The 106,533-nt window shown below is 44.9% G+C and overlaps 3 protein-coding genes across 7 annotated transcripts; 1 reads left to right on the top strand and 2 right to left on the bottom strand.

Moving 5' to 3' along the window:
- Positions 1-3,927: 3,927 nt before the first annotated feature.
- NAA50 (N(alpha)-acetyltransferase 50, NatE catalytic subunit) lies at positions 3,928-24,847 on the bottom strand. Of its 2 annotated transcripts, none has more exons than XM_030534708.1 (5): positions 24,707-24,847; positions 12,708-12,841; positions 11,738-11,857; positions 10,210-10,276; positions 3,928-7,756 (listed from the first exon to the last, which is right to left on the bottom strand). In XM_030534708.1, exons 1-5 carry the CDS (start codon positions 24,712-24,714, stop codon positions 7,576-7,578), a joined length of 510 nt encoding a protein of 169 aa, XP_030390568.1. In that variant the 5' UTR covers positions 24,715-24,847; the 3' UTR covers positions 3,928-7,575. The 2 variants fall into 2 exon arrangements, with proteins under 2 accessions (XP_030390568.1, XP_030390559.1); XM_030534699.1 differs by having other exon boundaries at positions 12,708-12,844; positions 24,707-24,846.
- A 256-nt stretch (positions 24,848-25,103) lies between these two features.
- ATP6V1A (ATPase H+ transporting V1 subunit A) lies at positions 25,104-67,386 on the top strand. Of its 4 annotated transcripts, none has more exons than XM_030534735.1 (16): positions 25,104-25,221; positions 36,595-36,660; positions 43,280-43,374; positions 44,914-45,042; positions 47,022-47,236; positions 48,046-48,183; positions 49,946-50,097; positions 50,931-51,093; positions 52,636-52,744; positions 53,664-53,786; positions 53,879-53,993; positions 56,031-56,094; positions 56,975-57,178; positions 60,694-60,788; positions 63,634-63,805; positions 65,222-67,386. In XM_030534735.1, the coding sequence occupies exons 3-16, from the start codon at positions 43,293-43,295 to the stop codon at positions 65,312-65,314; spliced, it is 1,854 nt and encodes a 617-aa protein (XP_030390595.1). In that variant the 5' UTR covers positions 25,104-25,221; positions 36,595-36,660; positions 43,280-43,292; the 3' UTR covers positions 65,315-67,386. The 4 variants fall into 4 exon arrangements, 3 of the variants coding, with proteins under 3 accessions (XP_030390595.1, XP_030390577.1, XP_030390587.1); XR_003996656.1 differs by lacking the exon at positions 36,595-36,660 and having other exon boundaries at positions 25,105-25,221; positions 65,222-65,443; positions 67,209-67,386; XM_030534717.1 differs by lacking the exon at positions 36,595-36,660 and having other exon boundaries at positions 25,105-25,221.
- A 6,066-nt stretch (positions 67,387-73,452) lies between these two features.
- On the bottom strand, positions 73,453-79,529 carry DUSP12 (dual specificity phosphatase 12). The gene is given in 7 exon segments (XM_030534754.1): positions 73,453-73,979; positions 75,563-75,749; positions 77,757-77,853; positions 78,418-78,536; positions 78,642-78,718; positions 78,720-78,756; positions 79,273-79,529. Coding segments are annotated over 7 exon segments (921 nt in total). The 5' UTR covers positions 79,515-79,529; the 3' UTR covers positions 73,453-73,817.
- Between the last annotated feature and the right edge of the window lie 27,004 nt (positions 79,530-106,533).

A 106,533-nucleotide genomic window follows, 5' to 3' on the forward strand; every position in this document is an offset into this window, starting at 1 on the left:
AAGGGGGACGTGATGGATGAAGAAGCAGTTGCCTGCAGCCCATAGCCCATGAGGCTGCTTCCCCACCATCCAGATCCTCATAGGCTATAAGCTGCAGCCAGCTGCTTCCCCGCCTTTGAAATCCTATATAGAAGGGATGGTCAAACTTACTGATCCTCTGAGCCATGTACAATAATCTTCAGAAGTTCAAGAGCTGGGAGCACCACCTGGATCTCAGGAGTTCTGCCCTATGGCAAGGTAGTGAGGGGCTTGGGACTTTAAACCTGCAGGGAAGGGGATCTCTGGGCTTCAGCCCCACTCCTGCTAAAATCCCAAGCCCCAGCACCCTGCTGCAGGGGCAGAAGCCCTGAGCTTCCCCCCACCTACCTCCTCCCAGTCTGGTAGGTGGAGAATGGAGGGAGAGCGCACTTCAACTAAAAGCACGTGGCTCAGGAGCTGTGGTTTGGCCACCCCTCCTATATGCAGTACATGCACACACACAAGCCACTCCTCCTGAGAGGCACTGTGAGATAGCATGCTGCTGTGGGTGTAGTGCAGGTAGATAAAAACCTGAGTGCAGATCACAGGTCAGATACAAGTTGATTCTTGCAGATGCGGATCCACATTTTTGTATCCGCACAAGGTTCTAGGTAAATGGACCTGGTCAGCAATAAGGGGTATGAAGTGCAGCTACATAAACAGTAATCAGTAGACAAGACCATAATTCACATTCTCCATGTTCTCCTAATTCCCATGGTTATGTCCATCTCATAGATTGCAGGCTAGTTCAAGAGTGACATTTACAGCAAAATCATGTAGACTTCAGATGCCTGTTTCCCTTCTCTTCATTTCTATTAGGAATTATTGATGCCTGTCTAAGCAAGACACATATCCCTCAACTGTGCTTTGTTTTGGGTGACAGTGAGCAGCAAAGACACACCTACAAGGCAAATTGGATGAGATGTGCTAGATGGACTTTGATAATGGAGTGGAGGGTGGGGGCTGTAATACTACAAGGAGCAGAGATTGCAGTCCTCAGCTGATGACTCTCAGCAGAAGTGAAGAGAGCAGTCCAGGGGCAAGCAGACATGCTCCACAGCAGCCTCTGCTGCCACCCCCCATCTCCCTGTTGTCTTTCTGGTGCTGGGATATCACAACTTAGGAGCTTGAGATGATGGCAGCTGCAGCACTGTGGAGCACAATTTGCCAGCTTCTGCAGCTGCTGGTGGGACCAGAGCTCTAAGTTCCACTTCTGATACAGCTTTAGCACCAGCTGTGCCCTTCAGGTTCCCCAGTAAGTCAAGCGACAGCTAGTATCCGCAGCTCCGGCAGGAGTGCAGCTAGCAGCTCAGCCACAGCATTCTATCCAGGCTCACAACAGCCAGGCACACCACATTGCAGACCCAGTAACTTCAACTACTGCTTTTGGGAGCAGGTTTTTTTGTGACAAGACAATGGCTGCGAGCAGGGCAAGTCCCATGATTTAAGTTATGTGGGTACTGCCCATACCATTGTCCAGCTTTGCTCAAAAAGCTAAACTGGAAATTTTAAAAGCAGGTAATTTTAATGAAGGAGTTTATAACTTGGGAATCCCTTGATCGAGTGATCACATCTGCTTGCACAGCAGTTTTCAGGCCATTTTGACTATACACATACATTTTATAGCACTATGAAAAATTACTGTTATAAAGAAACTGCATCAGAAGCTTAAGTATGGGGCAGTTTCTGGTGCCTCATATTTAGCATTTTGGGATAAAGTTGACCTACAAAGTAATTTTTCTGGGATGTATTAAGGAAACAGATGCTGCAATTACCATATATACTTGTTCATAAGCCGAATATTTGTGGTAAAAAAAAAAGTGATGCATCAAAGAATGGGGGTTGGCTTATAAATGGGTCTACACCAAAATTTGATGGATTTCAAACTCTGTGGAATCATTAAATTGAATATCTAATACATTGTCATTTTGTTTACCTGGAGCATCTGCAGACACAGAGCCTCTCAGCTCCCAGTGTCTGTGGTTTGCCATTCCCAGCCAATGGGAGCTGTGGGAAGTGGTGCCACTTCCCGCAGCTCCCATTGGCTGGGAATGGCAAACCACAGACACTGGGAGCTGAGGGGTTCCATGCCTGTGAACACTCCAGGTAAACAAAACGTCCAGCCCCTCTAGTGGCTTACCCTAATGGGCCCGGAGCCAAAGTTTGCCAACCACTGAAATATAGAGTCTGCTTATGAAAGGGTTCTATAGTTTTTGCTGTTTTTACCTAACCATATTGAGGGGTCGGCTTATAAAGGAACGGGCTAATGAAAGAGTATATACGGTACTTTAAATTGGTCATTTCTTTTGTTTGCAGTGCTTAAGAGTCTCTTACAGCCTTCTGAGTTAATGGGAGTTTTTTAAAAAGAAAAAAAAAATAGGCAAGTTTTGCCCCTTCCTAGACAGTGCCTGGAGCTACTACTGACAGATTGTCCATGCCTCTTTTAGAGAGGACACTATCAACAATCCTAAAGAAACCTCTTAATACTACCGAATCTCACTCAATCATTGTCTAACTTTCACTTCCCAGAGTAAGATTACAGTGATTGACCAAGTCCAGCAACATGTTTGCCTCCTGCAGCATCTTAGATGATTATCCCTTCCATTGTGGTTTAAGATCAGAATATAGCCTAACTTTAAAAAAGAAAAGTTCAGGGCATTTCCAGCTGCTTTTGGGAGGCAAGGGAACTAAGTGTAGCCAAAATCCTTGTCATACACTCCTCCAGATTATAATTGATATTGCACTTGGCAATTTGCATGCAGGGTTATATATTTATAATATAAAAATATGCTTTTGTGGGTAGCTGTGGGGGTTGAAGTAAAGGAGAGCAATAGTGGGAAAGAACTGGGAATGGAAATTGCAAGTGAAAAAGGGCAAGAAGTAGGTCTGAGCAGGAAACATCTTTCCCATCCTGCAAGATTTTTTTTTTTTTTTAAATCTCAAAAAGTTCCCATCCCGCATCAGGATGAAAAGAGTCAACTTAGAAGTTTTTACAAACCAATAAATGGAAAAAGTTGGTTCAGGTCAATCAGAACATTTCATTTTGATAATTTCAAAGCTTTGTTTCAATTTTTTCACTTTTATCTTTAGCTTTTTTAAATAATTTTTTTTTATAAATTTCTAAACAAGAAGTTTCAAATCAAAACTTGAAATTTTTCATTTAGAAAATCTTGAAACAAGATCTTTTGATATTATCAAAACCTTTTCAACATTTTTCAAGTTTGGAAATTAATTTTGTACTAACTGTTTTGGTTTTGTTGAATTGGCATTTTTCAGCAAAAAGTGTTTTATCAAAACCTTCGTGACCAGCTCTAGCAAGTAACGCTATGAACGAGATGAGGCTGGGTAGCAGTTGCAGCAGCGGGAACAGGATGAATAGTGACATTTTCTTTGATCCAAAACAGTTTCACAGTGCTCTCTGCAACTTAAGACCACTTACTTCTACAGGTATAGACTACAGCTGCTTACTTTTATAGTATTTCTCACAGGAAACATACTATTTGTTCTTCATGATCTGCAATGGCTATCAATTATTTTCCAGAGACAGTTTAGTGTTTTTTAACCTACAAAGCCTAACATGTTTTGTGTTGATGCCCCTTTCCTTGTGCAATACCACAAAAGTAGATCAGCTAAGTGTCCACAATCACTCTGGTTCCACGTAAGGCAGGGGATTTCAGTGAGTGGCCCTTGATGTTGGAGAAGTCACTCCCCCGATAGTTACACACACCAATCACCACACTACCAGATCCATACCACAGTTCATGATGATCTTCAACAAGTTGAGCACAAGGACAGGAAAGCTGCATGGCCTGTGAAGAACCTCAGTAAAACTCCACCCCTGATTTCAGACAGACCAAGGATTGATGGAAAACAAAGCTAAGTTGCAAGAAATGCACAAGACAAATCATGGATGACATAACTCCAATAGTGCACGTTTATTCTGAACAGTATTTTTAAAAGTTTTACTTTCAAGAGTTTGAGAAAAACAAAACATGCTCCTGATGTACAAGGGCAATGATCTAGATTAAAAATGGACCATATATTTGTAAAGAATTTGATTACCCCTGCAATTTAAAAGTCATAACATTGAGGATGCATCTGTAAGCTGCACAGTGCACCGGCACATTCAGACAAGTCCTAATCAAAAGCAGGGCAATTCTAGCCATATTCAGTACGAGGCAGTAGCAGATTTCGAAAAAACATCCAAGTCAGCACACACATTACAAAACAGACTCTGTGCATAGCTGCTGACCCTGGATCACAGCACAGGGGAGGAGAATGTAACAGTGGGGGGTTTTTGGTTCAAATTTACTAGACATCACAGGGCACCATCAAGAATTAATACAATATCACTTATTTTTTTTAGCTGTAACAGCATGTCATGTTCAATCGGCAGGCTTAACTATTAACTGCACCATATAAACCCAGCCCATTTGTGTATACAAAAAAACCCAAAACACTCCATCCCCCCAAATGAGGGACATAGTTCTGGATGCTTCTTTTCCCTTGCCCCTATATTATAGTTTCCTGGTAGTGAATGTTTCTTTATGGAGGACATTATTTTCATGGTTCAACTGATGGATGACGTAAACTATTGTAGAGAGGTTTCAAAGCAACTTGCATGTACACAGCCTAAATTTTGCATGAAGCTCTTAATCCAGAACAGAAGTGCTGGTGATTATTTCATAGACACTCCTAACTTTTTAAATTGTTGTGCATATGCTGTTATTTTCAAGCTAATGGGAGGTCCTGCTGCAGTAACATTTGAAGTAATAGAAATTTACTGCAGACAAACTCATACTCAACACTGTTCCAGTGTCTCCTGCTGACAGCACCGAGGTAAGTTCTCCTCCCATACCCAACAGTCTGGGTACACTAATATTAACACAACCGTTTGGTAGCCAGAACCATTGCTCTTCTTCCCAGGTATGGGGTGCAGCTTTTGAAGAGGTTTTAGATTAAACCTATTATGTGTGTGCTTAAGCGTACAAAAAACCGTTTTCCAAGACTAATAGTCTGAGAAAAGGAGCCTTGATTTCTGGTTTCTCTCCCTTCCACTTCCTATAAATATTTAGTTAGAAGTTAGGTGAGACTAGTTTACTGTGGAATGGGAGTTAAGAGATTTTTTGAGGGATACATTCATAGAATGATGGCAGCCCAAAGCAAAAACGGACAGAGACAAACCAAGCTAGTCCAGACACCAGACTCGTTTATGCTTTTGAAACCTGCAGGAAAACTGCCTGCAAACCACAGATTTATGGAAGCCTACAACAGCAGCAAGTCCTAAAAAGCTCACCCCTATACTCCCCTCCCCAACCCAAACACTTACCACTTAATTCTAGAAGAATCAAGATCGCTTGGCACAAAAAACAGCTATGGTCTGAACTATAGCTGTGCTGCATGAACATCCTCCAATGCATATTCTCTCCCCTCCATTAACACCTTTTAGACCTGTCTACAACTAGTCAAGAAAACCACATTAGCATCTGAGGAACTAATTGTGCTTCAACACTATTCTTCCTAGAAAGGTGCTGGAACTGCCTCCATAATCAGTGTAGGCAGGGTCTAACTATGCTATAAAACTTTTAAAAAACTAGGTAATCTGTGGCCAAGGAAACACTGTCAGCACTTTTCTAGCTAGAGCCACCAAAGGGTGATATGAACACAGTTCCCCTGGCCACTATAGCTGGGCTTTTACAAAGCCAACGGGGAGTTCTACCACCAACCCTTAACTAGCATAAACCCAGAAACTGAAGTCAATGAGCAGTTATCCAGTTCAGGCTCATCAATGTATTCAAAAAGCTACACTTCAGTAACCTCTGTGCACCTCATGAGTAGGGACAGTTTTGGGGTTGCCTCTTTTTGATACCAGGGAAATAGACTGCATAATATGAGGTGAAAGATTTTTTTCCTGCCTTATTCTCACCCCCCTAACATCAAAATCCTTGGTTCCCACGTCAGCCTCAGAGCAACAGCACCTGCTCACAAGATGTATACTGCTATGTGCACCATGGATTGGAGGCTTTTGAAGCAGACAGGCTCAACAGGCTGAATTAAAAAAAAAGTAAACCCACTAATGGCAAAGGAATGCAGTTTAATCTCAATCTAAGTGACGAGGAAGGAGGATCAGTTTCAATTCAGTGCATTTCCCAGATGCTTTGAAGAGTCTTAGGTCAAGCTGGTATGTAACTGCTGGCAACAATGTGTACAAGGTAGCACTGAAATTCATGCAAATGAAGCATGAAAGGATGCAAAGCAGAGCTCAGTAAAAAGTTTACTATAGTTTTTATGTTACAGTACTAGGAAGAAGCCAGTCAGCCAGCCTGTTTTCCAAATTCCCTAAGATGTGCCAGTCTGAGCCGCTTTCTCTGGTGCTCCATGAAACACCCTTTCCAAGAGGAGAACTGCATCACTGGCAGATGGAAGAAAAGTCTTCAGAGGAGTTCAAAGAACAGTTCGTAATCCCTTCATACCCACAGAGCATATAAACTCAGCAGAGCCCAGGCCATTTCTGAGATCCCCTGCAAAGCTATTTGATTAGGGTCAAGACTCTGGTTTCCCTTCTCAGTCTCACTGCCTGGTTCCTCCACCCTTGCTCCATTCTCAGGTTTCTTTGTTACCACAGGTTTGACATCCTTAGCACCAAACTAACACTTGGACACAGGCACTTGCCTTAGAACTGAAGTGGACATGATGCTTACAGTCCCTTCTCCCATTCCAGTAGTCTGGATAAAAAGAGCTGCCCCTTATGGACAGCTGAGTCCTGGAGAATTTCACTTGTTCTTGAAACAAGCACATCACCTCAGGATACATGTTTTTGCAAAGCTCTTCTTGCTGACATTAGATTCAGCTCTTACCCTGGCAAGAGTCTGGTGGGAATGGGGTAGGATGAATGGTGATGGTAGCTGAAAAGGAAGAAACTAAAACTCACTCTGAATCCTTTTTCGGGTCAATCAAGGAATGTAGCACCAGCTGGGGTGATAACTTTCAGCCTAGGCACAATAAATGTGCTAGTAAACCAGCCTGCTCTTCTCAGCAAGAGATGGAGAAAAAGTCAAACAAAAATATTTGGAAAGATTAAACATTTTGGGGGGCCTGGGGAAGGAGAGAGAAGAGGGACAAGAGAATTGCTAAAACAAAGTTCACACATATTTCAGGGGGCTGAAAAAAACAAACTGGTATTACAGAACTCAAAAGGACAAGATATTGCTTTTTCTTTCAGTACACAGATTTTTTTTTTTTAGGCCCTACTTTTCAGTGTGAAAGCACAAGATAAATCACTCTCTGAAGGAAACTGACTTCAGGAAAGCCTACCCAAGCCCTCCACACCTCAAACTTAAAGAGATCTGTACACCTCTTCCCATCCTGGTGAACAAAAAGGAGAGCTAAAAAACCCAAACATGATTGGACAATCCTTGGGAAAAGCATTACATTTTGCTGGAGAGAGGGCAAGAAAACAAAGTAAGATGAAGGGAAGGGGAGAAAAAAAAATCAACAGGCCTCTCTTTCCTTATTTGGCGACAAGCAAGTGCAAGAAAGTGTTCATTGGGGTTTTGTTCAGTTGTCGGTCTTTTGCACATCTGCGTTCTGGCCAAGACAAGGGGTTTTGAGGTTTTTCTGCAGGACATGAGCATCTGCTGGCTCTATCCTCTTGTAATAGTTTTTCTTCGTCTCAATGATCTCAAAGCCAAACTTTCTGTAGAAGTCGATTGCTGACTCATTGCTGATCTGGACATGCCTAGAGCACATAGGAAGATAGAGAAAAAGACATCAGCATTTTCTGTAGTATAAAACATAGCCTACACACTCAGGAATTGTATATCCAGGGGGAGAGAGAGAGAGTAAGGGCTTGTCTACATTGGCACTTTACAGCGCTGCAACTTTCTTGCTCAGGGGTGTGAAAAAACAGAGCTGTAAAGTGCCAAGTGTAGACAGTGCACCAGCACTGGCAGCTACGCCTCTTGTGGAGGTGGGTTTTTTAGAGCGCTGGGAGAGCTCTCTCTTAGTTCTGCGCCGCACCCACACAAGGCACCTTAAAAACATTGCCAGTGTAGACTAGCCCTATGATTGAGGTGAGGGGGTGATGCTCTAGAGTTAGGTGTCATGATCTAATAGAGCACAGAATTGAGAATTAGGAACTTGTGACATCTAATCCTGTGCTAATAGAGATTTCCTTTGCGACTTTTAGCTAATCACCTAACTTCTCTGCCTCTATTTCCCCATCTGTAAAATAAACTTAACGCCTCTCTTGAGAGAACTGTTGTGGGGACCAACTAGATAGCATATAAAGTGCTTTGATAATATGAAGTGTGAAGTGTTAAGTATTAACAGTATCAGCTCAGTAGCTTCAACCTGTCTTGAAATGGAAGTGGCAGATAGGGTGACCAGACAGCAAGTGCGAAAAATCAGGACAGGGGGTGGGGGGATAACAAGAGCCTATATAAGAAAAAGACCCAAAAGTCAGGACATCTGGTCACCCTAGTGGCAGGTGTTTTGTGAAATATAACAATATTACCTAGTTTCACTGGAGCCACTACTGCAGTATGATTGTGTAACTTCCCTCAGTAACACACTCTAAACACTACAGTAAAATAAAGCTCATCAATGACAATCATGTTGTGGTAGAATCCATGATACAAGAGTACTCCTATGGTATTAACACATGCCTTGGCCCAATACACACAGGCAAGACCCAACTGCTCAGATGTGGTTGGGGCTTTGTGTTACAGATACAACAGTTTTTGTAGCACAGACAGATTCTGTGAGGTTTGGGAAACATTTCTCCTTCTTCTTTAGAGTTTTACAAAGCTTGGGAGAACAGAAACTCTTGGGGAGGTGGTGGATAATCCCCCTAAACCAGTGGTTCTCAATGTTTTGTACGGGTGACTCCTTTCAAAACAGCAAGCCTCTGAGTGTGACCCCCCCCCCCCATAAATTAAAAACACTTAAAATATATTTATTATAAATGCTGGATGCAAAGCGGGTTTTAGGGTGAAGGCTGACAGCTCGCGACTCCCGTGTAATAACCTCACAACCTGCTGAGGGGTCCTGACCTCCATTTGAGAACCCCTGCCCTAAACAGCCTTTAGTTTTCTATGCTAAACTGCTAGGAGACTTAATTGCTGTCATAGGTCTTATTAAAAAAGATCTGTTTCTTTTTCTTTGCATTTTGTCAAATTTGCAGTGAAAGTGTTCTTAAAATGAACATGTGCTGGGTCATCATCAGAGACTGCTATAACATAAAATATATGGCAGAATGAGGCTAAAAGAGATGAGAAGACATACATTCTCCCCCAAGGAGTTGAGTCACAAATTTAATTAATGCATTTTTAAAAACAAAAAACAAGTGTCATCAGCATGGAAGTATGTGCTCTGGAATGGCGGTTGAAGTATCAAGGGACATATGAATCTTTAGCACATCTGGCATGTAAATATCTTGTGACGCCAGCTACAATAGTGCCATGCAAAAGCTTGTTCTCAGTTTCAGGTGACATTGTAATTAAGAAGTGGGCAGCAATATCTTCCATAAATGTAAACAAACTTGTTTGTCTGAGCGATTGGCTGAACAAGAAGTAGGACTGAGTGGACTTGTAGACGCTATTTTGTTGTTGAGTGCAGTTATATAAACAGAAAACCCCTAAATTTTAAGTTGCACTTTCATGATAGAGATTGTACTACAGAATTGAAAAATACGGTTTCTTTTATTTAATCATTTTTACAGTGCAAATATTTGTAATAAAAAAATAAAGAGAGCAGTGTACTCTTTGTATTCTGTGTTGTAATGGAAATCAATATATTTGAAAATGTAGAAAAATATCCAAAAATATTTAATACATTTCAATTGGTATTCCATTGTTTAACACTGCAATTAATCATGATTAAATTTTAACTATGACTAACTCAAGCAATTAACTCAAAAAAATTAAACTGTGATTAATCAACAGCCCTACTTTAAAATTCAGCACTACTTTTGAAGGAAACCTTCCAAAATTAGGGAAGCTTCTGCTACTAGGCAGTGCCTGGAACAAACCCAGAACTTAAACGCTGACTGGCTGGGCAGTACTTGTAAGATGGGACCACATTTGACCCATCATTCCACAGCAATTGAAACTGAAATGATATTGCACCCTCCTCACTCCCCTATGGAGCCTCTCCCAAGTCCAGGAGAATAAAAGAGTGTCATTTACTTACAGATAGATGTTGTCAAAAGTGCCATCTTTCTCACAGATGTTTAAGACGTGATTCAACATTTTAGTTCCTGCCAAGGAATAAAGAAACTTAATCACCCCACAAATGTGCAACCAAATCAGTTTAATGTTTGCAGTCAGCACTGTAACTGTTTAATTCCTTAAGCAGGGACATACTGCTCTTAGTGAGTTCATATGACATACTCCTAGAGCATGTGCTGAGAGCATTGTTATGATACTCTGAAATTAGCATACTATACTGCAGTTCATGTTTTAAGTGTTATTTGAGGCTGTTAGGAACATTAAAATGTATACACTGGGTATTTTAAACAGTAACTTAAAATTAAATTGCCCAAATCCAAAGGCCTCAGGGAGGCTTAAAAATATCAATCACAAGGACGACTTCCTGCGAAAGAACACATTAAAAAGAAGAGAAACCTCATGTCAGAAGACCAGGAAACATACTTCGAACAGAAAAGATTACTGAACAGAATAGTTTGCTCTTTTGTAACACCTGTCATGAAAGATTTCAAATCACCTTACAGATTTATGAATTAAAGCTTCCCAACACCGTGTGATGTATTTTCCCCACAGGTGAACAGATGGAGAGTTTAAGCAAATTAAATTAAGGTTAATAGGCCTATCTTTCCTCCTTTAACTGTTCGCAAAATCTGATTCTTTATCATTTCTTTTAAGAAAATGCTTTAATGCTTTTCAAGCTAACAGAAAAAGCTTAAAGCCTAGCAATGCTCATAAGCAACTCTATGTGGTACCAATGATTTGATTAGAGAACCTTCTTCAAAAGCAAGCTTCCAAGGCCTTAAAGTGAGCAAAGAATACAATTAAATTTAAGTAATAGCAGTGGCAGTATTATTAACATTACCTGACAAGCAGGTAACAAATAATTTAAATTAATAAAACTTCGTTTTTGACTTCAGTTTGTCCCAATGAAACATTTTAATGAAATAAAAGGCCTGGATTAATGTGAGAAGCCCATAGATCTGGCTGAAAAAACCCCAAGCTATACACGGTGATGTAGAGAGAAAATAGCAGCTCCCCTCAAACGAGGAGAGTTAACTTATTGTGATGGAAAAAACTAACATACATGGTGAACGGAAGCAGCATTATCCAGTAGGAAGAGCAGGTTATATTTCTACGTGTGCCACTAACTGGCTGTGAGACCCTAAGGCATGTCATTTCACCTCACTTTGCTTCAGTACTTTTTATCTGTAAAATAGAATACCTACATCACAGGGAGGGTCTTAGGCTTGATATAAAAGAGCCCTTTGAAATCTTGAGTTAGAAAGCACTATAGAAGTGCAGTCTCACTTCCACAGGACAGGGAAAGCAGAGTTCACTATAAACTAAGTTCTTCTTTCCTACAGTTCCCTTCCTAAGACAGGAATCATCCTCTAATAAAGCATTAAGTTCTGCTGTGTCAAAGGAACTGAAAACTTTGGAAAAGCATTCAGAAGGCTGGCCCAGAACTCATGTTTCTTTGAAGACACAGATCAAAATGCAGATAGCCTTACCTATTCCTAGCCTTCGGTAGGGTGCCAGGCATCCAAGTGTCATGATGTAAAGTCTCTTCTGGTTCTGAGAGTGATCCACTCTGCAGCACACCGCACCCACTGCAATATCATTGAAATATGCTGCCAGGGAGGGAAACAGTCAAGTTTTGGTCATTTAGAAATCTCAAGTCTTATAAATATCCTATCCTTCATTTGTCTTCCTTCACTTCTTTCCCCACAACCACTTTTTCCGGGGAACACGGATAATTATATTCCTCCCTAAAATACAATAAAATTTAAGTCAGATAAGTCATATGGAGATATGTCCAATTAACTCCTTCCACATTGCTCCAAGACACCTTCAGGTAAATGTTAAATCTTGGCTAACATTTTCTGGGCGATGTTTACACTATGGTGCTCATGTCAAAGGATTTGATTAATCAGAAGTCCAGGCAATGAACCACTTGGGGAAAAGGGGTGAGATTCCATGTACATCTTCCTGTGCTTCCACTGGTAATGGACAGAACACCTACTCCCAATAAAGAGAAACCCTATTTAGACTACAAGTTCTTTAGGGTAGGGCAGGGGTCCCCAACGCGGTGCCCGTGGGCACCATGGTGCCTGCAGGGCCATCTTAATGCGCCCACATCCTAGCCCCCGGGAGAGCACCCTCCAAAATGCCGCAGTGGCATTTTGGCAGGGACGCCTCTCGATGACGTCGCTTGTCGACGGCAAGTGATGTCATTGAGAGCCGCCGCAATGCTGCCGTTTTCGGCAGGTGCTCCACCGCCACAATGGTCCTTCAGCTGGTGCCCGCCAGCCAAAAAGGTTGAGGACCACTGGGGTAGGGACTGTGGCTTCTTCTGTGTCTCATACAGAGCTACACATATTTTCACTGCTTAACGGAACAGGAGGAGCTAGTATCACAAATACCAAGAACAGAGGAGGGTAATACTTCCACCCACCCCCAAACTACTGACAAAAACTGTACCTAATTTGGCTAGTTCGCCAACCTCCAGCACGTCCTTGTAGAACTTGTCATTGTAGCTGACAGGAAAAATGACCTGATTTAACCTCTTCAGCTGCTTAATGTTGTGTGGCGTCACATCTCCCAGCTCGATCCGGCTACTGGAACAAATCAAAACATGCTTAACACCTCTACAAACCCACAATTTATAAGTATATCAAATATTTAAAACCAAGCATTTTATTTATACATAGAGGGCTAGTTAGCTGAACAACCAATTGAATAGCTACCTGAATCATTGGTGTGGGGTCAACACGCACACACAGCTCCTACTCCCTCTTTTGCGGACAGCTGCTTTAATACCAAGAAAAAGTCCCAATCAGTACCATAAATTCAGAAGATGCTAAAGGTCTTGAAATGGTTACACAAGGCTGGCACTCCACAAAATATTGTGTGTGGGGCGGGGATTGTGGGAGCTTTGGAGAAAGAGAGCAAAAGGAGAACATGACAAGAGAATGTCAGAATCTCCCCATGAGCCAAGTGGCACTAGGTTTCAAACCTTCCCCTTAAATTTTTACCATAGATTCACTAAGATTGTCTCTGTGCCAGCCTCATGCTTGCCTCTGTCCATCTGTTCAATGTACAGAATAAGCTCCTTAGCCAAGTCCAACTACTAACAAGATAGTCCTGAATTTGTGCTTATTTTCAACAAAAGTCCTTAGTGGAGAAACCTAAGAGAAGTCAAATTAACACACAAAAGGCAGATCCTCCCTAAACCTCCTTCCCAGAGAGTCCTGGAGACTGCACAAAATATTGCCACTAGCACTTAGCTAGATCTGTTTTAATATAGTGGTGAACTACTACCTGGGGGGGGCGAAGGTCACAGATTACAGTCAAAGTCACCGTTGCTGTTAAATATGACAGGAACAGAACTGAAATACCATTATGATGAACAATACTGAGGAGAAATAACATGCCCTTTCATAAACCCAGAATACAGACTCCTGGTAGGAACATGATGCATCCAGGACAACGAGTGAGGATATCAACTGTACCCCCCATCCCTGCTAATTTCTCCCCAAGCTATGGAGGGGGACGTAAAAGAATGCTTCCACAGCTTTAGCAAGAACTAGCATAATGGAAAAAAAAAAAACTGTTCCAAGTGGACATCACTATATATAGGGAGCTGCCAGCCCATTGTGATGACTGAGGAGCAAGCATGGATGATTCCAGAGTAGTCTACAGCCTCACTTTTATTGAGTGATGTATAGACAACTAGAATTTTCTTCTGCCCAAGTGACACCATTAGCTTTTTTTTTTTTTTTTTTTAAACTCTAACACAATTCTGTTTTCAGGAAGACCGTTTTACAAAGGCTGGCAAGGATCGACATAAGTACACGTCTCTAGAATTTTGATTTCCTGCGCTTTTTCTTTCCAAACAGCTAGAGCTGTTCACATGGGTTAGTGTCTTTGGAAGAAAGAAAAAAAAAAAAAGTATAGGTGACATATGCAGAATAGAGTAAAACCAGTACGACCTCTGCTGAACTAGGCACCCTCCTGTCTTCAAGTACCTTGCCCCAAACATGTGCGATACATGTTTTATTAAGAGATCAACTTCTTTTAGCAAACAATTTTTTAGTCTCTTGATTAGCTATTGACAAGTTCAACTGTATTTAAATGCTTTAGGCACAATATCCATCTTAACTAACTAACTATCAAGTCAACTACCACCAGCAACGAAGGAATTTAGGTTTTTGTTTTCTAAGCATAGTGTTATGGTCTGCAAGAGCTACTACAGATCTAAGGGACACAGGAATAGAACCCCCAATATATACTTTAAACAGTGTACGCAGCCCAAACACAAAGTGTCCATTATTTCTGTACAGCTACTGTAGCATTCACAAGGTCTGCAAGGCTGCTTTTCATTCATAGATTCTGATTTAGATGACAACAATGATCCTTCTGAGTCTGATCTCCTGCATAACAAAAGCCATAGTTTTCTCCTAGTGATTCCTGCATTGAGCCCAAAAACGTGTGGCTAAGCTACTAGAGCATATCTTATCTTTTTAAATCAAGACTGCATGGCTTTTTAAGACTCAAGCGATAGAGAATTTACTGCATCCCTTGGCAATATGTTCCAATGGTTAATTACTCTCACTGTTAAAAAAAACCACTGCATCTTATTTCCAATTTGAACTTTGCTGACTTCAACTTTCAGCCACTAAATCTTGTCATATATTTGCCTGTTAGATTAAAGAGCTCTCAAGTATCAGGTTTCCTCTCCCTCTGTAGATAATTATAGACTGATCCAGCCCCCTCTTAACCTTTCCTTTGCTAAACTAAATAAATTAACCTTGGTTAGTCTCATTGTAAGGTGTGTTTTCCAGACCATTAATCATACTTGTAGCTTGTTTCTGAACCCTCTCCAGTTTTTCAATTTCCCTTTTAGAGTATGACACCAACACTGCACGCAATATTCCAGTAATGACATCACCAATACCATGTACACAGCTAATATCACCCTACTTCTACTTTATAGCTTATTTTAAGACATCTGAGCGTATTAAAACACAGGAATGGCTGGGAACCAAGTGGCCTTGTTGAGCTACTCCACAAAGTACCCATTTTTCCTGCCTCCCTCCCAATCGTTGCCATTCCCTCTGTGTCATTGCTATCTCTTTTGCCTTAGGCTACTCTGAGCATGTCTACGTTAAGGATTTTGGCACTAGTGCATCAGCATCAGTGCAACCTCTCTCTCCTTTTCCTCAGCGTCATTGCACTGCACACGTGTAAAGGAAGGCTTGAACCAAAGTGACTTACTCTGGAGCAAGCGGTGATGTTGCAAGCCCCTATTTTCACTGCTGCAAGAATACCTAACATGCCATTAGTGCAGGGTCTCATCTAAACATTCACTCAGTGCTCTAGATATGGTTCTTCTAAAATCCACAAGCTTGCAAATACTCCTTTAAAATGCATCAAACCCAGTTCGTGATAGCAGTTGTAACTAGATTTCATCTAGAAAGTCAGTGCCAGCAAGAACAGAGGACCAGGTACAATGCCACAGAGGAATCTTTTGTTGAAAGCATATTTTCAGTGTATATCACTACATGATTAAGTCATCACATAAATTACACCCCCAAAACCTTCATGAACTGCAGGAGATCTTGGCCCTCCATTTCTCAACACACAGGCCTCCCTCTCCAAATGCCCCTCCAATTTGCACAGGACTTCAAAGCTCAACCTGGCCCAACACTGCTCTTCAGAGCACCTGCATGGACAATATACAACTTCCATAACAGGCCTTAAAAATCTGAAAATCACATATACTGCACTAGCTGCGAAGAATTGTGGACAAAGAAAAATAAATTCATTTTGTCTAGGGAGAGATAGGACAGCATGAGTGCGTGGAGAACAGAGACTGTTCAGCACATACATGCTGAAGATCACCATCTGCAAAACTCAGTATGCACAGAAAGTTTTGTGTCTTCAAATCTAAGGACTTGTAAAGTTGCCCTAGACTAAACAGATCTCTGACAAAGCATCTGTGACAATAGAAATATTATTTGGAAATGCTTTTCTCTTAATTTGCATCAGTGACAACACAGGCCACTCCTGCATCCCACCTCCTGCCACAGGCTCAACCCAGAGCTCCCTCTCACACTCTGAACCCCTTGGCCCCAGCCTCCGCCCCATGAAAGTGAGTGAGGGTGGGGGAGAGTAAGCAATGGGGCGGGGGGTGGAGTGAGCAGGGCAGGGGCTCGGAGAAGGGACAGGGTAGATCCTGGGTTGCACTTATTCAAAAAGTGATCTTGTGTGTACAAAGGCTGGAGACCACTGCTCTAGGGTAACAGATGCAGTCATATATACTAGAGTCTTCAGACAGCCTGAAACAATCAATGAGATGAAATGTCCCTATCTTAATGGAGTGTTAACACTGAAACCTACATTTCACTAATAATTTTAGCAGAAACAAACATCCATGTAACGTCCTCATCTCATAATCTCAAACTACTCTATCACCTATACAGATGTCAGGAGTCCCATTTGTCCCCTACCCAGATGCCATAATGTCTTGCTCTGACACCCTACTACCAAAATTTCTACCTCACAGTTGGTGTTTTAAATATAAAATTCTGCAGCCCATTAAACTTGTCAACATAAAATAGAATTTAACAACAAATTAAAGCAAAGGGTCAGGACTGTACTGTTTCTTACTAAAGTAGATAATAGACTCTTCACTGACGATCTAAATTAAGCTGACAAAGAATTTCCAGTGTGTAGTGTGATATTGTGATGAAATTCAAGGGGCCTCACTATAGAGTTTAGGGCAAGTGTGTCACAGAGTACATGAAACTTCAAGTCTGGTGGACTGTGGGTCCATTGGACAAAAATACTACACCATTCCTCTTCATCGACACTTGTGATTTTTTTTTAAAAAAACCCTCAAACTGAAAAAAAGTGTTTGTTTAATTTAAGGTCTAAAAAAGTCTACTTCATGTTTTCAAAAAGTCAAGCTCGACTTCCAGAGTTAAGTTACAAGGATGTCTGAGAAACCTGGCCTTACGATTAGAAGTCTAGCTGCAAGCTAAACTCCAAAGAAACTTTGATCTTTCCATACTATGGCACTTCTCATCACACAAACATTATGTAAAGGAATCACTTCACTATTGAAGGGCACCCACCACTTCTGGGGTCTAATGCAGCTGCTGACAATGCACAGAAACACAACACACATTTAAGAAAGAAAGTAAAGAAGGATTCTAGATCAAACTGAAATGGAAGTGGGAATTTAGTGAGGTGCTATATAGTTACTGAAACTGGAAGCCTGCCCAGAACACTGGCATTAACACTTCCACTCTCAGGATCACTCCCTATATTCTTTCAAGTGCTTGCCAAACAGAAGCCTGCTTTCCCCTGAGATCTAATTACAACTCATTGTGGCATAGGTTGAAAACCATACATAGGTGAGTGCAGAATTGGTGTTACTGTGCAAACTAGAGATTTGAAGTTGGTAGGTAAATAACCGATTTGGCCCTGGTGGAACTGATGAGTCCCCCTCACTTCACTGGCAGCTGCTTACACCAAGGCTGAATGTGTCCTCTTGATAGCGTATTCAAAGGAAGCAATGCTATACCAGTTTACAGTTCAAAAGGAATTCAAATCATTTCCCAGAAACATGAATCATGAAGAGAAACTTCAGTGACAGTCAATATTCAGAGTTCTGAAAACCAGTTAGAACCCAATATGAAGAAGGGAAGGGGAAATTCCAAGTTTCTTAATGTTACAAGAATCTCAGCCCCATTCAACCATAAGGCTATGTCTACACTACAGCCAGGATTGACGTTCCGAGATCAATCCCTCGGTGGTCTATTTAACAGGGTCTAGTGAAGATAGGCTAGAGACAGACCTAGACAAATTAGAGGATTGGGCCAAAAGAAATCTGATGAGGTTCAACAAGGACAAGTGCAGAGTCCTGCACTTAGGACAAAAGAATCCCATTCACTGTTACAGACTAGAGACCGAATGGCTAGGCAGCAGTTCTGCAGAAAAGGACCTAAGGGCTACAATGGATAAGAAGCTGGATATGAGTTAACTGTGTGTCCTCGTTGCCAAGAAGGCTAATGGCATTTTGGGCTGTGTAAGTAGGGGCACTGCCAGCAGATTGAGGGACGTGATCATTCCCCTCTACTTGACATTGGTGAGGCCTCCTCTGGAGTACTGCGTCCACTTTTGGGCCCCACACTATAAGGAGGATGTGGAAAATTTGAAAGAGTCCAGTGGAGGGCAACAAAAATGATTAGGGGACAGGAGCACATGACTCATGAGGAAAAGGCTGAGGGAACTGGGATTGTTTAGTCTGCAGAAAAGAATGAGGGGGGATTTGATAGCTGTTTTCAACTACCTGAAAGGGGGTTCCAAAGAGGATGGATCTAGACTGTTCTCAGTGATACCAGACGACAGAACAAGGAATAATGGTCTCAAGTTGCAGTGGGGGAGGTTTAGGTTGGATATTAGGAAATACTATTTCACTAGGAGGGTGGTGAAGCACTGGAATGGGTTACCTAGGGAGGTGGTAGAATCTCCTTCCTTAAAGGTTAAGGTCAGGCTTGACAAAGCTCTGGCTGGGATGATGTAGTTGGGGATTGGTCCTGCTTTGAGCAGGGGGTTGGACTAGATGATCTCCTGAGGTCCCTTCCAACCCTGATATTCTACGATATTCTATGATAAGACCCACCAAATCGACAGTGGATTGTTCTCCCGTCGACCCCTGTACTCTATCCCCGACAAGAAGAGTAAGGTAAGTCAACGGGTTCTCCCATCGACCCCCCCACGATAACTCAACCCAATATATGTTGACTTCAGCTAGGTTATTTACATAGCTGGAGTTGCACAGTGTAGGTTGACTTAGGCTATGTCTACACTACCACGGTAAGTAATGCAAGTCCCTTCCTAAAGGAATGTACCTGACAAACAGATTTCTGTGTAACTGATAGCAGAGCTCAGATTTATCTAAAGCAGCTGGTGTTCTAAATATAGGAGAACAGAATCTCCAACTCACATATTTTACTAGAGGTATCAAGGAACAGTCAAAGTGGGCTGGGGGAGAAAAAATTTTGAACAAATTGAGCACTTTGGAGAGGGCTTGTTGCCCAGTATGCAGCAAGTTAACTTTATTGCTTCTGTTTTGGCTTGCAAGTTAAAACAGAAGTGCAGACATATCACACTCCCATAAAATAAAACAAACAGAGCTATGAAAGATCTGCAAAGTATAGCTTTGCTTAGAATCTCCTTTAGAGCCAGAAGAGCCTCTAGTTTTCTTAAACAGATTAGCTTTCTTGCTAGGCACACAGGTTACTCAGGAGAATGTTAGTTTGTTTCAACTATCCCTAGAAGATCTGTGGGTTGCACACCTACTCCTCTTCCCCACAGCATTTTTCAAATGCAGCCAACTGTGGGCTTTTCTTGAGGCCACAACCTCTTGCGGGAAATTGAGGGGTGCAAAACAGGAGCCCCTCCTCCCATGGCTGCCAACAGGGGTTGGGCCATGCCCTCCTCTGGAGCCAAAAATGCAGGAGATGCAGGCAGCCAGTGAGAGTTTCCCCACTGTCCTGGGGCGGGTGGGGTTTGGGCTTCAGCCTGGGGTGGCAGACTCATTGTGGGGCTTGGGCTCTGGCCATGGGACTTCAGGAGCCGATTCCAGGCTCAATCTTCGTTGTCATTCCGCGCCCCCCCCCCCGGCTCCTCGCTGCCTCCTACAACAGTGGGGCCCTGGCTGTTTGGCAGCAAGTGCCAGACCCAGTACCCCATTCATCCCATCACCCCTGCTACCTGCCATCCATACTCCCATGCCCACACTGTCTCCCTACCCACCTCCCCATATAGGGCTTCAATTTGTTCCCCAGCTTGCCAGGGCTAAGTAAATGTGTGTTTCTCATGTTGCTTCTGATGCATCCTGCAGGGTGCTGTATCAAATGCAGCTGTTGTGTGATGGTCACATTCTACCCAAGGTAGATGAAAGCACAGGATTACCAGACCTAGGGTCTCAGTTCAGGACTCACTTTCCTAGCCAACTAAAGAATGAGAACATTCCTGTATTACTGTGGCAGACTACCTGTACAGGTACAGCAAGGAGTCCAGTGTGAGCACAAGGCTTCACAAACTTGATCTGCAGTTTGATATCCTCAGGCATTAGGGCTTTAAAAGTTTCCTCAATACCTACTCATCTGAAGAGTAAGCCTAGCCATAGCTATTCATCATGTGCTCTTCAGGGGTTTCATGCACATTACCACCACTTCTCTGCCTATATTCAATGTTCCCAACTGTAGTCTCACCTCCATAAGCCCATAGCTGTCTCTGAAAGAGTTCATCTGCAAGGCTTCCGAGTTTCAAAGCTTTTTTGGGAGATGAGGGGCAGCAAAGACTGTCGCTTACTATGCATGTGCGTAGTATCTAGCATAGTAGGGTCCTGATTTCAGTTGGGTCCCGTGGCCCAGTGTTTCTCAACCTTTTTTGATCCCAGGGACCAGTTTGCTGCCTTCCTAAACTGTGTCAAGGAGATCTCAGGAACCAGCGCTGGTCCATGAACCAGTCATTGAGAAACACCATCCTGGACAATACCATAACATCTGAATCAACCTATTGTGTCATCCTTAAGGCCACAGATGAGCGCTTTCTCAAACGCTCTTCTGTTTTTCATTCCTCTTTGAAGTCTGCCTTTTGGCTACTCTCCTTCTGCCTCAGCAAGTGGTATACATTCATTTTCTGACACATTACAAATCCCACAGAAATGTTAATCAGCAAGTTGTAATTTGAGCTCTTGCAAGTCAGTGAGAACTTCCCTTTCTACAGTCTGCTTGGAGGCAGCAATGTAACAACTTTAACAAAACAGTGTAACGGAGTGTGATATAGAGAAAGGGATGCTATTCGCATCTGCTTTGCATGCAAACAGTGAGGTAAATGGGGGCAGAGTTGAAGTTCCTCAAGTTTTCCCCTACTAATCAGAGCCAATATTTTTAATTAAAAAAAATGAAAACTAGGTTTATGGCAAAAATAAGTGAAACAAAATTAGATCTCCATGGACCATCAATTTCACAAGCTGCAAAGTGAACAAACATGAAAAAGTTTTGCAGATAACCTTTACATTGGATAAACTTAGGCCTGGTCTACACTACAGGATTAAGTCAACATAAACTGCCTTGCATTGACCTAGCTCTGGAAGTGTCTTCACGTAAATTTGGCTCCTGCTGATGTAAGTGCCTCTCCAAGTCGATTTAGTAACACCACCTCCCAAAGCAGCACAGAGTCATGATCGACATAATTAGGTCAACACAGTGTCAGCGCAGAAATGTGTGCTGCTTACATCAACTGTTATTGGCTTTCAGGAGCCACCTCACAATGACAGTACAATCAGTACAAGCACTAACGGAGAGAATGTGCACCGCTGATACAAGGAGCCAAGTGTGCGCGCACATAAGCGATTTAATAACTGCGGTGGCTGTATGCTGACATTAAGTTAGGCTGACGTAATTATGTAGTGTAGACATGGCTTAAGTCATGAAAAAATGGAGAGAGTATAGAAGATGAGAAAAACAAATATGATCATGATCTTCAGAAAAACAAATGAGATCCTGATAATTACCATTCCAAAACTCTAATGTTTAACCTCTTGTAAAACACAACAAATCAAAGAAAACACTTTTTCACAGCTAGATGATTTCACATCTTCCTTGAAAGAAACCATAGCTCTTCTCCAGAGGAGGCCATCTTATGCAATATCCCTCAGCAACAGAGATTTTTCCTGCTATAACTTCCAGCACTGGAAAGTCCAATGGACAGGAGTTTTAAAATGGAAAGAGGCTCCCTCCAGTAGCATAGGTCTCCTTAGAAGAGAATCATGGGAACTTCTGCGAGCACCAGCAGTGGAAGACTTGTTCAGAAACTGACAGTTGGGCTCACACACTGGAATCCAAGGAGCCACAACAGCTGCCAGCAGAGGCCCCTTTACTTCTCATTGATTTTTCCTTGCGCTCAGCAGAGGGGGTTCTGGGCCTGTGCTGATGATATGGCCACACTGAATGATATGGTAGACTCCACATAGTACGTGAAGCAACTGCACAGGCAGCTTCACCGCTGCATGTTCTTTCAAATTCAGAGTGATTGGGGACAAGAGCCACAAACCACATACACTGTGCCACTGCCTCCTTAGATCTGAAGGGTCACAGAACATTAGGGAACTGTGAATGGCTTCTTCCTGAATTGACCTGAATGGAGCAGGATTAGGGACATAAAATTCAGAATTAAATCACTATGAGGGGGTGGTGGTGCGGTGTTTTACTTGTATGGGAGCCCCAAACTCAGAAGTCACTGAAAGCCAAGAGTACAGAGAACTCGACAGAGCTGCACTAGAGGGATAGTGCAGCTCTCAGGCACACTTATGAGTACTGCCTATAACTATATCCTGACAAGAGACCCCATTCTGGTCTGCCCTGACGTACACAGACATACACATAGCGTATCCAGGCCCAAATAGCTCCTCTGCCTGATTCACAATTAAGATGGAGTCAGAGAAGAGCCAAGCCATAGAAATCTGTGGGATAGGTTACAAAGAAAAGAAAAAAGACAAAATTCTAGTTCCAGCAAGAAAGTAGCTGACCTACCTTAATAACTATGCCAACTGCTGGCTCACCTTTGCTGATCAATTCTATTGCCCTTCCTATATACTTGCCTATGCCAAATAAGGTAACTCTGACTAGCTCCAAGGGAGTGGGAAGAGAGACAGGAATCCATCACTCTTGTTGGGCAATCTTTTATTCGTATGCATTTCTATGGAGTCATAACACATTGTCACCTGATGTCCAAGTTTTGGAGCCTTTTTTTTTTTCCCATCTCTCAGCTTCACTGACTCAGTCCCCCAAAACCATTTAAAGTGTTTGAAACTAGTCATGAAAATGAGAGAGAACCAAGTTTTTATCATCAAGCAGCCTTGGTATGTGACCTCATCCCAACTGCTAACAAGTTAATAACAAATGGTAAGGGGTTTAAAAACCTAAGTACTTCACCTGTTATTCACCTTGCCTTAAGCTGCCAAACCAGAACAGTAATATCTGACAATTCTACAACACTTTTCAAAAACAGTAATTATTTGCAACACCATCTCTGGAAGACAGCTTAGGAACACCCTTATTTCATAGAAAAAGAAATTGAGACACTGGTGAAATGACTTGCCCAAAGTCACATAAACAGGCCAACAGAGCTGGGAACAGAACCCAGATCTCAGGACTTCCAGTCCTGAGTTCAAAGCACTAGACCACATTGCCTCTGTTTAGCAGTGGAATCAGGGTTTTATTTACCACATTTGAAATCCCTATACTACACTTTCACAAGACAACCAGAAAGGGAGGGAGATTGTGAACAGATTGCACTGCAGAAATCATTGTTAGCTATAAAACATAGAACCTTCTCATTCACCCATGTCCTGCAACCTCAACGAGAAGTGAATGGAATTTAAAGGCTACATCACAGCAAATACTCATGGAAATTACACCATCCTTCCAATCCTCCCTATAAAGCAGTCACACAAAATTCTACCTGGTCTACACAGGCAACATTTTAAGATATAACATTATTTCCAAGGCTGGTCAATCCAGGACTTTGCTGAGTGACTTCCAGCTACCAATTTGATTACACTGGTTATATCTTCATTATTATTATAATCGTAAAAGGAGCCTAAGGAGAGTATAAACTAGAACTAATTCGTTTTTATATCAATTTGGCAAGATAACTTCACAGGAAAAACTTCCACACAAAACGATAATCTGCACTTCTTAACAGCAGAATGGAAGGAAGCAGCTCTTCCACCCAGTATTTCTGTAGTGAAGCAGATAAGGTGAGACAAGGAATAGGAGAGCTGCTTTCGTCGTGCAAGTGGGGAACTTTGGAAGAGCTGTGAACTTCCTGTAGTTAAGTATCAGTGTTTACCAGACAGACCATTAACGGGCATTACTTTAACACTGAGCACCTCCCGCAACTCAATAGCTGAGCTTTCTCCAGCCCGTTCCACACACAACATAAGGCAACCAACAATCCAAGGGCCTGGGCCAGCAGCAGGCCCCGGGGGCCGGGCACAGAGAGCTGGGAGACGGGAACGGGGCTGCCCGGAGTGACCCAAGCGGGGACTTGGCCGGGAAGTGGCGGGTCACGACGAGGGGCGGAGAAGGCGCGCGGAAGGGTTGGAAAGCGGTTAACGTCTCGCTGGGGAGCGGCGGCCCAGGAGCAGGGCTGGCTCCGGGCGGGCGCGGGAGGATCGTGCCGCCAGTCCCGGCAGCCCGCGCAGACTCCGGGCCCGGGTAGGACCCAGCGGCTCCCGCTACTGATCCCGCGGCGCCCGAGGCTCCCTACTGGCCCGGGCAGAGGCAGGACGAGCCGCCGCCAGCCGGGGACGCCGGGCGGGAGCTCAGCAGCGGCGACACTGAGCCAGGCCCCACAGGGCTCACAGCCGGGCGGGAGCTCGGGGCCGCACTCACCCCTTCATGGTGCGGCCTGGCGGGGCCGGGATCCGCGCTCAGTGCGTGCGGGGCCCGACGATGCGGCTCCGGGCTCCGGGCTCCGGCCTCCTCCTCGGCGCTGGCGGTTCGCCCTGCAGCTCCCCCTCCACATGGGCCTCGGGCCGCCAGTCCAGCGCGCCCCGCTCCGCCCCACCCCGCCGACGTGACCCCTCACCCCTCGCCTCGCGGCGGCGTGACTGGGCCGGCGCTATGCGGCGCCGCCCACGTGACCTCTCCCGTGGCCACTTCGCGGGAAGGGCCTTATCCTGTCACGTGGACCTGGAAGGCCAATCGCCTGCCTCCGCATCTGCCACCTGTCATTTAAAAAAACCATCATTAAACTAGCAGGTCTCCCGATTCGCTCACTTCCGGGGGCAGAGACTACGCTCGTGACAAGGCGCATGCGCCGCATGGGCGAATGAGCAGCTGATCGCCGCTGCCTGCTATTGAAGAGAAGCGGAAAGAAGTGGTTCGGCTGCTCCCGCCCGCGACAGGTGAGCCCCTCACCCCCCGGTCGCGAGACGCGATCACCTGGCCGATGTGCGAAGCTCCGAGCGCGCGGGGTCTCTCCCCCTCCCTGCGCTCGTGACGCCACCGGGCGATGCTGGCTCGGGCCGGGGGTGCAGGGCCGCAGTGACGTACCGAGACCGGCCGCGTCCCAGCGCGTGTCCCCCGGTGTCACTCCCGTGCCCTGGCCTGGGGGGCCCTGCGACTCGCGTGGGGGGGGGTGCTGCAGGGGCCGCGGGGTCCCTCGCGCGCGTTGCCGGCTGGGGGAGGCTGGGCTGCGGGGCTGTGTCTGGTCAGTGGTTACGGGGTGACCCAGCAGGGGGTGCGGCAGGCTGGGCTGCGGGGCTGTGTCTGGTCAGTGGTTACGGGGTGACCCAGCAGGGGATGGGGCAGGCTGGGCTGCGGGGCTGTGTCTGGTCAGTGGTTACGGGGTGACCCAGCCGGGGGTGCGGCAGGCTGGGCTGCGGGGCTGTGTCTGGTCAGTGGTTACGGGGTGACCCAGCAGGGGATGGGGCAGGCTGGGCTGCGGGGGCTGTGTCTGGTCAGTGGTTACGGGGTGACCCAGCAGGGCGTGGGGGAGGCTGGGCTGCGGGGCTGTGTCTGGTCAGTGGTTACGGGGTGACCCAGCAGGGGGTGCGGCAGGCTGGGCTGCGGGGGCTGTGTCTGGTCAGTGGTTACGGGGTGACCCAGCGGGGGATGGGGCAGGCTGGGCTGCGGGGGCTGTGTCTGGTCAGTGGTTACGGGGTGACCCAGCAGGGCGTGCGGGAGGCTGGGCTGCGGGGGCTGTGTCTGGTCAGTGGTTACGGGGTGACCCAGCAGGGCGTGCGGGAGGCTGGGCTGCGGGGGCTGTGTCTGGTCAGTGGTTACGGGGTGACCCAGCGGGGGATGGGGCAGGCTGGGCTGCGGGGGCTGTGTCTGGTCAGTGGTTACGGGGTGACCCAGCAGGGGATGGGGCAGGCTGGGCTGCGGGGCTGTGTCTGGTCAGTGGTTACGGGGTGACCCAGCAGGGGATGGGGCAGGCTGGGCTGCGGGGCTGTGTCTGGTCAGTGGTTACGGGGTGACCCAGCAGGGGATGGGGCAGGCTGGGCTGCGGGGCTGTGTCTGGTCAGTGGTTACGGGGTGACCCAGCAGGGGATGGGGCAGGCTGGGCTGCGGGGGCTGTGTCTGGTCAGTGGTTACGGGGGGACCCAGCAGGGGATGGGGCAGGCTGGGCTGCGGGGGCTGTGTCTGGTCAGTGGTTACGGGGTGACCCAGCAGGGCGTGGGGGAGGCTGGGCTGCGGGGGCTGTGTCTGGTCAGTGGTTACGGGGGGACCCAGCAGGGGATGGGGCAGGCTGGGCTGCGGGGCTGTGTCTGGTCAGTGGTTACGGGGTGACCCAGCAGGGCGTGGGGGAGGCTGGGCTGCGGGGCTGACACGTGACCCGGTGGCCTGGGCACCCTGCTGGTTGCTGGGTGAACGAAGATGTGCACCGGTTGCTGCGGTCCAGGGGCAAAGCCTGGCAAATAAAAGCAATGGAACCTCTCCCCTGAAATGCAGAGCAGTGGTGGCTAACATGAGGCTGGAAGGTGGCAGCGTTTAGCACAGCGGATCCATTGCCATGTCTGGTGTTGCACAAGTAACCCCTATAAATGTGATTAGGCTGCTGTGCTGAACCTAATCTTGAGTGGGTCCTCCCTGTAGGATTTAGCACAGCAATTTCGAGGGCCCCAGAGGACTTTCATTTCAGCAATGGGAAAGTAAGAGAACACAAAATGACTCTTGAATCTCTTTAATCTAGAGCTACATTGGCTGTATGCTTCCTGCTACTTTGATAGGAGATATGAAGTATCTCTTTCTTGTCTCCCCTTTCCAATCAATCTCTTGTACTAACCTCGTCCAAACACTGCTCTCAACTAAGGGAAGGGGGTTTGGATGGTTTTGTTGGCATTGAACGTTGTCATTTGAAGCCACTGTAGATCAGCTGATAAGGTGACTCAGTCCCATCGGAAGAGTCTCTTTATGGCTCCCTATCCAGTGTCCTGCTACACCTTTGTCTTGGCATGATCTGGTGGTATGAGACCATAGGAGCGGTTCTCTAATTTTCTTAGCTCCAGCAGCTTTAGAGGGTATGTCTACACTACGGGATTATTCCGATTTTACATAAACTGGTTTTGTAAAACAGATTGTATAAAGTCGAGTGCATGCGGCCACACTAAGCACATTAATTCGGTGGTGTGCGTCCATGGTCCGAGGCTAGCGTCGATTTCTGGAGCATTGCACTGTGGGTAGCTATGCTGTAGCTATCCCATAGTTCCCGCAATCTTCCCCGCCCCTTGGAATTCTGGGCTGAGATCCCAGTGCCTGATGGGGCAAAAATCATTGTCGCGGGTGGTTCTGGGTAAATGTCGTCTGTCATTCCTTCCTCCGGGAAAGCAACGGCAGACAATCATTTCGCGCCCTTTTCCCCTGGATTGCCCTGGCAGATGCCATAGCACGGCAACCATGGAGCCCGTTCAGCTTTTTTTTACTGTCACTGTATGTGTACTGGATGCCGCTGACAGAGGCGATACTACAGCGCTACACAGCAGCATTCATTTGCCTTTGCATGACAGTAGAGACGGTTTTCAGTTGTTCTGTACTGTCTGCTGCACCATTGTAAATTGGTGATGAGATGACGGTTATCTGTCGTTCTGTATCGTCTGCTGCTGTCATGGGTGCCCCTGGCTGAGGTCGGCTGGGGGCGCAAAGACAAAAATGGGAATGACTGCCTGAGTCAATCCCTCCTTTGTGGTATCTAAAAATAGTCAGTCCTGCCTAGAATATGGGACAAGTGTACCAGAGAGCACAGCCGCTCTGTGTCAGATCCCGCAGAAATGAGCTGCATGCCATTCTAGGGGGTGTCCCTTCAACAACCCCACCCGTTCCTTCCCTTCTCCCCAAACCTTCCTGGGCTACCGTGGCAGTGTCCCCCCATTTGTGTGATGAAGTTATAAAGAATGCAGGAATAAGAAACACTGACTTGTTACTGAGATAAAATGAGGGGGAGGCAGCCTCCAGCTGCTATGATAGTCCAGGCAGGGCATTAAGCAGTGTGAGGGAGAGGAGCCCAGCATCCCGCTGCTATGATAGTCCAGGCAGTACAGAATCTTTTCTTTACACATGAAAGGGAGGGGGCTGATGGAGCTCAGCCCCCAGTTACTATGATAAGGACGGTTACCAGCCGTTCTGTACCAACTACTGGGAATGACCAGGAATCATTCCTATTTTTACCCAGGAGCCCCCGGCCAGCTTCACCTGAGGCCAGCCAGGCGCACTCACGGGCTGATGATGATGATGGAGAGCAGTCCTACTGCACTATCTGCCACCAGGGAGGAGAGGGGAGCGGATACTGCTCTTCACTGCTGCAGCATCGCGTCTACCAGCAGCATTCAGTAGACATAGGGTGACATTGAAAGAAGTCAAGGAACGATTTTTTTCCCTTTTCTTTCATGGGGGGCAGAGGGGGTACTTTGACAAGCTATACCCTGAACAACGCCGGACAATGTGTTTGACCCTACAGGCATTGGGAGCTCAGCCAAGAATGCAAATACTTTCTGGAGACTGCTGGGGACTGTGGGATAGCTGGAGTCCTCAGTACCCCCTCCCTCCATGAACGTCCATTTCATTCTTTGGCTTTCCATTATGCTTGTCACGCAGCACTGTGCTGTGGAATCTGTATCATAGCCTGGAGATCTTTTTCAAATGCTTTGGCATTTCGTCTTCTGGAACAGAGCTCTGATAGAACAGATTTGTCTCCCCATACAGTGATCAGATCCAGTATCTCCCATACGGTCCATGCTGGAGCTCTTTTTGGATTTGGGACTGCATCGCCACCCGTGCTGATCAGATCTCCACGCTGGGCAAACAGGAAATGAAAATCAAAAGTTTGCGGGGCTTTTCCTGTCTACCTGGCCACTGCATCCGAGTTCGGATTGCTGTCCAGAGCGGTCACAATGGTGCACTGTGGGATACTGCCCAGAAGCCGATACCGTCAATTTGCGGCCACACTAACTCTAATCTGATATGGTAATACCGATTTTTAGCGCTACTTCTCTCGTTGCAGAGGAGTACAGAAACCAATTTAAAGAGCCCTTTATATCGATATAAAGGGCTTTGTTGTGTGGATGGCTACAGCGTTAAATTGGTTTAATGCTGCTAAAATCGGTTTAAATGCGTAGTGTAGACCAGGCCAGACTGTCTTATTCTGGAATAAATGTCTCCACATGTGGACCTATTCCTGAGGAGCTCCACGTGTAGACCAAGCCCTAACTTCTTCCATAACTCTCTGACACCGCATCTAAGGCTCTTATTAATTTTCATTAAGTGTTTTCATGCTCCTTTTGCTTGCATAGACACAGATAGGCCCATCAGCCTGAGATCGATCTCAGATAAAATAATGGAATAGCTGATAGGGGACTCAACTAATAAAGAATTAAAGGAGAGTGAGTAATGCCAATCTGCATGGATTTATCAAAAATAGATCTTGGCTAAATTGCTACAATTGATATTTTTGATGAGAATACAAGTTTAATTGATAAAGGTAGTAGTGTTGATTTAATAGACTTATGTAAGGCATTTGATTTGGTACGCATGACATCTTGATTAATAAACTATAACAGTACAAAATCAACATGGCACACATTAGATGGATTAAAAACTGATTAACTAATCGGTCTCAACGTGTAATTGTAAATGGAGAATCATCAAGTGAATGTGTCCCACAGCTATCGGTTCTTAGGCCTATGCTATATAACTTTTTTTTCTGGTTTTTATTAGAGGTAAAATATAAAAATGAATATTCATTAAAATTTACAAATGACAAAAGATTGAGGGAATGGTATATAATCAAGAGAACAGGTTACTGATATCATGATGGATAAGTAGCTGAATATTATGCATGACACTGGTCAAAGGGCTAATTTGATGCTTGGATGTCTAAATGGGAAAACAGAGTAGGAAGGTTATATTACTTCCTTGTCTGGCACTGGTGCAACCCCTGCTTGAGTAGTGTCCAGTTCTAGTGTCCACAATTCAAGAAAGATGTTGATAAATTTTAGAGGGTTCAGAGAAGGGCTGCAAGAATGTCCAAAAGATTGGAAAACGTGCTGTATAGCGAGAAGATGGAAGAAACGCAATCTATTTATCTCATCAAAAAGAAGATTCAGTGGATGATTTGATCACAGTTTATATATACCTACAAGGGGAACAGGATTTTGATAATAGATGGTTCTTTAATCTAGCAGACAAAACAAATAACAAAATCCAGTGGCAGAAAGTTGAAGCTAGATGAATTCAGAGTGGAATAAGGTGTCAGATTTTAACAGTGAGGGTAATTAACCACTGGAACAATTTACCAAGGGTTGTGGTGGATTCTCCATCATTGGACATCTTTAAATCAAAAGTAAATGTTTTTCTAACATGCTGTAGTTCAAGTACAGCTAGGGGATTTGAAGCAGGAAATATACAAGGAAAATCCTGTGAGCTCTGTTGTACAGGAAATCAGACTAAGGCCAGAAGTCTCCGAAGAAAGTCTGTCTCTTTAGGTGGAAGGTAAAGATCCCATCTTTAAAGTAGCAAAGGGATTATACAATATCCTGCCTACTGTTTTGCCTCTGTTAAAACAAGTTTGACCATGTTGGATGTGAGCTCCTGTTGGAGGGGAAGAACAAAAATATATACATTTTTTTTCCTTCAACATGACTCCAAAATTTTCTTTTGACTTGAAAATATTGCTGACTCTTTTTTCCTGAGTAGTCAAGTCCGCATGACCCATTGGAGGGGAACAGCATCAAGAAAACCAGACAATGGACTGAGCTGGAATATCATGCTTGTGTGTTTCACCCTTACTCACTGTGTATTCTGATAAGTGTGACTACTTCAGAGGGGTAGAGTAGACAGGGGAAAACAGAACAGTTCTCTTCCTTTGTGGTACAGCCATCAACTCCTAATGTTGTATTCTAGGGAAATAGTGGATCCAGAACTACTTAATCCTCTTTTCCTAGGGGTGATTAGTCACTATGTGTGCATTGGACTTAAAGGTGACCTACCAAGGAAAAAAAATGGCCTTATCTCCATTATTTTTGTTTCTTCATAGTGAAAACACAAGTCCTGAAACTTTTTTTCTGCTTTTTTTTCATTTTGGAAAGTAGAAGGAGAAAAAAGGAACTGACATGCTGAATCAGAGCAGTGGTCTTTTAGTCCAATATCCTGTCTGCCAGTGGCTCATACCAACTGCTTCAGAAGAGTCACTCTGTAATAGAGGCAAAAAGGGTATATCCTGCCCTTAGGGGTCCTAACCCTCGGCTGTTAAAAATGTCCTGAAGTTTAAGGGTTGATATCCTTCCTAAAACTTTTTTTATTGTAACTTTGTGTTGTTTGTTTAAATGTCTAATACACCTCTACCTCGATATAACACTGTCCTTGGGAGCCAAAAAATCTTACCGTGTTATAGGTGAAACCGTGTTATATTGAACTTGCTTTGCTCCACTGGAATGTGCAGCCCTGCCCACCCCTGGAGCACTGCTTTACCACGTTATATCCAAATTCGTGTTATATTGAGGTAGTGGTGTACTTCTTTGATTTCTTCAGGGCAACTGCACCTAGGTCCCCCTTGGTGGTCCAGCAAGGGCACCCACTATAGGTTTCCAGGTCCCTAGCTGTTGCCTCTCTTGGGTGGAGTTAAGCATTTCTCTTTCTTCTCCCTGAGATATTTCCAGGTTGCATGGTTCCTTGAGGATACTGTAAAATCTCCAGCAAAAGACAGGCTGCCGAAGCAGGCTTCTTTTGCCTTCTCTTCAGAGACTGTACATGGTGTAACTGCCGCAGTAGAAGTTGCCATGCAGTTCTTTCTGAGCAAGCCTGTTTTATTCTTAAGTTAAAAGGAATACAAAGAAAACATTTTAAAACAAAGAACCCTCACACACATGCCAAAAAGCTTAGCAGTGGTCACCCCACCTGCAATGTGGACTCAGGCAGGAATAGTCTTTCGACCCCCACTCATATTTATCCTTTGTGTCACTCATTTATCCAGTTTGGTTCTTTGAAGAGACCCTGAATAGGTAATCAGCCAGACAATGGGTATCTGCTCAAAGTGCAGCTTCAAAAAGATGGATTCTAGGTGAGTTATTTGCATTCTCCTCCCCCTTGTAGATTTCCTAGGAAATACTTTCACATGTATTATCCCCCAAAGGGCCTTTGAGGTTCCTAATATCTCCCAGAAGATGCATTAATCCCACCTTCCTCCTGAGGAAGTTCTATACAATCCCACAATAGCACTCAAACATTTGTATTTTGAATGCAAATACAAAATAGAGACCCAAGCCTCTGTTTGCCAGAAGGTGGGAATGGGCAATGGGATGGATCATTTGATGATTGCATGTTCTGTTCATTCCCTCTGAAGTATCTGGCACTGGCCACTGTCAGAAGACAGGGTACTGGGCTAGATGGACCTTTGGTCTGACCCAGTACGACTGTTCTTACGTTCAGTAAACCCCAACAGTATGAAACTTAGTAAGGTTTGTCTAGGATATTGTTATCTTCTCTCACAATGACCTTCCAAAAACTCTTTATTTTTTTTAAAAGCTGTTATGTTTAAATGTCTAACTCTTGCCTGAGTTCTAAACTCTCAGCCTAGTAATATCTTTTGGCAGTGAGTTCCACAACTTGAATTTGCCACATTCAATTTCTTTGAATGTCCCTTTGCTCTTGTATTATGAGACATAGTTAGTAGAAGTTCCCAATTTACTTTACCTATACCATTTATTGTATTACATCCTTTCTTATACCTTCTCTTTAAGATATGTAGTCCAAATCTTTTAAATCTCTCTTTTCATGAAAATGTTTGCAGGTTGCTAATTACTCTTGTCACCCGTTTCTGAAACCCCTGTAATTTTGTTGTGCCCTTTGAGCTATGGTGACTGGAATTGGTATAGTATTCCAGGTGAGGGTATTCTATTGATTATATAGTGGCATTATAATTTCTGTAGTCTCTACTGTCTGTGATGAAACCCAGTATGTTTGTTCTTTTGACTGCTGCTGCACACTGAGCCGTGTACAGTAATGCCCTGGTCTTTTCCCTGAGTTAATACAGTTAATTAAAAACACTGTAAGACATCTGAGTAGTTCAGATCGTCCACATTGGAGGGAACTACTTTGCATTTGTAAAGATTTAATTTCATTTGCTATCATGTTGCCTATTGACCTACTCGTTGAAGTCTCTCTCAAATTGCTATTTTTTCTCTGGTTTCAACTAATTGAAATAGTTTTGTAATGTTTAGCATCACTGTTTGCCCCTTTTTGAGATAATTAATATCTGTAACAGTGGTCCTAGTGCAGAATTTTTTTTTTCCCCTGACCATTTATACTTCGCATTGTCTTCACTGCCTTGAAACTCTATGGATATCTGCAGACCTCTTAGAGTTATGAAATCTCAAGTTGTAAGGAAGTGAAATTTAACAGAGGAAGCTATTTTTAAAAACAATTTTGTACAATTATTAAATGCAAATTACTGACAAACGGTTGGGAGGCATGATCTCTACAATTCAACACAATTGCACCTTTAATTAGAGTTGAGACCGCTCCCAGGCAACTTTTCTGAGTCAGCCAAGAAGTTCTCAGACAAAAGGATAACAAGACTTCACATTCTTGATATTTTTGAAGAAAAAACAAGCAAGAAGGGAAAAAATCTTTGCCTCCTTCAGATTAAAAATAGAATTATTTTTACCCTCCAGTGCTGCTTCTAGTGCAGAGGTGGGCAAACTACGGCCAGTGGGCCACATGCTTCTGGCCCACAAGACTAGCCTTGGCCCCTCTCCTGCTGTTCCCCCTCTCCCGCAGCCTCAGCTCGCGCCACTGCCAGCGTAATGCTCTGGGCAGTGGGGCTGCAAGCTTCTGGGACAGAGCAGCTGCAGAGCCCGGCCTGACCCGATTCTCTGTGCTACTCGGTAGCAATGGCGTGGCTGGCTCCAGCTGGGTGGTGCGGCTGTAGCACCGCCAGCCACTGGCGCTCCAGGCAGCGCGGTAAGGGGGCAGGGAGCAGAGGGGTTGGATAGAGGGCAGGGGAGTTCAGGGTAGTGGTCAGGGGACCAGGGGAGGGGATGGGAGACAGGGCGGTCAGAGGGCAGGGAACGGGGGTTGAATGGGGGCAGGGGTGTGGGGGGTGGAGGCAGTCAGGAATGAGAGGAGGGGTTGGATGGGGCAATGGAGGGCAGTCAGGGGCAAGGGTTCCCTGGGGCAGTCAGGGGACAGGGAGAAGGGGTGGTTGGGTGGGACAGGTATCCTGGTGGGTGGGGCAGTCAGGAATGAGAGGGGGGGATTGGATGGGCTCGGGCGAAGTCAGGGGTAGGTGTTCCCCAGGGGAGTCAAGGGACAGGGAGCCAGAGGTGAGGAGTGGATGAGGCTGGGGTTCTGGGGGGGCCATCAGGGAACATGGGGGTTGGATTGGGCAGGAGTCTGGGGGGAGAGGAGCCGATAGGGTGTGGGCATCGGGCCACAACCCCCTTCCCTAACCGTCCCTTCGAGCAATCTCCGAAACCCGATGTGGCCCTCAGGCCAAAAAGTTTGCCCGCTCCTGTTCCAGTGATTGGTTCTCAGAGCCTCTGCAACATGAAATCTGTCTGGTTTTGAAATGAAGTAATTGGCAACTGAGGAGGACTTCCAGAGTCCCCTTTTGCATGTGAAAAACTCAGTGCACTGGGCAGCTGAGCTGAAACTTGCTCAGTCTGTCTTTCAATGCAAAATTCTGCATATTTGGGGCGAGGGGTGTTGCATTGAGACTGGGCTTCTGCTTTCAAACATTACACTACCATAAACCATGCTCATGTGACAACTTCCCTTAAAGCCACATCATCTACTGAGAGGCCTTAAATACAGGGCTTGTCAACATTTCTGTGCCCTAAATAGGAATACTACTAATGAAAGCAAGTTTCTGTGAAATTTAAAAACTTTCCTTCTTCCTCCAGTGTTGAGAACCCAAACATGATAGTGTCAGTAGGGTTGCCAATTTTGGTTGGGCGTGTTCCTGGAGATTTGATCACATGACATCTTTCATTCAAGATCGATCTCCAGGACTGTCCTGGAGGATTGGGAACCCCAGCTGTCCATGAATGAGAAGGAAAGTAAAACACTTCTCTAGTGAAATGCAAAAAGTACCCAGCAGCAAATGACTTGAGAAGGGGCGCACTTCTTGTATTGTCAGTCGCGGGACCTAAAAGTGTCTGTCTTCTAGATCCTTAACACTTAGTTACACTACATCACAATTAAGATGTCATTTTTAAAAATACACCACCACTTTGGCAGCACACAAAATTATTAACACCATTTTAGGAATTCTCCAAGTGCTGCTGGCTGGTTTTTTTTTTTGTTTGTTTTTTTTTAAGGCACTGTAATCTGACTGAGCTTATTTCTACAACTCAGTTAAGTTAGCTAGTTTTCCTTCCCCTTTCTCCCTCCACCTTGAAAATTCAGCCATAATTTAATATCCCCTTTCCCCTCTTACAACATTACCTCACAAATTCGACCAAATTCAAATTCATCATAACCTCTCCTAGAGGAACTCATGAATTGTCCTATTGTACTTACCTATAGTATTAGACCAGTTTCTCATAAAGACCTCTTTATATGAAATTAATTCAGATACCACTTTCAAACCTCCCTTTTCTTAAACTGAAGATTTGGTAACATTCATCTTTCTTTACAAAGGAATCTTTAGCATCACAGTATCTTAAATATTCTTGCATGTAATGTTAAATAAACTAGAAATTCTTTCCTTTAGAAGAGATCTAATCACCGCACACTAAATTGTTTAAGAACTTGAGCACAAATGTCATTAGCAAGTTTAGTTTTCCTTTCATTGCTGCATCTATTAGTCCAGGAAATATATTTTCCAGTGAAGAGGCTTGTGCCAGATGCAGGTATATTTAATGAATTAATGTATGTGAAATCTTGGTCCTTGCTAAAGTGCTAACAGCAAAATCTCTTTCCAACGGTCTTGTACAGCCTTTATCTCTTACAAAATAGTAATATAGGCCAGCATTGTGTGCTTCCAGCATAAGACTATGGTTTATTCTCATTTTTTATGGGTTGGCAAGTAGAATATGGTATCTCAGCAACAAGATATGTTAAAATTTAACGTAACTTTGCACCCAATTAACTTTAACTTTAACTGGATTGTAAGGAAGGGCAGAGTTTAGCCTGAAATGTTGAAATGAGTAAGGTTGATGAAAACCTTTCTCTTCTGGAGGAACAGAGACTGGCTGCTGCGCAAGGCATATGACTGTAAAGCCATTCATCCCCCACATGTGATACAGAACCCTGAATTCGGTCTTTTCTATCTTTTGCAACAGCTGCCCTCCCTCTGAGAAGAGGCTGTCATCAGTTGTTAGAAGACACAAGCCCAAACTTGGGTTTTGGTGGCTAAAAAACCCTTATCCTTCCTCTCTGTTTTTCTTGCAACTTAATTCTCCATAACTACCAGTAATTTCTTAATTATTTTTGCATCCCAAATGCTTTATATTTAAAATTGTTGCATTTAATTTAATTTTTTTAACGTTCATTCTCATTTCAGTGAAATACTGAAATGTCAAATTCTCTGATTCTCTAGAACAAAGAAAACATGACTTGAACACAGATTTAGCTCCCTATTGTTTTAACTTAGATCCATGTAGGTGTTGGTAAGCCTTGGTAAAGTCTCTAGAATTTCTAGCCATTTTAGCAGTTTGGTTCGTTGCCATGCTGGCCACTCCACAGTTATTTGGTACTAAAGCACTTAGGGTTTGTCTTCACAAGAAAACTTCAGCATGTCTGAACATGACTGTCAAAATTTAAGTTAGCCTACATAATGCTGATTATGTCTGATCCTAGTTAGTGTAGATGAGGACAGACTGTCTTCTGTGTCAAGTCAGCTAAATTGTGACTAAACCCTGAGGTTAGCTGGTATGAAACTGGAGATTGGTCAGTTTTTTCAGTCATGGTCAAACACAGTACAGTTTTCTACTGAAGCTCTTGGGTTACTGCTGAAATCTACCAACTTTGAATAGGAATCTGAGTCTTTGAACATAGATGTAGGCTCTAAGGCCTTGGCTACTCTGGCGCTTTACAGCGCTGCAACTTTGTCACTCAGGGGTGTGAAAAAATCACACCCCTGAGTGCTGCAAGATACAGCACTGTAAAGCAGCAGTGTAAACAGTGCCGCAGCGCTGGGAGCCGCTCCCAGCACTGCAAGCTAAACCCCATCAGGATGCAGAGTACATGCAGCGCTGAGAGAGCTCTCTCCCAGCGCTGGCACTGCGACCACACTCGCACTTCAAAGTGCTGCTGTGGCAGCGCTTTGAAGTTTCAAGTGTAGCCATACCCTAAGTTAGTGAAGAACTAAGAGCTACTTTGAAGCAAAGTTTCAGTATCTCTGTTACTGTGGAAATGGGCCATATAAACATCTAAATAGGACCAGTGTCTGTTTTTTTCTGTTGGTGGCTTTCAAAACAATGGCCAACTGATAGAGCTAGAAGAATCTTTAATCAGAGTTTAGATGGCAAGATGCCTGGGGCAGTTATTGTGTGATGTGCCTCCATGGGAAAGCTGTCTACAACAGTGACTTTCTATCTTCCAATATCATTCTTATCATGATAATTATATCGGTGAGATAGTAAACTTCCTTAAAAACTTGCAAAATCAGCATTAATCCCCCTTGGTGCCTGCAATTCTAGAACATGTCAATCCCATGCAGTATGCAGGTGGGGTTACTGTAAGCCTTCATTAGCTCACATCGCAAATGGTTTGTACAGAGTTCTGGGGGCTCTGCTTCCATTCCCCAAGGAGAATGACCCTTTATTCTACCTAGGAAGCAGAAATGTTGTTGGTTTAACTTGTGTATTTGCTTACAATGATTCAGCTGTTATGTCCCCCTCCCTTCCCCCCATTCCACCCTCCTTTAAAGTTTTTCTCTATTGGAAAGGGAAGTATTAACTGGCCAAGTGACGGGAAACTAATTGCAGTGATGACTGTATAGTGTTTGTTACTAATTACAGGGCCCTGACCACACACCCTGAGGTTGCCAAACAGTTGGATTTGCACAGTATGCTACATTCCACTCCCCTAATGGGCAAAATGAGCATAGGGAGACACGTTTTATAGGGGCGCGCTGTTTACAACAGGATCCATAGGCCTGTGTGAACAAAACACACTCAGCTGAGTCTGGCTGATGGGTTGGGAGCTACAGTAACTCAGTACGAGGTGAGAACCTCTTCAGCCTGAAGAAACTTCTCTGGAAAACTTTTTTGTTCTTAGTTCAGCAAATGTGTGCTGTGGTGCCAATTCAGTAAGGGTTCCTGGACAGTGATCCTGTAAGCTTGTCTCCTGGTGGAAATCAAAACTGATCAGACAGTTTCACTGCATTTGAAACAAACCTCTGCCTTCTTGGTTTGGTGAAATGACCATGGTAGGTTGAATCCCAGCATGTAACTTACTGAGACAAAACCACTGGGCCAGCAGGATTCTTCATGTCAGTCCCATGCAATGTGCACGGTGGAGTGGCAGCATCTGTGCTGTTGTCCTAATGAGAGGGGTTAGTAACTGTATGCTTATTTTGTTGTTTTTGAGGCAACTATTTTAAGATGGAGGACACTTCTTCAAAGACCTACTGGCTCCTTGGGACAGGGCGCACGTCCTCCCATTTTTTGTGCAGTGCAGAGCATGCTGTTGTCATGTAACTATTTTCCACAGCAAATTCTAGCAGTTCTTACTCCAAGAAGAACATTGGTCTCCATAGCTAATACCCTTCTGCTCGCTAAGCAAGAGAAGGCTTTTAATTTTAACAGCACTAAATCACCATATGGACTTATTCCTTATCTTACCATGAGTTCATTCCCTATTTTAAGCACTTAAGTAATCAGTAGTATTGCAGTTTCTCTCCCGTTTCTTCACTGTATCAGTTGTGTTCCATTCACAGGCTGCTGATTGTTGAGCATTAAGAAACAGTCATTCTTTAAAACTGCGTTAGAATTAGTGTGTCATGTTCAGCTAATTACTGTTGCGCTGCTTGACGTGCAAGCATAGCTATGTAAAACCACCAAGAAATAGCTAGATAGAAAGAACTTTGCACTGAAACTGTTGTATGAAATCTGAAAGTGAATTCACTGATTGTATAGACTGACTTAAACAAATAATAGAAAATGTCATAAAATTCTGCATCCTTTAAGAGTTTTGTTTAAGGGTGTTAATTTCCAAAGCTGAATTTACCGCTTTTCCCCTAGAGACCATTGCAGGAGGAACTTGCTATGAATGGTGATGTTCCTTTTACCTCCTGACAGTTAATACAGTAAAGCTGTATGTAGGAACAAGAGCTCAGATGGGCCTCCGGCAGCTTGATTTGCTATTGCAGCATTCTCAGTGCTGTTGGGGAGAGACTGATGAGTCATCAAGTCAGGTGACTGTGTCTTTGCTGTGTGTCTGGAATTTCTTCCCCCTCTGCAGCAGGCTTTTTGCATCCCTCTGTGCAGGAGGTTTGAGGGGGCTTTTGGGGAGGACAGTCATTTGCTACGAAATGCCACTACTTTAGTGCTGAAATCTGGGGTTGCCTCATCTGACGTGTGGATTTTTTACCTATCCTTTTCCCTTACAAAGCAAGGTAAGAAATCCTTTGATATTTATGGTATGATAAATCTAGAGTAATTTGTTTCCTGCTACAAAAAGGCACTTTGATTACCTCACTTGGGGCTTAATTTCTAAAACAGATTTTTGTCCCAGGATATGGGGCTCAAAGTTTGAACGGCATTGAACGTCTCTCCATCAGTGATTACATGTCACATTTAAAAGGCAAAAGATAGTCATCATGACAGAGAATATTGGGTGCTTTCTTACACTGGCAGCAGAAAAACCTTTCGCTTCTTGGGGGACAGCTCTGTAGCCAAGTGACTTTACTGTGGGGAATCGAGGTTGAAAACTGTTGGATTTGGGGCTTTTCTGTCTGTTACTTATGGATCTGTTACCTTTTCAGTCTGTTACATTCTATGTAACTGCTCTGCTCACACTTCAGGTAACCAAGGAAGAGTGAATTGTGTGTAGTGTTTAACCCCAAGGGCTGGGGGAGTCCTCTTAAGGGACTAAAAGAATTTAGTAAAATCCTTGCATGTCCAGCTCTGATAACATAGTAAGATGGTCTTGGCCGATGAAGGTCAGTAGTGTGGTAGTGGTTAAAGGCTAAACACAATGCGCTCGTAGTGCAATGCTGGCTCGCAGATAGCAGCCTCCCATAGCACACTGATATGAGTTCCACCAGTGTGGGGGGCACAGTCCAGAATATAGTGACACAGTCCTTGCCCCCTAAGGAGATGACTGTACAGTCTGAGATGAAAACCTACAGAACCAACCTGAGACCAAGCTACCAGATAGCTCAGTGGCAGGGATGCAGAGCAATGGTTTCTGAATAGTGTTCAGTATTTCAAGGATTGTAGCCCCTTGAGAAAGGTGTCCATGCTTCTGGGCCTTGTGGCTTGGTGCACCAGGATGTGGAGGTGGTTCTGACCACATGGGAGAAGGATTCGAAGGGAGTGCTTAGACATCAGGTAACATTTGACATGGAGAGAGTGGTGGGTGAGGAAGATGACTTTGGTAGCCTTCTGGACAAAGTGCAGGGAAGCAAAGGAGGAGTGGAGATTGTCTGTCTGGTCTGTCCGGATGAAAGATGGACAAGATCTAGGTAGGGTGTGTTTGCTGCAGGTCTAAATGCGTGTGCTTGTCTGTCCTTGGAATGATTGCTATTGCCTCGTGCTGTGGGCTCTTCAAAAGCTCTGACTGAAGATGAGTTAAACTCTTTCAAATAACATCACTGGCTGTGGCTCACACCTGACCTTCCTGAGCTGAATGGTTTGTTTGAGCTCCAGAAGGAGCTGACATAGAATGGTGTGACCTGATCCAAATCCCTTTTATGCTTCTGTTAACCTAGGTGAGAGTATGGATGAGGAGCAGCAACTTTTTACCTCTCATGGTTCAGTCACATCAGACTGTAGATTGGTTTTTCCTTCAGCACACTGTTTTAAGGATTGTGTTGGTAGGAACTAACCCTGCAGTAGTGTTAATGGCTCTGGAGCTTCCACTGGTGAATGATCTCTTGGAGTGAATGTTCTGGGTGGAATTCTAAGTCCTGCTGCTTTTTCAGTGGGGCATGTGGAATAACACAGCTGGAGCTGCTGCTGCACCGATTCCCTTGCTTGCGACTTCTGAGCTTCAGGTGGCCTTTTGGTGACAACACCCTCTTGAAGTTGTCAAATAGCTGATGGAATTCTCAACAAACTGTTTAAAATTGGCTTCTAATGCTAAGCTACACAGTATAGCTTCAGAGTGCTGAGGACTCCACTCTGTTCCTGAGCTACTGCATGGTCACAGGACAGTTTGTGCCCAGAAGGACTAGGTAGCTCTAGGAATTAGAAATGGAACACCCAGTCTCTAGGTTCCCAGTTCCCATTCCAGTTGGCAGGGACTGAGTCATGATCATCTCTTTGGTGGCCTGCAAAATGAATAAATCGGTATTCACATCACACAAACCACTTCTGTGAGTGAGCACTTGGGCTTGAAAAAACCTGCTTGTTCAGGGTGAGTAGGAATTCTGGCTGAGTGGGGCTAGGGAGAAGCAGAGGGCCCATGTAAAAGGGCTCAGTCCCCCTGTTCTTCCATATGTGCCCTGGAGAGCAGCAGCCTTTTCCCTACTATCCATAGAGAGCAGACTGGAAGAGGAGCCCTGCAACGAGGGTGGTATAGGTGATGTGTGTGTGCAGATGGAGTAGCAGCACATGCATCTTTCACTAGGGCTAGTAGGTTTTGGGGCAAGTTTTTCAAGCCTTGATGAACCCTCTTGTTAACTGTCTCAGTAGAGACACTGGGCATAGGGTGCTCTATGAGCCTGAACTCAGCTCTCCAGGGTTGGTTTGATGGTGGGGATGAACTGCTCTTGGCTGTATCCAATCTGCAGTCCGGGTACACAGAGCAGTCAGTCTCCTGGGCTTTTCCCAACACTTTATTTGGATTTGTTCTAGGAATGAATTAACATAGGGGTAGCAAGTGATGCCCACTTAGATCAGTAACACTGTGGTGAGTTTCCAAGGTAACACACAACAAGCAGGATGATGGGTGACGAAGCAAAGAGCTGTTAAAGGCTGTTATCAGCACCTAAAGCGCAGTGCAGCCCAACTGCCAGTTATTACAGGAAAAACGTGGATCTGTAGTCTGTTCATGGCCAGTCAATGAGGAGTTATTTTGCAAATCCTTGTGTTTTAAGATCTAAATCTATTTTGTCTTTCCCAATCAGTAAGTGTAAGGCCTCCTGTTAGCCCTGCAGAATGTATCCAGCTGTCTAACAATGGAGCGTATAGTAGCTGGATGCTGTGGTGTTGGCATCACTTGACTTGTAGAAGGCGTGCATTTGATGTAGCAGTCCCAGAGAGATAACAAACACTAAACAGTGACGCTGTAAAAATGCGGGGGGATTCCAGGCGTAGTGGTGTTTTAGCCTGCATACAGTACTTATGGCGGTCAGAAATGCTGGTTTGAAAGTTGTGAAATCACTTATCATTCTAGTAAAATGTTGCAGATTGAAGTGAGTCTTACAGCAAGGGGGAGGGGACTGGGAAATGAACTTTTGGGCTTAAAATAATACATTCAAAGCATAGTTTGCTGTACTTAGTGGTGATGTCCCCTGTTAAAATCAGGGTGGAAATAGTTCCACAATAAGCTCCTGGGGCTCTGTATTGCCAGTGTCACAATGTTGTTAGTAATAAGGCTTGTTCAAACTGGTATGTCTTGTTGAATTAAAAAAACAAGCAAATGGCTATTAACTATAGCTGGCCGTGAATTCATAGTGGTGGAGGGGGGGAATTAAGGTGTATCGGGCCATGTGAATTTTGAGGCTCCTGCACTGGGCTTTCTGTTAATTGGAAGCAATGGGAGAGGGGAGCTGAAAGGGGGAGTCTGCTACTCACTGGGTTAGGTCTCTTGCTGATCTCTATAGAATGAACTATTGATTGTCTTCTTACTGGGCAGGTAAACGGGCAAGATGAACTTTTCCAAGCTACCCAAAATCCGAGATGAAGATAGGGAGAGTGTGTTTGGCTATGTCCATGGAGTCTCAGGACCAGGTAGGTGCTGTTTGGTTGGGAAGGTGTGGGTTCAACATTGTATTATGAAAGCTGTTTCATGGATCGTTGTCCTCTTGGAGGAAGCACAGTGAAACTTTTCCAAGTCGTTAATTATTTTTCCCCGCACGCATGCACACATACTCTACCTAGCACAAAGCCCTTAAAGAGCTGCCTGCTGCTTTACATGCATGTACTTAATTGAGAGCCACCAGCATGGGAAATGTCAGTAAGGAGTTACTATATATTAGTTTTATTTATTATTCATAGCAGTCATAGACTTAAGGTCAGAAGGGACCATTATGTTCATCTAGTCTGACCTCCTGCACAATGCAGGCCACAGAATCTCACCCACCCACTCCTGTAAAAAAAAAAACAAACCCTAACCTATGTCTGAGTTATTGAAATCCTCAAATCGTGGTTTAAAGACCTCAAGGTGCAGAGAATCCTCCAGCAAGTGATCCGTGCCCCACGCTGCAGGGGAAGGCAAAAAACCTCCAGGGCCTCTGCCAATCTGCCCTGGAGGAAAATTCCTTCTCGATCCCAAATATGGCGATCAGCTAAACCCTGAACATGTGGGCAAGACTCACCAGCCAGACACCCAGGAAAGAATTCTCTGTAATAACTCAGATCCCATCCCATCCAACATCCCATCACAGACCATTGGGCATATTTACCTGCTAATAATCAAAGATCAGTTAAAATTATAAATTATTATTATAAATCAGCCACTGTTAATGCATGTCCTCCTGTGTGTCAAACCCTGTGTATTAGAGGGCATTGTACTGAAGAAAGCAGGACAACTTTAGGAATCTCTTGAACATAAGTCACATTTCTTTCGTAAGCCAATGTATAAGCTATTGTAATTAGCTTCTCCTCATTTAGGATAGTGAGAATTTTAGGGCCAAAATATAATCTGCTTTAAAATAGTTCTAATCAGGTGGCAAAGGTTCTATCAACTTTAAAGATCTGTTTAAAAATCATCTGTCACTTTCCTGCAAAATCAAGTCTATCAAATACAAATAGTAACAATCAAACGGCACAGTCCCTTTCCCAGCACACTCCATAAGTTAAATAGGCAATACGCCAGATGGTCTGATGTCAGAAAAGTGGGGGTGTCATGTCATATTTTCTTTTTTCTTTTTTTAACTTTTCCCATGAGGTGAATGTGCTCATGGTGGGCTTTGGGGAAGGAGTGTCTTTTTAGCAGAGATTTGGGAGAATAGTCATTTAGAACCTTAAACCATCTTAGTCTCTTGCTGAGTGCAGGGCATATCCTGGATATGAATTACAGCTGTCTATAGATTACTAAGGTATGATGGCAGCTCGCCATAGGCCCCGGACGGTGGGGGTAATAAGCACAAGACATTTTTGTTTTGGCTCATAAGTTCTGCAGCTGTCCTTTGAGGACCTGCGTATTACTTACATGGACTGACTGGGTACTGGACCTCTGCTTTCCAGCACTCTACATTCTCTGCTGGGTTAGCAGACTTCTTCAGACAAGATGTGAAATAGTTTCACCCAGGCATTTTTCTTTTTCAGTGGTCACTGCCTGCAACATGGCAGGGGCAGCTATGTACGAGTTGGTACGAGTTGGCCACTGTGAGCTGGTGGGAGAAATTATCCGGCTGGAGGGTGATATGGCTACTATCCAGGTGTATGAAGAAACCTGTATCCTTCTCGTTGGTGTCTTTGAGGCCTGTCAGACTAAGTAATCCTAACAGGTAGGGTGTGTACAATAGTGCAAATAAACAAACCTCAGTGGGACCAGATCACAGTGGTCATAAGCAGAAGCCATCTCTGTTCCTTATCCCTTACACAGGTTTTGATGGAGTGTGTGTAAAAAGTGCATGATTACATTGTTATAATTGCACAACCCTGGTAATGAGAGAGTCTTCAAAGTACATAGCTGCTTCTATAAGACTTGCATAATATATCCTGTACCTATTGTTAGTTCAAGGCAACTGCACCTGTATTTATCCTCTGGTCCATGAAGGGCACCCACTCTAGGCTCCCGGTTCCTCAGCCATCATTTCTCTTGGACAAAGACCTGTGTTTCACTCCCTCCTGACCAGAGTATGTCCAGGCTGCACAGTTCCCTGCCTACACTGTGATATTCCCAGCAAGCCAAGTTGCCTATACAGGCTGGTGTTTGGCCTTTGCTTCCTTTCCAGAGGCTATGAACAGAGAAATGGCCAGCAGTTACAAGTTACCACACAGCTCTATAAAAAAACAGCACCTTTATTCTAAAAGTGAAAGCAATACCAGAGAAAACATACTAAAAACAATAAAAGAATCTACACGCATGCTAAAAAGCTCACGAGGGTCACTCGAACTACAGCCTTGGGCTTTAGTAGGAGTCAGTCTTTCAAAACCCACAACTGGACTTACCCCATCATTACAAGTTCATAACTATCTCAGACAGAACCAGAACGCAGACTGGACAGATGAAGTCTGTTTCTTTTACAGCTCAGGCCTTTTATCGCCAACTCCTGGAACAGGTAATCAGCAGAATGTCATCTTCTCCTCAGATGTCCTGTCAAAAGGCTGAGATTTTGCATGACTGGAGGTGGGGAATTTGCATAAACCTCTCTAGATATTTTCCCGGAAATTTATTTGGGGTCCTACATTCATTCCTGCCTTTCTCAGTATAGTCCTTTGAACTCCCACACCTCACATCACATCTCCCCCCTAGAGAGGTTATGTACAAGCCCAATAAGGTTTTTTGAGGATATTTGAAGAAAATTTCCATCATTCTCACATCTCCTTAAACCTCAATCCTGATTTTAATGTCTAATTTCAGTTACACTTGAATTGGGTAACTGGACTGTATTTGTTCATTGACAAAAACAAACGACAAACACCAGAGCTACCAAGCAAATTCAGTTTTTGGTGATTTAAAGGATTCACCCTTTGGGTGGATTCAGATTTCTCTGCTAAACATAAGCATATTACACATGTATCCTTGGGAAATCCATACTGTTGATCCAAACTTGCTTGCTGCAAAAATGTACCATCTAGTGTTGGTAATAGATAATGACACTGAAGAAGGAGGGAGAATATCCGGGAGGGAGTCATTAAACTTGGAGTCGGCCACAACGTCTCCATCTCTGTGCAAAAGTATTATGTGGGCCATGAAGTCTCGCTGCAGTTCTATTTTGAGGGCTTAAATGGAGAATAGACTTCTTGCCTACTGACTCCACAGGTTAATTTCACACGGGAAGAGCCCTTATACAGCCCTCATCACCATGGTATGTGAACACCTTCCTATAGCACATTAAATGGCAACTGTCACCTGTGACTCATTCTCTTATCCTCCCCCCAGGAGGCGTAAGTCACATGAGGCTCTTTAGAGATGAGCTAGCTTTTATCTGTCCTCTTTGGGTCTCTAAATATGGTTGTGGGTTTCCAATAAACTTTTCCATTTTGTGGCTCGGGACTAGTTATCATAAGGGAAAATATTTAGTGTCTCCTCTCTGGAGAGTGAAAATATCAATCTTAATTATTCCAGCCTGAGGTATGAGAATAGAGGCTGAATGCTTATCTCCTGTGCAATACATTGCATTGCACAATCTGAGCCATTGAATGGGTGAGAGAAAATGTCTTTTGGTAAAAGCGTGGATGAGCTTTTCCTGACCCAACCTCTTCAGCTGGTGTCTCTGTAGGAGATCCTGTACTCCGTACTGGCAAACCCCTCTCAGTGGAACTTGGCCCTGGCATTATGGGGGCCATTTTTGATGGTATCCAGAGGCCTCTGACAGACATCAGCACTCAGACCCAAAGTATCTACATCCCCAGAGGTGTCAACGTGTCGGCTCTGAGCAAAGACCTCAAATGGGACTTTTCACCTTCCAAAAACCTGCGGGTAGGCTATGACAAAGCTGCCAAAAATCCCCCAGGCACATTGCAGTGTGGGGGAAGAATGTGCAGTGTGATGAATTGTGAGTCACATCTTCAGATACATTGTGTCTGTGAAACAGAAGTCCAGTGAGCTTGAGGGTGGGCATACTGGTGGATTAAAGCAAAGTGGCTATGAAAGAGCAGGCAGTGAATGTCTGTACTACTGATGTGATGCTTGGTGGCACTGTTGGTAAATACGGTGGTACCTATTAGACTGGATGTCTTTACAGTACAATAAAGAGAATTAATGGGAATACGCTGGGCATAGCAAATAGGATAGCTATAACTCTCTAATGCATCTGCTTTCTGGGAGAGGGTGGTATAACCTCTGCAAATGGAATACTTCTAGCCAAGTTATTTTTTCAACCTTGAAGAAAGCCTCGCTGCTGAAATGTGATACCTTTGATCTGATTGCCTTCTTCTAGTACCTCACTTTCCATTGCATACAAATTGGTGCATTCCATCTCTGCTGTACTCAACAAGTTAGTCTCGCTGATGAGTAGAAAAGAGGCCAGGGAATTTCCAGTACTCGTCCATAATCACACAGCTGCCTGAGCCTTGCAAGCCTCATTGCATATAATGATTGCTGTTCTTGTGTAGGCTGATAGCACATTTCTAGCAGCGCTGTCACAGTGCTAGTAAAAGATGCAATTACACAGAAGACAGTCAGGGTGCTAGATTTAAGGACTGTTCTATAAAGCCTTGTGCTTCTTTCTCTAAACCTGAAGCTTTCATTTGTATGACTAAAGGAATACTTTCTTCTCCTGATCCTAGGTTGGCAGTCACATCACTGGGGGAGATATTTATGGACTGGTGAATGAAAACTCCCTTATCAAACATAAAATCATGTTGCCCCCACGGAACAGGGGTACGGTAACATATATTGCTCCACCAGGGAACTACGACACATCAGTAAGTTTTCCAGATGGTGCTGGCTAGTGCATTGCACACTCTTGCCAGAAAGTGTGTGCACCCCTTCTGTGTCCTGCAGCACCAGCCAAACGGCATTTTATGCAGCTGGGTTTTGGAGATGCAGGTCACCTGCTGCCAACTGGCCAACAGTGATCACCCTAATACCTTGTGAAATCAAGCTGCTCTGTATGGTAGAAATTCAGCCTTGCTTACGTGCGTAAGCAGATGCCCTTTAAGTACACCATGTTTGCCACTCTACTGTGGGTGGTCCTGCAGTGTCCCAAGTATATGCAGAATCAACAATGGCATTTTCTTTAGCTACTGTATGTCACGATTATTTGAAGCTGAGGCTTTATGCTTACACTTGATTTCCTACTCCTTTGGAATTCTGTGCCAAAAAATTAAAAATTCTGCGCACAATATTTTAAAATTCTGCAAATTTTATTTGTCAAATAAATGTAGAAGCCCCTGCATGGCATTTGGGAGCACAGGCCACTGGCTGCACAGAGATGAGAGATCACTATGCAGCACCCACCACTACCTTCCTCGGACATGGACTCAGTGGTGAGGCTGCACCCAACTCTGACACAGTGCAAGGACTGGGGCAGCCCCAGAAACACTCCAGTGCTCTGCACCTCCATACCAGGTGTGGGCAGGCAGGCTCAGCAAGGCAGGATCCAAGTGTGGAGAGGCTTAGTGTGGGGGGTGCAGGTGTGGGTGGAGAGGGTTCTCTGTAGGGCAGTCTGGGTGCAGGTGGCTCAGTGGTGGATCCAGGTGCAGGGAGGATCTTGATGCACATAAGCTTGTTGATGGTGGTGTTTCTGGGTGCAACAGTAACGGGACTCTGCAGGTGGATCCAGATGATTGGGACTCAGCAGGGGGGTGCATCTGTGTGGGGAGGAATAGAGCTCGGCAGGGGGTTCAGATGCTGAGGGAGTGGGGCTCAGTGGGGTGGGGATCCAGGTGCAGCTGGTTGGAGCTCAGTGAGGGAGGGATCTGGGTGCAGGTAACTCATTGGGGTGGTGCAGGGGGAGTGGGGCTGGAGGGGATTCTGGGTGTGTGTGTTGAGGGGGGAATGAGGCTTGGTGTGAGGGGGTCTGGATGCATGGGGGTTGGGCAGATGGAGGAGCAGCTGCCTGTACTGTGATCCCTCCCACTGCAGCTGGGGATCAGTAAGTACAGGAAGCATGGGATGAGGGGAATTTGAAGAGCTTCCTACAGCTGGGGGAGAAATCTGGAGGTTGGTCTGACATGGCCCTGGATGGCATTCAGGGGAAGAGGAAGTCCTGTCCTGCCCAGCTGGGACTGGCAGCTGAGCCCGGCGCAGGGTAGAGGCCACCAGCCAGGTCCTCCCTCTGCCCCACAGTGATTTACCTCTCTGCTGGCTGCCCTGGGCACCCAGAACATACGGCTGGGGAGGGTCACATGACAGCTCTTGTGGCTCCCCTTTGCTTCTCCATTAGAAAATCATTTTTCTTCTGGGAAACAGAAATCTGCGAGGGACATAAATTCTTCACATGCACAGTGGCGCAGAATTCCCCCAGGAGTAATTTCCCTGACATTGTAAATATGGGAAGTGGGCTTCCCGCAGGCTGGAGTAGTACACTGAGGTGTCTGGAAACCTATAGCTCTGAAGAATTACTAGTCATTAATGGTGTGCATTGCTCGTGGGATTCTGTATAGACTTGTGAGAATGAGAACTTGCACATTCCACCAGCATCTATCTGTCTGCTTACTCTGGGTGTCTTCTGCCTTCTGGTAGGATGTTGTCTTGGAGCTGGAATTTGAAGGGGTGAAGGAGAAGTTCACTATGGTCCAGGTCTGGCCTGTACGTCAAGTCCGTCCCGTCACTGAAAAATTACCAGCCAACCATCCATTGCTAACTGGCCAACGGGTCCTTGATGCCCTCTTCCCGTAAGTACCACCTGAGGTTCCAAGGGGCTTGGTTCTAATCTTTGTACAAGAATTCCTTTTAAGAGGAGTGGAAAATATATATAAATCTCCTGTGCCCCAGAGCAACATCCCAAAAATGGTGACACAAGTACTTCAGAGAAATCCCTGACAAAAGCAAAATCTCTCTGTGCACCAAAAGGAGGAGGAAAATGTCATAATAAACAGGCCTAGTAAATACTATACCTGGTGAGTCTTCACATATAAATAGTCAGAGTTGAAGGTCTTTTCACTGAGAAAGCAGCTTGTACAAGGGCCTACATTTTCCAAACTGGAGGCCTAAAGTTAGGCACCTGCAACTCCCAGTGACTTCAGAGGCTTGGCACCTGTGAAAACAGACCACTTGTTTAGATGCCTACATACTGATTTAAGTGCCTAACTTTAGGCATCTATGCTTGACAACATCGGTCTAATGTCTCATGTCACTTCTTTTCTTGATGCTTCTGAGTTGGATGTTCTCAGCTGCTCATTCCTCAGACATCTCCATTGGTGAAACATATTTTTGTATGGATCCTGTTCCAGCCATTGTCCCAGTGCTAGCTAGTTACTTCGGGAACAGTGGTAGGTGCTGTTGGTGTAGGGGAGGGACAGCCTGTTCCCTTTGCTCTGGCATCTTGAAATATTGTATGTACTCATGACATGGGGTAAATCTGGTTCCATGTGCCATCTTTGCCGTCTTAGGCAAGGGATGTGAGAGAGCCTCAGACGGTGGAGAAGAAAACTTATTCCAATATGCAAACAGGACATAGCTTGTCTGTCTGAGTTCAGTATAAACCAGTCTGGCTTTCTTTCTTCAGGTGTGTACAAGGTGGTACTACTGCTATCCCCGGGGCCTTTGGCTGTGGAAAGACTGTGATCTCGCAGTCTCTTTCCAAGTACTCCAACAGTGATGTTATCATCTATGTAGGCTGTGGAGAACGAGGAAATGAGATGTCTGAAGTACTCAGAGATTTCCCAGAGGTCAGTATGGGATGCAAGGATCCTTTCCAAATGTTCCTGGGAACAGAGGTGTTGCATGTGTCTTGTTGATATGGTGGATTTGAACCACTGAATACTGTCAGACCCTCAGCTGTTGTGGGCCTTATTTCATGTCCCTCCAGACACCATGTGGCATGGTAATCTGTTGTGCTGTCATTGTCCCATCCAGGGAAGGATGTCCGTTTTGGGAGCTCTCAACACAACATTTGAACTAACTTTGGGACAACCATTAGTTTTAAAATAAACCCAAAATAATAGGCAACATTACATGAATGTTGAGGTTTTAGTTGCATCCATGAAGAAAATCTTTTCAAAAGCTGTTTGAGTTCTGCCCATTTTTGTATGTATACACTAGTGTTGAAGTAACTGAGAACGTAGGTGCTTAGCACCTCTGCGCATCAGATCCTAGGGGGTGGTGGTGTGAGATAATACAGACAATGTGCTCTTCAGTGCTTCTTTCTTTATAAGGGGAAAGGGGGGGGAAGGGAATCCCTGTCACTGACTGCCGTTGCCTAATGGTGGGTCTCATTGCCTGGGGTGTGATTTATGGAATTGAAAACTCATGTGTGATTGGTTTGGTTTTTTTTATTTAAATCTAAACCCTAATGTAGCATTAAGAGTGTGTTTGTGTTTTTCACATCAATTTATTAACTTGACTACTTTTGGTTCCTTCCTATAGCCCTATGTTTTCAAAGCAATATCTGTGAAGTTCCCTCCCCCGCCCCCCAAATCCACCTCAGTTGTCGGGAGAGTTGGGTCATCCCTTTACAGGGATGCAATAGTAGGGAGGACAGATGTGCCTCCTGGGAGAGCTAGCTTCTTCTAGAAATTACAGAGCACGTTGAACAAACATGTAAATCGATTCTTTTCTGGCCTCACAGGGAGGCTGAGGAAAATTGTGTAATTAAATTCACAAAGACAATATGCTCCACATTTCCCTCACATGTTTACTGAACAGTAACACTGCTAATACTAAAATAAGCCAACAAAATGGCGAACGTAAGAACCAGAGAGCATTAATATAGCAATACTGCTCATCTAGCATATTTACAGGACATGGTCTGAGCACAGGAGTGAGGCTGTGAGTTCTAATCCCATGTCCTGCTCTAGAAAGTCATTTACCTTTTCTGCCTTAGTTTCCCTATCTATATATTGTCCACAAAGATTCCAAAGTACAATTGTTTGTTTGTACAACATTTTGAAGGTGAAAGCATTTATATACGTTCTAAGTGGTATTGAGCCAATTACCTGAACAAGCTTTACCTCTAGTAAATCTGTCCTTACCCTTTCACCAGTGGGCAAACCAAGGCATGTAAATTAAGATATTTACCCAATTCACTTGGGGTCTCAGTAACAGAACAGCATATAGAACTCATGAGCCCTGAGTCCAATCTCCTGCTCTAGTTGTTAGACCACTTGTGAGGGCAAATACTCTTGTACTGGGGCTTTTTCTGGCACAGGAGTGTGGAGATAATCACTGTAGAGTTACACAGATTCATGTGCTGCTTTTTTTTGCCTTTTTAGCTCACGATGGAAGTTGATGGCAAGGTAGAAAGTATTATGAAGAGAACAGCCTTAGTAGCAAATACCTCCAACATGCCTGTCGCTGCCAGAGAAGCCTCTATTTATACCGGTAAGAGTTACAAGAGAAGTAAAGGCTACCCGGGACAGGTGTCATCTAGTCCTCTGGTATATCCAGATACTGATGTATTCTCTGCTCACTAACTCTGTTTAGTTTCAGAAAACTGATCTTTCTAAACCTTCCTTACCCAATAGGTTTTGTTTCTTAGTTTGATCGTCTCTTAGCCATAGGCTGCTGAGGAATTGCATTTGCCATTTTAATCCTAGTGTGGATTTTTTTTGTCAGTTCCGATCCTGTGGTTGTGTGGTATCAACTCTGTAAAGCTTAGCTCATTCTGGAGAGAGTATGAGTCTATGATTTCTTGACTGTGGCGAATACAACTATGCAACCTTTTATCTCTTTACTTTCCCCCATAATCTGGTGGGATGAGGGTTATGCCCTTCATTTTAAAATAGAAGCTGTTTACTGAATACTTTCAAATACTTGAGATAAAACCTGACCTCCCTTAAAGTTATTGTAGTCTGCCAGTTTAGAAACCAAAGGATGCATCCCATTAGCTTTAAATCTCCTTCTCTACTGTAAAGGATGGTTTTACAGCCATGCTTTGGGGATAGCCTCCCTGTCTGTTACACTGCCTCAGAGGCAACCTTTCAAAAGAAGCCCACGTTAACTAATAGCATAGCTCTTGAATCTCATGGAGGAGAAGAATGAGAATGGGGCACAGTTCACGTGGCTCACCAAAGGGTAGAAAATCTGTGTTCAGAGAATAGGAGCAGAGAGGGAGAAGATACCAAAGCAGTGAGGAAACGCTTGGGAGTCCAAAAGAAGTAACTTTCAGCCACCCTTGTCATCAAAATTGAAATGAGTATTTGTGTCACTTGAAAAGGCTTCTTGCCCTTCTAGGAAAGGCATGTGAGCGAGAGTACTTGTCTGAACTGTAACTTGCAGTGTGCTCTCCTCTTTGTTCTAGGAATCACGCTGTCTGAGTATTTCCGGGATATGGGCTACAATGTCAGTATGATGGCTGACTCCACTTCCCGATGGGCTGAGGCCCTTAGGGAAATTTCAGGGCGTCTAGCTGAAATGCCAGCTGGTGAGTATCTTTGTTCTTGGTGTTCAGCCACAGGAAGCCTTCCTGTAGATACTGAGCCTTTGCATGACGTAGTTTCTCTGTGGTACTTGCAGACAGTGGCTATCCTGCCTACCTCGGTGCTCGTCTGGCCTCGTTCTATGAGCGAGCTGGGAGAGTGAAGTGTCTGGGGAACCCTGAACGAGAAGGGAGTGTCAGCATCGTCGGGGCGTAAGTACTGAACCTTTCAGCATTTCCTGGATTGCAGGTCTTCCTGGGGGTGGGTGATGGGAGCAGTGACTTGGTGCTTCCCAGACGGGCAAGCAGAAATGGCCCCTGCCCTGAGGAACTCCCAGTCTTAAGGACAGAGTGACAGGTAAGCAGAGTTTGGGCAGGGAGGAAATAACATGCCTGTTAGCAGTATTCAAGAGGTCTTTAAGAGGGACTGAAATGCAGAGAGGATAAGAGGCCTGTGGGTGTGCTCAAGGAGACTGTACCGTGCTCAAGGGGCCACGTGGAAGGAAGATAGTATGTAGATGATTATGTGAGAAGCTGGCACATGAGTGATTGAGAGTGGGAACACAGGCAGAGCAGAGAGGCCAGTGGGGGCTGGACAGGAACTCATTGTGATGTGAGAGAAACTTGCATAAGTAGGGAGGGGCAGAGTTATGGAGAGCTTTGATAGTGATGAGACACTGCTTGAAAATTCCTCCACCGACTCTCTACCACTATGGCATCAAGCTGAGGGAGGGGAGTGACCTGATCAGAATGACAGGCAGAGAAGCTGATTGTCTCTGCAGCAGAGAGGTTGAGCAGGATGAAAGTATAGGCTCTTGAGACTTGGACAGGAAGAGATGCTGGAGACCTTTGAGAGCAATTTCTGTAGACTGTGGCAACAGTTGTAGCCAGTTTGCTGGTGAAAGGGAGGAAGGAGATGAAACAGCTGTCAGCCCAACTTGGCATTAGGAAGGTAACTTTCCCTAGACTTGTAGGAGTGTCTCTGATTTCTTCTATGCTTGATGTCCTAATAACTTTGATATCTGTATATCTGTCTGAGGAGCTCGAAACCTTTAAATTTAAAAGCAACTTCACTTTCTTATCTGAAAGTGGTTGATGATGGTTCTACTGGTTTCTAATGCCCATCCATTGCTCTGGGAGGTCTTAGAGAAATTAAAATGTTCATCAGTCATCCATAAGGCTACGTTTTAGTCACGGGTATTTTTAGTAGAAGTTATGGACAGGTCACAGGCAGTAAACAAAAATTCATGGCCCACGACCTGTCCATGACTTTTTCACTAAAAATACCAGTGAATAAAACTTTGGAGGGTGGCCCAGATGCTTGGGGGTGGGGGTGGACAGTGGCGTGCAACCTGGGACCCTTACTGTTGCTGGGGAAGGGGGAGTTTGGCGGGGCCAACAGGCTCCCTACCTGGCTCCGTGCCTACCATCTTCTCCCCCCTGCCCCCTCCAGCAGCAGCAGAGTTTGGGTGTGGGAGGGGCTTGGGGCATGGGACAGGGTGAGGTGGGCTCTGTGTGGCACTTACCTGGGGGGCTCCCCGGAAGTGGCGACTTCCCCCTCGCTCAGCTGCTAGGCAGAGGTGTGGCCAGGCAGCTCTGAGCACTGCCTCCGCCTACAGGCACCGTCCCCGCAGCTCCCTCTGGCCGTGGTTCCTGGCCAAGGGAGTTTTTAATGAGTCATGAACACATTTCTTGTCCACATTAAAAACTCCCTCCCAGCACTTCACGCTTAACAGCTGTTTGGCGGCACTTAGGATTTTCTGGGAGGGAAGGGGAGGAGTGGAGATGCAGTGCTTTTCCCCCCTCCCTGCCCAGTGCTTCCCTGCTGCCAAACAGCTGTTTGGCGGTGCTTAGGACTTTCTGGGAGGGTGGGGGAGGAGTGGTGATGTGGCGCTTCTCTGCTCCTTCCCCTCCCTCCCAGAAAGTCCTAAGCACTGCCAGGTGGGGGAAGTGCTGGGAGGGAGAGGGAGGAGGCAGAGAAGCAGAACTTGTGCAACGCTCCCTTGTAAAGTCGCTGCTCTTCCACAGAATCTTACAAGCAGGTAGCCAAACAACGTTATAAGGGAGCATTGCACAACTTTAGACGAGCATGTTCCCTAATTGAGCAGGACATAACATTGAACCAACGTTAAGCGGGAGGACGTTAAATGAGGAGTTTCTGTATTGAGTTGTGGTGCTGGGTTTGGAGCTGAAGTTTAGCCCTGCACCAGTGCTGCTGATCACTGCTTTCCTTTCTCTCTTCCTGCTCAGTGTATCTCCCCCTGGTGGTGACTTCTCAGATCCTGTCACATCTGCCACTCTGGGCATTGTTCAGGTACGTGCCACCTTGTTGCAGTCTGTGTTGAAGCTGTATTCTCCTAGTTATTCCACTAGGGTTTGAAATGAATGCACTGCACCAGAAGTGCTTGCATGTACAGTGACAGCCATTGTGCCTAATGGCCATGGTGTAAATGGCTTGGTTTGCAGAAAGGGGATTTTGTAAGGGTTGTTTGAAATGTTCTGGCAGCATCAAGGCTTGCCCCTGTGTAAGATGTTCTCTCAGGCCTGATGCAGCCAGGATTCATCAGGAAGTGGGGAGGAAGGGCAGCTGCCCCATCCCCATGTCGTGTCCTCTCTATTCCTGACACACACAGGTTTGTCCTGTTGGCTGATCCCCAGGGTTATTCATGTCCCTCTCAAACAGGGCAAATGCAAGGATGGCAGCCTTGTACTAAGATGGGGAAGAAGAGGGGGCTGCATCCCTAAATGAAAGAGCATTGAGACTTGGACTGTTTTCTAGAGGGGGTGAACTGACAGCTCAGCTGTGTTTTGGGAAGACAGGTTGATTTTAGGTATTGGCAGTTAATAGGGCCCCACTTAGTTCTGCAGGTAGCAGGGCTGGAATCTGTCCTGTGCAAGGCAATCCCTCCAGCCTGACACTAGGATAGTATTCAAGACTGTCTAAGTTTGGAGCTGGGATCCAGCATCATGAAATGAATGTCTAGCATGTATTGAGTTGATCTAGTGGGGGAGGGACCCCAGTTATGGTCCAGTTAGTGTGAGGAGGAAAGATTCTCTTTCAAGCCTCTGTCTGGAGGATCTGGATGGTCTTTGCTGAACTCATTGTACAGAAATGTGTGGGAGTTTGACCATCTTCAGTTAATAACTTGGCTTCTGCTGGGAGGGAAACTCATGAATCTGTTTGGATTTGGCAGGTGTTTTGGGGCTTGGATAAGAAGCTGGCTCAGCGCAAGCACTTCCCATCTGTCAACTGGCTGATCAGCTACAGCAAGTACACACGGGCCCTGGATGAGTATTATGACAAACACTTCACAGAGTTTGTCCCCTTGAGGACAAAGGCCAAGGAGATCCTGCAGGAAGAGGAGGACCTGGCAGAGATTGTGCAGCTTGTGGGGAAGGTGAGCAATGACCACTGAGAGTGGGGAGGAGTATGGTGTATTAGCAAGACTTTCCAAAGAACTGATCTGCCTCCACTTCACTGCTCCTGGCATAGACTATAGACACTATCCATGGGTAGATGGGGCTAGTGTTAGCCAAAGTATGTGGATATTGATGTGCAGGCACTGAGAGCTAGAGGGAAGGTAATAAGAGTTTAAGAAAATAAGAGTGGCCATACTGGGTCAGACCAGTGGTTTATCTAGCCCAGTATCCTGTCTTCTGACAGTGGCTGTTGCCAGATGCTTCAGACAGAAGTGTTTCTGAAAAACAGTAGATTTGTCTGCCACTAGCTGTACTTAATTTAGTCTTTTCTACTGCTCTGGCGTTGGAACCAAAAAGCAGCCCTTGGAGTAGTCTAGAAATAGGAGAAATCCCCACACCTGCAGCCCATGAGTAAACTCTCTTGCAAAACAACTCTGCAGCCAACTGCAGTGCCCTTCTTGTTTGTTAAGGGAAATGCTCTGGATGCAGTGAACCTGACCTGATATTTGTTTCCCCTATCTTTTTGAACTAGCCCTGCAGGCTCAGTCTCTAATTTTAATAAACATGTTGAAAAGTTTCACTAGTATTTCTTTCAGTGCCCCATCCTCTGGTGAAATGCCAGTTCACAGCCATGCAGCAGTACAGTATCCTGAGGCTTCTTCTCCTGCACCACCCTGACAAGGGCTATTTTCAAAGCACTGCACTGACACGCTAAATTCTGTGCTCAAAGTACAGGCCTGGAGACTGGGTTGCATTTAAATTTTGTCCCATTAGAGTTTAACACAAAACAGTGGCACGATGATACAAAAAATTAGAGACGAGTGCTGTCTGGTCTCTGCAAAGTGGCTGTGTAGTCATCATGCCTAGTGTTAGGGACGTATTAACTGGTGTGTGTAGTGACCTCCCATTCTGCAGGCTTCTTTCAGTTTCTCAGTGTACCTCAGCATTTCAGGGTAGAAAGCTAAACCTAGCCAGAGAAACTGCTCTAGAGGAAAGGTGTCATCAGGGTCCCAGTGAAAACTGACTTTTTGTTTCAACCAATACAGATGCTATAAAAACTGTAGCTCACATAGGCATAGTACACATGAGCCAAGCCAGCCTACATGTATTAACTTTAATTGGAAGAAATTGGGGGAGGAAAGTAATGGACAGGAAGAAGGGCTCCAGCAACCCCAGAAGGGGCCTGCCCACCAGAGCTCTAAGCCCTGCTTCTCTGTGTCCTGGGAAAGAGGAAAATGTGTGGGGGAGGTGCCTCTTTCTACTTTGTGATGTATGAAGGTCCAAGATGTGTGTTTCAGATTTTTTTTTGCTTGATTTGACCTTGTCTATATTGGTTTCTAGACAAAGTAGTACAACCCCTGTAGTATGGATGCATTTATGCTTGACTGACGGTGCTTATATCTGTATGCCTCATTCACCTTACAGAAATCCTGGCCTCTAATAAATCTCTTTTCCCAAGGGTTTTTCATGTGTTGGAGTTAAATGTTGGCAAAAGCAAACCACTTTAAGCAGTGTGGGGGATTGGAAGAAGAAACTGCTTTTTCCTCTCAGATTTCACTTCTGTGGCTGCTTTGTCTATCTACCAATTCTTTGCTCTCCAGGCAAAATGATGACCACAGTTTGAATTTCTGATGTGAAAAGAGCAGGAAAAAAATGGAAAAAACCTAAACAACTCACCCATTCAGGGCTTGTCTACACGCTGCAAAAAGGCACAAACCCAATTCTTGTCTGTGCCAGATTTAAAACAGAGCATGGAGCAGTGCTGGGTGGCCTTCTTCTGACTGAAGCTGTCCTTTCTCCTGGTCCCTTGCATCCATATCAGCAGCTCTCCAAGGTTCAAGACTTTGCTTCTGTCCCCATCCAGTTCCACAATTTGTGACTCACCTAGCTTTAAACCTGGAACTGCACTCTGGTAAAACTGTAATGCTTCCATTGTGTGTGTCAGAGTTACATATGTCCATTTTTATTTGTTTAAAATTGGATGGGCTGGCAGACCTGGAAGTAAGAGATTTATTGAATGAGTGTTTCTCTGTAACCCTACATCACTCAGTGGGACATGCTAAATTGTGCATGTGCACTATTTCACTTTGGTTGCTCTTCTGCTCTCTAGCCAAATGACCTAGAAGAACAGTGAATATGGTTTGGACTCTTCCGTTTGTTCCGGGGGTAAAACAAGACCTTCCGAAACAAAAACAGGAACACTGAGGTTGCAGAGTGAAATGTTGAAATCAGGAGATGCCAACATTAAGGTAGCCCATGCAATCTTAACTCCTGCCCCATTCTGGGCATGCATGACTGTAGTCTTCGGTTACAAGACCACAGCTCAGGTTGTGCTTGGTGGGTGAGGCAAGGCAGCACTCGCCACCAGATAAGATTAAAATTGTTTCTTTATTGTTAAAACGGAAGCAGTTTAACATGTTATGGGTGCAGCCTTGCTCTTTGCGGTGGTTATAACAGGTTATTTTGGAAAGTATCGTACTCCTGCTTCATTCACTAAGCACCATTCAGCCTGCATATTGAATAAGGCTGAGGTCCTGTGAAAATAGCCCATGGTCATGGACTGAGACTTCTGTAGTGCACCCACACAAGGCGTAATTTAGGTCATGTGTTTGTCTTCAACTTTGGCATTTCTTTTTGTGAGTGCGTAAACATGCTACTTGGGCACTATTTTAATTATCTTTTATATTGTAATTTTCTGTGGTGCATCTCACATGGCTCTCTGAAAGCACTTCCCAAACATTGAAGCCTCTATCACCTCCTTTTGAGAGGATAAAATTGAGGCAAAGATGAAGTGACCGACAGTGCAAGATAACAGCTCAGGAGGAGGGGGATAGATGGCTCTGCACAACATGCTATTAAGAATTTTCTTATTGCTGACTTCATTTGGCACACTGGGGAAAAGCAACTACTGGCTTCAGGGATTAGCAGCAGCCTCTTAGCGGAAGACTTCTTTTTATTTTTTGATGGTCTGAAATATCATTGTTTTACTGAAATACCCTCAGAAGCATTGTTGGAGTTTGGTTTTCCTTGTGTGGACATGCTGGAGCTGGGAAGGGAAAGCAGAAGTGCTGGCTCCCTGATCTATGGCAAGCTTACATTACTGCTGCCTCTTAGCAAGCATTGTCTAGTGCCTGTTGTTCTGCAGGCAAGCAATTAACATTGAGGGAATCTCTCACTTAACTCATTACTTAGCGTCTGCAGGAATCCCAACATAGGTTGGAAACTTAACAGTTGCGTTTAATGCTGCTTGTAATCTATTGGTGGCTGATTGAATAATTGGCTTTATCAGTGAATGGGAAATATGCAAAAAAACTAATCTGTATTTATAGTGATCTGAAAGAGGGGGTGGGGGGAGACAAGCCACATGCCTGTAGATGAAGGTGATGGTGTAAACAAGTAACTGGCATTATGGGCCTTAGAGTTAGGGAGCTAACACCCAGCACTCCCATACACAGAACTTGGCACCAAACTAAATTTGGACTTTGCCTTCTAGGCTTCCTTGGCAGAAACGGATAAAATTACCCTGGAGGTTGCCAAACTGATCAAAGATGACTTCCTGCAGCAGAATGGCTACAGCCCGTATGACAGGTGAGGGCCAAGAGGCTATGTGCTCCCCATTCATTCTTCCATGTATTGTTTCATAGAATCTTAAGGTTGGAAGGGAACTCAGGAGGTCATCCAGTCCAACCCCCTGCTCCAAGCAGGACCAATCCCTAGACAGAATTTTACCCCAGTTCCCTAAATGGCCTCTTCAAGGATTGAACTCATAACCTTGGGTTTAGCAGGCCAATGTTCAAGCCACTGAGCTATCCCTCTCCCCCCCCGTTTTCAGATGGAAATCCTATTTGGGAATAGGATCCAGTTTGATGTGGCAATCAGGATCTGTTTTCAAGGTGATCTGAGAGCTGCTCATAGGAAAATGCAGCCTGTGGTGGTCCATCTAGGCCAGGGGTTCTCAGACTCTTGTACTGGTGACCCCTTTCATACAACAAGCCTCTGAGTGTGATTTCCCCCCCCCCCACACCCCATACATTAAAAACTTTTTTATGTATGTAACACCATTATAAATGCTGGAGGCAAAGTGGGGTTTGGGGTGTAGGCTGACAGTTCACAACCCCCATGTAATAACCTCATAACCCCCTGAGGGGTCCTGACCCCTAGTTTGAGAACTCCTCATCTAGGCCATTGGCTCCATGTTGTCAGGGAGGCACAGTATGCAGACCCCTTCTGGCCCAATGGTAGGGTCTTAGCTATATTGATACAGTTTCCCCAGCATTCTGTCCATTGAAATGAACACTGCTAATAAACCAGTGCTATGAACGAGCCCCTTGCCTGAATAAACGAACTCCCTCTGGAAAGGGAGAAGAGGACCATTTAGTCTGAACTGATATTCCCCCACCCCCCGCTCCCCAATAAGAATCTGTCTTTGTTCCAATAGGCCCCAGTGATACTCAGGAGTATCAGAAGAATCTGGTTCAAGCTACTTACTCTCCACTATCACTGCACAACTCTAGCCCATCTACAACTCTTAACTTCCTCTTACAGCCCCTACTCAGCCTGGTGCTCCACTCATCTTCCCTCTCAATGACTCCTCCTCTCTACTTTGTACTCTGTTTCCATGCTGTCCCTTGTGTCTGGAATAGCCTTCCATGGAGTTCTTCAGCCTTTCCTCCCCTCCCCAAACTCCAGACCCACCTGTGCTGTGAAGCATTCCCCCTCCAATGGCAACTTGCTTGTGGTGCTCTGTTGTAGCTGCTTGTGCCTTTAGACCAAGTTTTGGGAAGGGATTCTGTTTGCTATCCTCACCTGTCGTATAATACAACAATGCACTGCCGAAATAACATGGCATTTCTGTGGTATCTGTCAAGACCACCACTTGCTTTGCCTGGTCTCTCTGTTTTGAGTGGATGGCACCAGCCCTAGGGGCACTCCCTGTGCTGCCAGGCCATGCTAGGAAACACTGCAGCTGCCATCATTCCTCCAAACAGATGGGAAGTGGGAAGGGAAACACTCTGAAATGCACTGTATCCAAATGGAGTCAGCCATAATAATGGAGATGATGTGACTTAATGCTGTGTTGTCAATATGTGGTGATAATGTGTCACTACAGCTTGGAATTGTAATGCAAGGATTACACCATCATGCCAGGCCACTATTTTAAGATTTCAAGTTGCTTGTGGCTGAAATTGAAGATCCGTTGCCACTGATTCAGACTTTTGAAAAAGTTTTCAGCCTGTAATAGGCAGTTTATACCACTTGACAGTGAGTGTATCAAGGGTTTTGTGATGTAGCTTTATGGGCTGAAATAGGCCAGCACTCTTATACTTCCCCCCACCAAGTGAATCTAGCCTCTGAGAGAGGGTTATGTTAGTCATGAAGGCACCAGAGCTCTTATTTCATTAAAAATCTTCTCAACTGCTCTACAGCCTGGGAAAGTCATTAATTCAGGGGTCGGCAACCTACGGCACGTGTGCCAAACATGGCACGCGAGCCCATTTTGAGCAGCACGCAGCTGCCTGCCGCGGTCCCAGCCCGACTCAGCCCCTGCACCCACCGCTCTCCCGTGTGGGGGCAGGAGGCAGAAGCTTAGTTCTGCGGCAGCCAAGCTTCCTCCTCCCCCGCTTCTTCCCCTAGCGTGGTGCTTTCCTGCCCCACCCCCTCTCCGTCCCTGCACCAATCAGTTGATGGCCCTTGCGAGTGGGAGAGGGCAGGGGAAGAGCGGCAGCATGCACACAGCTCTGTAAAGACAGCAAGAGGTAGGGATGGGGCCTTGGGGAAGGGGGTGGAACAGGGCACATCCCTTCCAGACCCCTGCCCTGAGCCACTCAGGGCAGGGGGCTGGGAGCACCCCAATGAGCCGAGCACCCCAGTCCTCTGCCCTGACCCCCCAGACATACACACTCAGCCTTCTGCCCTGCATGCTGCATACCTCCAGCCCTCTGCCCTGCCCCCCACAGCCTTCTGCCCTGAACCACACCCAACCCTCTGCCCTGATTCCCCACACACACACACCCAGCCTTCTGTCCTGACCCTTGACCCCCCCACACACACACAGCCTTCTGCCCTGAAACCTCCCTCCCCCCCGGGTCTGGGGTCCTGGATGCAGGCTCTGCTCAGCCCGCTGCCGGCCTAAGTGGACAGAACCCCAGACCAGCAGCGGGCTGAGCAGGCTGGCGGCATGAGATCAATGTTTTAATTGAATTTAAAATGACGCTTCTTCAACATTTTGAAAACCTTGTTTACTTTTACTTACAATAGTTTAGTTATATAATATAGCCTTATAGAAAAAGACCTTCTAAGAACATTAAAATGTATTATTGGCACGCGAAACCTTAAATCAGAGTGAATAAATGAAGACTTGGCACAGCACTTCTGAAAGGTTGCCAACCCCTGCATTAGTTGTTCATATTAGGTTCTATCTTGTTTCCATCAGGTTCTGCCCTTTTTATAAGACAGTGGGCATGCTTTCCAACATGATTGCATTCTACGACATGGCGCGCCGAGCTGTAGAGACTACAGCTCAGAGTGACAACAAGATCACATGGTCCATCATCCGAGAAAATATGTCTGAAATTCTCCAGAGACTCGTTTCCATGAAATTCAAGGTATGTCTGTGGGCAGCAGGGCGTTGGCTCCCTGGCGTCTCTGTATGGCTACCTGCTGCATTGGAATAGGGATATTGACACTCCTTTGCTAAGGAGACAAAAAGTCCTACGGAAGCCTTCAGTGCATCTACAGAGCCGTTATCCTGGGTTGCCTGTAAACATTTTTCTTACATGAGGAGAAATGGTTCCAAAAACTGAGACACTTGCTCTACTTTTTTTGATAGATCTAAAATGCCTGTCTTTGACTCTCAGCCTAAGCTGCAATCAAGTACGTGGCCCTGGTTCTTTCAGCTGAGAACTGCCTTAGTGGATGAGCACAGAGAAAGCAGCTATGTTAATGGGGTCACACCCAACCAAATGGCCTTGGGCGCTGCTAGGTAGCTTAGGTCCAAAATTAGATAGTATTGTGTTTTAAGTGTCTGACAAGAAATGTGTTTGACTCATTAAAAACAAATTTTTCAAGTAAACGTTCAATAAATGATGGGCATTGTCCACACAACACACATCCAATCAGGAATGCAAAAGAAGCATCCATGACTATAAAAGTACCATCTTGTGAAAAGGAAGCTGGTACAAGAGGCACAAACTGTTCTATTAGCATTTACATGGCCCACATCCCAAAGTTTGACATGAGCTTTAAAGAGAAATGTTGAGGGAGTGGATTAAAAAGTATGATCCATCTGTCTAGACACATCTTCCTCACTCTAATATCATTATGGAGTGTGCAATGCTAAGCGAGAGGAGAGGTGAAGATCCAGCAGATCAGGTTATCTGAGCCTGTCCATTAAATGGCTTCTCTGGAGTTGTGGCCTTACAGCCTGTCTTCAGTGGGAGTGTAGCTGCAAGTTCCATTTCTTGCTACAAATGGAGGGTGGCTGGGGCCTTAAGAGAATTCTGAGACGCAAAGTGAAGGTGTTGTGACATGTTCTTGCAGACCTGTATTAGCTCAATTTCAGTGGAAAGGATTTTGTTTGGAATCTGGCCTCTGCGCAATGAGGAAGATGAATCTTACAATGTGCTTGATTGATTTTTATGCCATTTTGGCTCTGGCTAGAGGGGCAATGGTATTTAATCATTGTAACACTTATATCACGTGGCATCATTGCCAGTATGAGCATTACCTCAATCCTTTTAAACTTAGTTTTCATCTGAGAAGTTTCTACAAACCATAGATCCAATTTCTTAGATAATGGCTAGGAAAACTCTCCATTATCCTATTAATTGTGTGTTATGTGGGAGAGACATAAACCCAGCTGTCATTTAAAGAGGCTATAAACATCCGTGTTCTCCAGAGTGTAGTGAGCAGATATAAGCCCAGAGGTCAGGAGGGAGTTAAGTCAGTGGTAAAGGATTGTCAGACTGTATGAGGGAGCAGATGTTTTTCAAGACTAACTTTTTCACTTGCTGTGTTTTCAGGACCCAGTGAAAGATGGCGAGGCGAATATCAAGGCAGACTATGCTCAGCTCTTCGAGGACATGCAGAATGCATTCCGTAGCCTGGAAGACTAGGCTTTGCCCCCATTCCAATGATCCCCTTCAGTTTAAATCTCTCATCTCAGCCCCTCTGCTTCCCTACTGTGCAAGACTGAAATGAGAGAACCTGAGTTTAACAGTCCCGCATGTCCTACTTCATACTCAGTAGGTCTTTATAAAACATTCCCCTTAATTTGTTTGGCCTCACTGTGTGTCTGAAATGGTGAGTGGAGTTAGTGTGAATGGGCCTGAGAGAAAGTGAGGAACTGCAACTGTAAACTTGTAGGGAGGGGGATTCTCTCCCCCCGCTGCCGACCCTTCCACTCCCAAATAGATGTGATCTCTTAACAGCCCGGCTTTTGCTTCTTGGGGGAAGTAAACCAAATAAATTGTGGTGGCAGAGGTGAGACTCTTAGTGCAGTGATATGGTACATTCTGAGGTGGTGATGTTAATGGCATACATGCCTAGCTTTTAGCCAGTGACTATCATGCAAAGAATGAGCATTTCCCCTGCTTTGAAATAGGATTTATTCAATGTTTCCAATAATGAGCTGCTACTACCAATATATAGTGTATTCTTTGGTACAGTTCCCCTTCTAAACCTCCAGCTGAGCCTGTATTAAAGCAAGTGTATTACAACACAGTACTTGTGCAACTCTGCAAGGTGTTAACTGAGGAGAAACGTGAAAGCAGCCGTCAGTCTGAATTTGAGAAGTAGCATTTATTTTCCTACCTAATATTTAAATAGGACTGTTGGACTACACTTCAATTAAAAATCAAAGCCATAGCTGCTCAGCTATCAGCAAAATTTTATCCCCGTGCTTCCCACTTCCAATAGAAAATGGCATGACACTCCGCTGCTTCAGTGTAGCTATTTTGTACTACAGAACAGGACAAGACAAGCTGTGGTGATCCCATTTGTACAGAGCAGGAATCCCATCCTGCCTCAGTGGCACACTGCATGCCATAAGATTTGCCTTCTATTACAATGTTGAGGTCACCACATGCTTCCAAAACTTTCCCTTAAGATACCTGAATTAGATTTTTGTCCGTCCAGTTGTGGTATGCACGGTCCTTTTTAGAGGGAATGTTCAGTGCTAAACTTTCTTGTTGGAAGGTTCACTGTGATCCCAAGAGGAGCTGTGACTTTCTTTTTTGTACTGCACTCTAGAGGTGTTTGGTGTCCTTCAAAGCATTCAGAGCTACTGCTTCTTGGACTTGTTTAATAATGGCAGAGCCGATATGTGATGAGGACTAAATACAGAGCAGTATTTTGTCATTAACCTGCTAGAGCCAGAACTTACCATATTGCTTCACAATGGGTGAAATTAATAAGGGAGTTGGCAACCTTTTTGATCTTGTATTTCAGGAGGAATTAAACACTTTTTTTGCCCCGGGGGGGGGCACACAACATTAATCCCAGACACATTCCAGCTCATGCCTTTCAGCTGTCATTCAGATTTGAACGACAAGGGACCAGCTTCTGCTGCTTCCTGTGTTATGCCAACTCACTGTCTGGCATGGAGCCCAGCTGAAACTTTAAAAGGCTCTTCAAATATTAACCTCTTTGATCTCTCAAAATAAACAAAGATATTCAACCTAGTGCTCTAGTGGTGAATGGCTGACAGTTTGCAGTTCATTTAATTTCAGTGTACGCTGCCTATTCAGCATGGTCATGTATAAATGAGTAGTCGCTATACAAGCCCTTACCAGAATCCTCATTGTTCATACCTATCACAGGTGTACTGTGTTTGTAGCATTCCATGCTAGACGACAGATGTTCTATTTCTCTAAATTAATAGAGGATGTTATAAACTTTACATGTCTAAGATAATGCAGCTGTAATATTTATTGTGCTGTACATGGCCCTAAAGTGTGACCAGTTCAAAGTTGCATATATATATTTTTGTTTTGTCTTGTCTGTTTTCAGTGTTGAAATTCTGATTTTCACTGTGTTGCTACAAATTTTTCCTCCACACATGTGGAAGGAATGAAAGGATGGGTAAAAACGGATCAACAGCTGCTCTTCCTCCATATTTCATAATGGATGTTGCTGAAAGTCATGCAAAACTGTTCAAGTCAATGAGAATAAAGTGGATTTAAAGTATTTGTGGCCTCTTCCTATTCATGGTCTATAGATCCTCCCTGCAAAATCAAAACAACTTCTAGGAAGTTAGAGGGAACATACGACAAATGAAGTCTGAGCAAACTCTATGCTACTACCCCCTTACACTAGTGCTTTCAGAATCACTTTAGGTTTTAAAGCCGTCTTTCAGAAAGGAAAAGCATCCTGTTGCAAGAAAATGAATGTAAAACTGGACAAGACAATTCTAATCTAGTATCACCTACTGCTGTAAGAGCAAGAAAGACCTAGCATTCTAGAAACACTTTGAATCTTATGTGATTAAAGGCATTTATGATACTAAAAAAATCCATTTTTTAAATTTATAACATTAAAACCAGGAAGTGAAAAGCTTATTCAGGAATTTTTAGGCTTGCCCTAGCAGATCAGTGTTTGAAATTTCAAGTTAGTTTCAACTACTCCTTACAAAAGAACCCAACTGTCAGTCTTGCTTCTCTTCAATTCACAGTCTCAAGAATGTCTGTGCAAATGGCTACTTACTTTTGCTCCATCCAGTTCCCCTGGGAAGGGAGGAGGACCTCCCTCCTAAAACTGCCTTGGCAGACCTAGTTGAACTTCTTCCCAAGCATCTAGCCCTTTCCCTTAGAAAAGTCAATCAGTGCAAATCTAATGGCTACAGGTGAAAGGCGCTGTCTGTATTTTCCTAAAGATAAGACAGAACTAGTTACCTTTATGGCTACTAGAGTTGGCCTTTTAGCATCTGAAAACCATAGTCCCAGGTTAAGAGGCTGTTCCCTGTGCTATTAGTCACATCATGTACCTTTCTACTGTTTCTATAGCTATGAAATGGATTAATATAAGCCATGCACGCTGATCAGTAGACCTGTCTTATTTGGACAACTGGTCCCTTCTTAAACAGTAAAATGTGCTGGGCCCATGTATAACAAACTGGGCTACTTCTGCAACAGGAGCTTGACAGCCCATCCCTTCTCACCTTTCCCAACCCTCATACTATGGAGGCAGTTATTGGGGCTCTATATTAATAAGCTTTGCACTTAAGGCAGGAAGATTTGGCATGGCTGAAGAATACCATACCTATAACAACTGAACAGTTTTTGAGAATTTACATGTAAAGCCATTAGCTAGTATGGGAGTAAAAATTAGTTTATAATGGATCCTTTAAGAAATTATTTGACTTATCCCACATCTCTCAGTTCAGGCATCCCTACAAAGGGGTAGATGAATCTTGTAGATCTGGAGCAATGAATAATTTTTGAAAAAGGGGATTATTTTTCCTTCAGCCACTGAAATGACATCCCCCAAAAAACAATTCCTTCAAAAATGGCAGCCACCTCCTGTTTGTATTAGTGCAGGACCTGAGATCAGGACTTTGTTGTGCTGTCTCTCAGAGCTTACAATTCTGCAAGGGAATGACACCACTAGCTACCCTTCACAAAGATGGTCCTACCACCATTCACCTGTTCCCCTCTCCATCCTGACAACAGTGGGCCATCTTCTCAAAGGGAAGCTTGGCATCACTTACAGTACAGGCAGAGGCAGTGGCCCTCTGCTAAGGACAGCCTTTATATGGCCATTTTGAGAAGATCTTAAAAGTGAGGGCAGATATGGGCTCCCTCCCACTGAACTGTGGGTGATGGTGAATGTTGAAAGATGGCAATTTATATCTGACAGCCTTATACAAATAGCTACTGAAAGAGAAACTTACGAAGAATGACAGACCTTAAAATAATCATTGGGGAGGGGAGCCTGGGTCTCCCATAGGGGGCCCTAACCAGTAGGCTGTAGAGCTGTGATCCCCTAATTGTGGGGCATGTCCCATCAGGGGGCACAGAGGTATGACAGGGATGGGACACAGCAGGCCTAGGCCTGCCCCCTCAGAGGGCAGGGAGGGAGCACCTCCCAGCCCCACTCTGCTCTCAGTTCTGCCCCAGTCCCAGACACTAAAAGTCCAGTTATCTGCAGTAACTGGCCTCTGCCACCAGTAGCTGGGAAGAGCAGCAACTGCTGCTGGCGGCTAGGGGAGCACGCAGGAATGGCTCCAGCAAGAGAGGTAGCAGCACCTCCCCCTCCTGCCCCAAATGCAATTGCCCCTCCCATCTCCCTCATTCATCCCCCCACCCCCAGAGCACAGTTCCCACCCTGCCCCACCCACCCCTAACCCTGGCTCCCAGGGGAGTGCAACTGGGTAAGGAGGAAGCACAATTGAAAAAGTTTGAGGAGCACTCGTGTAGAGCAATTCTCACGATCTTCTGGCTTGATGTTCTACAGTGGAACAGTTTCAAGGGGAAAGACTAAAGGAGACCCACAACAGAATATCCCATAGGCCAGTAGTTATCTCATAGCACCTCCCTTCCCCTTCCCCCCCCCCCTAGTATTTGAACAGGGGTCTCCCACCCTTTTTCCCCCATCAGGCAGATGGGAGAAGTGAATCTGTGTCTCCCAGATGAGTGCATTAACCACTAGCAAAAAGTTAAGGGAGTGTTGGAATGATTATGCAGGTACAACTAAGACGCTAACGTAACCATAAAGTCTTTTAAGTCTAAAGGCTTAATAGTATTTTATACAATTTCTCTGAACATGCCTAAATAGCAGCAATTTAATACATCCAAACACTAACAAAACATTTATAAGCATTTGATCAAGATACTTACAAACACGCCAAACCCAGGAGTGCTTAGACCCATATTGGGCAGCTTCAACATGGTCAGGCAGGTATTAGCAAAGCACTCTTTAACTATTACTTTTTATACCCTTTAACAAACAAGTGCTGTCAGCGCCAATTACTGACTTCAGTTAAAACCAATTTCAGACCAACTTCTAGTCTTAATTCAGATAAGGTTTACAACCTCCTTTCTTTCTAAGGCCTTTCCTCCCTCATTCCTCCCCACCTTTTTGCTGACCAACAGTTTTTCCTTTGCACCTGGGTTCAAATAGGTTTTAACACTGGTATGTGGATTGGGAAGGGCCATGTTGGCTCATTTTAAAACATTATTTTTGTCTTATTTAAAACCATCTGCAATCACTCTTGTCGATCATAAGTCTTCTTTTTAAAAATATTCCATTATCTCATTCGTCGAACCAGACTTCCCCCGTACTTTATTCCTTCTGACCATAACTCATTTATTTTTAAGGCCTTTCCTTCTACTTGGTAGTCAGGGCCTATATATACAAACACACACCCCTATATACATATATACACACACACACACACACAAACCCCTCCTTAATCAAATTTAAGCTAACCCATATTCTTTAATTTCATACCCTACAGAGATATATCACCACCACCTGCTAGAAATAGCTTAGGTGCCTAGTCCACCTGACACCAGGAGAAGGGGTGCCAGCTATAGATCACAAGCAGAGATGTGTAACTAACTCCATGAGAGGAGTGGGGCAGGCCTTAGGACACACCCCTCTCCTCAGCATCCCGTTGACCAGTTTAGATAGCTCCCCACCTAGAATCCACAAAAGCCAGCATGATATTTGCAGAAATCCATCTCTCCCCATTCATTGCCTAGGCACCTAACTCTGGCTTTGTGGATCCCAACGTCGTTCCAGTGACTTTCTAGGTGCCTAAAAGTTAGGCATTACGTTCCTTTGTGGATCTGGCCCTTCATCCTCAAAATAGCAAGAGATGTCTTTCAGCAGAGTCATGTGTTATAAGGACTCATCTCCTTTAGTAGTAGCCCACAGTAAACTTTATTCTCAGTACAGTGCAGAAGTCATAGAATTGGAAAGCAGAGATGGTAAAGCTCTGTTAGATTATCCCGCCTCTTTCTTGGAGACTGAAGCATTACAGGTAGGAAGACAACTGAGACTCTCCCCCAGGGCCGGATTAACTTTTTGTGGGCCCTGCACCAAACGTATTTGTGGGCCCCCATGTGGTTTTGATGGGCCCCTTCCAACTGTGGGCCTGGCCTGACAGCACCATTGATGCCATAGTAAATGTAGTTCGGCCAGAATAGGGATGAAAACATTTATTCAAAAACAAAATAAGATATCTGAAGCCACACTGAGACCCCCACTCAGCCCACAGAGAACAAACTGGACTAACATCAATGTACTCAGAATACCACTGAATTTGGTTTGTGTGCGAGGAGGTTGTTAGTTAGTTTTGTCTTTTTTCTTTAAACACTCAGGGCCTGCTTGGGGCCCTGAACACAAGTGCTTAATTAGCACACATATGAGCCATATTAAGCCTGGATGTAACAGTCAGTGGTGTCGCACTTGCATCTCCCCACCACCACCTCCTCCACCCCAAAGCTGTGTTTTGTAAATACATTTTTTGAAAGCTGCATTTTCTACTTTGGTACAATAATGTTTACAAAACTTTGAGGAGGAGTGTGGGGAGGAAAATTGCTGGTGCCCATCTTTTGCAGGGAGAAAGGGCCACTGAGAGAAAACACACACTTTACCACAAAGGCTACCACAATCCAGTCTCCAGCACTTACCCCAATATTCACACCTGGGCTCTCCCCCCATCCCTCCTATTGTTCTCCTCCCACACAACTAACCTGCTAACAAAGGCTCTCTTCAGTCTCCCTGCTACTGCTCACCGCCACACACATTTTCACCCCAGGGCTGTCACCTCCCTCTTCTACTACCACCCCACACACTGAGCCAACCCCCACCTTCAACCCAGACTCTCCCCTCCCTCCGCCCCATCACAGCAACCCCACCTTAACACCCAGCTTCTCCTACACCCCCCCACACGGAGTCACCGCCAGCTCCCCATCGCTCCCCACCTTGCCCCACAACTGCCCCTTCCCCCCAAAGCTGGGTTGCACCCCCTCTCCTCCCCAGAGTGCAGGGGGGCAGTTTCTGGGCATTCCCACTGGCAGGGGGCATGGCAGCCAGCACTGAGAAGCCCCGCTGTCACTGCGCCGCCTGCTCCCAGGCACCAGTGACCACCACTCCCCACCCTGAAGTGCAGGGTTGAGACAGTGCCCAAGAGCCCCCGGGCATCATGTTCACTGGGGGGGCTGCCCCCAGCTCCCCACCGCCCCAGGAGAGTGAGACTCAGGGGTGGGGGGAGCCAGAAGCTCTAAGAGGGAGGGGAATGCAGCGGGATTAGCCCCAGGAACCCAGTCCCTGCACCAGACCATTTCCTTGCTCGGGGTTTCTTTTTCGTCCACTCCAACCACTTCAACTGGGGTAACTGGTAGCATGGCGCAGGGCATTCTGGGACTAGTCGTGCAGCTGGCAGTGCAGGTCCCAGGGCCACAGTGGAACACAGTAGTGTGCAAACTACAACTCCCAGCACACCTTGCAACACCCAGTCCCTTTTGCACATGCGCACTGCGCTCCTCAGGATGCTGAGCATTTCAGCTGGCACTGGGAAGCTGCTGTCTCTTCACACTGTTGGGCTGTGGCAACCCTTTGTGGGGCCCTTCCAAGTGTGGGCCTAGCACCATCAGAACCATTGTAAACTCGGTACTGCTCTCCCTCTGCTACCTATGAGGTCTGTGAAAAATTGTTCAGTGACTTATTTAGTTTCCTGTTGCAAAGTGGCATTCATAGAAAATTGTCTCAACTTCCATTTACTAACTTCACTTAAAACAGTTTTTTGATCTAAATTAAACAGAAGTTGAAGAACCAACCTCAGAAGAGACCATCACCATGACTAAACAGTACATATACAGCACCTTCTATCCAAAGATCTCAAGTGATTTACAAAAAATTATCACCGTCCTTTTCCAGCTGAGGAAACTGGAGAGATTGGGGCAGAGGAGAAGTAGCTTGCCACAGCTGCACACACAGTTTACAGAAGAGAGTGGAACAGAACTCCTCATCCCCAATGCTGTGTTCTGGCCATAAGCCCATATCATACAGAATGCATTCCCTTTTCAGAACACTTCATAAACATCTGCCTTCACATAGGACCTTTGGAACTGGTCTTACAGAAAGGCTACTATGAAATGATAGCCCACAAGCAAAAGCCACATGCAATCGTCCTTCTAAACTAAAGAGCCTTCACAACACCACTCTGGTTTCAAAATTTGCCTTTCTTGCTCTGTATTTACTAATGTCAAATATGTTCCAACACTTTACCAAATATTTTGCAAGACCATAGGCATGACTAGATGGAGTTTATTAGCACTTCACAATTGCAGGCTCTACGATCAGCAATATTTCACCAATGTTTTTTTAAAAAGATGTCAGTGGATTTTTTCTATTAATTCATATGGCTCCCCAAATCTATGAAATACAAGAAGCCCCAAGGAGAGTCATCCAACCCATCTTTAACAACTGTCTTGCACAGATACACGTGTTCATAAACACTAGAAGCTTGTGCTACAACTGTATGCTCCAGCAGCGCCAAATTACCCTCAAGCTAACAGAAAGAGGTGACTGCTGACCACAGCAATACACTATAACAGACAACAGTTCTCAGAGAACCTCAGGGGAGTCACTAAAGACAGCAAGCACCAGCATTCACGTTTTGGCAGTTTGGAATCCACAAACTGGCAGCGCTTTCATTTCATCCACCCGACTCTTGTGAATCTGGAAGGCAGGAGTCACCCAGCGGCCACACGAACACTGTTCACCACGCCAACTGAAGGAACCCAACTTTGAAGTGCATTTGGGGCACAAAAGCTGCAATAAAACACAAGCAACCATATATAAGGCTCCTTCAAACAATTCACTTCTCAGACTTCAGGACTAGAACTTCTAGGTAGCAGCTACAGAGCCTGGGGCCACATCAACAGTTTCATAGATTCCAAGGCTTGAAGAGACTATTGTGATCATCTAGTCTAGTGGAGTCGACCACAGGGAGTGAGAGATGATACTATGGCAGCATGCAACTGCGTATCTGCCAGTTTGGTGTGTGACGATCGACTCTAAACTGGTGCGCAGTATTCTGCCACCGAATACAAGGTGGCAAAAGCTGTTGTCCGCAAAGTTGGAGTACGAGCACCCCATAACGAACCTGCCAGTTTGCTAAGACTGTTGCGCATCTTAACTTTAGCTGCTGTCTTCTTCAGGTGGGCATGGTAACTCAGTGTGCAGTCTAAGGTCACACCTAGATAGATCAGTTCTACTTCACGCTTCGCCTTCTGACCATTCAGTTCTTGTGTTGCGCTAGCGTGATGAAGATGGAACAAACTGGAGACTGTTTTTATGACACTTGGCTGGAGGCATCAAGTCTTACAATAGTCAGCTAACTTTATCTTGTCCCGGTTTAAGGTGGCATCAAGCTCATGAAACGTCCACGCCTGGGTACAGCCATAGATGTCGTCTGCGTAAATGAACTTTTGTGACTCCACTGTTGGCAGGTCACTGATGTAAAGGATGAACAGGGTTGGAGAAAGCACAGAGCCGTGGGGTAACCCATTGCTCTATCATCTCCAAGTACCCGTCTTCTCCTTCATATAGGTCTGAACTGACTATCGCAGAGGAACAGTTCAACGACACCTGTGACCCAAGGTAGCAGGACCTGTGATACCTTCATGAGCAGGCCAGTGTGCCGCACCATATGCCACTGTTAAAGCAATGAAAACAGTACCTGTTTTCAAGTTTCTCTGGAAGCCATTTTCAACAAATGTAAAGTAAAGTGATCATGTTTTTCTGGAATGTGGGAAGAAAGAGGCAGCAGAACTGCACACAGGGTGAAGCTGGGATTTTTGGGAGGGCAGAAGAGAGCTGGGAAGGGTCTTCTGGCAAAAGCGGAGCTGAGAAAGCAGCAAACATACAGTTTAACTCAGCTTTACAGTACTGTTATGAAGACCCATCAGTCCAGGCATCAAATCTACTTATCTGTCCTTAATTCTGGTGATTGATAATAAAAAAAAAACTAGATATGCTTGTTCAGCAACACAACACACACAATCTCTAACAGGGTAAGTGAAATTCTGCAAGATTTCTCTAAACACATCTGCTGCATAATCACAATATTACTCAATAGAGCTATTAAAAGGTGTCCTAGGGCTTAATAATCTATTGTCATGGAGAATACCTGAAGCAGAATCCCACTCTGGGTATTATTTACAGCTTATTAATGAGCTTCAGGGGTGGTGGAGACTGAAAGGACTGTAGCTTAACAGCAATGTTGCACAAGCAGTAAAACCAGGAGATTTAAGGAGGTTGGTCAGATGCACAGAATCATTAAAAAAAAAAAGTGAGAATGTCTCTTAAGGGAGTTTCATAGATAAACAATGTGAAGTGCGTGCTCCCCTCACCTGTCCTTCCATCACTCCTAACAATATTGGCTCCATCCACTGTACAGGCTCAATGAAATAAGAGGTACATTTAACTCGACTGTCATTACGAAGCTGAGCAGGATCTGTAATCCTCTTGTGAGCGAAGGCTGCTGGTCCACTTCCTTCAGCATGGGATAAAATGCTCGAACTACGAAATAGGGAACGTCTATTCTCCAGAACAAAAGAGAGAAAGAAAAAGGCTGAAATAACTGACTGGACAACAGTAAAGTACAAGGCAACAGTAGCAGCAGCAAATGGATGGGGTTATACAGTGTACGTTTTCTTTTTTCATTTGACGAGGTGAATGAAGGCTGTCCCTTTTTAGGCCCCCTCCTGACCTCAGCAAATCCCATCATGCCTGTAGCCCTGGTCCTCTTTCCCACAGTTCCACTTTGTTTCTTATGTAGTTACACCTCTACTCTGATACAACGTGGTCCTTGGGAGACAAAATAATCTCACCGTGTTATAGGTGAGACCGCGTTATATTGAACTTGCTTTGGCCTCCCCGTTCCTTGTGGAGGCCAAGGACCATGCCCACCAGAGATCCCTGTCCCTAATCATCCCCAGGATCCCACCCCCTACCCAACCCCCCCTGTTCCCTGTCCCCAGACTGCTCCAACCCCTATCCACACCCCCCGCCCCTGACAGGCACTCACTGGCAGGAGCAGGAAGCAGAGCAAAGTGGCCCCAGCCCACTCCACTCCACCACCTCCCAGCTGCAGCACTCCGATTCCCACCCCTGGTGAGTGCGGGGATGTTGGGGAAAGGACACCCCCCCCCCCCCGCAGCAGAAAGCAGAGTGACACAGCCCCAGCCCGCTCCGCTTTCCTTGCCCTGGCCCCAGCCATATTACGAGAGGGGAAAGGGGGGAGATTGGGGGAAAGTCCCGCACTAACCTGTGGCTGGAAGCGGAACGCCGCAGTTGGGAGCTGGCAGAGTGGAGCGGGCTGCTCTGCTTCTCACTGCCAATGAGTGCAGAGAGGTTGAGGAAAGGACGACCTCCACACTCACCGATGGCGGGAAGCAGAGCGACGCGGCCCCAGCCCCCTCCATTCTGCCACCTTCCAGCCGCAGCGCTTCGCTTCCCGCTGCAGGTGACTGCAGGGAGGTTGGTGAAAGGATGCCCTCCGCACTCAATGGCATCGGGAAGCAGAGCGATGCAGCCCCAGCCCACTCCACTTTCCTTGCTCTTGCCCCAGCCCCAGCCCCTGCTGTGTTGCTGGGAGAGTAGGGAGGTGGGGAATGTCCCGCACTCACCTGTGGCAGGAAGCAGAGCACCGTGGCTGGGAAGTGGCAGAGTGGAGCAGGCTGGGGCCGGGCTGCTCCACTTCCGCCAGTGAATACGGGGGGGCAGGGGGTGTCCCTTCCCCCAAGCTCCCTTCTCCAAGCGATCTGGCTGGGGCAAGGGAAGCGGAGCGGGCTGCTCCCGGCTCCCCACTAATCCCCCAGGCCACTCTGGGACTGCGGGGCCCCCAAAAATTGCCCTCCTCCCACAGTTCCTGCCTCCTAGACCCTGCGGGGGGAACCCCTGACCACCCCCAAGACCCTCTGCCCCTTATCCAACTCCTCGGCCCCAGCCTGGCACCCTTAACACACCACTCAGAGCAGCGTGTCAGAGCTTTACCGCCTTGTACATGAACCCGTGTTATATCGGGGTAGAGGTGTACTTTTAGCAAACTCCTAGCTAATGAAACATGAGATCATCTAGGTACATGTGTCTGGGAACTGTACAGCTAGAAAATAGGAATCTCTCTTATTTCCAATTATTAAGAAAGAGAGGCCGAAACAAGACCAGACAACTGACCTACGGAGTTAAGAGGCTTCTTTGGGAGGGGAAGAAGGGGATCAGATTTTGAACAGTTTCAGCTTAGTAAACTCGGTTTTAGTTTTGTTGTAAGCAGAAGCAACTTAAGTGGAGTTGCACCAACTTACAGAAGACGTACACTTAGCCCCAGAGGTTCTAAGGGACTTCAGAGCCTGAGAGACATTTTATTTTTCGTGATCACAAAACAAAGATTAGGCAAAGGAAAGTATCATGTGTACTTTTGATTCAAAGTTTTTCAAAGATTTATTCCTGTTCTGAAAGAGAAAAACCCAATAAGCTACAAAGGCTATTTTCCTTCCAACAGTTTATTTCAAAGTAACACTTTGTGAGAAATGAAAGGCTCCATACCTGCATTTTCTACACCTGTAGAAAACCTCACTGTTCAGAGTTTGACAAATGCTGGTTGGGTCAACTGCAAAGACTTCTTGTGGCAAGTCTTGCAGCTCTGCAGAGAGTGAGTGATACAAATCTGTGAACTGGACTCAAACTTAATGACCTATTTATAATTAAAGCACTACGCCTCTGCCCCAGTCTTCACACTTCCTACCTTCATCTTCCTTAGGAAGTTCCTAAGAGATAAGCCTCACCACTTAGTGCCTCAAAAGGGGAGTTCCACTGTGCTAATTACAAGAAGCTTTGTATCTACAAATAACATGTCTTGATCTTGTCCTGATGTACTGATGGCTCTCAGTGCACAAAACTTTATACACACAACGTGCAAAGTTTTCAGACTATTGAGGTTTTTACATGCACAAATCATCATATTTTTGCACTATCTGCTCTCAGTTGCACTAGTATAAATCACTAGATTTGCCAAATCAAGCTAAATTAGAGCCAGCAGTGTATAACTGAAAGGCTGATTCAGATAGTGCTAATATTTCAGTCCTGGAACAGGTATCTACCCTAGAATAAATATATTATACCATCCTTCTGCAAGTTCAATAACTCTTGGCTACTATGGCTCTAGCTCCCCTGAACACACAGCACCTCAGACACTATCTTCACTCACCAGGATATTTCTCTGTAACTTTTTGCAAGCGATACTGTTTGTAAATGGCACTGCTCACATCAACTTTACAGCCCATTGCTTCATAGAGTTTCAGCTGCCACTCAAAGCCTTCGTTCATTCTGGAACAATAGTGAAAATCAGAGGCACCTTTCCTAGGCTATGGCAAACGTACGTATTAGTTCGCACAGGGACAAAAAGGATACTTAATAGGGCAAAGAACTCACTTGGCATCTGATTTGAGAGCTTTGACAGTGGCATAAGCCTCTTCGAAGGTGAGATTGTTGGTTTTCATTAAATACGCCCGTCACTAAAGCAACACTTCGACTGACTCCGGCATGGCTGAAAGACAAAGAACTCTTTAGAATAAGATCAAGAACAAAACTGGGGAAAATTCACTAGGGGAATCAATTCACTTCAAGCCTCACTTCCATTTTTACTGATCTGTTTCTGGGGAAATTAATCTTTTTGCTCCGCTTCTGACACCGAGATTGCCTGTTCCTGAGGCCGAGGTCACTGGGGGCGGGGGGAGGGAGGAGAGAGAGGGACGAAGGGTCCGACCACCTCTCAGTTCTCGGGGCGGGGGGGGGGGGGGGCTGGCACAAACTGCACAGTGCAGGTGCTGAGAGCCATTGAAGCAAACTGTAAACCCAGTATATGATGAGACTCACTTCCAGCCAGAGGGTGCAGCTCCCCCCCACACACACACACCCCACCGCTTGTGCCAACACCTCCGCACGTCTCCCCAGACACAGGACTAGGGCGCTGCCTGCCCTGGTGCAAAGGGGCCTCGCACCAGCCCGGCAACAACAGCTCAGCCTGCGGCCGCACAGCCCAGGAGCCCGGCCCCGGGCTCACCATCGCACCAGGGCGGCGCCGCCCCCCGCCCGGGCCGCGCTGAGGAAGGCGGCGCAGGAGTCGAGGTGGCTCAGCAGGTCGGTGCTGGGCTCGTCCCGCGCCGGGACATGCAGGGTCCGGATCCCCGCCACCGGGGGCGGCTCCTCCGCGTCCACCGAGAGCAGCGCCACCACCCCCGCCGCCTGCAGGGCCCCGGCCGCCGCCGCGCCGCCCACGAACAGGCCAGGCAGCACCGGCACCATCCGGCCTCGCTCTCCTCTGCCAGCGCCTGGAGCGCGGCGCGGCGCGGCCCGGCCAGCGGCCTGGCTTCCGGTCTGCCCCTCCCCCACCGGCCTGGTGACTTCCGGTCCGCCCCTCCCCCCACGGCCACCGGCCTGGCGGCTTCCGGTCTGAGCCATTGCCACCACCAACATGGCGTCTTCCGCGCTGCCCTTTCTCCCCCCCATTGCCACCACCAACATGGCGACTGCCGGCCTGGCCTCCTAGTGCTTCGTTCAGCGCCCACAGCTGGACGTCCTTGGTTCTAACGTGGAAACTGCCCTCTTGGTACCTCACCCACCAATAGGGCAGTTTCCACCTTTTCCTCCTCCGGTTGTTGCTCACGCACACACCTGTGCACTGGGATGTGTACACACCATGCGCACAAACACCAAAATGCCCCCCCCGCACCCGAGTTGTGGGTGGTCACACTGTATGTACAAACACGTGTAGACATGCACCACAGCTGAGCTGTGTGGACGCACCATACCTGAACACACAGGCACACACACCACCTCTGAGACCGGCATATACATACACACCATGATACACACAAACTTGTAGATTCAACACCAAAACCAAGCTGCGTGAATGCCCTGCATGGAAACATATGACTGTATGACATAATAGAACAGTGATTCTCAATCTTTCCAGACTATTATACCCCTTTCAGGAGTTTGATTTGTCTTTCATACCCCAAGTTTCACCTCATTTAAAACTACTTGCTTACATCAGACATCAAAATACAAAGTGTCACAGCACGATGTTTCTGAAAAATTGCTTCTTTTCTCATTGTGTCTGTATGAAATTTTAGTTTGTACTGACTTTGCTAGTGCTTTTTATGTAGCCTGTTGTAAACCTAGGCAAATATCTAGATGAGTTAATGTACCCCCTGGAAGACCTCTGCGTACCCCCAGCGGTAGGCATACCCCTGCTTGAGAACCACTTACACAGAGGGATGCAATAAATTGGAACAGGCTAGGATTGGGGTGCATGGGCACGGACAGGGCTCTGAGAAGACGACTTTGCAAGGTTTGAGACTACAGGAAAAGGAGTCAGATTCCAGAACTGAGTCAGCCTGATCTGTATGGGGGATCATGTGGTGTCCGTGCCTACACTCTACACAGTAGAAGGAGGAAGGTTCTTTCCACCCTTGGAGCTGCCAATAGCTCCATGTGGGTCCAAGAAGCAGGAGAGCTCTTGTGTCAATACCAATGAATCCCTGAAAGTTGTTTTCTTCTAGCACTAAAATGGGATTTTTTTTTTATAATAAGGAAAACAGTATTATCCCTAACATTGCCCTGTCTCCTCTTCAATGCAGAGCATTTGTCTGCCTTCCCCATCCCCTTCCTACCTGGCTTCCTGCTGTTTCAAAGCAACAGTACACAGATCCTTACACTGTGGAAATAGGGCTTTCCATCATCTGGGACTGGCTTTGGGAACAGCAGGTCCTTTTTTGTTTTCAGGAAGAGTTCTCCTCTCCCATTGTGCTCACAGGTCAGCAACTAGGTTCTGAGGAGGTCTCCGGAGAATAAGAGCACCTAGAGTGCTTAGTCCTCATATTTGCCTTCCCAGTATGCAAATAACAAAAATGTCAGCAGGGGGCAGGCTTGAGCTTGTCTTACTCTGAAAAGAAAATTCAACCACTTACTGTATTACAATCTAATAATTGGGTTGATTAGAACTGAATCAAGCCAAAATGGATCTGCGTTAGCAACAAATCAAATGAACCAAGAAAAGACTCCTGGAGTTTTTTTGTTTGTTTTTTTGTTTTTAATCTATCTCTGCAGGACACCTTTGACGTTTCCCCACAAATTATCCCTAATTCTTAGCAAAGGCATCTGCAGCAAAAACCTTCTGGGAGCCCAGAATTGCTGCTGACAAAATGCATTGTACCTCACCTTTAAAGTAAGTTAAAAAGTAAAGTTGTTGGAAGTTCCCAACACAGCTATCTTTACAAGAAACAGACAACATATTCACCGTTGTATGCAGTGTTGTAGTCATGTTGATCCCAGGATATTAGAGAAACAAGGTGGGTAAGGTGGTCTCTCTCACCAACAGAAGTTGGTCCAATAAAAGATACTACCTCATCCAGCGTGTCTCTCTAACATATTTACTGTCATATTTCACTAATCAGCTGGGCCTCACTCAGAGTTTTCCCTCCTTGTTGCAGGTCACTTTAGCTAGGTATGACGATCAATGCCTTGATATGCTGCTACTTCCCTTTCAGTACCTACCTTAAAGGGCTCTGGGATTTTGTGAAAATTTCTTTCCTGTTCACATCCAGCCTGCCAAAGCAGAACATAAGAACAGCCATAATGGGTCAGACCAAAGGTCCAGCTAGCCCAATATCCTGTCTTCCGACAGTGGCCAATGCCAGATGCCCCAGAGGGAATGAATAGAACAGGTTATCATCAAGTGATCCATTCTCTGTCGCACATTTCCAGCTTCTGGCAAACAGAAGCTAGGGACACCATCCCTGCCCATCCTGGCTAATCGCCATTGATGGACCTATTCTCCAGGAACTTATCTGTTTTTTAACTCTGTTATAGTCTTGGCCTTCACAACATCCTCTGGCAAGGAATTCCACAGGTTGACTGTGCCTTGTGTGAAAAAATACATCCTTTTGTTTGTTTTAAACCTGCTGCCTATTCCTTTCATTTATTGACCCCCTAGTTCTTGAGTTATGAGGAGTAAATAACACTTCCTTATTTACTTTCTCTATACCACTCATGATTTTATAGGCCTCTATCGTATCCCCCCTTAGTCGCCTCTTTTCCAAGCTGAAAAATCCCAGTCTTATTAATCTTCCCTCATATGGAAGCTGTTCTATACCCCTAATAATTTTTGTTGCTCTTTTCTGAACCTTTTCCAAGTCCAATATATCTTTTTTGAGATGGGGCGACCACATCTGCACACAATATTCAAGATATGGGAGTACCATGGATTTATATAGAGGTAATATAATATTTTGTGTCATATTACCTATCCCTTTCTTAATGATTCCCAACATTCTGTTCTCTTTTTGTAGTACCACTGCACACTGAGTGGATGTTTTCAGAGAACTATCGACAATGACTCTAAGATCTCTTTCTTTAGTGGTAACAGCTAATTTACACCTCATTACTTTATAAGTATAGATGGGATGTTTTCCAATGTGCATTACTTTGTATTTATCAACATTGAATTTCATCTGCCATTTTGTTACCCAGTTCTGAGAGATTCTTTTGTAGCTCTTCACAGTCTGCTTGGGACTTAACTATCTTGAGTACTTTTCTATCATCTGCAAATTTTGCCAGCTCACTGTTAACACCTTTTTCTAGATCATTTATGAATATGTTGAATAGGACTGGTCCCAGTACAGACCCCTGAGGGATGCCACTGTTTATCTCTCTCAATTCTAAAAGCTGTCTATTTACTCCTACTACTTATTTCCTATCTTTTAATTAAATACTAATCCATGAGAGGACCTTCCCTCTTATCCCATGACAGCTTACTTTGCTTAAAAGCCTTTCATGAGGGACCTTCTGGAACAGCCTTCCAAGGGAAGTAGTGGGGGCAAAAGACATATCTAGCTTTAAGATTAAGCTTGATAAATTTATGGAAGGGATGGTATGATGGGAGAGCCTAATTTTGGCAATTGATCTTTGATTATCGCCAGATAAGTATGCCCAGTGGTTGGTGATGAGATGTTGGATGGGATGGGATCTGAGTTACTGCAGAGAATTCTTTCCTGAGTGCTGGATGGTAAGTCTTGCCCACATGCTCAGGGTTTAGCTGATCACCATATTTGGGGTCGGGAGGGAATTTTCCTCCAGCGCAGATTGGCAGAGGCCCTGGAGGTTTTTCGCCTTCCCCTGCAGTGTGGGGCATGGGTCACTCACTGGTGGATTCTCTGCAGTTTGAGGTTTTCAGACCACAATTTGAAGACTTCAATAACTCAGGCATAGGTTAGGGGTTTGTTATAGAAGTGGATGGGTAGGGTTCTGTGGCCTGCTTTGTGCAGGGGGTCGGACTAGATGATCACATTGGTCCCTTCTGACCCTAGAACCTATGAATCTATGAATCTATGACCTTGTCAAAGGCTTTCTGAAAATCTAAATACACTATATCCACTGGATCCCCCTTGCCCAAATGCTTGTTGACCCCCTCAAAGAATTCTAGTAGATTGGTGAGACATGATTTCCCCAACAAATTATGTTAATCTATGTGTCTGACAATTTTGTTCTTTACTATAGTTTCAACCAGTTTGCCTGGTACTGAAGTCAGGCTTACCGGCCTATAATTGTTGGGATCACTTCTGAAGCCCCTTATAAAAATTGGTGTCACATTAGCTATATTCCAGTCATTGGATACAGAAGCTGATTTAAATGATAGGCTACAAACTACAGTTAGTAGTTCTGCAATTTCACATTTGAGTTCCTTCAGAACTCTTGGGTGAATACAGTCTGGTCCTGGTGACTTATTACTGTTTAGTTTATCAATCTGTTCCGAAACCTCCTCTAATGACACCCCAATCTGTGACAGTTCCTCAGATTTGTCACCTAAATAGAACGGCTCAGGTTTGAGAATCTCCCTCACATCCTCAGCCATGAAGACCAATGCAAATAATTCATTTAGTTTCTCTGCAATGGCCTTATTGTCCTTGAGTGCTCCTTTAGCATCTCGATTGTCCAGTGGCCCCACTGGTTGTTTAGCAGGCTTCCTGCTTCTGATGTATTTAAAAAAAAAATTGCTATTACTTTTTGAGCCTTTCATTAACTGTTCTTCAAATTCTTTTTTAGGCCTTCCTAATTATATTTTTACACTTCATTTGCCAGAGTTTATGCTCCTTTCTATTTTCCTCACTAGGATTTAACTTCCAGTTTTCAAAGGATGCCTTTGTGTCTCTCACTGCTTCTTTTACTTTGTTGTTTAACCACTGCGGTACTTTTTTGGTTCTCTTACTATGTTTTTTAATTTGGGGTATACATTTAAGGTGAGCATCTATTATGATGTCCTTAAAAAGTTTCCATGCAGCTTGCAGAGATTTCACTTTTGGCACTGTATCTATTAATTTCTGTTTAACTAACTTCCTCATTTTTGTGTAGTCCCCCTTTCTGAAATTAAATGCTACACACTGTTGGGCTGCTGTGATGTTTTCCCCACCACAAGGATGTTAAATGTAATTATATTATGGTCACTAATTCCTAAAGCCAAAGAGCACAGCAGGCTGGACTACCATGAAGATCTCCAGAATGGAAAACACTCAGTTTCCTGAATGGGCAGAGGATTATGGGATTTCTTATGGAAATCTTGGGTGGTTTAGCAAAGCTCTCTTGAAAAACATCCACAATCCCTGAATTATTAGCAGCAGTAGATAAGGCACTACAGGAGAGCTGCCCTGACGGCCCTAGAATGCCATCACATCACACCATCTCTGATGGCAACGTGGTGAGCACAGGCACCGCTGACCAGCAGTGATGACTTATAAATTACTTTGCAGACAGAATTTGAACAGTGCTATTTATAACCAGTGCTTCTAAATAGTTAAAGAAACAACTGTTTTTAGTGTGGATGTAGGGTTGTCAACTTTCTACTCACACAAAACTGAACACCCTTGCCTTTCCCCTCCTCCAAGGCCCCGCTCATGCCCCACCCCTTCTCCGAGGCTCCACTCACTCATCCTCACTCCCTCTGTCGCTCACTCTCCCCACCCTCACTCACTAGCTCATTTTCACCGGGCTGGCTCAGGGGGCTGGGGTGTGTGAGGGGTTGAGCGCTCCGGTTGCGGGTGTGGCCTCTGGGGTGGGGCCAGGGATGAGGGGTTTGGAGTATGGGAGGGGGTTCTGGGATGAGGCAGGGGGTTGGGGTTTGGAAGGAGATACAGGCTCTGGGCTGGAGTTGCGGATTCTGGGGTGGGGGCGGGGATAAGGGATTTGGGGTGCAGGAGGGGGCTCTGGGCCGGGGCTGAGGGGTTCGGAGTGTGGGAGAGGGCTCTGGACTCGGGCAGGGGGTTGGGGTGTGTGTGGGGGGTGAGGACTCTGGCTGGGGGTGCAGACTCTGGGGTTGCGCTGGGACTGAGGAGTTTGGAGGGTGGGAGGGGGATCAGGGCCTGGGCAGGGGCACAGAGGGAAGTGTGAGCTCCATCTCTGGGTACGAGCTCTGGGATGGGGCTGGGGATGAGAGGTTTGGGGTGCAAGAGGGTGCTCTGGGTTGGGATTAAGGGGTTCGGAGAGGTGGAGGGGGATCAGGGCTGAGACTGAGGGGGGGGTTGGGGCCCAGGAGGGGGTCAGTGGTGAAGGCTCTGGGCTGCGCTTACCTCAAGCAGCTCCCAGAAGCAGCAGCATGTCCCCCATTCGGCTCCTAAGCAGGGCCGTGCCCAAGCAGCTCTCTGCGCTGCCCTGTCTGCAGGTGCCATCCTCACAACTCCCATTGGCCATGGTATCCAGGGGGCAGCACTTGGGGCAAGAGCAGCATGCAGAGCTCCCTGGCTTCCCCTGCACCTAGGAGCCAGAGGTGGGATATGCTTGCTGCTTTCCAGGAGCCACGTGGAGCGGAGGCTATCAGTGAGCCTGCGAGGCCCGCTGCGCGGCACCACCAACCAGACAGTCAACGGCCTGGTCAGCAGTGCTGACTGGAGCTACCAGGATCCCTTTTCAATCAGGTGTTCCAGTTGAAAACCAGACACCTGGTCACCCTATCCACAGCTCCCTTTAGTATAATTTCTTGTATGAATGGTGTTCATCAATCTCCCTCCGTTAATTATGGGTCCCTTTTCCAAGATGAAACAATGCACAGAGTATATGGGGGTAGGGCTAGATACTGAAAACAACAAGATATTGGGACAAAGGGAAGATGGTGTATGTCTCTGCAAGGCCTCATTCAGAAGACAATCAAAAAAGCATGGATCAGTCTGGCCTCTTCCAGAAGCTGTGTTGTGTTCAGGGCTGTGGGTCTGGAAAAAACACAAAGAGAGCCACAGAGGAGACACAGTATTTGTGGGAGGAGCCATCTGACTGTCACTTTTCCATCAGTTTTTGAAAATAAATGTTTCCTTGCTACTGCCTTTGATAGCAGTTTTGTAAACAATACTGGTTAGATATCTGTGAGTACATTTCAAATTCTCTTTTTTCATTATACTGAAACCTTCTTTATTTCCATTTCACCTTTTCTATTTTAAATGGGAGATCTCTTCACTGTTCCTTCACTTTCCCTTAGCTCTTTGTTTTAGTGCTTTGTTGTTTTACCATGTCTTTCTTGTCAAGATTACATCCCCCCCCCCCCGCATTTATAGAACTCTGTGCTCCTGTAGGATGCAGAGTACTGTGTTATTTAGCAGAGTGCCACAGCTCTTCTCTCCAGCGGCCTTCCTTGCAATATTCATCAAGATATAGTAACAGGAGCCTGATGTTTTGGTTTATCAAATGACCTTGGCATTTCTTTCTCTCCTCTTCAGTCTGTGTCTGGGGTGCAGGACATGAATAGAATCTAACAAGGATTTTCCACAGATAGTATTTTTCTCTTCTGTCCAAGGGTACTTTTGCTTAGGACACAGGCAGAAAACAGTACAGTTTCTGTACCTGTGGCTAGAACAAAGGAGCTGTGGGGGCAGAAGAAGAAGCAATCTAGCTTAATGTTGCCAACTTTCACAATTTTATCATAAGTTTCACTAAATGTGAAATGTTTTTTCTTAAATTCCCAGTTCTTGAAGTTAAGTGATAACCTGAGAAATTTAAACAATAAAGTGTATATTTCTAGCTCTCTGGGTAGTAGAGAAAATCTTGAAAGCATGATCTTAATGTATGCTAAAGGCTCAGAAACCAAAAGACAAGCAAAAAGAACTCAGTATTTATTACTTTTTAAAATATTGCCATTTTTAAACCAGCTGCCTAATTTTTCAGGGCCTCATTATTTATTTTTAAGTGCTTTGTGTTGGCATCATGGCTACTCAGCATCAGGAAAATGAATTATCTACATAAAGTTAGGAACGTCTCTAGATAAGATTAAAAGTCATGTTTTCTAGTCAATGTTGAGCTCATCTCTTCTGATTGTGTGTCTGATATTTGGAGCAGTGCAAGTTCCATTGTATATTACTGTGCACAATGGAATGGGAAGGTGAGCATAGGTGCCACAGACAGACCTAGCCTAAAGGCTTATAATTAAGGCAAAGATTTTTTCACGCATATTTTTAGTAGAAGCCATGGGTAGGTCATGGGCAATAAAGAAAAATTCATGGAGCTCAGAGCTCCAGGGTCCCCTGCTGCCAGGGTCTTGGAGATGCAGGGTCCCCCTGCAGCCCCTGGGAGCTGTGGGGTCCCCACCGCACACAGCGGCTGGGAACTGCGGGATCCCTACCGCCTGTGGGAGCCAGAAGCTTCAGGGTTCCCCCAGTGGCTTAGAGCTCCCAAGGTCGCTGGGTGGCCGGGAGTTGTGGGGTACCCCTGCCACCTGTGGCGGCTTGGAGCTCCCAGGACCCCTGCCACCTGTGGAGCAAAGGAGTTGTAGGGTTCCCACATCACCTGTGGTGGCTTGGAGCTCCAGGCCCCACCTCCACCTCTGGTGGCAGGTGTACCCTGCAGCTCCCAGCCACCATGGATGGCGGAGGGACCTTACAGCTTTCAGCCACCACAGGCTGAGGTCATAGAGGTCTCTGGAAGTCACAGATTCCATGACTTCTGTGACCTCCATGATAAAAATTGTAGCCTTACTCATAATTAAGGATTAGATTTTGTCATCCTTTACTTCTATGAGTAGTCTTATGACCACAGTGGAACCACTCATATAAGTAAACACTGCTCAACATAAGGATTTAATAAACTAACCTTCTGGTAAAGACTGGGAGCCTAGAGAACCAGTTTGAAAAACCTGAAGATCCAGTACTCATACCGAGACTTGGTTTGAGAGCCACTGGGTTTAGATTAAAACAGTTAATTGGAGCCCGCAGTATCCTTTTCTCACTGTGTGATATCCATCTGCCTTGCTGGAAATTAGGTACCAACTGGATTTTACACTTGAGCCAAGCTTTCCTAAGGGAATAACCCACCTAGAGAACCTGCTGTGAAATAAGAGTTGATTCTGCCCTAGGATCTATTTCACAATAGTAAGTGAGAGTTAATAAAGGCAGGGAAAAAATAAAAGTCTAAAAATCTCTCTTTGTAGACTGAAATTTTCCACATTTGGGTCCAATCTAAGGAGTGATTTTTTTTTTAAATATTATAGACCAACATTGGTCCAACTGCTTTGGTATTCAATTGGGCCTTATTCTCATTCACGCTAAGGTCCTGTTATACTTGCCAGTGTAATGGGGCCTTAACATAAGTGAGAATCTAGCCCAAATAACTCCTGAGAGGTCTTGTTTGAAACCCCCAAACTGAGTCCCCTCACTGAAGGTCAGTTGTTCTTCTGCTTAATTAAATTGCTGTTGCCTTCCTCTATCTTATGCTAGTTTCTGTGCAACTGCTAAAGGTGAATAGCAAAATAGAAAATGGCAGTTAAACCCAGATTTCCATGCTGAACAATCCCTGTTAACCAGATTATGGGTCTCAATCAGCAGTGAAATAAGGGCTGGTCCACACTACGGGGGGAAATCGATCTTAGATATGCAACTTCAGCTACGTGAATAACGTAGCTGAAGTCGAATATCTAAGATCGGATTACTCACCCGTCCTCATTTGGCCATGTCTACATCTAAAATTTTGCAGCGCTGGTTGTTACAGCTGTATTAGTACAGCTGTATAGGGCCAGCGCTGCAGAGTGGCCACACTTACAGCAACCAGCGCTGCAAGTGGTGTTAGATGTGGCCACACTGCAGCGCTGTTGGGCGGCTTCAAGGGGGGTTCCGGGACGAGAGAGCAAACCGGGAAAGGAAACCAGCTTCGCCGCGGTTTGCTCTCTCGGTCCCGGAGCCAGCCAGCAAACCGCAGGGAAGGAGACCTGCTTGCTCGGGGTTCCGGGACCGAGAGAGCAAACCGGGAACGCCGCGGTTTGCTCTCTCGGTCCCGGAGCCAGCCAGCAAACCGCAGGGAAGGAGACCTGCTTGCTCGGGGTTCCGGGACCGAGAGAGCAAACCGCGGCGAAGCTGGTTTCCTTTCCCGGTTTGCTCTCTCGGTCCCGGAACCCCGAGCAAGCAGGTCTCCTTCCCTGCGGTTTGCTGGCTGGCTCCGGGACCGAGAGAGCAAACCGCGGCGTTCCCGGTTTGCTCTCTCGGTCCCGGAACCCCGAGCAAGCAGGTCTCCTTCCCTGCGGTTTGCTGGCTGGCTCCGGGACCGAGAGAGCAAACCGGGAAAGGAAACCAGCTTGATTACCAGAGGCTTCCTCCTTCCACGGAGGTCAAGAAAAGCGCTGGTAACTGTCTACATTGGATTACCAGCGCTGGATCACCAGCGCTGGATCCTCTACACCCGAGACAAAACGGGAGTACGGCCAGCGCTGCAAACAGGGAGTTGCAGCGCTGGTGGTGCCCTGCAGATGTGTACACCTTCAAAGTTGCAGCGCTGTAACTCCCTCACCAGCGCTGCAACTTTCTGATGTAGACAAGCCGATTTCACAGGTAAACGCTTATGGGGCATGGCGATAGTGAAAGCAAACAGATACACAGACAGCCTTTGCATAGGATTCTAAAACACCATTGCTTTTTACTTAACAGCACAAGAGATACAGAGATCTAGACAAAATAATAAACATGCTGTGACGTTGCACTCTATATGATTTTGTAAAAATATGCTAATGAGTGAATATAATGTAACTGGAATAAGCCTCATGCAAAAGGTCTCTTGTAAGGTATCATTACAAAGCTTATCATCTGCTGAGTGTGGTCATTCTAATTGTATAAATGTATCACTCTTGTATCTGAAACTAGAAATATGAAATATAACTCTGAGGGCCCATTGTAATTATGCAAAGTGTGGGCCATTAATGGTGGTTTGAATCTTGATGGTTCCCATCAACCAGGACAATTGACTGTGGATGGCTCTGTTTGCAGGCAGGCCTTCCTGTGAGTCAGGCTGGGAGGAATGAAGACTTGGGGTCTTAGAGTGACATGTAATCATGTAACCTGAACTGGAATCCATCTTTAACTAGTGCTTTTCCACTGAGAAATGGGGGGTGGGAACCCAGAGAGGGACAAAAGATTTCTGCCTTATGCAAAAGATAGATAAATGAATGGAACAGAACAAGGGAGAGGAGCCATCATGAAGAATCCCCTAGCTATCACCTGAGCTGGAACAAGAGCTGTACCAGGGGAATGAATTGTGCCCAGGCTTGGATGGTGTCCAGTCTGAGGAAAAAACTTACTGAAGCATCTTTAAGGGTGAGATTATCTATATTCAGTTTGATTAGACATAGATTTGCATGTTTTATTTTATTTTCCTTGGTGACTTACTTTGTTCTGTCTGTTACTACTTGGAACTTTCTGTATTTAATAAAATCATTTTTTACTTATTAATTAACTCAGAGTATGTATTAATACCTGGGGGAGCAAACACTGTGCATATCTCTCTATCAGTGTTATAGAGGGCAAACAATTTATGAGTTTACCCTGTATAAGCTTTATACAGGGTAAAACGGATTTATTTGGGTTTAGACCCCATTGAGAGTTGGGCATCTGAGTGTTAAAGAGAAGAACACCTCTGTTAGCTGCTTTCAGGTAAGCCTTCAGCTGTTAGGAGACATGATTCAGACCTGAGTCTGGGTTTGCAGCAGGCTAGTGAGTCTGGCTCAAACCAGGCAGGGCACTGAAGTGCTAAGCTGATAGGGCAGGAAAGCAGGAGCAGTAGTAGTTTTGGCACATCAGGTGGCAGCTCCCAAGGAGGGTTCTATGATTCAACCCGTCACACATGCCTACACATATTTCCTTGCCTCGGTTTCCTCACCACTCTGGAGAGTTCTTTAGGCTTGGGCATAGCCCTCTGGGATGTGCAGAATCCTTCCCCTGCAGCTCATGTCTACTTTCAGAAACATGGATCCTCTCTCTTGGTCAGCTAGTTTTCCCTGACCATGGCTAGGCCGAAGTTAAACAGGAACCCCTGCTATGAAAACCTGATCATTTCTTCCCCTCTCCTGTGCAAAATTTCCTGTTCATGTCTCTCAGAGTCTCTTTATATATTCCCCTACCAATAGGTGGTTCCTTAGTTCTGTTGTTGGTGTTTTCATTCTTCTTCACTAGCCTGCTGCAGACAAGGTAAGAGAAGACTAGTTCTCCTAAGGTCTATCTAACCCACCATTCCCAGGTGTTTCCACCTGAACAAGCAGACCTTAAGTTCTAACAATCCACTTTTGTATGTGGTCTGTAAAGGACATGACAAACCCTTGTCTACAAAGGGTGGATTCCACATACACAGAAGCATTAAAAAATACAGCAATTTCATCAGAATAACCTCATAGCATCAATCATAGTTCGCAAATTGTACAGATAGATTCCTCAAATCAGCATGTCAGGAAACGGAGAATTAAAGTGACACTTCCCACACAACACAGCCACAATCTCAACAATGTCCCTTTTCTTTCATATCTGAAGAGATCACAGTGCCTTATCCTTACCTCATCTTTCTTGTCCAGTCTGATATCTACTAACTAGCTGCAAGCAGAAGATATTGGAAGTGAACTGCTTTCTAGGTAAATGGTGTAGGCTGCAGAGTTTTGGTTTTGCAGAACATTGGTCCACCTTCTAAAGGAAAAGGGGAGTTGTACAGTTTGGATGGCCTCCACCTCAGTAGACAGGAAACCAAACTCCTTGGGGACAGTCTGGCTAGAGCAGTCAGGAGGCTGTAAAACTAATAACAAAAGGGGTGAGTAAAAAGAGGGAAGATGTAAGCACTCATTAAGCAGAAAATTGAGATGTGAGGAACAAAATTAATCAAAGAACAAAAGGACATGAAGAGAAGACATTCTTTAATTGTGTATACATCAATGATAGGAGCATGGGTAACAAACAAGAGGAAAAAGCAGCAAAGAATCCTGTGGCACCTTATAGACTAACAGACGTTTTGAAGCATGAGCTTTCGTGGGTGAATACTCTCTTTGTCGTTGCATCCGACGAAGTGGGTATTCACCCACGAAAGCTCATGCTCCAAAACATCTGTTAGTCTATAAGGTGCCACAGGATTCTTTGCTGCTTTTACAGATCCAGACTAACACGGCTACCCCTCTGATACTAAACAAGAGGAACTGGATTATGGGCATAAATTCAATCTAGCTGGTATTAGTGAAACATGGTGAGTTGATTTACATGATTGGAATGTTAAAATCAATTATTACAACCTATTTAGGGAAGATCACATAGAGAAAGGAGGAGTCGGAGTGGGCTTCTATGTAATAAATGGTATTACTTGTTTCTGAGTCACTGATAACTCGGAAGAAAATGATCTTGAATATTTATGGAACAATGTACTAACAGATAAAGCACAAGATAGAGTATTAGCTGGTGTCTCCTACCAACCACCAAATCATGATAGGGAACAGAATGACTGACTCCTTAAGCACCTATTTATAATATGCTGGAAAAAGAGCTGCGTTATTATGGAGGACTTCAATTTGAGTGACATATGCTGGCGGTCTCATGCTGCCAGTACTAAAGCATCCTTGGAATTTCTTAATATTATAAATGAAAATTTCCCAACTCAAAAATTGTTGCATCCAACAAGGGGGAATTCTATATTAGACCACATCTAGACAGAGAGAGAAACTGATCACATAACTAAAAATTAAATCTAGTCTCGGTACAGTGATCATGACTTGATCTCACTGATAATGTCAGTAAACAGAATAAAGTCCAAATCAGTAATGTAAACAGAATAAAGTCCAAATCAGTAATATATGTACTTGGTCCTTTAAAAGGGCCGATTTCACAAAGCTGAAAACAATTATGAGCCATGTCAACTGGGAGGAAGAATTTAAACAGAAAAATGTGAATGAAAACTGGGAATTGTTTAAGAACACTCTACTAGATACCCAAAAAAACACAATTGAAGAAGGAGTTGTACTGGTTGAAAAATCAACCTGGTTTAGAGGGGAAGTGAAGGCACCTATTTAAAATATAGGTATATAACAAATGGAGGACAGGGGAAGTTGGCAGGGCCGGCTCCAGGCACCAGCAAAGGAAGCAGGTATTTGGAGCGGCCAATGGAAAGGGGCGGCATGTCCGGGTCGGCAGCAGCAATTCGGCGGCAGGTCCCTCCGTCCCTCATCGTGGTTTTAGTCCCCCCTTCTGCCCCCCTCCCCCCCCGGCTTCACTGCTTGGGGCAGCAAAAAAGCTGGAGCCAGCCCTGGAAGTCGGTAGTAATAAAAATAAATCAAAAGCTTGGAACTGATAAGGGAAGCAAGGGGACACAAGTAGAAATCTATGGCCAGCAGAGTTAAGAACAATAAGAAAGTGTTTTTAAGTACATTAGGTCCAAAAAGTTTCCTAACAATCATATTCATTCATTACTAGATGGAAATGGTAGAATTATCAATAATAATGCAGAAAAGGCAGAAGTGTTCAATACATTTTTTTGTTCTCTATTTGGGGAAAAAATAGATGAGGTAGTCATGTCATATGATGATAACACTCTTTCCATTCCACTAGTATTTTGGGAGGCTGTTAGACAGCAGTTACTACAGTCAGATGTTTTTAAACCAGCAGGTCCCAATAACTTACATCCAAGATTTTTTAAAAAAGCTGGCTAAGGTGCATACTGGGCCATTAATATTAATTTTCAATAAGTCTTGGAACACCAGGGAAGTTCCAGAAAACTGGAAGAAAGCTAATATTGTTCCAATATTTAAAAAGGGAAAATGGGATGACCCAGGTCAGTCTGACATCAGTCCTGGACAAGATAATGGAGTGGCTAATACTGGACATAATTAATAAAGAATTAAAAGAGGGTAATATAATTAATGCACATCAACATGTGTTTATGGAAAATAGATTCTGTCAAACTAACCCGATACCCTTTTTTGATGCAATTACAAGTTTGGTTGATAAATGTAATACTGTTGATAGTTGGACATCTGTAAGGCATTTCATGTTGTGCTGCATGACATTTTGATTAAAATATTAGAACAATATAAAGTTAATATGGTACACATTAAATAGATTAAAAACTGGCTGATAGGTCTCAAAATCTAATTGTAAATGGGGAATCATCACTGGGCAGATGTGTTTTGTAGTGTCATCCTGCATAGATCGGTTCTTGGCCCTATGCATTTTAACATTTATCATTTTCAAACAATGTGTATTTTAATACGGCTAAATGTAAATATACACATCTAGGAACAAAGAATGCAGGCCATACTTACATGATGGAAAACACTATTCTGAGATGCAGTGACTCTGAAAAAGACTTAGGGGACACATGGATAATCAGCTGAACATGAACTCCAAATTTGACACAGTGGTCAAATGGGCTACTGTTATCCTTACATATAAAACAGGAGAATCTCAAGTAGGAATAGAGAGGTTATTTTACCTCTATTTGGCACTGATGCAAATGCTGCTGGAATACTGTGTCCAATTCTCATATCCAAGAAAGACATTGATAAACTGGAGGGCATTGAGAAAGAGTCATGAGAATGATTAAGGATTAGAAAATATGCCTTATATTGATAGATTCAAGAAGTTCGATCTATTTAGCTTAACAAAGAGAAGTTTGAGGGGCGACTTGGATACAGTTTATAAATACCAACATGAGGAACGAATACTTGATAATTGGGCTCTTCAATCTACCAGAGAAAGGTAAAACACAATCCAATGGCTGGAAGTTGAAGCTAGACAAATTCAGACTGGGAATAAGGCATCCATTTTAAACAGCGAGAGTAATTAATCATTGGAACAATTGATCAAGGATTGTAGTGGATTCTCCATCACTGACAATTTTAAAATCAAGACTGGATATTTTTCCAAATGATCTGCTCTAGGAATTATTTGGGGGAAGTTCTATGGCCTGTGTTATGCAGGAGGTCAGACTAGATAATCATAGTGGTTCATACTGGCCTTGGAATCTATGAAAGAACTTCCCAGTGCAATGGTGCTGCACAGATCAAAATGAGGGTTTATGGGAGTGCATGAACAGAAGTGCTGTTTTAGAGTTCTCTTGGGCACAGTCAAAATGACAGATTAGGAAGAGGTAAGGTGCTGTTACAATCACACTGTAATATCCTCACACCCACCCTGATACCTTTACACTGAGTGAAAGGGCTGGAGTGGTATAAAGGGACCCTAAAAGCCCTGGTTCGTGCCAGGGGATCATTCCCCTGGTGCAGGTACTGCACACAATGGCCATAAGGCTGCCCTTCAAAATCCTCTTTGCAAGGCCTGGGATGGTGTCATGCTGGAGGCAGAAGTATTGTACTGGGGGCAGGGCCACAGTATGCAATGTTGTAAAGGTTCCAGGCAGTGCCACAGTCCATAGGGCAGCCCAAAAAGGCTGTTATAACTTATATAGGCCCAAAGGACTCTCTAAGTTACACTGGGTTACACTTGGAGCAGACCAGGATTCTAAAGGTGCAAAGGTGACTCAAAGCCACTTTAGCGTCTCCTCCTCCTGGGCTGCGTGTTCCGTGCTGTGCCCCTATTTCCTATTGTCATGGCCACAAGGAATAAACCAAAGGCTTCAACTGTCAATTCAAGACCTTTCACCAATATTTCATTCAAAAGTGTAATCAATGATCTAGAAGTAAATACAAAGTCACAGCTGATTACATCTGCAGATCGACACAAAGATTGCCAGAGTGGTGACCAGTGATGAGGACAAGGCAAGTAATACATAGTGATCTGGATCTCTTGGTAGGCTTGGCCCATTCAAATAAAATGTGTTTTTAATACAAATGCAAGGTCCTACAGCTAGGAATGAAGAATGCAGGCTATTCCTAAAGAATAGGGGGGGGAGTGTCCTGGAAAACAGTGACTCTGTAAAGAAATGAGAGGTCCTAGTGCACAAACAACTCATGAGCTACCAGTGTACTGCTGTGGCTAAAAGGGCTAATATGATCCTTGGCTTCATAAACACAGGACTAGTGAGTAGGAGCAGACAAATGGTTTTTCTTCATTATGGCATTGGTGAGATCAATACTAGAATAGTGTGTCCAGTTCTGAGATCTGCATTTTAAAAATAACATTGAAAAATTGGAAAGGGGCTATAAAAGAGCCATAAAAATATTCAAGAGCTGAAGAAAATGCCTCATAGAGAGACGCTCTCTCTGTTTAGCTTACCAAAAAGAAGACTTGAGGTAACCAGATTATGGTATATAAATATCTTCACAGGGCATACATTAACCAGTAGCTAGAAATTAAAGCCAGAAAAAAAATCAAATCAGAAATAAGAGACACATGTTTCTAACAGTGAGAGTGATTAACATTGGAACATACCAAAAGAAGTGCTGGATTCTCCATCTCTGGCTGTCTTCAAATCAAGACCAAATGCCTTTCTGGAAGATATGCTTTAGTCATCTACAGATTATTTTGGCTCAATGCAGGGGTAACTGGGTGAAATTATATGGCCTATGTTATGCAGGAGGTCAAAGTAGACAATGTAATACTCCCTTCTTGCCTTAAAATCTATTAATGTACTAGGAGGGGGAACAGCACCAAATTCAACTAAATTCAACAGAATGGAAGAGGAGCAGGCAGGACTCAAGGATTCAAATTCTTGGTAAGGATGGTGGTATAAGCTTTACAGAGCACTTGACTATATATGCAATATGAAGGATACAGTATTTCAGAATGAATGTCTCTATCTTGAGGGGAGAGCATTGAATTCTGTAGGAAGAACAGGAAGGCAGCCCCCTCTAAAAGAGCTTCACCTGTCTGAGGTTGTACATCCAATTGTCTCTCTTTTGCCATTTCTCTTAACTCCCCTTTCACCAGGGTTGCCACCTGCTGCTTTTGCCTAGGGCTTTGTTTCTTGAATTTGCTCATAACCTCCAAAATAGATTAAATGTTTCTCAGTTTCATCCACAATCTCCCTAATACCTCTCCAGTGCTACTGAAATCTTTAACAGTTTGTTCTACCCTCAGTTACAGAAAATGCTGTGACTAATTAAGTAGTTCAAGCAACTAGGGTGCAGGGAAAAACAACTGCTACCACTGTCTCCAGTAAATGCATTCCATCTCTGCGTGCTTCAATCACTATGGTTTCTATTTCATAACTGAAAGGAAAATGCTTGCCTTCTTTGGGCTGTCCCAGCAACAGCAGGGTTAGAACTGAGATCCTCCTGCTCTAAAGGCACAGGTCCCAAGGACTTGAACTAAGGCATAAGCAACCATTCAGTATTAGCAATACAGGGCCTATGACATGTAGTTGAGCAGTTTTAATTCATTGAGACAGAAGGCAGTGATGCATACACACATGAACCAGTTCATTAGAACATTATACAGATGTGTACCAGGTTACACATTTTTCTACAGCCATAACACAAGAGAAAGAATGCCTGTATCTCCCTCAGGGAGCTTGAAAGCCCTGTAGCAGCTTCTGGTATTAAAGAAAGGAGTCTCTATCTGAACTCCAAAGGAGGATTTTGTTATGATGGAAGTAGTGGATGGTATTGTTCTATCTGTTCTTTGAGTCTTCAGTATTGTCTACCATGTTTTACTCTCTTTCCACAGAAGTATTCCCCAAATGCAGAACTATTTGTCTATCACAGAACAGAGTGCCAGCTATCTATCTCACGCTTACTTCTAGGCTTTTACAGTTTATAAATATCTTCCCTGGATTTATAGTGACACACTGCATTCAGCTTGCATCAGGTAAGGCAATTAATCTCATAGTGCCGGATGATTGATATTTACAAAGTTTTTTAACTGCTTTTCTTCTGCCAAAAATAAATGTGTTGTCCTATTACTGGATTCAAATAGGAAATAACTTTTAACAGAATTTACTAATTTTTAATGTGCCCATAACAAGGTTTCTGGGCACTATGTACAAAAGTAAATTAAAAAATATTTTCCCATAAAGGGCATCCAGGCTCCATCATTCAGTGTGACAGTATTACTTTGTGGTTTTCACTGTTTCTTTGTTCTTCTTTTTTCCCCAGCAAGGTGTATCCCCAGAGCATTTTCATATCATCATCCTGGAAGGAAAGGCTATGTGAAAAAATGAATCCTGAAAGGCAGCCAGCTTTTGTCCTCATTTTCTGGAGCATCTCCAGAGTCTGTCCTGAGGGAAACTAGATCCCAGATCATTAAAAATGAAGAGTCTAATCTTGAATTAGATCTGGAACCAAATGTGAACCAGTGGCACACACATAGAGTACTGATGTAATGCATGCTTTCCAGTCTTTCTTGCCTCAAAGGTAAGTTGCTACTCATGCTTCCACGTGGCCTTCCCAACCTGCCTCATGTAGAATGTGTTGCAATAATCTAATTTGAAGGTGATAAGATGTGGATCACAAAGGCTAGATCCTCATCAGAGAGGAACTGACACTGTCTCCTATCAGTCAAAGATGGAAGAAGGTGTTCCTCTCCATTATTGCAATCCGTGTAATAGAGAGTCCAGTAGCTCCTCATGACTGTGTACCATTCAACCTTACTGATATGATAGAACAAGAAGCAATGGGCTTAAACTGCAGCAAGGGAGATTTAGATTGGACATTAGGAAAAAGTTCCTAACTGTCAGGGTAGTTAAACACTGGAATAGATTGCCTTGGAATCTCCATCTCTGGAGATATTTAAGAGTAGGTTAGATAAATGTCTATCAGGGATGATCTAGACAGTATTTGGTCCTGCCATGAGGGCAGGGGACTGGACTCGATGACCTCTCAAGGTCCCTTCCAATCCTAGAGTCTATGAGTCTATGAGATATGATGACAGATGCCTTCAGCAGAGATGAGGTCATTGTTCCTCCAATTATCTCCCTCATTTTACCAGCATTTGGTGTAAAACAAGGATCTTGTAAACATACATTGTAAAATGTGGGCCTGTTGTAACAAGAATACAATTTTTATATGTGTAGTTTCAGTAAACTCTATCCTGTATCTTTTTGCTTTTATTGATATTTAATAAATATTGTAAGTAGAAAGTGTTTTTCAGGTTGTAAGAAAATTGCTATTAATCCACAAGAAACCAGAAATTTTGCTGCCACAAATCATTATTTCCTGCCACAGAATCAAAAAATGCTTGAGGCAGGAGTAGGGTTGAAGATGTAGTATAATTGTAGTTATGACTCAGAACTGAAACTAACTGACACAACTGAAGGGACTTGCCCTGTTTCTCATGGGAGACCATTCTCTAGCTTACTATAAGCCTCAGTGAGGGGAAATTTCTCTTATAACCAGTCTAAATTCTTCTTAAGTCCACCCCATTACTCCCATGTGTGTCCCCTCAGAGCAGACTTTATAATTCCTCTTCCTCTTGATGTTTATATCTTTCAGATACTTGTACATAGTGATTATCATTTAGTCAAACTATAAATGTTTAGTTCCTTTTATCTGTCCTCACCAACAAGCTCTTCAGCCTTGTATTAATTTCCATTACTCGTCTCTAAATTCCACTTCTCTTCCTTGTTCTGGTATAGAAGTATCTTCTACTATTTACAAGCTCACAGGTGCAGTCATACCAGAAAGCCTCCCCACTAAGCAGGGACAAGAAACTGACCCTACATGGTGTGGAAACTGAGCCTACACAGTTTGTGGAAAAAGCTGACTGAATGACTGTTTTTTGGGTTCCCCCACCACACTTGCGAATATCTTGGTCTTTTCTCCATCTCTGAAGGACGAATTCATGCAATAATGACTGGCATCTTCCCCCAGAGTTTATGGAAACTCACAGTTGTGGTAGAGAAATTCCCAGAAAAGTTTTCCATTGCATAGAAGCACTAGTTTCTGTCCCCCAATGCTACCAAATTTAGTGAATGTTCACACTCCCCCAACACACCAAACATAATCTCATAAACATCTAAATGTGCAGTGTAAAACTGCTGAAAGCACTATTAATAGATGTGGGGATTTTGACGGGTGTTCCTTGTATGACTTTAAACTGACTGCATTTTGTGTGAACATTACAGGCTCTCCTAGGTATGAAAAATAAAAATTGTTCCTGCTCTGAGGCTCAGTATAGATTTCAGAATGTTTTCATCAGGTTAAACATTGGATGCATAATGTGCCTATGCATCCTGAGTTCTACAATGAAATCTGTAGTGACTCTTAACTTTAACATAGAAATGTAACCCACGGTGAGTACAGGTCACATTGTGGAGTACAACTCACAATTTGATAATCCAAGTGACCAAGTAAATGCTGTGCCTCTGGGAAGTGTCTAATTTTTAAGCATGCTCGTAAATCAGCAATGGTGAATCCCACTCCCAATTACTCCTTAGTAAGATATCCAGTCTGCTTATTTCAGAGCCTTATTGGCTCCATATCTCGATGTATTGATTCACGCTGATGGTGATTTGGCATTAGTGCATATGCCATGGCAAACACTTCTCTCCTACCACAGCAGCCCATTAGTCCACATTTTTTTGATGCTCCTGAAGCATTTTTCCTCTATTTAATGTTTCTATTTCAGTTCAGAAAATCAAGTTGAATGTTGCTGACAGCACAGAATGGATATGAACAGCTAAAAAGTCAGGACAGAAAAGACATGTATATGGAGCTTATTCCAGAAAGAGAAATCAAACAAATTATTTGTGATGAGAATCAGATCAGATTTAGTTAATTTATCAGATCTTAAAATTTACTATGCACTAGCCAGGGGGATTTAACCATCCTCTGTCCAAAATTCAGGAAACCGAGATGTGTTTCACAGATCATTCTGTTTTTTTAGTCAAATCTCTTTCAGGTATATGGATTGAGGTTTCCAGGATACTAACCAATGGAAGGTGTGCCAGGGAGTGAGGTGGCTGTAAAATTCAGTCACATCTATATGGTTTGATGCTGAGCTATTGCTGTGCTCTTAGCTACACATATATACACAACTAGACAATTAACTTTCCCTATGATCTTTTTCCACCTTTTCAAAATGAATGCCTAAAGATGGGTTCCTAAATCTTTGTTTTTGGGTGCCAAAATTAAATGGCCTGATTTTTGAAAGTGCTGACCACCAATCAGCTCCTTCCTGAAGTCAGTGCAAATTGCTGGTTATTTCATTTTTGAAAACCAGGCTTCTTACATTTAGATTGAGTTTAAAATCTTGGCCTTTCTGTTCCTCCACCTATTCAAAGAAGGAACATGTCTTTAAAAATAAAATAGTCAAAGCATTTTTATCCTCTAAATATGGAAAACAGAATAAAATGTTATTACTAGCAACAAGTATCAGTTTGCCTTAAATGTACATAAGTTCAACTAAAAAGGAGGGTTTGTCCTCTAAAGTTGAAAAAAAAGGCTATTTACCTATTAAATTTAGTTACTGGAGATCACTGTTTGTATGGACACCATTGAATAAGGTGCACTACAATGTACCAACTTCATATTTTCTAGTCAGCCTCATTCACTAGTGGCACACCTCCCACACACCTTGACTACATGTATTTGAGCCCAAGAATATAAAAGAAATCATCCCCCAACCTTCATTTAGTTGCTTCCACTAACTCAGGAGTCTACAGTAAAGACTTTGAATTGGTGAAGGAGAGCGAGGAGTGTAGATCCACTCAGACAATTATCTTAAAGAACCACATCACCAAGTATCCTTTCTTTATCCTTTGAATATTGCCTTTATTGATCTCTTAACTTTGGGAAGCCAACAAAACAGTAATAACATCCCCACAGAGGCAAGTCTGAGTAATGGTTGTTGAATAATGATTGCAAGACTGCTCTCTAAAATTTGGATATACAGGTCAAATCCTTAGAGTAATGCAATATTAAGGTATGAGTAATACCTTAGAGTAATACAGATATACAGGTCAAATCCTTAGAGTAATGCTATATTAAGGTATGTCTGGAGATCTAAGAAGCCCTTCATATTCCATCAGTGAAAATAACTGATAAATGTTGTTTGTACCGTTAACTAACTATTGTAAAGTGCGTTGGATAAAAGTGCGATATAACCCCCCCAATAATAATTAACTTTTTTGTTCTACAAAAAAAAGCACACAACTTGTATTTTAATATCAATAGTCTTACCTTTCTAATGTGATGGATTTGCCCTCTCTCCCCTGCCACAGCAGCCCCCGAGCTGGTGCTGGGAAGGAGGAGGGTCTCTCTCCCGCTCCAGCAGCCACAGAGCTGACGCTGGGAAAGAGAACCTTCTCTCCCTGGCAGCCGCAGCCTTGGAGCTTGAAAAAGTTGCCTCTTTCCCAGGCCGCAGCCCTGCACAAACCAAATTCCACCCACACCCTCTTCTCACCCCACTGCTCCCTCCCACCTACCCCCTATTTTCCACAAGGCCACCACCTCACCTCACCTTACATGTGCATCTTCTCCAGGCACCTAATTAGGTGGATGGCTCTTCATTCTCTCGTGTGCAGCGGCCCAGACACACACCTTAGAGGGAACTATTCACAGACCACCTGAATGGAGCTCACGGACGGACCACAGTTTGAGAACCTGTGCTATAGAGGATATGTGAAGATTGAGAATGCTTACACAAAAGGGGGAAAATCTGAGGCTGATACTAGATGAACTCTTAACAATTGCTCCAGGAGATTGTTTGACATACAGTAAATAGTCAATAATTAATGGAACGAAGTATCAGGGAGTAGCCATGTTAGTCTGTATCCACAAAAACAAGGAGTCCGGTGACACCTTAAAGACTAACAGATTTATTTGGGCATAAGCTTTCGTGGATATGGAATGGAATGGTGAACTATTGGCTAAACCCTTATGAGAAACTGAAGAATTTCTCTCACTTCATAATGTACAAATTTCTTGTTGAAGGCTTTTTATTCTCCAGAAGAATTTGTTTCATCTCCATAGAACAAATACAATATAGACTGTGGGACTATTAGAAAACTGGAAGGAAGTACACCGAAACTCTTGACCTCAGAACAGGAAAAATGCACCCCCAAAATCTATTTCATCTCTGTTTAGAACCAGACCACTTTATAATCTCTCTTGTAACAAAGAGATCTATCTGAACCTTTCCCTTCTCTAGAAGATGAAGTATTCACAGTTTTTGAGGGACCACTTGTGTTGGCCTCTGTATTTTTGTTTCTCTGCCAAGATGTTATTTCTGCCAGAAAGGTGACAGCTATGGATGTGATTTGATGTTGAATGCACCACTTCCAGAGTGACAGCCTCTGCACAGGGTAAAACAGCTTCACAGTGGTAATGTAGTACATGCCTAACGGTGTAGTTAATTCAAGACCTGAATTATCTGTTCTCAATCTGAAGAAGGAGAGTTTTTCAGGCCATGCAGGTGGCTCTCAGCTTTACTTTCTGACATGGATATGAAACTTCAACTCCTGCAGTCTCCAAAGACCTTGAATCATGGGAAATCAAAATGGACTCTCTAGGTCCTCCTGAAACATCTGTAACAACCAGTGCATTTGTTTCTCAGCCTTTGTTTACCATAAACAGGATCTTGAATATCTTGAGACATGATGGCCAGCACTTCTATGCTGTTCAGTTGTGGCTGATACTCTTCTCAGCCAGCTCCACAGCATCTATCTGTATACGTATATGTCCCTCATCACTACAATATCTTCACAATCATTAACAGATTTACCCTCAGAACACCCCAGCAGGAAAGGAAGTGCTAGCCCTATTTTTGGGTTGGGAAGCTGTAGCAAGTAGCAGATTAGCCACGGTCACACACAGGGCTGGCTCCAGGCCCCAGCATGCCAAGTGCGTACTTGGGGCAGCATGCTGTGGGGGGCACTCTGTTGGTTGCCGAGAGGGCAGCAGGCGGCTCCGGTGGATCTCCCGCAGGCATCCCTGCGGAGGGTCTGCTGGTCCTGCGGCTTTGGTGGAGCATCCGCAGCCATGTCTGCGGGAGATCCACCGGAGCCATGGGACCGGCAAGTGGCAGAGCGCCCCCCACGGCGTGCCACCGTGCTTGGGGCGGCGAAATGGCTAGAGCTGGCCCTGGTCACACAGAGAACTTGTGGCAGAGCCAGGAACAGAAACCAGATCTCCCAAGTGCCAGTCCAGTGCACTGTTCACCAGACCATCCCTTCTGGGTCTCATCATGTTACTGGAGTGGAAACGATGAGCTGTGTCTAAGCAAATTCAGTACTCTTGTGTCCTTGGGCCGTGCTGGATCACAATCCAGGGGACTAGTGAGGGCAGCACTCAGGAGAGGTTCCACAGGGTGCTCTGTACCCACAAGGTGCTCCCAAACCACCAGTGCTCCCGGTGGCATGAGATGGAGCAGCTGTGTTAGAGGGTGTGGGTAGGCTGGTGCACGGGGTGAAAGGCATCCCCATCTGCCCCTCCAGCCAGTTGGCCCATCCGCTCGGGGATGGTGGCTGTCACACACGGAGTAAGCCCAGACAAGATGCCCTGTCCCACCTGGCATCCACCACATCCTGTTTACCAGTGATTTCCCTACACCCCCCCTGAATTTCCCCAACACCCCACCCAGTTTTGTGAGCTAGTTACATACCAATTTAGTGACTGTTTGGAAATCTGAATTTAAACTGAAACATTAATACACACTTTAAAAGCTTATACAGTGTATGATAAAACATGAGTATCTGAAAAAGTATAATAGATTTGAAAAGTATGAACATAGACGAGCTTCCTTGCTTCCTTATACAGCTGTTGTTTTTTATGATGTCAGTGCATTCATTTCGGTGATGTTGGCCAACATAATAATTTCAAATGATGATTTGTAAGCAAAGTCTAAATGAGCTTTCCCTGACAGCTAGTGATGAGCTGGGGCTGCGGGGAAAGGCTTCAGGGCCAGATTATATTTATATTTACACCTAATCTACCTAGGTATCCAGCAAACAGAGCTGTTTTGTCCAAGTGATAGATTTTGGCTGGGGTTGGGTTACAAACCTCTTGAATGTGGGGGGAATGGGGGATGAAATGTTGTTCTTGTTGTATGAGTAAAGGGCAGTAGAACTGTACTTAGCCTGTGATAATTTGAAGGCATCAAGAGAGAGGGTGGGACCTGTTCCTCTCCACTGTTTAAAGACAGATCTGATTAGGCTCCATAGTCTTTTGTTCTGTTAAGTGACCACTGCAGCTGAAATCACTGACAATCAGGTCTAAGTGCTTAGTCCTGTTGTGGGGCCAGTGTTCCTGTGGGTACAGTGTTTTTGTGTAAGAGACAGCCCAGACTGCACTAGCAGCAAGGTTCCCTCACTGAGAGCTCAGCTGAAATCACTGAGAGCTGGTGGAACCTCAAGAGACCAACTCGCAGAGGTCACAGTGGCAGGTGGCAGCCGAAGGTGACTGTGCAGGGCCACTGGCAACAGAGCGGTGAAGTGACCAGTGGCACAACGAACAGACGTGGCCAGAGCGAACAGTGAGCAGCTGGAGGAACAAGCAAGGTGCCTTCTTGTCCCCCACCTGGAAGGTGTACTCATGTGAAAGCACCTCTGAACTCTGAGTCTCCACTGACCAAGGACAACATCGGTGAGTGGAGTGCGGTGGAGAGAAAAGTGAGGGGCATATTAAATAAACATTTGTTTGTTGGACTATATTTTAGTCACTTTGCTCCAGAATGCTAGATTTGTGACTGGGAATGGTAAATAAGTTTCCTGGTAGGCCAAGATTTTTAAATGCATTATTTGCCAAGGTTGTTATCTCACATTGTTGCTATCTTAAGAGGTCATTATGTTGGGGAGTTTTTGTACTAAACATTTTTATTATTATAATTAATTTTTACATAAGAATGGTCATACTGGGTCAGACCAATGGTCCATATAGCCCAGTACCCTGTCTTACAACAGTGGTCGAGGCCAGGTGCTTCAGAGGGAATGAACAGAACAGGTAATCATCAAGTGACCATCCCCTGTTGCCCATTCCCAGCTTCTGGCAAACAGGCTAGGGACACTCAGAGCATGGTATTGCATCCCTCCACATCCTGGCTAATAGCCACAGATGGACCTGTTCTCCGGGAATTTATCTAGCTCTTTTTATAATCCTGTTATAGTTTTGGTCTTCACAGCATCCCCTGGCAAAGAGTTCCCTGGGTTGACTTCATATTGTGGGCTTGGCTAC

This window comes from Gopherus evgoodei, chromosome 1, assembly GCF_007399415.2.
Source record: "Gopherus evgoodei ecotype Sinaloan lineage chromosome 1, rGopEvg1_v1.p, whole genome shotgun sequence".
NCBI lineage: Eukaryota > Metazoa > Chordata > Testudines > Testudinidae > Gopherus > Gopherus evgoodei.

What these genes read in the sequence shown, in the direction of transcription:
- NAA50 (XM_030534699.1), bottom strand. An exon ending in TGGCGAACTAGCCAAATTAG is followed by an intron (nt 11,858 to 12,707) that starts GTACAGTTTTTG and finishes CCTCCCTGGCAG; the next exon opens with CATATTTCAATGATATTGCA. An exon ending in ACTTTTGACAACATCTATCT is followed by an intron (nt 7,757 to 10,209) that starts GTAAGTAAATGA and finishes TATGTGCTCTAG; the next exon opens with GCATGTCCAGATCAGCAATG.
- ATP6V1A (XM_030534735.1), top strand. Translation starts at nt 43,293, where the DNA reads ATGAACTTTTCCAAGCTACCCAAAATCCGAGATGAAGATAGGGAGAGT. An exon ending in CCATGGAGTCTCAGGACCAG is followed by an intron (nt 43,375 to 44,913) that starts GTAGGTGCTGTT and finishes TTTCTTTTTCAG; the next exon opens with TGGTCACTGCCTGCAACATG. An exon ending in AGTGTCAGCATCGTCGGGGC is followed by an intron (nt 53,994 to 56,030) that starts GTAAGTACTGAA and finishes CTTCCTGCTCAG; the next exon opens with TGTATCTCCCCCTGGTGGTG.